This window comes from Amblyomma americanum, chromosome 1, assembly GCF_052857255.1.
Source record: "Amblyomma americanum isolate KBUSLIRL-KWMA chromosome 1, ASM5285725v1, whole genome shotgun sequence".
Classification (NCBI taxonomy): Eukaryota; Metazoa; Arthropoda; class Arachnida; order Ixodida; family Ixodidae; genus Amblyomma; species Amblyomma americanum.
In genome coordinates this window covers 32,934,260-33,078,438 of record NC_135497.1, presented here as the reverse complement: position 1 = coordinate 33,078,438, position 144,179 = coordinate 32,934,260, and the positions used below count along the sequence as shown (strand labels likewise).

The window sequence follows — 144,179 nt, the reverse complement described above, 5'->3', positions numbered from 1 at the left end:
TGTCGTACATAGTGAAAATCTAGATCAACCAGCTAGGAAAATGTCCCCATTCATTGTTTCTAAATCTCTTACCGACGCCCTGGGCCTTGGCTACAAGGTGACGAAGCTAGCCAGTGGCGACCTACTCCTCCAAATCCGAGACAAAGTGCAATTTTCCAAACTCCCATCCATAGTGTCCTTTGGAGACATTCCTGTATTCATTACTGCACATCGATCACTAAACACAGTGAAAGGAGTAATATCGGAACACGATTTCCTGAACCTTTCTGAAGAAGAGATGTTGGAGGGTCTGAAAGACCAGAGCGTCACCGAAGTGCATCGTATTAAAATCCGAAAAGATGACAAGGAAATAGCAACAAAACACATAGTCCTGACCTTTGCCTCCAGCCAACTTTCCGAAACCATAGAAGTAGGATATCTCAAAATAAATGTAAGACCGTACATCCCAAACCCCAGACGCTGCTTCAAATGTCAAAGATTTGGCCATGGCTCACATAGCTGTCGTGGCCGCCAAACATGCGCCAAATGTTCGTCAAAAAATCATGAATCTGTGGACTGCAGTGCTTCACCACTGTGCGCGAACTGCGAAGGGGATCACCCCGCGTACTCGAGGTCATGTCCTACCTGGAAGAGAGAGAAGGAAATAATAACAATAAAGACAAAGGAAAACATAACATACCAAGAAGCTCGGAAAAGACTCCCATCAGCTTTCCAGTTCACGGCAAAAACAAATTTCGCCGATGTGGTGCGCAGGGGCGGCACACCACACCAGGCTTCGGCCACTGCCCAGGAAATGCCTGAGGCAGGGCCACCCCCGCCCCCGGCAGATGCAGCGAAGGCTGCCCTGCCACCTCTGAGCAAGGGCCCGCCGGCCCCTCAGTCGGCCGCCCGTAAGGCTTCCCCCAGTCGGGAGAAGCCCACAAACCGTACACCTGCGGGTTCACCGCGGAAGTCCAGAGCCTCTAATGAGGCGATGGACACAACTCAGAATTCGCCTTTGCTGCAGCAGAGGCACAGCTCCCTGGAGCGAAAAAGAAAAAAGACCCCGGTATTGGCACCCCCAAAACCGGTACCCTAAGTTTTAACTACACTAGTCAAATATGGCGTTCCTTATACAGTGGAACTGCCGAGGACTAATAAATAACTACTCTGACATAAAAGAGCTTTTAAACACAATGTCCCCGGTGGCTTTGTGCTTACAGGAGACCAACTTAGGTCCAAAACAAAAAAATATTTTAAACAAGTACAATATCTTTCGGTGTGACCGAGAGCAAGCAAGCAAACTGTCTGGAGGTGTTGCCATTGTCATCCAGAATGGTGTGGCAACCCGCGAGATCAAACTTAAAACCAAATACGAAGCCGTCGCAGTCACCATGCTTCATTTTAAAACACTCACAATATGCACCATATATCTTGAACCACACCTAACAGTAACACTTCATGATTTAGAATCCCTTTTAGAACAGCTACCGGAGCCATATCTGCTAGTTGGTGATTTTAATGCCCACTCCGGTATTTGGGGCAGTGCACACACTGATGCAAGAGGTCGTATTTTAGAAGATTTTATTCTAAGTAATAATGTTTGCCTTCTTAACACCGGCAAAGATACATACTGCTCTCCGAGCACGGGAAAAATGAGTTGCATAGATTTGTCTTTTACTTCACCTTCTATCTTTTGTGATTTTAAATGGGATGTCATTGATAACCCATACGGCAGCGATCACCTCCCTGTATCAATAAGCCTAACATCCCCACCACTAGTCACCCCAACGAAACCACGACGGTGGAAGTTACAATTAGCCGACTGGGAACTTTTTAGAGAAAGGGCCAGCTTAGATAAAATATTTTCAGATGACCTCAGCATAGACCAACTGAATGAAGCTATCACGAACTGCATTTTAACAGCTGCACGCCTAGCAATTCCTCGGTCATCTGGAGTAGTAAAGCAGAATCACAAAATTTGGTTTACACAGGAATGAAGAGATGCAAAAAAGAAACAAAACAAAGCTTGGGGAATTTTTCGTAGGTACCCAACGCACGAGAACTTAATAAGCTTTAAAAAGGCAAGAGCAAAAGCTCGATATATTCGCCGTAATGCAGAAAAAACTTCATGGCAAGGTTACGTGTCCTCAATAAACAGCTCAAGTACGTGAAAACAAATGTGGGAGGTGGTAAAAAAGATAAATGGCAGCTACTCCCCATTCACAGTTCCGTTTCTATCAACCCCTGGCATACAGACAAATTTAGAAGAACAGGCAGATATTTTGGGTGAATATTTTTCTGCAGTTTCCAGTTCATCTCACTACAGAGAATCATTCCTGAAATACAAAAACGCAGCTGAAAAACAAAGACTGCCGACAAGTGGCAGTTCAAATGAGCCCTATAATAACCTACTTACAATCCAAGAAATTAATAGAGTACTGTCCGCTGGTAAGCAAACTGCACCTGGCCCAGATGAAATACATTATCAAATGCTGGCTCATCTCTCTGAACCGGCTGTGGAGGCGCTTTTAAATTTTTTTAACAAAGTTTGGGTATCGGGGGTGGCAAACGTAAATATACTGTTGCTTGAAAAGTTTAACATGTGGCCAAATTGATGCCTTGATTTAAGATCGCAGTAGCGTCTACGAATCAAAGCGTGCCGTATTGGCTGCTGGTAAAAGATGCTTAGAAGTGCAGCCGCGATTGCCAGACCATGGGATGAGCAGTAACGGTTGTAAAGGCGCAACCTGAAAACACGCCATAAATGGCACTCCTCGCAGCCACAACAGAAATTAAAAGTAATAAATGTGAACGTATGTTAATCAGTCGCATGCAGGAACAAATGGCGACGCACACCATAATTACCGGGCCAATGAAGCCGAAAAAGAGCGGAACTTGAGAATTTTGCGTTAACATTCTAAAAGAGGAGCGCTCGTTCCAAGTACCACTGAGAAGTTTGGTCAAAGGCGGCGCAAATCTTCTGCTGCGCCTGTTCTGCGTTGTATTCCAAATTGTGCTGTCATATACGATTTTTCTCCGTTCGTTTCGTGTAATAGCTTTTATTTTATTAAAAAATCACTTCGTCCAAATTTAGGTCTTTCTTCTTTCTTGTAGTTATTTGTACTCATTTGTGTCCTATTACATCATTGTAGTGTCAGCTGTTGTTGCCAATTTTTGCATACATTCAAAAGTTTGTTGTTTCTGTTTTAACATTCTTTTTTTCATTTTTGGTTTTTGTGAGCGTGTGTGCTGCAGCTCCTGCTTTTGGAGTTGGCAGTGTGAGAAAGTTAGAACCCGCACCTTAAAGAGAGTAGTGTGAAGTCAACGCCCACTGAGACCGTTGGGCCTCGTTCGCGGTGTCGGCTCAGCTCATGCGTCGCGCAATAAGACACTCACCGCAGGAGGTTTCGTCCGAAAAATCCGGGCAGTCGACGACACCGTCGCATATGTGGCTCTCCTTGCCCCTCGCCTTGAGCTCGTTCGCGCAGCCTGCGTTCGGAAGTGTTTTAGGCGTCGTTCCTCCACCATGGCAACTGCTGTTACAATGTGTCTTGCCCCTGCTAACCTTAGCCCAGCCGCTATTTGTGTTGCAGGCGAAATGTGGGGAAAAAAGGCAGCAAATTATGCCAGGTCTTGTGGCAGGAACAGCGCAGCACGAGACAAAGAATGGACAGGCGGGACACGACGCTGACTAACATCCAGATTTTTAATGCACGTTCGTCGAATATATACATCTCGCTCGTGCAAGAAGGAAAGGACAGAAGAGAAAGCCCATAAGATGTACACGTGGTAATATATTAGGACTATACACGCCGATAATCAATTTCGCTGTCACGAAGCGCTATCGAAGGTATACTGACGCATATGTCGCTCTTTTTTCTGATGTTGAAGGCTTCTTCAATCTCCCTGGTCGTTGACATAATAATAATAATAATAATAATAATAATAATAATAATAATAATAATAATAATAATAATAATAATAATAATAATAATAATAATAATAATAATAATAATAATAATAATAATAATAATAATAATAATAATAATAATAATAATAATAATAATAATAATAATAATAATAATATATTATTATTATTATTATTATTATTATTATTATTATTATTTTTATTCAGCACAAGTTTTTACGCATATTTCAACATCGGTTTTCTTGCAAAACTTCCAGCTCTCGTCCCAGACGGAGTAACTCACTGCAGCTTCCTTCTCCTAGCTGCCGTCGCGTGAGTGCAGATATAATTTTCTTGTATAAACTTCTTCATTGTCACATTCTATGCCCTCAGCTCCTAGCGCGTATCCTTTTGCGTGTACCGCGAAAGAGCATAAGGAAATTCAGACCATTCCAAGCTTCTGCGCTCCTGCACTCCCTCTCCCCTCTGGACAGAATGCAAAAGTTGTTTAATTCTCTTTGTCCTCACCTTGATATATTCGAAAATTCTCTCCCTTCCTTTATATTGGATGTTCGTGACGTTCCACTTTGAGCATTCTTTTTCTCTTACATAACTTCCCCTTTCGTGCATTTTGTCTTTACTACACTTGTGCATTTGCACCGGTGTTATGTTGTTGTTTTTTTCTCCTTAATTGTTCATCACGTCTACTTGTTTTCATTAATGTTATTTCTTCAATACTGTGTACTCACGCCTGATTGTCTGTAACGCGTTCACTAATTACATTTCTTATTGTGTATGATTGTATTTCTATCTTGTATTTCAGAGGTTTCTTATGCGTTCATATTAGTATTGGCGTTATTCTTGTTTGTATTTTGCTATATGCTGTACTTGGCTGTTATCAGTCGTTCTTGTGTTCATTGTCTTTGTTTATTGTTTCATTAGTTATTTATATGTCTGTTGCCTGTTCTAGCTGTTTTCATTTACCGCTGCTCTCGCTGTTTTCTTGTTTTCGCTTTGTTGCTTCATGCTTGCTGTCACGCCTAGTTTATGTCTTTTTTTTTCTATCGCCTTGACTGCTGCATTACCTCCCCTGAGTGTCTTCCTTTGTGGTGAAATAAATTTACATTTTGTGCGTGTGAATGGTGTACCAGCACCAAGACGTTTGGGTTCTTCCTGGGCACCGAAAAAATAGATTGATTATTATTATTATTATTATTATTATTATTATTATTATTATTATTATTATTATTATTATTATTATTATTATTATTATTATTATTATTATTATTATTATTATTGGGGAAAGGAAACGGCACAATATTGTGGGTTAGGTGTCTCGTTGGACACCTTAACCGCGCCGTAAGGGAATAGATAAAGGAGGAAGTGAAAGAAGAAAGGAAGAAAGAGGTGCCCTAGTGGAGGGCTCCGGAATAATTTCAACCCCCTGGGGATCTTTAACGTGCACTGACATCGCACAGCACACAGCCACTTCAGCGTTTTGCCTATAAAGCAGGATAAATAGTAAATATTTCTGAAAAAAACTGCTATTGCCGCCCTCAGCCACTTGCAATCCAACGGCCGCGGTACGCCACTAGTGCGGGACATTCTCTCGAGCATAGAGCGCCTCGCACAGACAGGATGCGCCGTGCGTGCACAGTGGGTGCCCAGTCACTGCGGCATCGCCGCCAACGAAGAAGCTGACGACCTCGCCACCACCGCACGTCAACTACCTCCCAGCGATCTGCCCCTTGCGCTGGAGGACGTGCGTGCGGTCATCTACGACCATCTCTGAAAGCAGCACTCCGACCCACGCATCGCAGCAGGTGAGCGCATCGACAGCATCAACAGCTGTCGCACACTTACGCGGTCGCAACTTCCAATGATCCTCCGCGTGCGCATTGGCTGCGTGTGGCCCGGGGAACGACGGGAGCGTCACGGAATCGCGACGATTAATGCGTGTGACGGATGCGGTGCAGTGGAAACACTAGACCACCTGCTCTTTCACTGTGCCGTGTACGCCGATGCTCATCGCGATATGCTAGCGGCCTATAGGGTGCTGGGTACACTACCAGACTCCCTCAAGACGCTATTGTGGCCGCAGGGCAGTGCGCGCACCCGTGAGCGAACCTTGGTGAGTCTTTGTGCGTTCCTCGAACAGACGAGCTTTTCTCCCGTCTGCCCTCCGCCAGGTAGTTACACGCAGTGAACGAACGCTCCGCGAGTTCTACCTTGGACATTAACAACTGGACGCCCCACTCTAGTTGTAGTCAACATATTGATGTGCGCGCGAGTTTTTATTGCTCCATCATGAACTAATCACACGCACAAGCTGGACACATTTCTTATTGTGTAAATAGTTTGTGTATATTACCTCTCCAACTATCCTCTATTCCTCTCAACTCACCTCTTTCATTTATCCATCCTGCCTGCTATCCTTCATTTCCGCTGCCCCAGCTCAAGTGCTTCAGTATCGATGGCAGATGCCGGGCTTAGCAAAAATCTTTTCCTTCCTTTTTATTATTATTTCAATAAAAACCACTTACTACTACTACATCCACTACGGCAGCTCTTTCATCCTTTCTTCTTTCACTCCCTTTTTATGCCTTCCCTTAAGGATCGGTTTAGGTGTCCACCGAGATATGTGAGTCAGTTATTGTGTAATTACCTTCCTCGAAAACAAGTTTTTAGTGCTCGACTACTGATCCGGAGTTCCCGGGTTCGAAAACGACCGTGGCGGCTGCGTTTTTATGGAGGCAAAACGCCAAGGCGCCCGTGTGCTGTGCGATGTCAGTGCACGTTAAAGATCCCCAGGTGGTCGAAATTATTCCGGAGCCCTCCACTACGGACCTATTTGTTCCTCTCTTCTTTCACTCCCTCCTTTATCCCTTCCCTTACGGCGCGGTTCAGGTGTCCAACGATTTATGAGAGAGATACTGCGCCATTTCCTTTCCGCAAAAACCAATTATTATATTATTTCGCCAGCACAGCCTCAGTGTTCGACTTAAGTGCGATAAATGCGGGAGCTTCAATTGTTTACATCGGCGTGCTCAGCAACGTGGCTAAGACCAAATGGAAACATCCGTGGATGTTTGTTATACGAAAACATCCCTTCTAAGTAGGGTGCCTGGTTGCCCGCCCATCGAGGAACTCTACTTGGACGGACGGGCGGACGGACGAACGAACGGACGGATGGATGGATGGATGGATGGATGGATGGATGGATGGATGGATGGATGGATGGACGGACGGACGGACGGACGGACGGACGGACGGACGGACGGACGGACGGACGGACGGACGGATGGATGGATGGATGGATGGATGGATGGGTCAGTGGGTGGGTGGGTGGGTGGTTGGGTGGGAGGGTGGGTTGGTGGATGGATGGATGGATGGATGGATGGATGCAAGGATGGATGGATACCGCTGAGCCCTTTAATTCGGGCGGTGGCTCACGCCCCCTAGCCCTGACCTATGAAATTTTACTCGTCTTGATATTAGCCACTAATCAAACAACCTTTCGCTTAATTACTTCCACCCGCTTAAAATCAAACTTAAATACACCAATGCCTTGGATAAATCAGCCCCGCTGCTTTCCACTGTAGGGTGAAGCCCTTTACAGAGAATTATCAAGTATTCAGCCGTTTCCTCCTCCTCTCCGCACGCAACGCAAAACGTGTCTATCTCGTGGTACCTGACTCTATATGTTTTAGTCAGCAAAACTCATGGCCTGGCCTCAAACAACAAAGAGCTTCCCCTACAATTATCATAGATATTTTCTTTGGCAATCTCCTGCTTAAAAATCCTGTGTTTTCCCAGTGTTGATTTCTTCAGCATCCCTGTTTTCCACAGAGCTCTCTCTGTTTCTTTAACCTTTTTTCTTAAACGATAATTGCTGATTTGCCCCATTAATGCGGTGCAGATATTTGCTTGTAAATTTTCTAGTTCGCTTTCTCTATTTCTTGTCAACATTCCTTATATACAGGTATCTGAAATCTTTCCTAGCCCACTGCTTTAACCCCTTTTTCTCCATCGCTCCTCATATGCTATCTTGCTGCTAGCTTCTCTGCTTTTGAACGACGCCCATCCCATATGACCCCCTGATTTGGTGTATTCCCATTCTAAGTCACAAACAGCGCCATCTACCTCATGGATTTTGCACTCCTCTTGAGACTTACAGCCCCCTTCGCTACATCCGGTATATTTCCTCATTATATCAGCTAATTAATTTCATAAACGTGTGCATCCCAACACGACGAACCGTTTGCCACAATCGTGGACCCCCGCGACGAACAGTTCGGTGGTAACGTCCGTCTGAAGGTCCTCGGAATGCACGGCCTCAATTACCTAACGTAATTTGGGCTCATTGTTCTCATTACTGCAGACAAGCTTCGAGCAAAGTTTTAAGCAGATTCTTTGCAGAGACATCACTAGCAATGCATAGGAAGTACTTTAGACGTCAAACTGTCCCTCTGTGCACATCTACTAGATGTACAGATGTCCTGCCGTGACATCTGTACAACATCCTCTTTTAGAGGTACGGATGCATTTCGGATAATCCACTATATATCCCATCAGTGTTATGTGGATAAATCTGGATATCTACTGGACATACAGAATGTCCAGCAAGTGCCGTATTTGAGATGTCTAAAGGCTGTATGTGGTTATCTGCGTCCATACTGACGGAGGGGAAATGCAAAGCCGCTCGTGAATTGAGATTTGGGGCATGTAGAGAACCCTGTGGGCGGCCGGAATAGATCTGTACCGACGGTTTATCCTATGTGTTGCTTTGGAATGCGAAATTAGCCTATGAATTGCACTCATTCTTTCTTAAACAGCAAATTGCCCCTGTTATCACTTGTGAGTTGTGACCAACGATAACACTGCAACGTCGAAACGTAAGCCATGGTAAATTCTGGCACAGCGTGCAATTTGATCGGCGTAAACTCAAACTTTCAACAGCTTTTGTCGCATCTGTAAAAAAAAAATAAATACAAACATGCGCTAAGAATTCGGACAGAAGGTTTGTCACAAATGCCGCACGTCCTGCCCTGACACATACGCTCTGCCCGTGGCTTGTGCAACGGTCTTGAAATCTATATATTCGACAGGACGAAATGAAGTATTGCTGATGGAGACCGCCAACTTGACTGTTCGCTAGCACAACTCCGCACGCATATTTCTCTGAAAGCATGATACATATAGAAAACGCTGGGCTAACGTGCAGTGAGATGCGAATGAGTCAAGGCTTGCTTTATGTGCTATACATTCGAACCAAAAAAAAGGCACGGTTTCATTGCAGTTAAATATAATAGCACGTGTGAAAGCTTCTGCGTACAAATGGAAGTTGACGGAGACGATTGTTATGAACAGCGCGAGATTAAGTTGCAGTTTAACACCAGGCGTGTTAGGCTGCGGCGATTGTGCAGTGCTATCACGCAGTGGCCAGCGAAGTTGATTTGTTGGCACCGACTTGAGTTCGAATGCCAATAGCGGCAATATTAATTCCATGTCTGCAGGTTGACGAAAATTCTCCTCAAGGTGATGCAAGCCACAAGATTGTTGGTTGGGTTTGACCCTGTTCAGTCGTGCTTTCGCACTGAAACCAAGTAGCGTGTTTAGACCGCACAACTCACCCGTTATTGCATCATAATTCTTTACAAACCTTCATGTGTCGTGTCTGTCACGGACGCTAGTGCGTTGAGGAGAAAATGTCCTGCTACAAAGGCGGCATTCAACATCGGGCACCTTTTTTACACCAGCCACAAAAGAGACAACGCATGCTAAACGCGGTGCTTCTTTAGGAAACTGGATTTCGCAGTTGGAGGTAAATTTTCCCTACTAGGAGCAGTTAATCTGAGCTTGGAAGCTCTGGCATTTTCCTTTAACCTGGAGGCAAACTCGCTGGAAGTATTTTTACCGTAGGAGAGTGTGCCTTATTTCGTGCCCACCACGAGGCTGCCGGAGACGCAGTCAGCCAGAAGCGCTCGTCGAATTGCTGGCTTTAAGGCGCCATAGCTTACAGCCAGGCAATGTAATTTTGGCATGGATATCTATTCCAGAGATTTTCTTGACATCGCGTGACTGCACTTGATCTTGTACCACCCCGAACTACGCATCAACCTTTTAATATCCACCACATAACCATATTAAACCGCCGGTGATATAAGTTGAGCGTTTCACACGTTTGCCACAAAACTGCTTTATCATCGTAGTGCACGTGACATAAATGAGTGTTGATTCGATGCGAACGCGGGACAAGGAGACACTTAAAGAAACTTACTTACTTGAGCGTCAAGAAAATGTGGAGTAGGATACAACGCAAAATAGAAAGGCAGCAGTTGGCAACAGTTCGCGGCGTCTTGTGTTACTCCGCTGACCAATCGCAAAGGTGAACAAAACCACCGTTTTGAGTTTGATCTCAATCAAACAAGCCAGTGGCATTAAAATTCTTGAGCGTATAATTTCGTCTCGTGATTAGCTTCTTGTTTAAGTAACGGCGAAATTGTGTTGGGCGGAGCTTAACTGCAGACTATACAGTGTCGGGAGATGTCTTCGTGTTTCTTTTCTCTCCATCGGCTCTGGAAATGGAGGAAGCGGACGCATTCGTTCCTTTCCACAATCTATTGGGTGCCTGGGTGCCCGCTCGCCTTCGCTCCAGAGGCACCCTTTTCCCCCAGTAGGGGTGTAGGTGAATACCTCATTCCTTTGTTGCCACCATCTTGCCCTCCGTCAGCCGACAGACTAAGCTATGCCTGCCCCCCTCTAGCCACCATAACCGAGCCAGAACAGGTACTTCTGGGAAAGCCCATTGGGCTTCTGGCACCGGGCAAAGCGCCCTGTTCTATGTTGTGTCCTTATCGCATAGCCGCGGGGTCGCCGTAAGAACGGCCGCCTCTGGTGGGCTTTACCGGGAGTTCGGAGTTCGCGGTCTAGGCCTCATAGGAGTTTCAATGGCCTAGTAAGGACCACTACAAAGCATAAGGCATATTTGTGCATTTGTTCGAGTCTGGACTGGCCTGGCTGATGCCGCTCCCTCACCAGCACGCGAGAAACCCACAGACAGGCTCGAATGCTTCTTCGATTGGCCACTTTCCCGCAGTGCTCTGAAGCACCCGCATCTCTGTCGACGCGCTTGGAGCCTCTTCGTATTTTTTCACGCAATTCCCGGCAGTTCGCTTCCGAGATCAGGGGCAGCAAGATTGTGGTTCATTTCAGTGTGCTGCGTTCTGCGCAACGCTTGTAGAGCGGCTCACCAGATAACTCGTATTCTGCATAACTGTGCCGAAGTAAATATTTCTTGTGAGTTTGAGTTTTTGTTCACCTGCGCGGCAGCCAACAGACAGCCTCAACGCCTTCTATGAAAATGCTAATCTCCTTTAAATGAAAAGTGAACTCCCCAAATGCAGAACAAGACGGCAGTCATCGAACTTCCTGTGAGCAAAAAAATTGACCCCTGGCCATCAATAAAATCTGAATGTCCTTTCCTTGAACTTTCTCCCAATATCCTGTGAACTGAAAATTGGTCATTGCCTGTGCGTACAACCTTAGTGTCCCTTCTTTGAACTTCCGGTTCCTTCCCCAAATATCCTCCCAGAAATGTGGGCTAAAAGATTACAAGAAACAAAGCGGTTTAACTATCAGTTAATGAAATAAAATCAAATAAAATAAAAAGTAAACAAAAAGAAGTAACACACTATCTTAAGGATTCGAACTAGTGGAAGCTTTTGACTCCTAGCCCGTCACGTTACCAACTTCGGAGTATATTTTTTCTGTATTCCTAGACTTTCACCTAGCATGACAATATACTAAATGAGGCTTTACATGAAATGAAATTACGGCGATAACATAATTGGCCAGCAAGGCTGGCTTCTGGATATTTAAAATCTCTTTAGCGCCAGAAAAGCTCAACCCTTGATAGCCAGTCAGGAACATGATCAGCTTTTTTTTTTGCCTTAACCACCCCCAACAATGCATGCAAGCAAGCAGTGCATCCGGGCAACACTCTCTAGGCTAGGCAAGGCCTCTCTGCTCCTCCGTGACGTCATCACACTACGACGGGCGCCGGAGTTCGTGCTCTTCATGAAGGGGCGGTGCTGCGCGCTCGTTCGTTCTTGTTTAACTGCAGCGCTACGTAAAATCGTCCTTTGAAGATTTTGGCCCCATGATTTAATGCTGGCATATATGAATGATTTCATTTCCGGTACACAGTCCGCGGTGAATAGGTTTAAGAACTTAAAGTTCGTGATTTCCGGATTATGAATATATGTTGTCTATTCATCATCTTTTACTATCGCCTAAAATGCCTGAAAGTCCGCACATTTTTTTTCTGCGGGCCATTGATATTCCACTGTGCGTTCACATATATATTTATTTTTGTTATGAGCTCGTTGCATGACGCGGACTTGTAAATTATTTTCGGGAGAAAATTGAACTGTGTGGTATATCACCTAGCGTAGACTGTTTGCCAGGAATCTGACTACTGTTTGTAAACTTTTTCTTCCAAAGAAACGCTCACCCTCCCTCCACCAACACACGCAAAAAGAAAAACTTTGCTTTCAGGTATGGCTCTCAGAACAGCTTACAGCTCCATGCAAGGCATCTGAACTGAGAACTGAGCAGATGCCTTTCGATTGGATAAAATTGAATCAAGCTCTGTTACATAAAAATGATATGTTTATCAAGAAGTACTTGCAGCTGGGCTTGTTGGTGCGTATTAGCGAAAAACAATCGCAGTTGACAATGTTTGTCAACTTCGATTAAGAGCATGGATATAGGCAGAGGCTATATAAACGCTCTTCCTTGAATAAATCCTGTTAAAAGTGCAGCGCTCGTCCTGTTCTCTTACTCGTCCGTGTTGCCATTTTGCGCTCTCATGTCTTTCACGGACATGTTTATTACAGAGTACAAGCATTCAGAAAACTTTCAGAGGCGTGCAACACAAGGAGTCAGAACAGTCAAGATTTCAAAGTGTTAAGCTTCCCTTTTTGAGCAAATTTTGCTTGCACCAGACTGTCGTTCCTATTTTTACAATAGTTTTTCAGCAGAATGTTTGTGGCAGCGCTAAGAATGTGATGCATGCCCAAGTGAGGAGTATGACCACTTCACATTCGTCGAAACTGTCCTCGTCTTCTATCAGGTTGGTAGACAGTGTGAAAAGGGCATTCCTTTGGCTCGCTAGAGAATGGAAATGCACTGCATACTTTTCACTTCGCAGCTTGTCCAGGACGATCTCAGCAGTCATTACAGCATGAACAACGGGAAGTTGGGGAACCTGACCCCTTAAGGAGTCATGTTTGCTATAATTTCAGCATTCTCAATTATGATGTCTTCATCCTCTTCATCCTCTGTCTTCAAGCAGTGCATGCAAGCTTTTTAAGTGCTGCATGGGCGCAGTACCCGGCCACGTACGTTATAGCTGGCAGATTTTGGGCCTTCATTACGAAGTCCTTCTCATTTACTTCAATGTTGAACCTCTGTAGAATCGCCTCATCAATGCTGACAGCAGGTGCCCCTGAATCTATGTCTGGAAGCGCCAGGTCTCTTTGTAGGCGAAGCTCGCGTTCGGATTCCAACACTTGTCTGATAGACACATGGTACTGCGACCCGGAAAGCTGCCTATACTTGCCAAATCATTCGTCCAAGCAGTCTGTCTGGAACTTCTTCAGAAGAACGTAGCCAAATCCAAGGTTTTCAAGGCAATAGTTTATTATCTTGAAAAAGGCTTCCCTAGTGAGACGCAAGGCACTGTGGATCTCGCGAGTGGGAATTTCATTGTCAAACTTCAAACTCTTCCAGAGGTCAATGCACTGCATGATGGTTTGAAGGAATTCAGTTTGTGGACACAGCTTTTCTGCACTGGGAGTCTGCAGGTCATCACGAAGCCGGCGTCCTTTGCTGGACGACTTCACATTAACAATCCTCCAGCAGGTTTCGACAACCTTTAAAAATTCCGCTGTTCCAGCTGCATGCTGCAATGCACAGCGTTGACCGCATGTTTCTAGAGCTGCTGTGGTTGATAGGTTGAACACTCTGAGTGCAAGCTTCACATTTTGCCTTTCCGTATTAGATGGAATGAGGGCTTTTACTAACAGTGTTGGAGCAGCCTTGATAATGTGGTCTTCTTCTTTTAGGTAAAGATCACGGAGTTTCTTGAACGAAGCAGTGATAATTTTTGGGTTGGAGTTCAAATTCATAAGTGAAGAAAAAAAACATGCATGTTCCATGGTTCTTTTGGTTGATCCAATTGTTCCGAATACATTTAAACAAGAGAGCAGGGTCAATAACGAAAAAAGAGGACGAGTAGAATCTGAAGGGTGAGGATAGGAGCTGCTGACTTTTGATGACAAACGAAAGAGAGACATTGTTTTGCGATTTATAGAGTTGTTATCTGTGATGACTGCAATGATGCGAATGTGAACCTTTTCAAGCTCATTTATGATGCTGCGGAGCACAATGTTCAGCTGTTGAGCATTGATTTGTTCAACTGGCAAAATGGGAACAACACTTTGTTGTGATGACAGGAGGCTTTTAATCATAAAGACATGAGCTGTCTTTGCCGAATTTGAACTGTTGCTGGCAGTACCGACGATCGTGCAACCCTTATAATCAAAATACGCCTGTAGATGGATCTCATCCATCATGAGAACCAGTGACTTCTCATGATCCTTCATTTCACTCGCGATCTTCGCATAAAGCAGCAAAGAAGCATCCTGCTGCTCAGCTGCTGGATTTATAACATGTACATTGCATACACGTCTGATCGTGGACTCATGCGGCAATGTGAGACCTCCGTAGTTACGCAAGTACCTATAAGCACGAGGAGTGATGGTAAATAGAAGGCTGGAAAATACCAACAGCTCTGAAGAGTAGCGCGGTGACTTGCTTAAAAGGAGAAAGGCTTGTTCCTTTAAAAATGTTAAAGCATATTGCCGATCTTCGTCTTGCATTTTTTGATTTGTCGCGTCTTCAAGAAGAGATAGCACGAGCTTCAATATGCCACCTGTCTTGTCTTAATGTTTGAGGAAGCCAGGAGCCATATCAGAGCTCTCAATGGCATCCAACAGACCTGCCAAGCACCGAATATCATTCGCAGATTTTGGAATGATCTCCATGCCATTAAGTTTGGTGACCTCGACATCATGAAAATACAGCTTTAGAGAGAGGTCCTCGATGACTTTAACTGACTTTTTGATTGCTGGGGCACCATCGACAGTCAGATTGAGGAAGAGTATAAAGTCATGCTGGGAAGCCACCGTCCAGATTCATGGTATGCATTTCAACAGCGCCTGAAAGTTGTCAATTTTGTTTCTGTCCTCTTCCGCCTGATGTGCTGCAATAGGCAAGTTGATGGCATCTTGTAACGCAGCTGCCTCTCGGCGCGTCCTCTTTTCATCTGGAGCCTCTCGAGACGTGCTTGCATGTTGGGTAGAATGATACGCCGGGCAGTCTGGAAGTGTGCTTGGAACAGCATCAGGTCGTAACCGTACGAGTTTCACCGCAACTTCTACTACTTTTCTCGTCTTTGTATCCGTGTAGCTTGTGCTATTTATCATGTCGGACGGTTTAAAGTGGCGCTGGCAGACCTGGGATAAGAAAAAATAAAGACAATAAAAGTTCTAGAACCTGAAGCTTAAAAATCAGACAGGTGCATGACAGTACGAGAGAAATTTCTATAAATCTCGTTTGAACTGATTGCCAGCAATAATATTCCGCTACGACTTTACAGATTTATTCGGTCCAAAAGAGGTAGCACTACGGAATTATCCCGCAACATGCTGCCCGCAGCGTTTTCAATGCAACTGAGGGAGGATTAACAACAGTTAAAGGAATGTTTCCTTACCACCGACCGCTTTCCTGGAGTGAAGTCCGCACGGTGGATAGCTCTAATCCATTGAGCTCTCCTTGCTTGGCCTGAAGGGAAGTTGAAGACCAGCACACGCTCACTACCATCATAGTTCCCGCGGTACCACAGTACGCAGCAATGCCCAGGCATTATCACAGCCTGCACACTGTGCGCATACCTTGTTGTTCTTGTTCCCCTCACAAAATGGCTCATACCCACAAGGGGGATTGGCCATAACCAGGCGGTGACTATTTAAATTGCAGATTGCATATGGCAAGCTTGGGATGACCTAAAAAAAATTGTGTAGCTGTTTCCGTAGCAGAGGAGGTTGCAGGAGGTTAGGGCGACCCAGCAAACTGAAAATTAGGTAAGGGAATCAGTAAAAAAAAAGAGATTGAGAGAGAGAGAGAGAGAGAGAGTTGGAGTTGCAAAAAGTAGTTACCCAAATACGAAAGCTTATGATAGTATGGGCAGAACGAAAGCTTATGATGGCAGACGTTTTGATCCTAGGAGATAATTTTGAACGGCAGAGCAAGCATTTCCATTGGTATGGCCAAGCATACAAGCGCCAAGGGACCGCACAACCGCAGAAGACCGACGCAAATTGAGATTCTGCATTGGGACATCTAATAGTGCACGCAGACAGGGAAGTGCATTAGGATAACGAGTCCGTAACTATTATTACCGCTGATAAAAAGATGGGTACCTTGCGCAGAGCCACAACCACTGATAGAAACTCAGCCAGATAGATAGGTGTAAAATCTTGAAGACGGAGAGAGAAATACCAGTCAAGGGACTGGGAGTAAATGCCTATACCTGCCTCTTCGTCACACACCGAGCCATCAGTTGCAATAACAACATGTGTGCAGAACGTCGGCAAATAATCCTGCAACATACCATTTAACAAAGAGAAAGACAGTATTTTTTTTTACATACACTTCCCGGCACCGACGTACTTACTCGTCGTTACCGACGTCGTTACCGTAATTATGCTAACCCTGAAACGGCGTTGAGTTTCATGACACACGCTGCACGAACAAAAAACAAACGCAGAAATGCGAACACGTGCAACTACATTCGCGAAATGAAGGAACCACTGATGTTTACCGCGGTGCGAACGCATTTTCCAGTCGAGCACTCTGTACTAAAACGAGAAAGTATAACGAAACCACGTACAAAAAACAATACTACCTTCCAAAATAAGCGGTTCAACAAAAAAGTATAAATTTTGACGAAGTAACATTTTTATTTTTGCAGGAAATCAGTAATAAAACGATCAAAATGTTTCCTTAAATTCCATAATTCGGCTGGTACTGCTCCGCGCACGCGTTCTTGCACCAAGATCACGGAGACCGGTTGGAGAAAGTGGGGGCACGACGGGCGCTCCACGAGAGCGCCGAGGGCTGGTCCGTCGTAGTGTGATGACGTAGCCACAAAAGAGAGTATATGGAGAGGCCTTAGCTAGTCTAGAGGGCGTTGATTCGGGTCGCAGCTTGAGCAGCCACTTCATGGCCATGAAAACTACTTCTCGAGTTGTTCGCTGTTGGGCTGTTTTCATGAAGTTCAGGATTTTTAGCTGAAGTCAGGCGTTTGTCGCGAAGCATATATTGTAGCTTCTTTCAGGCTTCCTAGGAATTCCCTCGACGTTCCAAATTTTTAAAAGTAGTGCAATAATAGTAAGGGAAGGGATAAAGGAGGGTGAAAGAAGAAAGGGAGAGGTGCCGCAGTGGAGGGCTCCGGAATAATTTCGACAACCTGGGGACCTTTAACGTGCACTGACATCGCACACCACACGGGCGCCTTAGCGTTTGGCTCTAAAGCAGGAAAATAGTAAATATTTGTAAAAAAAGAAAGTTATGTGCACAAGCTCAGCTAATCCAGGATATACAAAGCGAAAGATGTCGGCGCTCACAGTGTTCATTGCTGTTGGCGTTGACAATGTTCTAGACGGCGATGGATTTGAGCAAAGGAGGGGCGCATAACTAGCTCCCTGGATATGCGGACACCTTATTCGTGCTTTGATACATGTGGCGGTGGTGAGAGAGATGTGGCCTGAATTCATTAGCGCTGACAGCGTTGTGACTGACATGCGGCACTGCAGCTGTAGCTAGGCCGCAGCGTTCATTTAGTGATCAATCTCTTGCGATCAACCGTGAACTGCATGCCACCTCTCAGGCTGGAAGGGAGGGCGCGCTGCCAATCCAGTGTGCGGAACGCAATCAAAGCTGGCTTTTGCATTTGGACACCAACGCCACGTACATGAAAGCGAGATTGAGGTCTCCACTGATCCACGGAGCTGGTTGTGCGCCTTTCCTTTCGTGAAAATAAACGGTCTTTGCAAAGCAGTCAACGCCAATGAACTCTATGAACGCCGTAGGTTCACTTGTTTTGTTTGGTTTTTTAGGAAAGGAAATGGCGCAGTAACCGTCTCACATATCTCGGTGGACACCCGAAACAAGCTGTAAAGGAGGGAATAAAGAAGGGAGGGAAAGAAGAATAAGAAAACTGAAAAATTGAAGTGAAAAAAGAAAGGAAGAAAGAGGTGCCGTAGTGGAGGGCTCCGGAATAATTTCGGCCACCTGGGGATCTTTAACGTGCACTGACATCGCACAACACACGGGCGCATCTTGAAAGGCCACTGACTTCGTACAGAATACGGGCGGTCAGTGCACGTTAAAGATCCCCAGGTGGTCGAAATTATTCTGGAGCCCTCCACTACGGCACCTCTTTCTTTCTTGTTTCACTACCTCCTTTATCCCTTCCCTTACAGCGCGGTTCAAGTGTCCAACGGTATATGAGACAGATACTGCGCCATTTTCTTTTCCCAAAAACCAATTATTATTATTATTATTATTATTATTATTATTATTATTATTATTATTATTATTATTATTATTATTATTATTATTATTATTGAGGAAAGGTGCGGCGCTGCGGCGGAAGACCTGTGGCTCGGTGCTACTAGTGGCGCATGCACAGTAGTGACAAGGGAGCGTGAGAAATATCCGTGGCGAGCGCGCGTTGTAACGTCATGTGCCTCCTCGTAGCATCGCCACGGCGAAATCGCAAGTTCGCGGCCAGTAAAGCTTTCACTTTAAAAACGGTGTGCTGTGCAGCGTCAGTGCACTTGAAAGATGCCTGCTGCGGGTGGCTCAGTAGTTATGGCGCTCGTCTGCTGAGCCGGAGTACCCGGGTTCGAACCCGAAAGCGGCGTCCGCGTTTCGATGGAGGCGGAACGTGTGCTGTGTGATGCCAGCGCTCTTTATAGATCCTTCCTCCCTTCCCTTGTGGTGCGGTTCCAGTGTCCACCGATGTATCAGACAATTACTGCTACACTTCCTTTCCTCAAAAAGCCATTTTTATTTCCATTTCGCGTGGAAGATCCCCAGGTGGTCGAAATTTTGGCCGGAGACCTCCACTACGACCCTTCTTTCTTCCTTTCGTTCACTCCGTCCTTTATGCCTTCCTTTAAAGCGCGGTTTAGGTGCCCACTGATATACGTGGTGTTCGAAATAATTCTGGAGCTCTCCAATACGGCACCGTTATTCTTTCACTCCCACCTTCCTCCCTTCCCTTGCGGCGCGGTTCCTGTGTCCACCGATGTATGAGACAATTACTACTCCGTTTCCTTTCCGGAAAAAGTGATTTTTTTTCATTTCAAGTGAAAGAAATTTTTAGCCGGAAACCTCCACTACGGCAGCTCTTCCTTTCTTCGTTCACTCCCTCCTTTATGCCTTCCCTTAAAACGCGGTTTAGGTGTCCACCGAGACATGTTATGTGGTGGTCGAAATTATTCCTGAGCCCTCCAATACGACACCTTTCTTCTTTCACTCCCACCTTCCTCCCTTCCCTTGCGGCGCGGCTCCCGTGTCCACCGATGCATGAGACCAATACTGCTCCATTCCCTTCCCTCTAAAAGCGGTTTTTATTTTCATTTTATGTGAAAGATGCCTATATGTGGAAGAAATTTCTGCCAAAGACCTCCACTACGGCAGCTTTTTCTTACTTTCTTCTTTCGCTCCCTCCTTTATGCGTTCGTTTAAGGCGAGGTTTAGGTGTCCACCGAGATATGTGGTGGTCGAAATTATTCCAGAGCCCTCCAGTACGGCACCTTTCTTCTTTCACTCCCAGCTTCCCCCTTCCCTTGCGGCGCGGCTTCGGTGTGTACCGATGTATTAGACAATTACTGCGCCATTTCCTTTCCTCAAAAAGCGATTTTTATTTCCATTTCGCGTGAAAGATCCCCAGGTGGTCGAGTGAGTGAGTGAAAACTTTATTGGATCATTCAAGGGTTTCGCTGTTATGAAGTCTCCGTGGTCTTCTCTGGCGCTGGCGACTTGAGGCTTCTCGTCAGCAAGGGTGGGCCCCTATTCCAAGGCTCCGCTGAGTCATGCTGCATCATTCGCGTGCTGCCCTAAGGCCCTTTGGGTCGTGAGCTCGCCACTGGTGAGCCGACTCTCCCATTGCTCCGCACTCGGGTGTTCGTGTTGGTGGAATGCTTTGTTGCGTTCGCACTCCCACATAATGTGTCAAAGTGTAGGTGTGGCATCGCACCAAGGGCAGGTGGCTCTGTATTGTGTCGGGAACATTCTTATTAAGTATGTTTAGGTTAGGAAAGGAGTTGGTCTGTAATCTGCGCCAGCCGGTCGCTTCCTCCTTTGTTAGGGCTTTGTGTGGTGGTGGATATCTAATTCTAGCTCCCCTATTCAAGTTCAAGGTCTCTGCGTATCCCCCCTCGCAAGCCTGTAGGCGGAGCTCCGGAGCATTTGACTGCCCTGCTCGGAATGCGTTACCTCGAGCTAGGCTGTCTGCCCTTTCGTTCCCCACTATGCCCGCGTGGCCCGGGATCCAGATTAGGTTATGCCTGGGTTTCTCCTCGGAGGAGGTTACCCCGCTGAGTATACTAAGGGCTGTTCTGCTGATCCTGCCCCTCGTGTAGTTCCTGCACGTCTCCTTCGAGTCCGTCAGTATGTTGACAGATCGGCCCGTTCTGTAGCCTTCTGCTGCCGCCAGCGCAACGGCAATCTTTTCGGCCTCCGCTGTGCCGGCGACCTTTGCCGTGGCACACGTGATCATGTTTCCTTCCTTTTTTACCACGACCGTCGTGACTACGCGTTCTCTCTCGCGCGGATATACGGCAGCGTCCGTGTATACAGTGTTGTCTAACTGGCCTAGCGTTCTTTCTACGTACTCGGCCCTCGCTTTTCGTCTGTTTTCGTGTAGATTGGTGTCCATGTTTTTCGGCAATGGTCCCACGTTAATGGTTTTCCTAAGGTGGTCCGGCACGTCTGCGTTTCTGTCTACTAGTCCGCTTGTGTCCCGACCCAACCTTCTTAGGAGCGCTCGTCCCGTAGGGGTGCCTCTGAGTCTCGTGGTTTGCGTTCCAAGCAGAGCTTCGGCGACTTCGCTGAAGGTGTTGCTAATGCCTAGCTGGAGCAACTTTTCGTTCGACGTGTTCTTGGGTAGGTGCAGAGCAGTCTTGTACGCCTTCCTGAGAATGGTGTCGGCTTGCTCTCTTTCCGCCTTGGTCGTCGCGTGGTACGGCAGGGAGTACGTGACTCGGCTGACAATTAGGCTGTTGACTAGCTTGAGAGTGTCTTCTTCCTTCATTCCGTATCTCTTTTGGGAGACTCTGTTGATCATACGGCCCACCTGCTCTGCCGCCTTGCTCAGCACGCTGATGGTGTGGCTGCATTTCCGGCTTCCTTGCAACCACATGCCCAGCATCCTTATCATGTTCTTTTCCGGGATGTTCTGTCTCTCGAGAACGACCTCCAGTGTCGCTTGGGTGGGATGCTTGCCGACCCTTAGGAGTTCCGACTTCTCCGTCGAGCATCTTAGGCCCCTCTCTCTGGTGTAATTTTCTACGCAAGTTGCCGCTTCCTGTAGTTTTTCTTGCTTCTCCCCGAGTGATCCTTGGGTGACCCATATCGTGACGTCGTCGGCGTACATCGCGTGTTGGATGCCCTGGATCTCCTTGAGCCGTCTTGCGAGTCCAATCATTGCCACGTTTAAGAGGACGGGCGATATGACGGATCCTTGGGGTGTGCCTTTGCACAGCGTGGGGAAGACGTCGCTTCTCAGCTCGCCCAGCCCCACGGTCGCCGTTCTGTCACTCAGGAAGACTCTGACGTAATCGTGCGTTCTCCTCCCGCAGTTGGTGTTGTTGATGCCTTCCATGATGGCCGCGTGGCTTACGTTGTCAAAAGCCCCCTGACGACGTTTTCGCCATGACGACGTTTTCGCCCGCCTTCGGCATCGTCTCGAGCACTTCCTCCTTGAGTATGAGCAGCACGTCTTGCGTAGAGAGGTTGGCTCTGAACACGTACATGCTGTCCGGGTACCATTGTTCGTTGTCCAGGTGCGACTGGATTCTCTTCGTGATCACTTTCTCGTACAGCTTGTCCAGGCACGACGTTACAGATATCGGCCTGAGGTTCTCGATCTGGAGCTTCTTGCCCGGCTTCGGAGTCATCACGACGACGGCGTGTTTCCACTCCGCCGGCACTCTTCCCTCTTGCCAGAGCTTGTTGAGGTTGGTCGTAAGCTGATCTATCGCCTCGTCACTGAGGTTCCTTATTAGCGAGTTCTGGATATTGTCCGCCCCCGCCGCCGTGTTCTTCGTGGCCGATCTTATCGCCTCGACGACCTCTCTCTCGTGATGGGTCGGTCCGTGGCCGAGTTCGCCTCGCCACGGTATTCTTCTCGGTAGCTGTCGGCCTGATCTTTGCCGTAGCACTTGATCTGGACCTCTTCGAGTAGTTGTTCGTCCGTGCTTTCATTTTGGTGCACCAGCCTGTGTATCGACTTGCTGCCTTCGGATTTGTGTTTGCTCGGGTCCATGAGGGCCTTGAGGATCTGCCACGTTCTGACAGCGTTGAAGGTGCCGTTAAGCGAGTTGCTCAATTCCTGCCACCCCTGCCTGGCCAGCTGCGTCGCGTACTGCTCCGTTTGCTTGGTTATATCGGCAATTTTGTTCTTTAGCTTCCTGTTGAGTGTTTGTCTCTTCCACCACTTGGTGAACCCGGGTCTCGCGTCCCATAGCTTGAGGAGGCGCTTGTCCACCTCCGGCGTTTGTTCCGTTCTATCTACTTCTTTGTTCGAGCGCGCTAACCACTGAGCCACCGCTGCGGAGCTCAGTGGTTAAGGTGCTCGGCTACTGATCCGGATTTCCCGGATTCGAACCCAACCGCGGCGGCTGCGTTTCGATGTAGTAAAAACGCTAAGGCGCCAGTGTGTTATCCGATGTCAGTGCACGCTAAAGATCCCCAGGTGGTCGAAATTATTCCGGAGCCCTCCACTACGACACCTCTTTCTTCTTTCACTCCCTCCTCTATCCCTTCCCTTACGGCGCGGTTCAGGTAGACCCATCATATTTCTTTCCAAGAACGGTCTACTTGATGGGTCACTTTGAGGCAATCTTTTCAGATTCTTTTTTAAAGTATCCGCTTAAACCGATGTGTGACATGCGATAGCGCGGTGACGTAATTGGTGACGCCACAAGCGACACCATAGCAACGATATGATGCAAGCCTCAAAGCTGTGAACTACTTCTTCGGGGGTCGCGAGTGCCAAATTTTAACAAATGGCCTGTTCCAAATTTTGAGGTCGTCATTGTGCCGGGCGCGGTCAATCATGGTTGACCATTGATTTTGGTCCAAATCGGCCAAGGTCATATTTCGTGAGTTGCCCGGGTCAAAGATTGGAAATGACTCGAGCCAAATTTGGAGGTTGTCATCGTGTCGGTCGCGGTCAATTTTGGTTGGACACCGATTTCGCTCCAAATCGGCAGAGGTCATATTTCTGGAGTCGGCCTGTGCCAAATTTTGGAAATGACTTGAGCCATATTTGAAGGTCCCTATTTTGTAAGTTTGCGTGATATTGCATCATTTCAGTGATTACTGTTATTGAGCCCAAATGCTGTATTTGAGCGACCCATCTGATTTTCAATTGGCATGAATAATGTTTTATTATAAGCGACAGCATAAGAGCCTCACTGCAGCGGAAAGCCGGCATTGCACTGGGGGAAGACATTAAAGAAATAAAAAAAACGTCATAGCAGGGGGCGGGATCCGAACCCGCGGCGGCGCAAAAAAAAACAGTTCCGCTGGCCGCAGCTTTATACTACTACGCCATCGCCACAGCATTTTTAATCATCTATTTATTACATTGGAAATATATTCTATTTACATTACCTAAATTATTTACAAATCTTTTAGGAAATGCCACGAAACACATCGCAAAAACACGAATAAGCAGAATAGTAGTATTTTTTCCTCACATATTTCTTTGTACACTTTTTTCCCAGAAGTGGTTGCCCTCATCCTACAAAGTAATGCAGCTAGTGCTGTGCAGAAAAAAAACACTGACATTAGTTTGCTGCCTGATTTTCAAGCTATGCAACAGCTGAAATGCGCTGGAGACTATACCTCAACACCCGCCGCGGTGGCTCAGTGGTTATGGCGCTCGGCTGCTGGCCCGAAAGACGCGGGTTCAATTTCGGCTGTGGAGGCCGAATTTCTAGTGCACAGGATTCATTGTACATTGGATCCCACTGCCTTAGGTACGGTTTCTTTAACGGCAGACTGGGTTACATTTAAATGATTGTTTTCACGAGCATTGCAAAAATGTAAAAGTCAGAGAATGGTGGTTTCCTCAGCTTTCATTGCAGAGTATGCAGATGCCAACACATCTTTGACATATTGTAACGGGAAGAAGCATATCTGATAACCTGAGGAATTGTCTGAACATAAATAATTCATAGTCTGAAAAGAGAAAACTGCACATCTACTCCGGCCGACATTTTACTGCAGAAACCTGCCGTCATGATGATGATTCTTATTCATTCACAGTGACAGCACTCTTTACTGCATAAGTCTGTCCAAGAGTGCGAACAGTAAATGGCAAGCAGCAGCAGCCGTGCATCATCCTTTCCCCTGTACTCATTGTCTGTGTAATTAACCAAAAATAAAAATTACGATTACTGACGCTGCAAGACCAGGCCCCTTCTCATCAAACAAGCCATTTCCTACAATGTACTTAGCACTAAGGCACTGCGAGGTTTCTGTTCGAAACATAAGTTAAGGAGCTACACACCAGAGTTTACACAACTTTCTGCACAGTGCGGATGTCAGACGAGTGATGTATTCCTTCCAGTCCTCATAAATTGGCAGTCAAACCACACCTTCGGTCACATGCAGCGTCACACTGATGTGGATGTTAATTTTCTGTACAGTATGGTACACTGTTAAAGAAAACATGCGGTCGCATGAAGTTGACTTTCCGCGAGGCGCTGCTGAGGAAAGCCGGAAAGAATGCCAAGCTGATTATGGTCCAGAGGTTTTTTCGGCATTCTGTCCCCATGCATAGATCTCATTTTTCACACCCGCAACACATCGATTACCTCTTCTCGCCGCTGAATTGGCTTTTTCCATTCTGTGGTCGCGTTTCGTGCGAAATGAGCAACATTTTCTGCGGACTAGATTATCCGTCTGTGAGTGACTTGGTTCATATGCCACTTAACGCGTACAGTACACGTTTTTAAACAGTAATAAACATGCTCTTCTTATTGACAGATTCATGCACTAACACTGCGCTTTGGTTTAATCGGCACCTACATCGCTGAAACAATAACAAAAAACGCCTTTACGGACAGGCTGACTGCTGGAAACGCTACAAAGGCTTGAAATGCTACAAAGCATGCGATAAGGATTATCAGTTGATGTCTAAAAAATGGTGTCATTGCATGGCATCAATTTTTTGGGAAGGAAGCATTCAGGTATTTTTTATTTATTTACACATACTACTGTCTCTTCTCTTAGAGGTATAACAGGGGTGGGCTACACAGCATTTGTTTACAACAATGTCAAAAACATAGTTAGGCAGTTCTTTTTTAAATTGATTACTTAGCAATGCACGCAGATCACCGTCTATGTTATTCCGTAATTTAACATTCTGTGGACCTTGATATGCCGGCCTGTTGACATTGCAGATCTGCAAGCTTGAGCCATTTTCGCAAGCCACCCAAGACAAACACATTAGGTAAAAAATTGTGAAGCGTAGTAGTGATGTCATTGGTAAAGAGTGCAGGAAGACGGGACACATGAAAGGAAGACAAGCAACACAACCACTGAAGCGAATGGATCATTACCAACTCGCCTAAACAGAAGCTTTAATTTAGTGGTGATATGTTCACTTTTTCAAGAACTGGTGAGCGGTTTCAGCAGCTTTACATCGTACTAGTCTTTTTAGTTTTCATTTACCCACTGCAGTATGTTTTTTCACATTCACACTGCTCTGATATAATAACTACCAGCCCTTCTGACATGTATGATCCTGACCAAACTCAACGAAATTTGGGTGCGCAGGAAAACTCATATACACGCGCCATCACCCATAGCAACATTTCCAAGGCAATCATGAGGGAACATGCACGCTTCATTCACTGGCATAATGCCAGGCAACTGGTACACAAGGCACCACGCACCAATGAAGTTTTTCCTACACAGCCACATTTTGCAAACCTTTCAGACTGACAAAACAGAAGATAGCAGTGCAGCACAAGGTCATGACTGACTCAATATTTCTGGATGATAGGATTTAACAAAAGTGGCCATGGAAAACTCTGTCAAACATGCACATAGCTAACATACAACAGAGGAGAACCGTACATTGGTGAGTTGTTGGTATAGCATGGCAACAGCAGCACCACAAGACAATGGCACTGGATCAGCACAGCCCCCTAGTTCTTCTGTCAATATCTTTTGGTGCTTCTTCTACCACAGATTGAATATTCTATATTCAGTACTTCTCATGATAACTTGGTATCTTGCAAATACTTTTTAAAATCTATATTTAGAATGAACTTAAACACTTGTACCCATTCTTGAAATACTCTTAACATGGTTCAAGATATTTTTTTTCTGGGAATCGGGCGGGGGGGGGGGGGTGAACGAGATGCTGGCAGAAAACTTCAAACATGTTTGCTATGTCCTTTTGCATGCATTCCTCCCAGGTATTTTGGGGGACACTGTGTTATCTGTTCTTATAAGTAAACACAGGTTTTTTTGTAATGCTCCTTTCCTTATTCTCAATTTGCTGTTAACTATTGTTACAACCCTGCTAGGGACACGTTGTTTGACCCCTCGTTGACCTTACGAAAATGTGATGACCCCCATAATGCGCAGGTCCACACGGGACGGAGAGGCAAAGAGACACCGTATGGCTCAGTTTAAACAAACAGGTATATTCAATAATTACACATGGTTAAGGTTATACATCAGAGGCTGGGGCGTCCGAGCTTACGTGCCGACGACTTCATGGGGGCGATGGAGTGGCTCCGGAGTTGGGCTCGAGCGGTTGCTGGCAGAAGCTGCACGCCGTCGGGCTTCGGCGCTGAAGGCCCTCTTCGCTAACGATGTCGTCCTGAGCGTGGATGCAGTAGAATTTCAATAGTCGTCCGTTTCTTCGAGGATGGATCACAAACCCTTCCTCTAGTGTCGTTCGGCTTGGAAGATGAACAGGAGGCGAGCTTGTAGATGATGACAGCAGAGCATAATTTTACAACAGAACAAACTCTGCACTACTTTACTCATCGACCGGGCAGGTTAGTGCCTAAGTAGCATCACATTACATGCTAAGCATGGAGCCCCAGCTCAGACTGGACTGCATCCGTTTACATGTGCTTTTAAGCACTTGATTAACAAAGGACTAAGGGCGGTCATTTCCAGTGGCCCGCCCAAAGCATCAATTCTCCAATCCAAAATAACATGCGAGATGGGGACCACCCCTTTGGGTTGGGCTTAGCCTCGAACCCAGAGTCTGTTAACAATACAAACTAAATAAACAACAAAAACGCCACCACTCTCTCTCAAGTGAGAGTATACACAGGCTCTCTCTTCGGAGCTAATTCACTAGCGCCTGTCTTTCCACATTCTTGGCGAGTACTGCCTGTCCGCCATGACAGGTGTCCGTCGCGGCCCTTCTGGGAAGCTGTGGGTGCCTTCCCGGCGATAGCCCACGACAAAGGGGGGGGGGGGAGGGAAAGAATGTTGTCTTCGCGGAAGCGCATAGCGTCGGCTGTGGTACGGCGCGCTCTGGCCCGCTGACAGCTCCCTTGTCCTGGAATGTGCCCGGAAATTGGGGAGGATAAAGCCTGTTTCCCCGGGGCGGCGGCGGGTCCGGTTTTTCTGGTCGTCACTCAAAGAGCATGGCTGGGGTAATTGATGATGCCGCTGTCACGGGTCTCCGTCTGCGCCGCGCCGTCGAACGTGGATCCTCGTAGCACACACGGAATGTCACACTCGCTCACCCTCCAGAAGAATGTTCTCCGAACATTTGAGTCCACGCAGCTCCCCTTGTCTTTCTGAATCGCCTTGCACAGTGCGTCCGACAAAAACACTTTTCGCTGCACTCAACACCACTGCACAACACCATATGCCTCCGCTGTCATAACTGGCGTCTCCAGGGGCAGCACTGATCTTCTTTTACAGATAAACATGAAACTCAGCACCCAAGCCTCTCTTTTCTAGTCCAAACTGGACGAAATAAATTTACCACAGTTATAAAGGAGCTCCCACTTCTAGCACGATCACGGCACAGACAAAAATATAGATAACGAAAGGAAGTAGGGCAGGTTCTGCATGCGCTCCGCATGCTCTCCTGTGAAGGTGTTACTTAATGACAGAAAGGTTTAACTATTAACTCCGATAACTTAACACATACGCATATAGCAATGTTATGAGCTGCGGCATTACACAATTCTGACCAGTTCACAACTCCGCTCTGTTTACACCATTAGTCCGACTTAGCTTTCCGATTTTGCAGCGGATATCGGCCTTCATGAGTCATACTAAGTAAGTCTGTGACCCTTTGTCTGCTTTTGGGACTCGCGAGGGCTCGTGGCAGGAGCCTCTCCTGGCGTTATCTGCGCGGCAACCTCGCGCGCTTCTTCTTCTAGCAATGCATGAAGTAAATCCGGTGGCATTCCGGCCGTCACCTCGGGCGCCTGCCGAACAAATGCAGGAGAGGGCGTTTCTTGCGAACTATCTGCGCTCTCCGCTTCACTTCTGTCCCCATCAAAATCCGCGCTTTCCCTTTCCTCATTTCGTGAATACTGAACCGGTGCCGACTTGAGGCGATTTGCGTGTATCCTTATCAAACGCCGGTTCACGTCTCGGACTCTGAAGTTTACCGGAGAAAGCTTCTCGACAACCTCGCACGGTCCTCTCCACTTCGTCTGGAACTTACGAGCTAGCCCAATCTGCCTTTGGCAGTTTTCAATGTACACGCTGTCCCCCACATCAAACGGCGCGTCTCTAGCACTGCGATCGTGCACCTCCTTCCTGCGCTTCGCCGCTTTCTTTAAGGACTCCTTTGCGATGTCCCTCGCCACTTGCAAGCGCGATTCTAGTTCAACCTTATAGTCGTCCAGTGAAGCGTATGGGACACGACGGGGGCCCTCTGGCACTTCACTAGGCTGGTCCGGGTCTCGGCCGTAGAGAAGAAAGAATGGCGATTCGCCCGTGCTCTCGTGTGCTGCGGAATTGTAGGCAAACATTGCATACTGGAGCCACAAGTCCCAGTCCCGCTGGTCGCGCGAAACAAAATGCGACAGGAACCCGGCCACGGTTTGGTTCAGTCGCTCCACCGCGCCGTTGCAAGCCGGATGGTACGGTGTTGTCTGCTTCTTAGCGATCTTAAGCAGCTCGCAAACTCTCCTCATTAGCTGCGACACGAAGTTCGTTCCCCGATCTGTCAAGAGTTGCCTCGGGGGTCCATGTCGGAGCACGATCTGTTCGACAAATGCTCTTGCAACCGTGTCTGCCTTCTGATCTGGGAGTGCTACCGCTTCCGCGTATTTTGAAAGGTGATCGACAAATACTAAAATGTACTTGTTTCCGGAAGTGGTCGTGGGCAATGGGCCCATTATGTCCATACCTGTCCGCTCGAAGGGAGCCGAAACCTCAGGGAACGGCTGAATTGGAGCTGGTCTTCGTCCCTTGGGTGTTTTTCTTTCGAGACAGGAATGACACTTCGCACAGTAGTCTCTAACATCCTGTCGCATGCCACTCCAAAAGTACAAACGCTCCACACGCCTGCGTGTCTTCGCTACGCCAAAATGACCGGCGCATGGCGCATCGTGAAACTCGCGAAGAACCCTTTCTGTCCACGACCGAGGTATGACGACTCTCTCCCAAGCGGTTTTCTCTGGTCTCCCTTTCCTGGTTGGCCTCGTGCGCCGACACAGGGTGCCGTCTTTGCCAATGAAATAACCTAGCTGTTCGGGGTGAGACGGTGCGTCCTCTAAGCTTTCGATTATTCGCTTCAGGTCCGGATCTTTGCACTGCTCTGTGCGTAATTCGGCGGGGTCGACTACGGGGACAAACTCATCTATAGCTGCCACGGCAGCTGTGCGGCTGAGTGCATCAGCATTCAGATGTGTCTTTCCTGACTTGTGCTCAACTTCAAAGCAGTATTCCTGCAGGTGTAGATTCCATCTAGCGAGTCGCGAGCTAGGGTCCCTGACACTCATCACCCATTTCAGAGGATGGCAGTCTGTGACTAGCTTGAATTTGCGGCCGTAAAGGTAGCATCTGAAGTGCTTTACTGCCCAGACAACGGCGAGGCACTCCCTTTCCGTAGCTCCGTACTTTTGCTCTGTGGGGCTCAGCTGTCGGCTAGCAAAAGCAACGGGATGTTCTTTGCCCTCGATAACCTGAGATAGCACGGCACCAACTGCGAACTTCGACGCATCTGTGGCCATAACGAAGGGCAAATTAAAATCCGGGTGGCACAACAGCGGTGCACTCATTAGCTTCCTTTTCAGGGCCCCAAAAGCATCCTCCGCGTTTTCGTCCCAGCGAAAGGCGACATTTTTGGCTGTTAAGGCGGTGAGCGGCTTAGCGAGCTTGGCGAACTCCTCTATGTGCCTTCGGTAGTAACCGATCAGGCCGAGAAACTGCCGGACCTGGCGGACGCTAGTCGGGGATGGAAAATCCGAGACACACCTTAGTTTCTCAGGGTCCGGTCGCACGCCGTCAGCTGAAACAACATGCCCGAGGTATTTCACCTCGTTTTTGAAGAATTGGCACTTAGAGGGCTTCAGCTTGAGACCCGCTGCTCTTAGTCGCACCAAAACCTGCTCAATATCGCGCAAATGGTTATCAAAACTGTCACTGTATATGATAATGTCATCCATATACACGAAGCACAGCCTTCCCAGAAGACCTGCCAGGATAACATCAGCGGTTCTCTGCCAGACAGCAGGGCTGTTGGCCAGACCCATCGGCATTCTTTTCCATTCATAGTGCCCTGAGGGCGTGTTGAATGCCGTTTTCTCGGCATCTGCCGGATCCATTGCTATCTGCCAGAATCCCGCCGCCATGTCCACTACCGTGAAGTACCTGGCAGAGCCCAGCTGAGAAAGCGTCTCCTGTATATTGGGGATGGGGTATGGATCGATGCGAGTTACAGCATTTAGTTTGCGGTAGTCCACTACCAATCGATACGAGCCATCTGGCTTTTCCACCAATAGTGCTGGTGCTCCCCAGGGTGACTTTGAGTGTTCGACAATGCCGCGATCAATCAGGTCCTGCACCTGCCGCTCCATCTCCTCACGTTGGGAGTAAGGAATCCTGTACGCACGCTGGTAAACGGGCGATGAAGTGCCGGTTTCTATCCTGTGCTTTATAACGCCACAGCAGCCCAAATCCAGGTTGGACGCGGCGAATACCTCCGAGTAGTCGTTCAGCAAACCAGCCAGAGCCTCCCTCTCCCTGGATTTTACGTGAGAAAGATCGAACGACACCTTTGGAGCAGCCGAAGGACTAGCATGCTCTACAGTTGCGAGTACCGTATCGGTGGGCTCACGTTGCTCTATCGCAGAGGTGAAGAAAGCCAATGTTTTGTTCTTGGGAAGGCTCAGTGGCTGCTGGCTACAGTTAACCACCCGTAGGGGCACTCTGTGGGCGTCATTAACTGTCACGAGGCACGCGGCTGCCTTCAGGCCATTGCTGAGAGAGTCGACCGGCTCAAGCACTCCCACGGCGCCGCTCTCTACATCTGAAGGCACAAACGCGTACAAAATGTGCTCCGACCAAGGAAGGACGACCGCCTCCTCGACCAGCCGGACGGCAACCCGCGAATATACCTTCTCCAATGATCCCACTGTTTGACGCGTGTCAATATCGGTAATGCGAATCTCAGCCCCTCTCCTGTTCAAAAACGGAACTTTTGAGCCGCCCGCATTAACCTCTTCCTCCGAGAATGAGACTACTACCTTCCCTTTTCTCAAAAAATCCTGCCCTAATATACCTGACACTCCGTTTGGCAGAGACACCGTGTCCGGGCATACGTAGCAGGGGTGCTCCAATGCAATTCCGCCGAGAGAGAAGTGTAACCGGTAGAGTCCACTTATGCCAAGAGGATCCCCCGTTATGCCTACAAATTTGGTTGCCATACCACCAGACGCTTCCAACACCTCGCGGTCCCCCTTCCTTCGAAGCGTGTTAAAACTGCTCTCCTTAAGCAATGTCACCTTTGACCCCGTATCTATCAACAATTCCATACAACAACCATTTAACTTGCAACGCACAACAGGGCATGCCTCGTCGGCCACACAAACTACCACCACCTCATCATCTACTGCTCCCTCCCCACGCTCCTCAGGCTGGGGAGGACTAACTAGTTTTTTGACTCGGTATCTGGAGCCCCGCTGTAGGCTTGCTTAGGGCGTGTCTCGCCTGCTTCTCTTTGTGGCTCCCCACGGCGCACGTTTTGGCAGAACCTGGCGATGTGTCCGCGACCCTGGCAAGCGAAGCATACGATTTCTTCAAAATCTCGCATACCGCGCCTGTAGCTTTGTGGCGCTCTCCGGTTTCCAGCGAATGGGCGCTGTTGAGCGCGCGCTTCAACCTGGCATTCTACCTGCTGAGATAGCAGCTGTTCTAAGCGATCTAACCGCTCTGTCAAGAGAGCAACCTCAGGGTTGAGCACCGCTCTCTCTATGACGCGTACTCCCGCTGCGGCTGTCGTTAACGCCTCATTTTGTTCCTCATCCAATGCGGTCTCCACGGCTTGGTCGAAATTGCTCGGCTTGCGCGAGAGCACGAACCGGCGCACGGGGTCTTGCAGACCAGCCACGAACAAAGCGGTCATTTCCTCTTTAAGTATATCCTCCGCGTATTTCCTCTTAAGCTGGTCTCCTTCCTCCTCCCTGCTTAACGTATCGCGCGCTAAGCGCTGAAGCCGCGACGCAAACGTTCGCACGTCCTCCCCTACCATCTGTCCGGCGTCACGGAACCTCTGTACTCGCACGTGACGTGGTTCAGTGTCAAAATGCTCTAATGCGAGCTTCTTAAATTCCACAAATGATTTTGTGGATTTTACTTTTTCGTCTCGCCATGCAAAATCATGAGCAGCTCCTGCCATCTTACACCTCGCCATTCCCAGCATTTGAGCATCGGACCATCCCCCCATTTTCCCAATCTCTTCTAGCATGGAAAAGAAATCGCAGATTGGAACCCCTGTCTTATCTCCCGTAAACGTCGGAATGACGCTTCCTAATGCCAGCATGCTTGCTCCGAGCGACGGCTGTGGAGTGGGAGCTCCCTCAGATACAGTCATTTTTTTTTTCAAGCCCTCCAGTGCCTCAAGCCTCTCAAATGGGGGTAAAAGTCCCACAATCAGTCCCGTGATTCCCTTTTGATTACAATTTTGAAGTCATGAATGTCCCAGCATTCAGAGGACATTTGCTTTTGAGACCCCACTTCTGACACCAGTGTGATGACCCCCATAATGCGCAGGTCCACACGGGACGGAGAGGCAAAGAGACACCGTATGGCTCAGTTTAAACAAACAGGTATATTCAATAATTACACATGGTTAAGGTTATACATCAGAGGCTGGGGCGTCCGAGCTTACGTGCCGACGACTTCATGGGGGCGATGGAGTGGCTCCGGAGTTGGGCTCGAGCGGTTGCTGGCAGAAGCTGCACGCCGTCGGGCTTCGGCGCTGAAGGCCCTCTTCGCTAACGATGTCGTCCTGAGCGTGGATGCAGTAGAATTTCAATAGTCGTCCGTTTCTTCGAGGATGGATCACAAACCCTTCCTCTAGTGTCGTTCGGCTTGGAAGATGAACAGGAGGCGAGCTTGTAGATGATGACAGCAGAGCATAATTTTACAACAGAACAAACTCTGCACTACTTTACTCATCGACCGGGCAGGTTAGTGCCTAAGTAGCATCAGATTACATGCTAAGCATGGAGCCCCAGCTCAGACTGGACTGTATCCGTTTACATGTGCTTTTAAGCACTTGATTAACAAAGGACTAAGGGCGGTCATTTCCAGTGGCCCGCCCAAAGCATCAATTCTCCAATCCAAAATAACATGCGAGATGGGGACCACCCCTTTGGGTTGGGCTTAGCCTCGAACCCAGAGTCTGTTAACAATACAAACTAAATAAACAACAAAAACGCCACCACTCTCTCTCAAGTGAGAGTATACACAGGCTCTCTCTTCGGAGCTAATTCACTAGCGCCTGTCTTTCCACATTCTTGGCGAGTACTGCCTGTCCGCCATGACAGGTGTCCGTCGCGGCCCTTCTGGGAAGCTGTGGGTGCCTTCCCGGCGATAGCCCACGACAAAGGGGGGGGAGGGAAAGAATGTTGTCTTCGCGGAAGCGCATAGCGTCGGCTGTGGTACGGCGCGCTCTGGCCCGCTGACAGCTCCCTTGTCCTGGAATGTGCCCGGAAATTGGGGAGGATAAAGCCTGTTTCCCCGGGGCGGCGGCGGGTCCGGTTTTTCTGGTCGTCACTCAAAGAGCATGGCTGGGGTAATTGATGATGCCGCTGTCACGGGTCTCCGTCTGCGCCGCGCCGTCGAACGTGGATCCTCGTAGCACACACGGAATGTCACAAAAAAGAAAAAAAGATGTCTCGGGGGAACTACCCGTGGAATCTCCCACGCACGCTCCCCTTGTGTCGTACCGTGAGACGCGACCGACGATGGGCAAGATGACGAAAGGAAGCGGGCAGAAGCGCATTCCCGAGGACGAAGTAGCAGCGGACCTCCGTATCCTCCTCGCCCATTTCCCACAGGGCTCAACGTGCCATGTGCGGCTACTCTTCCGATCTGTGAATCGTGTGGTGAAAGCGGCGGAGCCTCAGTGTATTTAACGAGTGTCCTGAGTACGAACGATCGCTCTGGGCCCTGACGACAAGGCTCATCCAGTTGCTCGACGCTATGAACTTTTAATTCTTGACTGTTTGCTCTTTCTGTTTCCTTTTAAATTATGTAATCAAGTTTCATGAAAAGTGCCAGTAAACCCGTTTGTTTTTCGTTTTCCCAAGCTTGAAGTTTCATATTTCTTCAACCCGAAGTCTCGGACACGTTACCCAACGGAGCCCGGGTTCGAGGGAACCCCTGCGCCACAACACTATGAATTATTTACTTTTCACTCTTTAGACATTTTTTACCGTTGAACATAGTCTCAGCAGATACTCTCTTGTTACACAGTACTCAGTACCACAAGTATCTGTTTTCCTGAAAAGTATTTTCAACAAATCTGTTTTGCGCTCATGTGCCCAAACTTGGACCTACAGCAGACAGATCTGAGAAAAACTCAAGAAGACTTAACAGCCACTCAATGTTATTTCACAATATCAGCATACGGTGATGCCAAGTTCAGCAGTACATAGTACCACAACTTGTTTGGCAGACTTCGCTACAAATGTATTAGGCTGTTTTGCCATGCTGTTGCCAAATACAAGAAATGTTAACCAGTTGTAGCATTTGTCATTATGAGCAGGCAGTGGTGGTGAAAAACACTTGCAGTAAAAAAAGAGAGAGAAGAGGCTATCAAATGCAGATGCTTTGCTGAAGCATGTTGATGACCTCTGTTAACACTTGTTATGTCAAACTGAACTGGTAGCCGCGTTCACACTCATTTGAGGTGCTGAATCGAGCTGGACTGGTCAGAAACGTGCTTATGGAGTGTCTTTATACGCTTATGAAGGCATCAACTGTACAGCAATTTAAAACGTTGTCACTGTCATTTTGGCTCAGGAGGGCTAATATTTTAGTGTGAAAGTACTACTTCACAATCTCTAACTGGCTCACAGAGTTGGTGTGAAGCTTGACCTTGAGGATGACTTTGGCAAACATAATAAAATAAATATTGCCGCAACTGGGATTCGAACCCGCGGCGGCGCGAGTAGATCAATTTCGCTGGCCTGTGCACGAGAGCACTATGCTGCTGCCGCAGACGACCCTGACTCGCGTTAAATTGCAACACACGCTCGCGCTGTGCATTGCATGTCGTCGTCTTCCATCAACTAAAACTACTCTATAACTAATCACGTCGCCAGATGTGCCGACGACCTAGCAAAGCAAAACCATGAGACAACCAGGCTAAACACGTGCTTTCACACATAAACACGGTTTAACTACGTTAAAACCCTACCATTTCCCCCCCCTCCCCCCCCTTGTGCGGTACCCGTTTACTATACAGGGTCACAGTGGCTGAGCTCGCGCACTGCGCTCAGTATTTCTAGGAAAATTAACTGTGTGAACTCGCTTAATTGATCAGGTCAGGCCTGAAGTGATCAATTTTGAATCGCGTCACTCGGAGGTACTATCGGCAGGCAAAATTTAAGAGGGAGTGTACGGGGAAGAAGATGAAGATTGGTTTTGGGGGAAAAGAAATGGCGCAGTATCTGTCTCGCATCTTGGCAGACAACTGAACCGTACCGTAAGGGAAGGGGTAAAGCAGGGACTGAGAGAAGAAAGATGTGCCGTAGTGTATGGCTCCGGAATAATTTCGACCACCTAGGGATGTTTGACGTACACTCACATCGCACAGCACACGGGCGCCTTTGCGTTTGGCCTCCATCGATAACGCTGCCGCCGCAGTCTTGTTCTAACCCGGGAAATCCGGCACAGTAGCCAATCGCCACGTAAGTCAATCGCTCGAAGTGTCTGAACGAGGGGACTTGCATTCGCCACACGCTGGTAGCATTTTTAAAGCACTAGGTCACGAGGAAGCCCCACAATAACTTTTCTTCCCCGAGAACACGCACCCCAATAACTTTTGCTGCTGGCGGTACATACATTTACGCAGTATGAACTCGACTCTGTCCGATAGGATTACGCAGCAGTAAAAGCCTCCGAAGAGAAAAGTGACCATAAGGTACAACTGCTCTTTTCCCAAAAATTGAGTACAGTACTAACGAAGGCCGTGTAGGTAGCCGCGCAGCACGGAAAGCTCACCTGAACTGGCTCCAACGTGTCATACTTGAACACTGCAGCATAACTTTTTTACTTGCGCTTAAAGATGCACTCAGTGTTACAACAAACGCAAGAATAGCACCAATCCAGCCACAGATACAAACGACCCGCGGCACGCAGGACGATGCTGATGTCGATGGGCAGGTCGTCCCAGGCAGATGGCGCTACAACGCTACCAACGAAATGAACTTTTTCTGCAACTGATACGAAATGCGCTGGAAACATGGCTCACAATTATTAGGAAATGACACCACAATAGCACCATAAAAACAATGAAAGCTGACAGCAAAAATAACGAAAGTACAGATTGTAGACAAAACTGCCAACCATAAAATAAAAACCGAAACTGCAATGAATGCATTCGGAAGGCAACTTCACCATTTTTTTTTGTCATCGAAGCGCTTTGACCTACAGCTGCACCAACTTGAGTCTCAATTTTGAAGCGTGAAAATGTTGTTTCTAAAACCGGCGCCATTTTTTTCCTGTCAGAGTCGCGACAGCGCCTGCGTCACGGCAGCGGCAGATCTGACAGGCATGAGAAGTATTTCAAGCAGAAATTTACAAGCTACATATGTACACCGTAGGTCTAGATACTCTTTCTCGAATCAAATGCTCTTTCGTAATCGAAACAAGATTGGTTTCGGTTCCATAGCGTGCACTGCCATCAGACAGTACACGGGCCTCTAGCATTAATGCCCTCCATCGATATGCGACAGTCGCCGCGGGATCGAACCCGCGTCTTTCGGGTCAGGAGCCGAGCACAGTAACCACAGCAGCGCCTGAACGGAGGTACTGGCATTCATGGAGGTACATGGAAGATATGGCGAAGCTAATATAATTATGCAGTCTCAACCCCTTTTCTCGAGGCGTCATATCTCGTTTCGCAATTGGACGGGTAAAGATTGCAGGCTGAGATAAGCCGCGTTTACAAGAATACAGCAGTGCCGCACCGCATATTTCGCGGACGCGAGACGCCACTATTCACATATGTACTATCGGGCACAAAAGTTTGCGGGACGAGAGTTCTTGGAAAAACGTTTATTGCAGCTCCACCTCGCTATTAAATCGCCAGATAATGTATGAAGTATACTAAAGAGTGCTTAGCTAAGGTGGCCTAGCTTGGCCATTGTCTGGGCCCTTGGCAAGTTTTGACTATCATAATGGCCGTCCTTTTGACGTGGTCACCAACCACCATGCCCTATGCTGGCTTTCTTCGCTAAAAGATCCCTCCGGTCGCCGGCCATGGCTCGATGGACTCTCCATCTACAATAATATAGCATACGTGTCGTATATCGGTCGGGCCGCGAGCACCATGATGCTAATGCCTTGTCCCGCTCCCCGCTACTGGCCGAGCTTGCCAGCCTCTCTGCCCTCGAATCCGCTGCGCCTTTGCTCAACACCTGCGACATGACTTCTGAGCAGCGTAAAGATCGCTGGATTGCCTCTCTTCTTGACTTTCTCTCTGCCCCATCTACGGCACCAGCGTACCGCACGTGGAAAATTTGTGAATTGTAGGGTTTAACATCCAAAAACAACCCGGCGGCTACAAGGGTCGCCTTAGTGGAGGGCTCCGGATTAATTTCAAGCACGTAGAGAAGACTGAAGAGACATACACTTAATGTGACCATGCTGCCTCGAGAACTTTTGCACAGGCTGTCAGAAGCAAAAGGCCAAGGGCTATCCCGAACTATTTCCTGCGTAGTGTCTCATGGTGTCAGAAGCTTCAAACCATTTAGGTAAAGAGAGCTAATTGATCAACAGCTCAGAACGAGACTAACACCGTTCTTGCTTCAGGTTGTTGATCAATTTGACCTCACCATGACATCTGCTAGGCATCCTGGTTAGCTTAAATGTAGAGTGACTGCCCAGGCAAGCAGTGGTCCCTGGTTTTATCCCCAGACTAAGACGAATTTTTCTTCAGCTGCAAAGCATCTGAGGAAGCTGTCTAGCTTTGCTCTGCAACCGTATAACTGCGATCAAGTAGAAACTCATTAGTAATTACAGCCTAATTGAAATGCACTTCACATGTAGTGTTTCCTTAAACACTTTGGACTACATTCTGAATGTGCATTCCAAGAGCATCTTCCATTCCCCAACATTATCCTTGCCCTAAAACAGTTAGCAATCTGAAACTCAAAACAAAACAAGAGGCTCCATGCTGACACTGTCAACAGGAATTTTCTATTCAGTATTTAAGAATAAATGCATCCTATTGTAGCGATATTTTTGATACAGCATTGTGTACACAGACTTACGACACATGTCAATTGCACTCACTTTACAGTTCCATTCAGTGCCTCTCATGATGAACCTCCATGTCTACTCTTTGGTTATAAGAAGGTTTTTGCTGCAGTGCTGCCTCCATTACCTACCCCTTTCCAATTTCTTATTCTTCTTTTGCCAAGACTGTGGAGTCTGATTGCACCAGTTCAGTTAATAGGTATATTTAGCAGGCTAGTAGCTGCAGTCCACAGAGTGTTTGAAGTTACTTTCCTTGCAATGAAATAAAATGTAGCAGGAAGCTTTTAGACAACTGGATTCTTATGCTGCAAACCTGTTGGACCTAACATGTGCTTTCTGGCAGTTTCTCAGGGTCATCTTTCTGCATTTTTGGAGTACACTGAAACTTAAAATTAGAGACAATGTTAGGTAATGCTTTGTGCAACATGCATGGAAGCAACTTCACATTTTTTTTTGCCGTGGCTGCAATCGTAGCAGGATGACCTAGAGCATGAACTAACACATGCTGACGTTTCAGTTTAGGTTCCCTGTTGGGCTTTCTAGAAACTATATGCTTGCTTCATGAAGTCGAGGGTTGGACGGAAACCTGTCTGGTCGGGGCTGTACGTGGAGAATGCAGAACACCGAGCAAAATAAAATGAACTCCTAAATGACGTTTCAGCTCCCACACGGGAGCCTTGTTCACAAACAGGTGCAGACGTGTAAGGCTGGCTATTTAAGCTTGAAAATGTGCCCTAGGCAGCGGGCGTATGCACTAGGAAGTGCCCCGTCAGTGCGATTAGGAGTGTGTTTGGTTGGCTGGATTATTAAGGATTCTAGATATAGACAGCTCTGGAGATTCTTTTCTGTTTTCAAAATGCACGCGTTGCTTAATCTATATGATGCTGCTTGCTTTCAGAATTTTCGAAGAGTTCATTTGACGAAGCTTTCTTGTTTGCAACATCATACTGGTGTTGTTTCAACCTTTCAACGAAGTTTCCACTTTCACCCAAATGCACATGGTTTTACAATCTCTGCACGGTATACTGTACACTACGCCCGGAAATTTTTTTTTTGGTGCGGACAACAGCTCTATACCTGGCTTGAAAAGCGATGATATTCTAGAGTTTCGTTTTTATTCATTATTCTCAGCAATCACTGTCTGCAACTCTCTACTAACAATCATCACATCATCTAGTACAGAAGCATCATTAAATAAAAGGTTGAAAAAGTCTGTACTTTTTAATTACCTTCATTTGCCATGCCAATGAACCCTGTATTTATTGTGTATGGTTTTATTGCTTGAGTGCTTTTGTATAGTATTGTGTTCTCTTTTCGCCATGTTCCTTAATGAGTTTGTAAAATTGAGCATGCTTAATCTAATTTTTTGTTGTGATTATTAATTCCTGCTGTACCTGTTTTCCGATATGTAGTTGCTATCTCCCATATGTTTAATATGTTTCATATATACAATTAATAACAGGAGGTCCCCCTGACAGTTTCTACTCGGGGCCTCCTCCTCTACTAATTTATTTACCTCATGCCTGCAGTAGTTTTTGAATAAACAATAATGTATGTCAAACAAAACTTTGCAGTGGTTATTCATCATCTGCATGCAGCCTTGCTCACAATTTGTTAGATTCACACCGCCTGCTAAGCTAGACAAGCATGCTGAAGGTCAGATTTTGAGTTAAAGGGATTGGTATATTATTCCAAGATGTTAAATAGGCCAAGGTATTTGGTCCTGATGATATTCCTCCAGTGTAATTCACAAATTGTGTATGATTCACCTGCTTTGCTAAAAGCTTTGCAAACTGTTCACATCACCTTTACAAGAAAGTGTTGCAATCACTTCGATACGTACAGTTAATCATATTACTTTAAGAACAAGCAAGAAATTTATGTTTAGGAATGCTTTTTATCTCAGGCCTTGGATTAAGCATGTGAATTACATTTGGAACGAGGCAGCCATCAGCTCCTGGTTTATTACAGTAGAGATTCGGTCATTTGCTAAGTAATTTCAGAATACAGCTGATTGTCAAGTCTGACCTATACTTGAGTATGGATGTGTTTGTTGGGGCTTGCACACATGGCCACTTATAAGTAAATTGAAAAAATTCACAACAGTGCTGTGTAATTTCCACCGGGAAATTAAAGACAGCAACTCAGAATGACAGAGCAAATGCAAACTGAAATAGAAACAGCAGCAGAACGACCACGGGAAAAATCTTTGATTAAAACCTTTCTACAATATTTACTAGCTAAAACTGCTGTAAACTGTGAGAAATATACTCAACCAACAACTTAATTACATAATCAAGCATTTCAAGGTAAAAGCTTTCCTTAAAGGGTGATGTTTTCCATTCTTCTGTTTTTTACCTATCCTAGAGTAGAACAGCTTAGTGTCAAGTACTGTCCATATATTATCCAATGGTACTTTCTTCCATGATTTCAATGAGTAGACTTTTCTTTTTCAATATTTTTAACTCCTTGGATGCTATGGGGTGGTGCAAGTAACTGTTAAAAAATATATTGATGTTAAGAGAAGTAGCCACCTTTTTTTCTTATTCTGAGGACACTAGATAAGCTCCAAGCCATCAAAGGGGGCTCACTACACAACATCAAAAGAGTCATTATGCATTGGATAAAAGGAGCAAGCACATAAACCGCGCATGGAAAGCAGGTCTCTAAGTGAGAGAAGCTTGCACTTTCAGAAGCAATATCACTTATGTTTAGGACCTACCAGATCACAGATTGCAGAAGATATGTGGATGCCACATCGAGCTCAGATTAGACACAGAGCAGTGGATGCAATATTAATAATGACTACTGTTTGTACAGTTTATTTAGGGGAGGTTGTGCTTAGTGGGATTTTTTCCTTCCTGTGCCCAATGTTAAGATAAGACAACAAGTATATGCCATCATGAAACTGTTTGCAATAGTGTCTAAATTAAGGAAATGATCTTACAGCCCAATACACTGTTCTAGGTTACCTGACACAATTGACACAAGTTCCTTTATTTCAGTTTCGCCTAACCAATCATGCGACAACGTCACCCGTAACCGCGCGCAGCTTTCATGACAGGTGTGAGATAGATATGAACGTTTGACGATTCAGCAATTTGAAAAACAAGTGCCACAACCCAAGACGAAGAATGGGCAAAATGAGTATGAACTGTCGTGACAATTTTTGCACTAAACCACGAAAATATACGCTGAAAACCTACATCATACAAAAACCACTCCGGCAGGGACATTATAGCAGCCCCGCTAAGAGAAAAGACTCAACATAGCGACGGTTACGCAGAAAAATCACCGACAATGAAACAAAAGTGCCAGAAGGAATGTTGGCTTTCTTATTTTGAAAGGCCAGGAATTTTACACACTGCCTGTGACACTCACCTATTCGCACAAATGCAGGCCAGGCTAGCGTTACTACAATACAACTTGGGCCTGGCAGACGCTTGCATTTGTCGGGAAAGGACGTGGGCAACACTGCACTTGGCTGCAGCGTCTGTTTTGGCAACATTGCACTTGTCGGGAACGGGCGTGGGCAACACTGAACTTGGCTGCAGCGTCTGTTTTGGCAACATTGCACTTGTCGGGAACGGGCATGGGCAACATTGGGCTTGTCTCAACGGCTTGCAAAAGGAAATACGCAACCTGGCTCTATGAACTGAGATGCGACTCCTGTCCAATTTTTGTTGCGTGTAACCTGTAACCTTCGCAGTGTCCACTATCGCCACCGCCAACCTTAGCGGCGAATGTGGAATGTCCTGTCATACCGCAAGTGCTATCTGGAAAATGATCGAGCGCTGAGGGCACCAGCTGTGCGAGAACCCTCTTGTGCTACCCACGGCATCAAGTCTGCAAGAACCGAGGCTCTCGTTAAGCTATTTAGCAAAAGAAGGAAGAGAAATCAAGGGCTCGTTAGGACATGCATATGAAGGAAGCCATCAGTCAGTGAAACCGTGGAACGCATAAGGTAATGATTATTAGTAGTGTAATAATTTTGTACCTCAAAGACAGTTGATTAAAAAGGGTCGCCGCGGTGTCAGTGATTATGTCCCTCGGCTGCTGACCCGAAAGACGCGGGTTCGATCCAGGCCGTGCCAGTCGAATTTCGATGGAGGTGAAATTCTAGAGGCCCGTCTACTTTGCGATGTCGGTGCACGTTAAAGACCTCCAGGTGGTCGAAATTTCCGGAGCCCTCCACTACGGCGTCCCTCACAGCCTGAGTCGCTTTGAGACGTTAAACCCCCATAAACCATAAACCAGTTCATTAGAAACTAGACGAAAAACAATCGCTTGTCACCGGTGGGATCCGAACCTACGTAATCTGGATTTCGCGTACGGTGCTGCACCAACTGAGCTACTGCGGCGGTTGTCCTAGTATTCTACCTTCAAGTCGTTTATTCCCATCATAGGTGTGCGTTATAGTCCAGGGAAAGAGTGCCTAGTATTCTACCTTCAAGTCGTTTATTCCCATCATAGGTGTGCGTTATAGTCCAGGGAAAGAGTGCCTAGTATTCTACCTTCAAGTCGTTTATTCCCATCATAAGTGTGCGTTATAGTCCAGGGAAAGAGTGCCTAGTATTCTACCTTCAAGTCGTTTATTCCCATCATAGGTGTGCGTTATAGTCCAGGTAAAGAGTGATCTCAGATCACATGACGCACCCCGAGCCTGCCATTTCAAAGGCGTACAGAAGAAATAAATGTATACAGTACAGTGGTTCTATCGCAGATATTAAAAGGTTACACCATTCCTTGTATAGCACTTTTAAAACACATACCGGGTGATTCACCTGTAGGGCATTACACAATTTTTAAAAACAGGCTTTGTGAGTTAGAATAGCGCTTTTTTCAGCATAGCACTGTCAGTGGTGTAGTGCATTATGATACAGCGAAGGCGGGCTAATTAGCAGGCAGGTTAACTAATATTCAATGGTTAACTTTTTAACTACTAACTGTTAGGCTCCTTGATTATTGAGAGGCCTGTATCCCGCCGTAAGTAATATCCATATCAGTTTTTAGAGTTTTGAAAATGCGGTTACTCTCGCCGCTGTAACCCAACAAATTTTGGCCGCATCGCGCCAAAATGCATGCGCTTTCGAGAAGGTTGCAGGCAAAGCAACCTCTCCAGTGCACGCAACTCGCCGAAATAGTCAAAATTTGTTGGGCCACAGCGACGAGGGTAACCGCATTTTGAAATTTCTAAACACTGATCAACATGTTACTTAAGGTGTACTGCACGCCTCTAAATAATTAAGGATCACAAAGTGATCAAGAAAGGGAAAACCTCAGGGTGTTTGCCGACGTTTCGACAAGTGAACTTGTCTTCGTCTGGGCAAGTCCACTTGTCCGCAAGTCCTCTTGTCGAAACGTTGGCAAGCACCCTGAGGTTTTCCTTCTCTTGTTCACTTTGTGATTATCAAGAACCATTTGACCAACTCTCTCAACCATTAACAATTAAGGTGCCTAACAGGACTAGTTAAAAAGTTAACTATTCATAGTTGGTGAACCTACCTGCCAATTAGCACGTCTTAGCTCTATTCTAATGTACTGCACTGCTGACTACGTTATGCTGAAAAAAGCGCTTTTGTAACTCAAAAAGCCTCTTTTTTTAAAATTGTGTAAAGTATTAGGTGAAACGCTCCATATAGCATATACATACAGAACTGTTGTATATGGACAGAAAATACATTTAAACAATAATACACCGATGTTTCCTCTCTCGTCAAGGCTGCCCGAATTTCTCGCAAACTGTTCTTTCCAATACCTATATTTGAAGATAGCAGGTAGTTTAGCACATGTGGCATTCTAAACCGTAGCATCCGATTTCCGTAGTTGGTGCGGCAAAAAGGGAAAAAGAATTGGCTGTATTTGTGTTCGGTATAGCTTAACCTTCAAGTACTCACCAGCACCACCCCGAACCAAAGCAGCGGAGGCGGAACGTGGACATTGAATGTAATACCGCAAGTAGGCCTAGCACCGCAATGATCGTCGGATAGTCAGACTGAATATACGCCCACCTACTTCTTGCCAGTTGTGCACGTTGCAGATTTGCCAGCAGTCGTAGAGCACCACCACTTTAACAGATAACAGCAATTTTCTTTACAGATGCCACATACCACAGTCTTGCCGCCTCTCGCCTCACTGCCATCGCGCTGATAAAATAAAACCACCAGTTATTGGTAATAAAAGAATTATCACCTAACCACTGCATCTAGCAAAATAAAGCCGATTATCGGTAAATTGAACTCGAAGTGGATCGAAAATAAACCCGAATTATGTGGAGGTGAACTGTAGTGGTGAAGATTGTGCCAAAGCATCAGTACGAATAAACCGTAAGTTCGATTTAAGCGACTTCAAATTAGCGAACTTTCGCAGTGCCTAGTGTTGGTGCGTGTTTTATTCCTGCGGGTAAAATGGGTGTGGCTGCCATTCACCACATTGATTTGTGAGCCTCTGTACGGGGCGGCGGAAGCTTCCTTGGCGCGATGTCAAGCCCTTGAGAGATCTCGCCTTCCATCCGGGCCTTGGGCCGCAGGTGTATTCCGACTGTAGCTGCATCGCCACCGTGCGCGAGAAGGACGTCCTGTCGGTGCAGGCCGAGCTGACGCGCTGCCAGACGACGTGCAAGGCGCTCGCACCCTTCTCGATGGGCCTCTTCTTAGCGCTCTTCGAGACCTTCCTCAACAGTGCCCCTGGCATGAGCGCCACCATCCGGTGCGTACGCCCCTTTGCGCCCCCGCGCGCACCAACCGTCGCGTGTCGCGCAGGACCGTCGGGGAGCCGACCAAGCCGGTGGCGTCTGGCCCGCAGTGGGTCTCAGTGCGGCTCTTCGGTAAGTCTTGCCATTGGTCCTTTGCGGAGACTGCAGAGTGGCGAGCGGCACGCAGGCGCCATCTTGGCGCCCATCTTGTTCGGCTCCATCATCCACCGCAGCTGCCTTACGTGGCACGGCCTGTGCGGCGGCCAGCGTGGCACGTGCATCATATACAAGAACAGCACCATGAGCTACAACCTCTTCGGTTTCCTCATTTTTCTCAAGACGCTGTCGGTGGTCTTCTTCTTCGCCGTCTGGGTCACCATCCGCCACTGAGCGCTGCGCATTATTGTACGCCGGAAAAAAAAATACGCAAACTTGTACGCTGAGCGCGCCCGTCCATGCCAGTCTGTAAACAAAACCAGATGCGGGGGCGCTTCGATCCAAGCTGAAGGGGCGACCTCGTTCCCTCTGAGCCCGGTCGTTCACGTTCACGTGCACCCGTGGTCCATCTCGTGCCGGTGTTTAAAAAAGGCCAAAAGTGGAGAACACGCATGCATTACTGCGATAATTAACACCATTTGCATGTTCCTGCTAATGAGGAACGATCACAATACCTTGCATCTGTCATCTGCGCATATTGGCGTGATCCATTCCTTTTGGTGCGAGCGTGACGTTCGAGTTTTTTTGCGCGCAGATGGTCATGCATTGACGGGTGAGGTGATTTTCAAATACCGATCGGTCTTTGCGATCGTCTCTGGAGAAAACGTTGCCAAAGCGGCGTCAGTTCTAATCGGCTTCTGCGAAGGCACGGTTTTCATTCAGAGTCGCTGCGTGGCTTAAATCTGTCGGGCGTCGGCTAGCAGTATAGCCGATGCCAGCTAGACCAGAGCTACTTTTTAAAAACCGAATCGAATGCGAACAGTTGCGCTTTGCCACCGAATGGAATAGGAGTCCCGTATTTTTGCAAATAGGCGCTTAGGTGTTGAATATGCGTACAACGAATAGCCGTGCTAAAGAGTGAGGCGGTAGCGGCGGCCCTCTCGTACCGTGCTGTGATTAATGCTGCTATGCTGTAGCAGTAAGAAAACGCCATCTACAAAACTTCCAAGAGAAAACTCAGGATATGAAAGGAGCGAGAGCGGCATCAAGGCTGCACCCACTTTTGGAGGCAATGTGTGAACGGCCCCACGTTAAATACGCACCAGGTTGCGGAGTCGGAGTGAACACTTTTTTTTGTCAAATTCTCTTCATTGCCCATTATTTTGAAACTCGAGATTCGATTCCTCTCGCATAATTGTCAACGTGCACTGTTTGATTCGTTGGGCGAAAAGTATGGGTGGATATTCGATTCGCTGCTCGAAATTTTTCGAATATTATCACGAACCTAGTGAATGCACTCGCATGCGTCACGAAAGTGCCCTTTTTGATGAAATACGGTCCACGTTTCTGTAGCCACATGACCAGAAACGAAACAGGTTCATAAAATTACGCAGGGCACTTTTCTTCCCTTTCTGATGGCCCATCTACTCATTAGCATACAATTGTAAGGCAAAGCATACACTAGGTTCACCTTTCTTAACCGAAAAACAACGCGGTTTTGTGGGCTATTGTCCGCTGGAGCACGTTCCAAAAGAGGAGCGCATCATAACAATCAACAAAGACGTGTTTTATTGAGTCTGATTTGTGACACAACAAGCAGTCAGCACCCCATGTTAAAAACAATCTTTCTCCTCTATCCATGTTTTAGCAGGAAACGTACCAGTGTGCAACTTGAAGAAAGTGTCTTCTCACCCGCTGGCACCACCATTTTCCTTACACTTTTTAAAACGTTTCCTCCTTGGCCTCCACTATACAGAGTTCGATATATTGGCTCTGGGAAGACACAGTCAAGCAAATCTTGTATCAATTTTTTTATGCATGACATTGGAAAGGTATTCCAAACTAAGGCGAGCATTCAGAAACCGGAGAGCAAAGATGAGCTGTTTCGAAAATAGACTTCCACTTTAACGCATCCCGTCGACACTGGAAATAACAAAGTTTTGCAAAGACGAAAAAAGCCTCACTTGAATAAAAGCCCACAGGAAAGCTTCGCGTTGATCCCGAAGAAACATAAATCTTGACACCACCTGCCTCAGGTACAAGTGTGGCAAGGAGAAAGACCACCTTTTCTCAAAACCAGAAATAGATTATCACGTTTAGTCCGCTGCCATGAGGACCGCCAAACAAAAACCGCGAAGAGACGATAAAGAAAGACTTACCATTGCCGCCGTATGGGATACGATTCCTGGGAGTTGAGACGATCTTTATAAATACGATGTACTCTTCTTTCTTGGCCTGCACAGTATTTGCGGAAGCAGGATGGCTGTACGACACTGCGATGAAGATGCGCGGTCTGTCCGATATTACTTCAAAGAAAACATATTTAAACTGCTTGAAGTGTACAAGGAGCTATGTTTTGGAGATGAAGTTATGAGTTTGATGGGACAGCTGTGTTCCTTGAAACAGTTCAGATTTTTCATGTGAGTGAAACGCATGTCCGCTCCTAATATTTGAAAGTGCAGTGCAGAACATATGTTGTTTGTGACCTATTGTAAACTTGCGAAACCGGGAAAAAAAGAAAGGCGGTTTTGTGGGCTATTGGTAGCGTGCTCGCCCCCCTTTTTTTTGCTCGCCTTTTGCGTGCTTGCCAAGTTTTTTTTCTCTTTGCTGAATACGCCATTTGGGGTTTTATGGACCACTTTTCCAGGATGCCGACGCGGCTGGTTTTCGTTGCTAATGGGCAATATAACGCTTTCGCAATAATAAAAAAAAGTCCTGGCCCCGTCGCATAGCAAAGAGGAGAGACAAGGACATTTTCGCCATAAGGCTTTCTCACCTAGATGATTTCTGAAATGTGGTTTGCTTAAACGAGCACGAAAAACATTTCACACATCGTCTCTCTCAGGGGTCTCAAACATGCGGCCTGCAGAGCATTGTTGTGAGTACCCGCTGGCACTGGAGACTTGATCCTTATTGCTCCGTAAAACCTTCACCCTGTGATGATCTGTAGCCAAAAATAGCTACTCGCTTACGTTGGGTCATACCTGCGTACCTCGGTAAGCTTTCCGTGAGGCAGGGGTACAATCAATAAACGCAACAGCGAAGAAAAACTGAAAAAGCAAAATTTAGCCCACTGGTGGCCATCTTCTGACTTATTTCCCCTGGAGACCTCCGTCTTCCTCCTCCCTCTATTCTGCTCGTGGGAGACAAAACACAGCGAGGTAAATTTGAGACCCCGGCCCACAGAGAGTGGAGTTCGGAGTCTATTGACTGCATTTCAGGAGCCAGTTTTTTCCCCTCGAAAAACGCGCCTCGAAGGGCGCCACACTTGTATTTCCCACGATCTCGACTCCATTATGGCGTCCCCGATGACGTTGCAGCAGGAACTCTGATAGGCATGTTCTGGGGTTATTTAGTGTAATAATGGTCACTTTCATTCGATTCACCTGGGCGTGAAGGTGATCACAAAAATTTTCTCTACTCCTTGGTTTTAAAAAACAAATGAGGCGCCTGGAATACGGCTGGATGCTCTACTAGTGTCTTATGCAGGGTGTTTCACGTAACTTGAATCTAGGATTAAAGTGGCTCGCCGGAGCTGTTTGCAAGCAACGACATATTGTTTCACGCCGTGTGGCGCTCCTCAGAGTATGAGAGCAAAAGCTCTACTACGCCAGTCCGAACCGAAGTTTCGCTGCGTGCTGCCGGTGATTGCATCGGCGCCCCTATAGCAACCGGATCTACGTCTATACTTGTAAACAGGTAGTCGCTTTGCCGCGGCGCAGCTCCGCTCGATCGCTAGACTTAGATAGTATATAGGCGTGTACTAGTTAGTGTGGTTAAACAGGATGACGTCATAGTATAGTAATGAGCATAATTATTAGTAAGCGTACTGTCCACATGTAGTATATAATTGGAAAGAGGAAGCTTAGCCCATACTAGCAATTTTTTTTCCTAATGTAGCGCCAAAAAAGAAAACGAGGGCACAGAAGAAGGCATCGACACGAAACGAGCGCTGTGCCTCCTCATGTGTCCTACTTTTTTCGCGCTACGTTTAGAAAAATGCAAATGCTCCAACTCACCCAGCTTAGCATACTTGTCTATAACATTAACACGTGACGTGACCTTCAGCTTAACCTTTAAAAAAAGCTTTTCGAAATGTAACAAGGACGACGGTTGAACGGATGACGTCATATACGGTATAACGCAATGAAAGTCGCTTGACTTTGCATGACGTCAATCGCCGCGTTGAAAAGGCGCGTACCGAGGACCGAAATAAGGACGCAGTCGCTTCGCCGAGCTCCGGTGTTGGTGGTTGTCCGAAGCGCACTCAACACTGCAGACGCCAAGTCGCGTCTAGTTGCCTGATACACCAGAGCTTACGTTCTCTAACAGGTTCAACAGTAGTTAAGCCACAGCTAATTTTTTTAATTCCGCTTATTTATTCAATTAGCTAAAATTGTGCAAATCTTTTATTATTCACTTTAGGGTGACGTGCGTTCCTTTAAGCTGTAGAAGGGGATCACTAAGAATAATAATAATAATTGGTTTTGAGGGGAAAGGAAATAGCGCAGTATCTGTCTCATATATCGTTGGACACCTGAACCGCGCCGTAAGGGAAAGGTAAAGGAGGGAGTGAAAGACGAAAGGAAGAAGAGGTGCCGTAGTGGAGGGCTCCGGAATAATTTCGACCACCTGGGGATCTTTAACGTGCACTGACATCGCACAGCACACGGGCGCCTTAGCGTTTTTCCTCCATAAAAACGCAGCCGCCGCGGTCGGGTTCGAACCCGGGAACTCCGGATCAGTAGTCGAGCGCCCTAACCACTGAGCCACCGCGGCGGGGCAGGTTCACTAAGAGGCGATCCAGTTTTTTTTTTTTTGTAGCAACGTGCCTCCTACGCGGTACTTTTCGCCGGCAATTAAAGAAATCTCGCAAAATATGAGGAAAAAAAGCCACGTGACTGCTCTCGTGCGCTACCGTGTTCCGGTGCTCCCAACAGTGTTCTGGAAAAAGGAAATGGCCGTGCCCAAGTGAGCGGCCGTTGCATGATTGGACGGACTGGAAAACGAAAATAATAAAAACAACAGAGTCTACCTTGAAATACGCGGCTTCACTCATTTCCCTTCCTTTTTTTCCGTCTCTGCGATGTCTGTCGATGGCCTGCTTATCACTTCTCGCAGATCACGGCGCGCGCTTTCGACATTCGGGGAGTGTGATAATAATAATAATTGGTTTTTGGGGAAAGGAAATGGCGCAGTATCTGTCTCATATATCTTTGGACACCTGAACCGCGCCGTAAGGGAAGGAATAAAGGAGGGAGTGAACGAAGAAAGGAAGAATAGGTGCCGTAGTGGAGGGCTCCGGAATAATTTCGACCACCTGGGGATCTTTAACGTGCACTGACATCGCACAGCACCGGGCGCCTTAGCGTTTTTCCTCCGTAAAAACGCAGCCGCCGCGGTCGGGTTCGAACCCGGGAACTCCGGATCAGTAGTCGAACGCTCTAACCACTGAGCCACCGCGGCGGGGCGGGGAGAATGGGTGGATGCACTTTCAAGACAACGCCGAGAGCGGCCACCCACTTCGAGATGGTGAGCGCGCGATCCTCGTTTACTCAGTACGCTCTCGGCATTATTACAATACGGTGGCGCAAATGCGCGATCACATTTATTTTTTTCTTTTCATATTTCCTGGGCTTTCTCTAAATGCTAGAAATAACGAACACGTAACTAAAATACTGGTTTGGTTTTTGGTTTATGGGGGTTTAACGTCCCAAAGCGACCCAGGCTATGTGAGACGCAGTAGTGAAGGGCTCCGGAAATTTCGACCACCTGGGGTTCTTTAACGTGCACTGACATCGCACAGTACACGGACCTCTAGATTTTCACCTTCATTGAAATTGGACCGCCGCGGCCGGGATCGAACCCGCGTCTTTCGGGCCAGCAGCCGAGTGCCATAACCACTCAGCGACCGCGGCGGCGGTAAAATACTGGATCGCGTCTTTCGTAACCCCCTCAACGACTTAACGAAACACGTGTGGCCATAAAATAAATATTACAAATTTTAAATCATTGATTTTACATAATTAGCTAATTACACAATTACTCAGAATTTAAAAAAATATTCTGAGGAGCACCACACGACGCGAAACAATGTCGTTGGTTTAACCCAGCTCCCGTGCGCCAGCTTTTGTAAATCCATGGTGCAAGTTACGTGAAACACCCTGTATACTTTATTCACTCTGCTGTCATAATCGAATTTCATTTCAGTGTCCCTGTAAAGGTCGTTTCTTCTTCCGCCACACTCTGCCACGAGCGCTGATGGCGAGCCAAGCTTCTTTTGATGACGGCCAACATGTGGCGCATTTTTCGTCGGGAGCAAAGGTGCTTCGGTGAGACTCCATTGCCGCGCCACTTTCTGCTGTCCATTCTTTAGTCACGAAAGATGTCAGCTCATTCGCTTGGCGAAAAGGCGTCTAAAGAACTGAGCCGCGTGGTATGCACCGCTTCTGCCCCCGGAAGCCCAACAGTAGTGTATGGTGCACAGTGCAGCTTTCGGTGGAGCACAGCTGACGAAGTGGGATGCCAGCGAGCTAAGATAACGAGAGCGCTAATTCGCCGCTTCAGGCTGCGGGACATAGCTTAGCAGAGCAGCAACCTTTTCTGCTGACATCGCATACGCTTCCCGGAGTTGCTGCTGTCAGGGAGCCGTATGGGTTACTCCGCCAGTGCGCGTGGAAGCTGCCTCGACTGCAGCGCCGTGCCGTAATCCGTGCAGTTTTTATGAAGTTTCTTCCACATGCGTAGTGATGAAATGACACGTGGTGGCTGATGTCCCGGGTGGCTTTGTTCAAATGCATGCCGCTCCATGTTCACTCCTGCACGGCACCACCACGCCGAAGCACAGCCTGAGTCGAAGCAGCGCACAGCAGTGTCGCAGTCGGCCGCTAGGAGAGCGCCGCCTCTGCCCACGCCAGGTGCGGCCCAAGCCCATGGAAGCGCTGCGCACCTCCGCTGCAAGGCTCGGCAGCCACGCCCGCCAGCTGCCAGCGGTCTCCGTGCCAGCACATGAGTTGGCGGCCTGCCAGGGCTTCGTGCTGCGAAGTTTACAAAGACCTCTTGCAATGAATTTCTGCCGTTTTCCGCTGCGTCCCAGCATCGAACTATATGAGGGGCCAGATGAGAAAACTTTATTTTTTTGCACACAACAAATGTTTTTACTATATATAAATAACGGCGAGGGCGGAAACTGTGCGAGAACCCTCTTATGCTACCTATGGCATCAAGACTGCCAGAACGACGACCCTATATGTATATATAGGGTCTCGGTTCTGGCAGTCTTGATGCCATAGGTAGCATAAGATATATATATATATATATATATATATATATATATATATATATATATATATATATATTGTGAGACTGTGGACCAAGCGAGCTCTTTATTCCCGCTGGCAAATATGGCGGCCACTCCTCAAAAGGCGAAGATGCGAGATGATGATGGATATTCACAGATGAAGACGAGGGTCACGCACTGTGCTCACACTTTCTCCCCCTATGGGCGAAAGCGACCGTCCCGGGCGCACGTTAGAGGGAAGTAGGGCGACGGGTGAAGGGCTTTAAACGCGACACATGAACAACGCGATAGTTCACGGGGGACGTTTGTTCGAGTACAGTTTACGGACCAATAAAGCGGCTGAGAAATTTTTCGCACAATCCGGGGGTACGCACAGGAGTCCACAGCAACACTTCATCACAAGGGAGAAACGCACTCCACGGTGTTTGAAGTCATAGGTTGTTTTCCGGGAGGCTTGGCAGGCGTCAGTGTTCAGGCGGGCAATGGTGCGACAGTAGGCAAGACGGGAAATACGTCATTGGAAAGGCCGGAAGAGGTTGTGGGGGCAGAGAAGAAAGATGCTTCGAGAGTGAAGGTAGAGGGGCGACCGAACACAAGGAAAAACGGGGGGAAACTGGTTGTTCGTTGCACGGCAGTATTGTAGGCAAAGGTTACAAAGGGGAGCATGGCGTCCCAGTTGGTGTGGGCGGGGTGAATGTACATAGACAGCATATCTGACAGGGTGCGGTGAAACCGTTCGGTGAGCCCATTGGTCTGGGGGTGATAGGCTGAAGTTGTTTTATGGGCGGTCCGGGAAGCATGAAGAACTTCGGCAAGGATGCTGGAGAGGAATGACTTGCCGCGGTCACTGATAAGGACACGTGGGGCTCCATGGCGCAGAAGAATGGCGTTGAGGAAGAAATGGGCATTTTTGGAGGCAGAGCCAGACGGAACGGGGCCTGTTTCAGCGTACCGTGTTAAGTGGTCGACGGCTGTGACGATCCAGCGGTTGCCCGATGAGGTTAGTGGCAAGGGACCGTACAGGTCAATACCAACGACTTCGAAGGGTGAGAAAGGGCAGGGAAGAGGTTGTATAAGGCCAGCAGGAGACGTGGAGCTTTTGCGGCGTTGGCAAGGGATGCAAGATGCAATATATTTGGCTACAGAGGTGGAGAGACCAGGCCAAAAGAAACGGCGCTTTATGCGGTCATATGTTTTCTGGAATCCTAAGTGGCCGGCCACGGGGTCGTCATGAAGTGCTTGCAAAACCTCACGGCGAAGAGAATGGGGAATGACAGGCACCCAGGCGTGACCCAGGGCGCTATGATTGTGCCAAAGAAGGGTGCCGTCAACCAGCTTGAAACAGTTGAGTTGGCGTCGGAGGCTGGCATTTGGAGGCCGCATAGCACCACTCAGGCGTTCAATGAGAGTCCGGCAGTGAGGATCGGCCCGCTGTGCTGAAGCGAGATCGCCGAGAGCGGGAGCGGGCACCAGATCAATGGCTGCGGCCGTCGAGGCGTGGGTAGCGATGGAATTAGTAGTTGGGAGCGATGAAGCAACAGGAGCAGAGCACAGAGGTTCTGCGGAGGCGAGGGGGCAACGAGAGAGTGCATCGGTGTCTGTGTTTTTTTCCCGATTTGTAGGTGACTGTGAAATCATACTCCTGGAGGCGGAGAATCCAGCGGCCGAGGCGCCCAGAGAAGTTCTTCTTTGACGACAACCAGCACAGCGCATGATGGTCAGTTACAATGGTGAACTGGCGACCGTACAAATAGGGGCGAAATTTCTGAACGGCCCAGACAACTGCAAGACACTCTTGTTCAGTGATCGTGTAGTTCTGCTCCGCTGCAGTCAGGGTACGACTTGCGTAAGCAATCACGCTCTCAGTCGAAGATTGCTGGCGCTGCAGAAGAACGGCACCAATGCCGTGTCCACTAGCGTCAGTCTGCAAAATAGTTGTAGCGCTGTCATCAAAATGAGCCAGTATCGGATCAGATGTGAGAGCCTGCTTTAGAAAAGTAAAGGCGGCCTCGCAGGCCTCAGACCAAACGAAGGGCGTGCTGACTCCAAGAAGCTGATGCAAAGGTGCGGCGATGGATGCGAAACCTCGGATGAAACGACGAAAGTATGAGGCGAGTCCTAGAAAACTGCGCAGGTCTTTAATCCGTGTGGGGCGGGGAAAATCCAGTACTGCAGCAACTTTGTCAGGATCTGGTTTTATGCCTCTGCAACTAACGACGTGTCCGAGAACTTTGATAGAAGTGGAAGCAAAGCAACACTTCTTTGTGTTTAACTGAAGTCCGGCCGCGGAAAGAGCACTTAGAACTTCATCGAGGAGGGCGAGGTGCTCAAAAAAAGTCGAGGAGAAAATTACGATGTCGTCCAGGTAGCAGAGGCAAGTTTTCCATTTCAGCCCGCGGAGTACGGTGTCAATCATGCGTTCGAACGTGGCCGGAGCATTGCACAAGCCGAACGGCATAACGTTAAATTCATATAAGCCATCTGGCGTGGCGAAAGCTGTCTTCTCTTTGTCCTCTTCATGCATGGGGATTTGCCAGTAGCCGGATCGGAGGTCAAGACTAGAGAAATATTAGCACCTTGGAGACAGTCGAGGGCGTCGTCAATCCGAGGAAGTGGATAAACATCCTTTCGAGTGATCTTATTGAGGGCGCGATAGTCGACGCAAAAGCGTAGGGAACCATCCTTCTTTTGTACCAGCACGACTGGTGAGGACCAAGAACTTGAAGAAGGTCGTATGATGCGGCGCTTGAGCATGTCGGTGACATTACCTTGAATAATTGTTCGTTCACTAGAAGACACACGATACGGGCGGCGGCGAATGATGCGCGAACCGTCAGTGTGGATGCGATGCGTAGCCGCCGATATTTAGCACAAAATTTTCGACTGGGTATCGAAAGAAGCGGCATGTTTGTTCAAGGGGGCAAGCAATTCTCCTTTTTGAGCATTCATGAGATCGTCGCTGATAGTAGCGGAAATAGCTGCCGGAGAAGAAGGATGGGACGAAATGGCGAAGCTGGATGGTGGCGAGGAAAAAACGGTGACAGGTTGAATGGTAGACACAGAAGCCACTTTAGTACCAGCGCGCAGAAGAATGGGCTCCGACGTAGTATTGAGCGCAGTCAGAAGGGCAGTCCCATTGACGAAGCGAAGAAGGGATGCGACGAGGAGAATGCCCCTGGAGAGAAGACGTGGCACGGCTGTGGCGAAAACGTCCCCAGCATGTACGTAAGCAGAAGCAACTGAGATGACATCTTCAGAGCCGGGATAAAGCACATGGTCCGCGGTGTTGATCAAGTGATGAGATGGAATTGCAGGAGCGTCAGAAGGGTCGGAGTCAGCAACTTCCAGAGTAGGAGGGCAACATGTAATGACAGCTTGCGCGGAGTGGAGGAAATCCCAGCCAAGGATGAGAGGGTGAGCACAGGATGGAAGTACAGCGAACTCGATGTGGTGCAGGATGCCGTTGATAAGGACGCGTGCTGTACACAGATCGGAAGGATGCATGGATTCTTCATTAGCAGCACGGAGAGAAGGACCGCAGTAAGGAGTGCGCACTTTACGAAGATGGGAACACAAAGCAGAACTGCTGACGGAAACAGCGGCGCCGGTGTCAATCAATGCGTCTACAATACTGCCTTCAACATTAACAGCTAACAAGTTCGACGGCAGCGTAAGAGGAATTGAAGGGTGGGCGAGTGGTGCAGCTTTAGCTCCGGAAACTGCACAATATAGGTTTCCGTATTGCGACCAGGTGCCTGAGAGGCTGGAAGTAGAGGCGATGAAAAGCGCCGGAACGGTGACGGGGAGCGGCGGCGCGACAAGCGGACAATCGGCGAGCGGTCGGTGGAGAGAAGCGGGGAGGATTGTTGGGGCGAAACGTTGGCCGGTAAGGAAACGATGAGTATGTGTCGTCGTGATGAGGAGTATTGGAGGCAAAAGTAGGGCGGTAACCACGCGATGAGTAGGTTTCGTCGTTGCGAACGGTACCCAAACTGGTTACGCTCGTCGCGCTGACGCCGACGACAAACGCGGGCATCATGTCCACGAATTCCGCAGTAGTAGCAGATAGAGCGAGGCGAAGGCGGCCGCCAAACCGCTGGGTACATTGCGGGCCGCTGGGATAAGGAGGCGACAGTCGGCTGTACGGGCGGCGAATGTGAGGCATAGACGGGAGGAGCAGGATACGCTGCGACCTGGGCATACGTAGGCGCACAAGTAGACACAGATGGTTCGGACGCCGCGGGACGAGTGACGGAAGTGAGCTCGTCCTTGATTAGATCACGCAATGACGAGGTCGGAGGCCGGTGCTGATGGGAATCCAGCGGCGGTAAGGTGGAGCCGTGCAGCTCCTCGCGGATGATGGAGCGGATGAGAGAGCGCAAGTCCACATCAGTTGAAAGGCGGGGTTCCCAGGCGTCTTGCAAGCGGAGGGATTGGAGGTCTTCAAGACGGTGACATGTGGTGCGGATATCGTTGACTGTGGTAGGGTTTTGGCCAGCCAGCGTGGTAAAAGCAAAGGAGCCGATGCCTTTAAGAATGTGACGGACCCGATCGTACTCGGACATGGCACTGTTGACACGTCGACACAGGCTCAAGACATCTTCAATGTAAGACGTGTAAGATTCGCCGGGCAGAGGGGCACGCGCATCTAACTTTTGTTTGTAGGTGACAGGGCTGGCACCAAGAGTGCCAAAAATTTGCCGAAGCTGCGATGTAAAGTGGGTCCAGTCCGGGATGGTATCTTTATGGTTGACGAACCAAGTCTTAGCCACGGCGGTTAAATAGAATGGCACGTGGAGAAGCTTCATGGCAGAGTCCCAGCGATTGTAGGCACTGACCTGATTGTACTGATCGAGCCAGTCCTCGACGTAATCACCACGGAGACCCGCAAATGTAGGAGGCTCGCGCTGAAGGGTCGTGACGATCCATGTAGGGTGTCCAGGTGACATAGGAGCAGCGGGGGCGTTGAAGTCAGGGTTGCAGGCGGAGGGATCAGCAGGTAGGGGTAGCACACCTGCTGGAGCACCGGCAAGGCCTGCGGAAGCGTCACGGCGTTGTTGATCGACGGTTTCCATCTTCGGAGATGGTCCGGCCAGGTGACGACCGGAACGGAGCTGCAGTGTGGTGACGGAGAGGACGCGGGATCTAGAGCGGCCTCCACCACTTGTGAGACTGTGGACCAAGCGAGCTCTTTATTCCCGTTGGCAAATATGGCGGCCACTCCTCAAAAGACGAAGATGCGAGATGATGATGAATATTCACAGATGAAGACGAGGGTTACGCACTGTGCTCACTATATATATATATATATATATATATATATATATATATATATATATATATATATATATATATATATATATATATATATATAGGGTCTTGATTCTGGCATTCTTGATGCATAGGTAGCACAACAGGGTTCTCGCACAGTTTCCGCCCTCGCCGTTAGATGACGTTCGACGTCACACTCGCGGTATTACAGGACGTGCTACGTCCGCTGCTATGGACGAGGGTGGCGCTGGTGAACACTCTCAAGGTTCGCTTACACTCAATAAAAATAAATACCCACGAAACCAGGAGATTGAACACCCGTCGCCGTAGCACAGTTAGAAGAGCACCGAACGTGATATTCGGAGGTCGTGGGTTCGGATCCCACCGGTGGCATGGTTGTTTTTCTTATGCTTGATAAGTAACTTTCTTTTAGCTACAGATTAAGGGAAGTATTATTCTCCCATTGATTGGCACTACCAATTAAAAAAATCAAAATAAACATGCACCTTGGTTTCGGTGATTGTTGTCTTCCTTCATATATATATATATATATATATATATATATATATATATATATATATATATATATATATATATATATATATATACTACTGCACTGCACTCCACGTGCTACACTGTTTTGGGTTTTAGTTTCGCGCATCCTAATAAACGTTGCACGCAGTGCTTGCCCTGTCAGAACATTTGCTACGCGAGTATCGTGCACATCCGTTTCTTTGGCACGTTATAAAAAAAGTCTAACCCTGAAGAACACTTATGTGGGTCTCGTTTTTAAGCATGACAGTTGAGCGCCTCTTCTACGGCAAATTCATGTGCCGCAGGACTCCATTTCGCGGAGGCGGCCATGATCCACGGTGGACTCACCACACAGGAAGCTTGCCGACCACACAAGACAGCCGGACCGCACTCGGACGCTTCCAGGTTCACTTGCTCCGACTGGTCTCCTGCGCAAAGGCACATCCATCATAACGCGAGAGATTTCTCCACTTGGCTGCTTATAGCTTGACACAAAGACCGCACTTAGTGACCTCCATTCTTGTTCACCAGTAAGGAATTTTTAGTGCCGCGGCATTGAAGAGCTGCAAAGTCACGAAATTTTGTGTTCTTCACCTATCGCCCACGTGCCTCGCAAAACGCACTACGGAGCAGCGACTTCCTCGCATCAACAACCGCCGCATCACATCAGCTCACTCACCCTTGACACCGTAGGCGAGCGTGGCGCAGCGGCCCGCTTGTGGGGGCGGCGTCCGGGGGAGGCAGGCCGGCCGCACGGCACGGCTCTGGGGCACGGCCGCGTCGAGCCGCAGTAGCGCCAGGACACCGTCGGCCGAGCGCAGCACCGCCGCGATGGCCGCCCTGACGTCGAAGGGCGACGCGGACTCTTTGCGCACGGAGCCCAGTCGGGCCTGCCACTCGCCGCTGGGGTCACGCCTGCGAGCTATGTCCCGTATCTGTTGAGCCAAATAAAACGAGCCTTCTCGAGCATGGAGCAGAGACTGTGGATAACCAGCGCCACGTCCACGTGACAAAGAGGATGAGGGAAGGCGCCCCCGCTAGGCGCGGGTTCACTGATTACAAAATGGCCGCGTGCAGTTTTCTTGACCTCCAGTCTTTTCTGACTGAGAAAGACATAACTGGACCAACCACTTGAGTCTGTTTCCTTTTTTAATGTAGAATGCGCTTTAAGGGCTGCTGCACCAGGTTTCCTGACGGCAGATTTTGAGCGGAAATCTGAAAAATCCAAGAAAGGGTCCGTATTTTTGACCGTCACAATAAATGGAAGCAATGCACCTTGGTGGTAACCGGTAACTATTTTCTAAGATGTTATCGCCATCTTAAGGTGTAATTCGTAAGGTTCTAATTAGTCAGCCTATCTAAGATGGGCTGGCAATAGGAAAAACGCGCACCTTCAGCCGATTTAGACCACCTATTCATCGTCACAAACCCTTGCATCTGGCCATGAACACTGCCATAACGCTGCTTTTCTAAGGACGTCTTGCGAACCACAAGGACTGCATCCTCCTCTCCATATCTCATCGCTTGGCGAAGCGATTGCTTAAGTCGAGCTTCAGGTATGCACCTTGCAAAGGGTACATTATCTATGAGTTTGCCTATAATTCTGCCCGAACCAAAACGCATTCTGCAGCACATTCAAGGAGAACGAATTGGAGCGCCGTTCCTAGCGAAGACGAGCTTTCAAGCAGGCGCACCCCTGCGGCAGGCAGGCTCCGGCGGTGAGCACCCATCGGTCGGCGACCAGCGTGCCGTCGCAGACGTGCCTGCCGGCTTGCAGGAGCATCACATGCCAGGGCCAGTCTCCGTGGCGCACCTCCTGGGTCGTTGGCAGCGCTGAGGACTGGCCGCACTCTGCGCGAGACGGCAGACATCATGCGCCTCCTCGAGGCATCTTACGCGGCTGTGTACCGCGCGCGCCCCAGAGCTGCTGCTCTGCTAGCTAGCGCCGTAAGTCTTGTCTTAGACCAACACGGGTGACGCCACGCCCACAGGCACGCCTCCAGCAGGAAGGAGGCCGACCACACAGAGGCCAGAAGCGGACCAATGGCGCGCTTCTGAACGAGGAAGATGGCGGGATACACTCCCGCCATCTGGCAGTCCATTGCTTAATGTGTTCCACGCGTTCCTGCAAGACTGTCGAATGCACTGTTGGTGCGAATAATGTGCATAGAATCATTTGTGAAATCACAGAAGGTACCCACATTTTCAGACTACGAAAAGACTGTCAGCACTTCCTTGATAGCTCTAACAAAACATGCAATAGAATACAAGGTCAATTTACATAGGTCGCGTAGGCGCAGCTCGAATGCGGTCTTGAACGAAACGCTAGCGACATTAGTGAGGCTGCGGACTGTAGCGCCAAAATGAAGTGTGAGGACAAACGCAAATAAGAGAATAATAATGGGTTACATATTTCTGGTTTATAAACGTTTAAAACAATGTTGATTTTTGGTTTTAGAATGCTTCGTGTGCATTTGTCTGGAAAGAAAACACTTTTATTAAGAAAAATATTTACGTTCGCGCTCTCTCTGAGCAGCGCGTAGAGGCTCTTATCTCTCTCATCAGCTCGTCATCTCGTGACATCGTTGGATGCGGCTGCTTGCCTTTTAACAGCGTTCATTTCAAGCGCTTGGTTACTTTTTGTCCTCGTGCTATATTTTTGTTGGCTACGTGTACGCGCTTGTTTTCTGCCATACCAGCGACAATTCCAGTCGTACTGCTCTGCATTGCCACTGAGAAATGTGGTACTGAGCAAGGCGCAAAACGAGCTCGGCGTGATGTCGTCCTTACGTAGGCAAGCCGATCGAAACTGCACAGGCCGACCTTGCTGAAATATTCTGAGCCGAGATTGGGGATTGGCATTGGCCTTCCAGAGGTCGACTTCGTCGGCCCGACGCGTTTCGTCGACATCCCGACGCAGGGCCGAGCAGGAGCCTATGCACAACCGAGACCGAATTCTATAATTGGCTGGTAAGTGGCCCGAGAATATGTGCCAATGTCAGCCCAAGTAAGAACCGATCCCTTTGAGATCTCTGTCCAACCACTCCCCGTCACCGCCCTGATAACCGATAGCCAGCAATGTTGATGCAGTTTTGTATTGGGTCCTCCTCGTCTCTTACTTTTGTATACTAAAGAGCTTCGCGGGGAATATTAAGCTCTTGCTGCACACCCGCCTCCAATGACCTGCAGCGGGCTCATGTCTTGCTTGGTATCGATTGAATGAATGAAGGCCTTTAATCATCCTCCAGAAGTTACCAAACACGAACGCAATGACTTTATTCATACATTCAACATTCGAGCAAGCCATGAGCCAGGTGCAGGCTTCAGGACGCGGGTGTGTAGCAACAGCTTAATAATCCCCGTAATGCTATGCCAATTGCGTCAGTGCACAAGAGATGCAAGAAAAACGAAAATAACCACGCAGGGCCAACATCTACACAACCAAAAAATGTTTTATTGCATGAAGAATACATCACTGTTGTGCACTGCATTTATTTATGCAGGCAATAAACTCATAATGGTAATATTCTTCCACTTCATTACTTCGTTCACTCTGCATACGTTGCAAGTGTGATTTTTCGCACCGCACGATAACAATTCGACCTTCTTTGCACGCGAGCATCTAAAGCCAGTCAGAACAAGGTGAATGAGCAAGCACACACGCGAACGCGCCAACCAATTGTATATCTCGTCTGCAGCAGAATAATTGGCGCAGTTATGTTACATACATAGAGAAACCCAGCAAAATCACCAAAATGGCGCTGCAGAGTTACTTTACCCATTGCACGCTGTTGCGGCCCAAGGTGAGAATAGTCTTCAATCAATCGAAAAACAGCGGAAAGCTGACACAGGAGTGCCAGCATTTTTAATCACTAACGCTTGTGAAAGTTTCCGTGTCACTTGTGCAGCAGCTTTGTGGATTTTCCGAGTGGAGGCCAGAGGTGACAGTTCTCTTTTTTTTGCAACACTGCTTTTTAATCTACAATTTTAATGCCTGCCCTTTGCGCAACACCTGCCAGGCCACAGGATAACTAAACAGCCGAGACCTCATTATATTTTAAAAACCAGTAAAGGTGCTGCTCGTCAGACAGATTGCTTGATAGTAACCGTCACTGGCCTACACGTTCTTGGCAAGCCCTTGTGGAATGTAAAATGGTGATTCAACTATGGAGCATTAGCCCCTTTTCTTTTCCAAGTACAGTGAGGTGGCATCAACGTACGGAATTACTCCCTTGTTTCCTTCATGTGTTTGTTTCTGAAAACTCGTCTTTTTGGTTCACTGAGATCCGTGAGCACTTGTTCTGCTGCAAAAAAAAAAAGCAAAAGCACGGATATACCCGGTCTCTGGATAGATCTGGTTATCTTAGTCGCCTTCTGTGAGTCAAAGATGAAAAGTAAGAAGCTGCATGGGGGCTGTGCGTCCTGGTGCAGCGGAGGACTTCGGATTAGTTTGTGCAAACTGTCATTATGCATGTATGCTGTGTGCGACGCCAAAGGGGAGGGCTCCAGATCAGTTTGGGTCACCTGTGGTTGTTTAAAGTACTCTATGACTTGCACAGTAAACGAGCGTTTTTGTGTTTTACCGCCATCAAAATGGGGCTGCACCAGCCAGGATTTGATCTCTTGACCTTGGGTTCAGTGGCCAAAGGCACTTAGCTGCTTCAGCAAGTAACGTGCCATTTTCTTCCCCGAAACGTTTGGTGGTTTGGTTTATAGGGGTTTAACGTCCCAAAGCAACTCAGGCTATGAGAGACGCCGTAGTGAAGGGCTCCGGAAATTTCGACCACCTGGGGTTCTTTAACGTGCACTGACATCGCACAGTACACGGGCCTCTAGAATTTCGCCTCCATCGAAATTCGACCGCCGCGACCGGGATCGAACCCGCATCTTTCGGGCCGGCAGCCGAGCGCCATAAGCACTCAGCCACCGCGGCGGCAATCTTCCCCGAAACGGCTTGCTAGAGTATGCAGGCTAGTGAATGCTAAATACCAAGATATTTCTGGTAAGCAACAGCACTGTTGATTTGTTAGATGTCCAGAAAGGGCTCTCGTGCAGTTCATTTATCTGTGGCGTGGCGAATTCGGGCAAATTAACAGGCAAACTAAAAAGAGCACTTGTGCCACATCCCTCACGTACATGCCTTTATTTCAAGAACTGCGGTTGTAACAACGCTTTGAAAAAAAATTTGCTCATTGGTGGGCAACAAACTTTCGAAATTTGTGAGGAATTAGAGAAAAAATGAGGTTACACGTGTTCGAGAAATTCCTTCAGTCCTTTGTTGACAAATGAAGTGTCCTACTTATGCGAAATAATTTGATTTGTGTCAACGTACAAGATAATTTCGCATTTCATGATATCATTGGTCTTCTTTCTGGAGACTTCGCTGCTAATCGCATATTTCTCACAGAAAAGAGATCAACATTGCATTAACAATGGGCCAAAGTGTCTATCTGCTCCTTCACTTTTTTTGAGATAGAATTTTTGCACTAGTGGCGGATGTGTCAAAATATCAAACACCCTAATAAAACACTGAAATCGACTAAAATATGAACAGCCATTTCACTCTGAAAATACTCGAGACGCTTGTCACAGTGAAATCTAAAAGGGACAGCGCGAAGAAGGCAACAGCTTTCATCTTCTAAAGCAATTCTGAAACCCTACAAGCTGAACACAGCTTATTCCCAAGAAATCATCCTTTGTCGACTTTTAGAAACAGAAGAAATTTATTGTCACACATTGCTAACTCTGCCTTGACATAACTCGGCACCCTCCAAAACTGTTCTGAATACCAAAGTAGACAACAGAAATTATTTATTAGACATCAATTAAATGAATAGCTTTAAAAAATATATTAGGGCGACTTAAGATTCTATAAACAGCCCTGCTGGTAACACGCTCATTAAATATTTATTAATTCGAAAGCATTTCTTGCCTCATGAGTGGGGGGACAGGATGTGTCACCGCGGGCTGCGCACAGAGCGTGTCCTCATGAACTGCCAATCATCCTTAAGAGTGTAATTATCACTTGTAATGATTAATAATGATTGGATGGAAAGTTTAAACGACCGAATTACTAAACAAAATAAACATCATAATTAAAAAGAAAAAGGCATAAAATAATGTAAGATAAAATAGAATAACGAAATAAGATAACAGAAAATAAAGAAATAAAATTAAGGAATAGAATAAAAAGTAAATGATTAATTACATTACTCAGTAAAATAGGAGGCCAGTCACCAATGTTGTCGGGTAATGGGTTGTATTCAGAAACCGTGCACGGGAAAAAAGAGTTCTCGAATGCTTTGGTCCTGCACGAAAAATATTTAACCTTTTTGGTGTGATACGAGCGTGTGCAGTGCTGGTTAGCCGATAGAATGCACAATATTCTGTCTATTCCTAATTGGTTGTTATACAATTAATAGAAAACTTCAGCTTGTCCTTGTAATGCGTTGATGGGAGGTTTATTTTAGAGTTCTGCAGGCCCTAGAAAAGATGACGGGGATGTGCACAAGCTGCGCAAGTTAGAAATGAACCTGGCTGATGCATTCATGAAGAAAATAAGCACAAAAATGATAGCTACAGAACAAGCCCTTTTGGTAAGAAATATCACAGAGAGGATACTTCCCACAACATAGAAAATTTTTGTCCAAATCAAAAGATCACAACTAAAGCAATCCAAAATGTAAAATAATGTTACTGTTTTCTATGAATCAGCCTAATAAGCAATTTAGCTGATTAGATTAACTGAGGGAAATTGATTATATATGTATAACATAAAATTACCAAAAACTGAAAAACATAACAGGTTTAAATTCACGACGTTTCGGCTCGAGGACCAGCCTCGACCAGCCAGAGGGCACTCGAAAAAGGCTGGTCCTCCAGCCGAAACGGCGTGAATTAAATCCTGCTACGTTTTTCAATTTTTGGTGAATTTATATTATATTGATCAATCAGCTGCAAAGAAATCACTTCCGGTGTGTATATATATATATATATATATATATATATATATATATATATATATATATATATATATATATATATATATATAGAGAGAGAGAGAGAGAGAGAGAGAGAGAGAGACAAGCTAAAGTAAATGAGAGGCCCGTTTGACAAACTTATGAAGGGAGCCAACAGTCACCGAAACCAAGGTGCATAGGGGAATGTTTGTAATTTTTTTTAATTTGTAGTGCCAATCAATTGGTTTAAAGAAAATTACTTATAAAGCAGCAGAAAAGAGAACCATGCCGCCGGTTGGATCCGAACCCACGACCTGCGAATATCGCGTGTTGGCTTCCTTAATATATTTGTCAAATGAGCCCCTCATTTCATTTGCCTTGTCTGCCAATAGCTTAACGGGGGTCTCGGTTCCGGCAGTGTTGATGCCATAGGTAGCATGAGGGCTCTCGCACAGTTTCCGCCCTCGCCGTTAGATGACGTGCCACGTCACACTCGCGGTATTACAGGACGTGTTACGTCCACCGCTATGGACGAGGGCGGCGCTGGTGAACACTCTCAAGGTTCGCTTACACGCAAAACATATATACCCACGAAAGCAGCAGACTGGACTGCCGTCGCCGTAGCTCAGTTGGTCGAGCACCAGACGGAATATTCGGAGGTCGTGGGTTCGGATCCCACCGGCGGCATGGTTGTTTTTTCTGCTTCTTTATAAGTAATTTTCTTTTAGCGACAGATTAATCGAAGTAGTGTTCTTCAATTGACTGGCACTGCACATAAAAAGAACAAAAAAACGTTCCTCTGTGCACCTTGGTTTCGGTGACTGTTGGCTTGTGTGTGTGCGTGCGCATGCGTGCGTGCGTGCGTGTGTGTGTGTGTACACACACACCCAGGTGCGGCTGCGATGTCCAGCTGCGGCGGCTATACCACTAAGTGGCGCAGTATTGCCGGAGAAGAAAATACTGCTTGATGGCTGTTTGGCTCCTTCCTCCGTGGTTGGTCTTTTGCCCCCTGACCTTCCGGCCAGGATAAGCGACAACACCACGCATCCTTCCAGGAGGGTGGCCGTGCGTCCACGCGCACTGTCGTCCGCCTCAGCCCAGTTCGGCACACCTGTCAACAGGCAACCACGCAACAGTTAACAAAACAGGGGTCGCATCTGGGCATTGTACTGCCCTACTACCTACATACTCCACGCACTCTCTCTCTCCCTTTCTTTATTCCCTTCTCCCCCAGACCCATCTCGTACAGCTCCAGCTGCCGTTTCCTGCTTTTTATATTTTTTACTTCCTCGGTATTGTCTTTTCTCCCCCCTGCTCTAGGTCTAACCCCTATAAATAAATGGCAGACACCAATGAAGCAAATCACCCATGAAAAAGATTGGTCCTCCGATCAACACGTCGAGGAAAATGAAAACGTTTCCTTAAACGATGCGTGTACTTCGCTCTCTTTTATATATATATATATATATATATATATATATATATATATATATATATATATATATATATATATATATATATATATATATATATATATATATATATATATATATATATATATATATATATATATATATATATATATATATATATATATATATATATAAGGAAGCCAACAGTCATCGGAACCAAGGAGCATAGGGGATTTTTTTTCGGTTAAATATAATTGACTAATAAAGCAGAAGAAAAAACAACCATATGCCACCGGTGGGAACCGAACCGGAGGTCGTGGGGTTGGTTCTCAGGTGCAGGGTGCGCAACCTTTTGGACTGTAAGAATGTTGAGTTGAGTATCCAGATTTTCTTGGTGTAGCATGACGCCTGAAGAAGGTCACTGCGAAAGGTTGTATAAAGCCGTCTTACTGCCAGGGTCAAAGAGAAATAACTGATATATGTAAGTGAAGCAGCAGCACATAAAAGAAGTCGCAAAACTAGACCCCTATCAAATTTATTCACCTGAGTGACAGCAATACGTACAATCCGCATCTCCCTTGACTACAACGATCAAGCACTTGGCCCTGCAAGCAAAGGGACACCTTACTGCAGCTGTTGGATTGCAGAGGGCGCGGAAGTAAAGTGGCCTAGACCAACCAAGCAAGTTGTAATGATCACCTAACTAGAAAACCATCCGATGCTGTGTAATTTCAGTTTTTAGTAATTAGTGCACACTGCTACAAAATGGGTACCACAGACTGTAAAGCGCGTTGGGGAGGAAGCTTAACATACTTGAAGGAACTTTCTTATATGCATTCTTGGAGAGATGAAAGGCCATGATAAAAATTTCTTTTCTATGATCTTCCTGACAAAATTATTAATGACGCCCTTTTAGTACACGCTGACACAGTTAACTTAAAGCTGAATGACACAGCTAACCGCGGTTATGCTTGTGTGTTTTCTGCTTTGAAATGATGCGTTAGACATTAGTATGCTGGGAGCACTCCCTGGTATTCCTGTGCGACCGCTAAATTGTTTATAATTGAAGTTTTTCTCGATGCTGTTTTGTTTCCAACAACCGAACAATACCTGTGCCGTGAAAGATGGGTTTAGGCCACCTGAAACGAATAAAAAACTGCAATCGATTCAATACAATACCAAACGATCACTGCAATAAAATCCTGAGGCAGGAATTGGCCTCCTAATGTGGTCTCCCTTTCCCTACTCTTTCTCTCCCATGAATTGGCATTTGTGCAAGCTCCTTTTAATAAAGATTACTCAACACTAATTGGTATAGATTTAATTCACTACAACGCTGAAACCAGCCCGCTTCAAGAGCCAGAATAGTAACAAAGGAACCAGCGATTATATTGCATATTGCAGTTTTTTTCGTGCCTCATATGACAAGAGGTCACCTTTGCCCTAACAGCTATTGTTCGGTTAATGAAACCGAAACAGTACGAGAGAAGAATTTTAATTATCAATTATTTAGCGGCCGTAGGCAAAATAAAATAACTTTGGTGATATTACAAAGAAGGAAACATGTAACTAAAACTAGATGTCTATACTCATTTAAATTCAATTATTGTGTAATAGTGCATTTAGATGCCTGAAAAGAAATATGAGCTAATAGATATCCGGCCATGAAGAAAATGGTAAGGTTCTGGTAATTTCTGAATCCTGAGGCACGAAGCAGGCCGCACGGCGAAGCCTCTTATTCACCTAGATAGGCAACGTGCAATGAGTACTTTTGTTGCGGCCAGTCGACCGCCTTGGTCATGGAAAAGATGACCACACTACTAAAAATAAAACTCCAGGTTTTAGTGGCAGCTGGGACCACACTGCAGCGCTAAAAGAACATGGCTTTCGGATTAGGCTAACAAAACCATCAAAAGAAACTATTTTAAGGTGAGAAAAATTCCAACTCTTCGGTTCAGAATTTGAAGCCCATGCACTTCACTTTCATATTGCATGAGCCTTGTATAGACTGCTCAACTTCTTGACGGGTTAAACCAGATTTTTTGCCTGAGAGTACGAGGGAACCAACACTTTGTTGCGGCCACTGATGCTCATGAAAGTAATAAAAAAATACTTGTGCGAGACAGCATAATGTTGCTGCTTACGCATGACAGTGTACCAGCACTCGAGGTCACATTAACACTGGTCGCATTCCAAGAATAAGGGGTAGTAAGCTCACTTCTCTTGGAGATTACCATTAGACCAGGCTTCCTATGGGTGGATAATTCATAAACGACTTAAGCTGCAAGTGCAGGGTGAACGAATAGGCCCTGTAAGCTTGAATAGAAGCTTGCTCTCGATTTGTTTTTATTTTGCTCACAAGTCGCAGCTATACCGTGGCATGACAAAAGATGACTACGCTGTTCCAACCTGATCTTAGAAAGCGACACAGACTGCTGTTGAGAAGCGTCGAATGATGCTGGTAGGTGCTCTTTTTGCACTGTAGAATAACACTTCAATGCTGAATACGTTATCAGTGCATGTCATACTCTAGACACTGCCCTAAGTTAAATGCAGTGGCAATAAAGAATCAGCAGTTCTTAGTTTGCAATACCAAAACGTCCCGTAAAATAAATTATATCCTTTTTACGAGCCCTCCATTTATATAACCATATGGACATGGCTTTGTATGCAGCACTGGCTTAGGTGTCAGATTTTATTTAATACATCTGTTGAGCTCATTCAAGAACTAGAATTGCACTGCTTTCCCCCACACGTTTTTAGCAGATCATATTGCGAACAATATTGCGAACCAACACTTCGACAGTCCCGTTTGTGACGAATGATGCCAATAAACTGCTTTCATGACAAATTTGCATAGTTGCCTACGTAAGGACACAATGGCTGTAAATTCAAGTGGTCTAGACATACTTAGCGGAGCTGCATAAGCGCATGTTTGAAGCATAAATTAGAATTTTTCCTTCTAAGCCCATGCAACGTGGTGGGAACTAAAAACGGTAGCAGCTAAGTACTCAAATGTGAAACAATGCTTAGAGTAGTAACGAGTACTACATTAGCCGGTGACTTTGAGCTGGCAGCCAACACCATGACAGCAAAGGCTCAAGCCAGACGGAAATAGTTTCCATGTGCTAATGGCCTGTTGTATATAGTCAGCAACTAACTCAGGCCGGTTTACACTTCCATAAGACTGCACGGTTTCCGTGAAACGCACGAAAGCGTAATCAAAGCAGCTTTTTATGACCCTAGCAAGCGCAAATTTCTCTAAGCATTTTGCCTCCGTACAGAATACCATAGCTCAATGCAGTGCCTTCAGTCAGGTAGATTTGCCACTCCGCGAGCACATCAGGTTGAACGGCACATATACAGCGACAGCAATCTGTATGCCTCAACCAGTTCTGGGCGATCGCCTCGAGGAAACGTTGTCTAACTTTAATACTCGCTAATTAATAAAGTGCTGAAGTGTCACCCACGTTTTAAATCACGGCGCAGTGCAAGTTACGCACAAAGGGCTATTCACTCAGACGTGGTGAGTCCAAAGTTAGCGGAATTGGATCCCGGCAGAGGCGGAAGCGTCGGAAAAATGCTCGTGTGTCGTGCAATGCCACTGCACGGCACACAAAGCCCCAAATCTTTGTGTATACACACTGCCCCGCAACTGTAGAACGATAGTCGAAAGTGGCCAACGGCACAGTCATAAAAAGTAATGTACTCTGCGCCCACACCGTACTGGCGCGGCTGCTAAATCTGAGTACACAGCCGCCTTAATGCGGCGACGTGTAACATGTCACCGCTGCTCCCGTCCGAAAAGATATCTGGTAGCGCGCCTTAATAAAGCAAGAGGCACTCAGGTGCCCACGGGCGATCGTCCGCTGTTGCATCATACCAGAGCGCGGGGCTGAAACTGCTGAGAACAGTATAAGCATCCATAATATATTTCGCAAGCTAAATTACCGCTCAGGCACCCGTAATGCAATTGATTTTCACGTACAGACTCACCTTGCAGCACGGTCGCGCTGAATTCTCAACAGAAAGCTGCACACGGGATGGAGAACGCGCGAAAGCAGCACATGTCGCTGAAGCGTGCGCATGCGCTCTTCGCCGCCGGTAGGGCGCATGATTGACTCCGTGCTTCCGAACTTGCGCCGTAAAAAGCAGAACTCTGCCGTCGTTGTTTCGAGGAAAAAATCTTGATAATAACGCTGATAAAAAGACTTGTTTTTTTTTGTGTCAGATACTAAACCATTAAAAGAGCTTCAAGTATCACCGGCCGTCACGAATTAAACCAAAGCAGGGTCCGTGGTAAATGTAGCCCGGGGTTGCATGTAGGCCCCACATCGGGCCATCTGCATATGCCAAGCTTTTTGAGGGACGGCTGGCTTTACTTCAGGGCTGTAGCCTGGCCCTACCTTTGAGTCCAGGCTTGAGCTGAGCAGCCTGGCATAAGCTCACCGCCCGATCAGTTGCCGATCTATCGGCTACCGACCAGAAGCCACTAAATGGCCGATGGTCAACAGTCGGCCTGTGTCGCTCGGGATGCCAGCCAAAATGGTGTCATAACACGTCGGAGGTTTCAGATGTGACTTTCCGATGATAGCTTGGTAGTTTGTATGAAAGCGTATGTTCCATAGTGAATTCTGTTAATTCCTGGCACCTGCTGTAACAATGAATGGTTGTGCTTTGTGTTGACTGTACTGCGTGAAATACTGCATGAAAATTATTTGCGTTCGTGGTGAATCAACGCTATGACCAGAGTGCACACTCCAGTGATTTAAACTATGCACATGCTTAATATTGCTGTAAACTTTGGGCGCTGCTTTCATAATGGAGAAATCTGTAGCTCGAGATCTTGCAAATAGGAAGTAAATGCTGCCTGGAACGCTTACGCTATTTACATGTTACTGAGTACTAAAAAACTGCGACTGAAAAGGGTTTTGTGCGCACTGAGTTTTGTAGATGTGATGGTGACGCGATACTGCCCTCTTATTATCATAGATGCCATGGAGAAGAGACTGCTGTATGTCATATGCGATGGTCTTTCCAAAGTGCCCTATCGCATGCCCAGATGCTATTTTGACTTGTGTGTTAGGCACATAGCTCTCTAAAATGAGGTCCGTTGTTTTACTGAAATCTTGGGTAATCTCCTGAAAGAAGTGTTTGCTTGAAAGTTTCCTGTTACTGCAAGATCACGGTTCGTATTTGTTAATTATCCCGTGCCTTTTTCGTTTTGTGCGCGCTTGATTTTGTTTCATTTGGTCTGCGTAGCCTTTCATTGTATTGCCGAATATGTGTGTCTGTATGTGTTCTAAAAAGCAGCGCTAATTGCACCGGGAAATCACAGCGCAATTTACAGCAATTTTGAGCCATTTATGCACAGCAGGCAACTAGCTCCTTCTGAAAGTTTAAACTTGTCTCATGGGTTAGTTCAACAACCTATTGTATCACTATTCCGAGTCGCGTGTGTTGTGGTTTTAAAGTAATAAGTTATGACTTCGGTTAAAAGTTTGCACTGTTGTCTCTTTTCACGTGAGCTAAACTCAATCGGCACAATTCTGTCACGACCAATTGCTCGCAAACTCGGATGATCAAGAAAGGCTGTCAAATAGGTCGCTGTACCTATAGTGGTACCTCTTGGGCATAAGGACAAATAGTTGGGCCTGTTATTGGTTCGTTAACGCTTCGATCTTCGGCGCGGCACACGAGGCATAGACGAAGGAAGAAGACACAACGAGCGCTAAAGATAGCGTCGGTAGTCTGCGCTCCTCGTGTCATCTTTCTTCGCCTTTGTCTCGTGGGTCGCGCTGAACCTGGAGGCGTTCGAGGATTTATTTCTCTCTCCAAAAATCGTGTGATATGACTTCACTTTCTGGTTTTTTAATTATGACGTTATTATTTAGTTGTCCGCACACTTCGAAGAGGGCGCTGGCTCCCCACCATAAGCCGCCATGTTTTTACCGTATGGACTTCTATTCTAGCTACGTTATCACTACATCTACCTTGTAAATTATCTGAGCCACACGTCATTTGAGTATTTTGGTCATGCCATCTCCTTTGAGTTTACCCTTCTGTCTATATATACGCTATTCCTTCCCGAAATAAGCAACCAGTTCAAGTTAGCGCAGTGGTGGTGTCCGCCTTCTCTTTGTCCGTGCCAAAAAGTTACGCTATGTTGTGTTGCCACAAATAGAACACCTGGAAGTGTATTCAGTCGTTCCACGGCTGCAGCAGGCCATGTACGACGGGCATAGCATTGCACTCTAGACAGAAGCGTAACAACTTCTAGAACAGGAAATTCAAAGTAATGCCACTCACTGTATATCCTATTATTTACTATTTTCAAGTGGCACTGCTACACCCACACCTGCTGGCCTAAAGCACACGGCACAGGTGCGCTTTATGTGAGCCAAGCAGAGGTGCGCTTCCCCAGCCAGTGGCTCGCCACGCACCTGGGGGACTGCACAGCAGGTACACCACCAGGTCACTTCGGCACGCTCCCGGAGAGGAGAACCTGCGCCGTCGTTCACATTCTTGAAAGCACGGAGTGTCACGCGCCAAGAAACCTCTCGCAGAACATGATGGCATTCACATGCCGCCAAGCGTTGGAGTGAGCAATCAGCATCCCGACGCTAGAGTCGCTCGTTACCTGTTATGCGCGCTTAAAAGAACCCACCTGAGGCCCGGCGGATCCAGCAGCTGCAGATACGAATCGCTGCTGTTGCCATCGTGGTGCAGCTCCACCCGGGAGGGCGGCCTACCAGAGGGGGCTGAGGTCAGCATCTGCCGCACGAGCGCGCTTGGCGACCGACTCACCCAAGGTTGAGCGCTGCGCACGCGGTGTCGGCCAGCTGCTTGAGCAGGGAGTCCCGCCGGCGTCCCTCGGGTAACCCGTCCACGCATACCTTTCGGAAGTGGCCGCGCTGGTAGGCGCGCAAGTAGCCGCCCAGCTCGGGCAGGCTCACTGCGCGCCCGGCAACCGTGTTGGTCCCCTCGCCGCCCACAGCCCACCGCGAAAGACTACTCACAGCAGTTCTGCTCGTCAGCGCAGTTGTCACAGTCCAGCCGTGCATCGCACCTCTGCGCGATGTCGACGCACTGGCGGTCGCCGCAGTGGAGAAGTCCCGGACCGCAGTTGTCTGCATAAGTGATCCTTTGTTTTAGTCGTATTCCCGAATCGACACGTGTGTTGCGCATTAGTTTACACCGTCTGGGGATGACGTGGCACAGTGCGTATTTGCATTTTGCCTGCATCAATATGTGGCCGCTGCGGCTGGGGTTCAATCCCACGACCTTGGGATCAGCAGCCGCTGAACGCCAAAGCCACTGCGGCGGCTGATACATTGGCTTGGTTCACGTTTAAAGGGAGCACGGCCCAACAGGGGACGAAGACACACAGAGGCGGAAAAATGCACGAGACAGGCGCCAACTTAAAACAGACTTGTGAGCTCTCTGTGCAGTTTTTCTTGATATGCACGAAAGCTGCCGGTTACATATCGATTAAGCCGTTGAAAATGAGCCTCTTCGAACGAGATGAAGCTTAAGATTCAAATCCTTCAGAAGAAATGGATTACCAGTGGTTGCAACCAAGTCATATATATGCAGCTCTAGCCATCCGAACTCTCCTGAACTCCAACTTCCAGTTTTGTTTAACCTCTAGCATCCATGGGATTGCAGTATCTTGCTAGATATTTTTTATGGTAGTAGCCGGGATGGCAAATGTAAATATACGCTTGAAAAGATTAACATGTGGCCAAATTGATGCCTTGCTTTAAGATCGCAGTAGCGTCTACGAATCAAAGCGTGCCGTATTGGCTGCTGGTAAAAAGATGCTTAGAAGTACAGCCGCCATTGCCAGACCATGGGATCCGCAGTAACGGTTGTAAAGGCGCAACATGAAAACACGCCATAAATGGCGCTCCTCGCAGCCACAACAGAAATTAAAAGTAATAAATGTGAACGTATGTTAATCAGTCGCATGCAGGAACAAATGGCGACGCATACTATAATTACCGGGCCAATGAAGCCGAAAAAGAGCGGAACTTGAGAATTTTGCGTTAGCATTCTAAAAGAAGAGCGCTCGGTCCAAGTAGCGCTGAGAAGTTTGGTCAAAGGCGGCGCGAATCTTCTGCTAAGCCTGTTCTGCGTTGTATTCCACATTGTGCTGTCATATACGTTTTTTCTCCGTTCGTTTTGTGTAATAGCTTTTCTTTTATTAAAAAATCACTTGGTCCAAATTTAGTTCTTTCTTCTTTCTTGTAGTTATTTGTACTCATTTGTGTCCTATTACATGATTGTAGTGTCAGCTGTTGTTGCCAATTTTTGCATACATTCAAAAGTTTGTTGTTTCTGTTTTCACATTCTTTTTTTATTTTTGGTTTTTGTGAGCGTGTGTGCTGCAGCTCCTGGTTTTAGAGTTGGCAATGTGAGAAAGTGAGAATCCTCACCTTACAGCCAGTAGTGCGATGTCAACGCACACTGAGACCGTTGGGCCTCGTTCGCGGTGTCGGCTCAGCTCATGCGTCGCGCAATAAGACACTCACCGCAGGAGGTTTCGTCCGAAAAATCCGGGCAGTCGACGACACCGTCGCATATGTGGCTCTACTTGCTCCTCGCCTTGAGCTCGTTCGCGCAGCCTGCGTTCGGAAGTGTTTTAGACGTCGTTACACGAACTGCTGTTACAATGTGTCCTGCCTCTGCTAATCTTAGCCCAGCCGCTATTTGTGTTGCAGGCGAAATGTGGGGAAAAAAGGCAGCAAATTATGCCAGATCTTGTGGCAGGAACAGCGCAGCACGAGACAATGAAGGGACAGGCGGGACACGACGCTGACTAACATCCAGATTTTTAATGCACGTTCGTCGAATATATACATCTCGCTCGTGCAAGAAGCAAAGGACCGAATAAAAAACCCATAAGAAGTGCACGTGGTAATAGATTAGGACTATGCACGCCGTTAATCAATTTCACTGTCACGAAGCGCTATCGAAGGTATGCTGACGCATACGTCACTCTTATTTCTGATGTTGAAGTCTTCTTCAATCTCCCTGGTCGTTGACATCAGAAAAAAGAGCGACGTATGCGTCAGCATACCTTCGATAGCGCTTCGTGACAGCGAAATTGATTATCTGCGTGCATAGTCCTAATCTATTACCACGTGCACATCTTATGGGTTTTTATTCTGTCCTTTCTTTCTTGCACGAGTGAGACGTATTAAAAATCTGGTTGTTAGCCAGCGTCGTGTCCAGCCTGTCCCTTCTTTGTCTCGTGCTGCGCTGTTCCTGCCAGAAGATTATGCACCAACCAGCCCAACTTTCCACCTTGCTAAATTATGCCAGTCCTGCCTTTTTTATTCCCTTTTTCTGTCTCTCCAAAGAATTCGTGCCATATTATCTGTTGCTTGCCCAGCAGCTAGCCTTGTTATTCTGTCAGAGAGATTGTTCGTAACCGTGGCGCAATTTTCCAAGAAGTTTCTTTTGAAAATAAGGGTGTACGTAATTCTACTTGGTGACGTAGTGGATTTATTTGGTGCTTGAACTTTCTATCGAATGTGCTTTGCTACAGCAATTTGACTAACGATTCACCTTCATGAGGCACACGTGCCATTCATACCTTTGCCATACCGGATTGCCTAATTTAAACAGTTGGCACCAACACTTTTTCCTTGTCCTCACCGCGCACTCCATACCGGATCCTAAGGGAAGGATTTGACTTAATTCATCTCAGAGTGGTTCATGACCGTTCTTTTTAGTTTTAGGTGCAAGGAAAGGTTCTAATTTCTCCGTGATTCTAGGGTAGGAGTTATGCAACAAAGAGCTTTGCAAACTAAAAAAACACAGCCGTCAGCATGGACTTGGCACTAGGGCTAAAAAAAATATTGTAGCACGTTCAATGGTTTGCTGTAAAAAACTCGCAATGTCAGCACAATTGAACTAGTTCGGTAGCTACAAGGATAGTCCAGATGAAGATAGCAGCTTCTAGAACACTTTCATGAAAACGCAACATTCCTCTAAAATGTAAGGGCTATTTCGCAAGTTTGCTGAGTCGTTTCCGGACCTCACTGACGGGCTTCTGAAACGGGCGCCGCTGAAGTCTCAAAGCAGGGCCCGGTTACAGTTGGGTTCTATCGAATATCTATAAAAAAGGCTGCACCTCTGTCTAGTGCCAGCATTGACAAAACCCACGAGTGTGACGGCGCCATGCGATTCCGCACATCCAGCACAATAAACTCTTTCAGCGACCAGTTTTATGAAGCACACAACATAAGCCACCTGCCGTCGCTATTTACTAAGGGTATGTTAATATTTGAATGACGAATAGAATACACTCCCTTTTCAAACCAATGAAATATTACATATTCATAATTATTCGAAATGAATCGAATTGGTACTCAAGTTTTAGAATAATTGGCACGCCATAGTTTTCTTGGGCCACTCTAAAATGAAATTAAAGAATGATTCGCGAATGCGAAGTCAAATGAAGAGCGTTAGCTTAGTTGTTTTTGCCGATGCTTTCGACTATGCCTTATATTATTACTAACGATGATTATTAACGAGCACCTTCGTTATATATGAGTCTCAAATTCGTTATATCCGAATTCCACTCCCACGTCTAAAATTCGGCCACCAACGTGTACATCACGAATGGACGACTTTATTTTTGGTACCATCGGCACCTCTTTGCGACCACCGGTTAGCCCGCCACGCCCCTCCGAAGGTCCCCCTCATTACGGTTTTGAGGACCAAATGTCGTCGGTACGAATCCCTCACACAAGCCAGGGTTGAACCCGACTAACAACTTTGTGCACCGAAGTGCGTCAGTTTGCTTGACATCCCTCCAAACCCTCTGCACCAAATGGATGGCCTACAATATTGTCACCAATGGAGACCCCAAGTGGCACCAGTCTCAGCACCCGATCAGACGTAACATATACAACGGAGAAAGACGGGCTAGCCTGTGACTAGTGTTAGAATGCATCTAGAAATCGCGCAAAATTGTGCTGTCTTGTGTTGGTCTCTTCCTTGCCCCTGTCTTTTTGAGCGGTTTGAAGATGCATTCCGTTACATATATAGCGGAGCGCCAGCACAGGGGCTAAACCAGCCGCCGTCCCCGACGACTGCGCGCGCGCGGTCACGTGATGAGGGGTCACATTTTGCACAACGCTGCAGCAATGTGATCACATGACCGGCCGCCATCTTGAAATCTGGGAAGGATATTAAACGCTTGAGTTCGAATAGTAAGAGCGAACGCTCTTAAATCACGGTCCAATCCAACGCTGCACAGCATGATGGCACCGTGATCTGCCTTCGGGGGACGGAGGATTCAGCATCGCGATGTGGCCCATTCATGCGGGAGCGTTCGTTAGAGGCCTTCAAAACTGGGTGACGCGGCAGGCCTTTGGATGGCTTAAGAAACCTTGCCTTCATGACCTGTCTTGGACAACAACAACAATAATAATAATAATAATAATAATAATAAAATATAATTATTATTATTTTTATTATTATTATTAATATTATTATTCACGTGTACTTGTTTTCATTAATATTATTTCTTTAATACTGTGTACTCACGCCTGATTGTCTGTAACGCGTTCACTAATTACATTTCTTATTGTGTATGATTGTATTTCTAGCTTGTATTTCAGAGATCTCTTATTCGTTCACATTAGTATTAGCTTTATTCTTGTTTGTATTTTGATATATGCTGTACTTGGCTGTTATCGGTCGTTCTTGTGTTCATTCTCTTTGTTTATTGTTTTATTAGTTATTTATATGTCTGTTGCCTGTTCTAGCTGTTTTCATTTACCGCTGTTCTCGCTGTTTCCTTGTTCTCGCTTTTTTGTTTCATGCTTGCTGTCGCGCCTAGTTTGTGTCTTTTTTTTCTATCGCCTTGACTGCTGCATTACCTCCCCTGAGTGTCTTCCTTTGTAGTGAAATAAATGTACATTTTGTGCGTGTGAATGGTGTACCAGCACCAAGACCTTTGGGTTGTTCCTGGGCACCGAAAAAATAAAGATTGATTGATTGATTGATTGATTGATTATTATTATGCTTTAGTAACCACCGGCTGCCCTCTGAATTGCAACGTAGGAATGGGATGTTGTAATCTCTCCTTGCAATGTTGGCTCTTTTCCGATAAAAGTCAATTATATGCAAATATTAATTTGAAGATAAAAGAAGCATGTGAGATAAAGATATATTTCTCGCAACTTACACTCAAGCGTTCACGAAGTAGAGCAAAAAGTGTTCCGTTTGTTCCGAATATTCGTGTACTGGGTGTTTGCTTCAGCGGGCACGCCGTGACGTTGTATTTCACTAGTTTCTTTCCAGGCCGCAAGGCGCCGCTAGCAGAATAGTGGCGCCGCGGTCTTGTGACCTTTTCTGGTAGCCGCAGACGGGGGAGTTGCCACTCCTATATAGTCTTCCTCCGTGCTCTTTGCTTGCTATTATAGGTATGGTGCGCTGTGTGGCGAGTTGTGCCGGCCACTGGTAGCCGGATATTTCACGTCCCATGCGCATGGTTCATGGATGTGCGGAAAATGTTCAACATCAGTGCACGTGCGACGTACTATGGTTTGTACTTATCTAGTACGTCGCAGCAGGGACTGAACTCGTGCTTAGCAGCCGAATGCCATATCCACTGACTCATCGCGGCAGGTAAAAATGAAATAAAAAAGAGCGGGGACGAAACGCATGGAAGAACATAAAGGACTGGAAAGGTCAACGCAAAAAGAGATCAGTAGAAGTATAATTCCTTCAGCGCCAGAGTGCACTTGACGCTTGTGAAGCCACTGCTGGCAAGTGACCCGCGTTTTGAGCCATTGCCATTACCGTATATGTCGAAAGCAGGTTTCAGTGCCAGTCACTCTAGGTCTATGTCCCCACAAAAGCTCTGGGTGGCAGAGGAAGGCATAACTGGCGTCACGCAGCTAACGTCCGCACGCGCGCACCACACGCATGCACGGACAAAGGAGCTGATGCCTGAATCGCTGTCATAACGAAACGTGTCGATGGTGCGTTCCTCGTTGCTGCTAGGGTACGGATGAAATAACGGTGGGCCTTCAGTTGTTTGCTACGAGGTTTGTTCCTTCTACTAACCACTCGTGTTGTCACTTCGGCATCATCCTGTCCAGACCTTTTCTGGGTGTTCCTCTGTGTTTTTCGCTTGTTCCCTTTCGGTCGTGCATCAATTCTGCTGCGCCTGTTCGCAGAGCGTGTCTACCGGGGCGCCTTCACGGTGCTGGAGGGAGACAAGTTCAGCGAGAGCCTGTCCAAAAGCTTGGCCGACGACTTCGTGAGAAAGGCGGACGCGTACCGCGCAAAGGTGAGACGCGCTGTTGCGACCGCAACCGCGCTCTCTGCTCATCGTCTCCGTTGCCGCAGCTGGACAGGCTGTTCAACAGCAGCGCCGCCTTCCGCGGGACGGAGGTGATCGCCTTCCAGAGGTGTGTATCGGCCGGCCACTCCACGGCTCGGCGGCATTCTCCACGTTTCGCAGATGACACGAAGCTCCCTTCAAGTGCGGCCATAGGGCAACAAAGGAAAGCTACACAGCTTTCATAGAAACTGCGTAGCTGACGAAAAATTCGTCCTGGGCGGGGGTTCGCACCGGGACCACCACCAGTTCGGTGCAGTTGTTCTACCAAATATACGGCTAGCAGAGAGTAGCGCTATACAAATAACCAACAACTTCAAATGGGAACATTGCAATTAATTCGCAATTGCAAATCTTCTACCAAAACAGTTCCCACGTCGAGTTGCTGATCAGTTCACTCTCGTCTTACCAAATGCTAGCCGTCCAGATCAGTTCAGTTGATAGAGCGACCGTCGCGGACAGGCGGTAATCCCGGTGCCAACTACGAAGTTTCTGTGAAATCTCCTTCACTTGGCTCCGCTTGAGTGGATGCTCTTGAGTAATTACTCCCCACTTGCAAATCTGGCAATACCTTTCCCGAGTCGAGTTGTGGATCAGTTACCACTCGCATCTCCATATACTGGCCGTCCTGGTTAGCTCAATTGGTAGAGCGACTGTCCCGGACAGGCGGTGGCCCCGGTGCCAACTACCACGTTTCTGTGAGTTTTCCTTCGCTGCTGCATGACTCCGCTTGAGTGGATGCTGTTGAGTAACTACTCCCTTATTTCAAATCTTGTACCAAAACCGTTCCCGCCTCGAGTTGTTGATCAGTTTGGCGCACCATATCAAATATAGTGTGGCGCTCGCTGCCGTGTATCGGTCAGGGCATGAAACAACGGCGCAGGCGAGAAGACCGAGAGCTGACGGTGCATTTCAACGTGCACTTCTCGCCATACGGGCCGGTGGACGCTGGAGAGCTGTACCTGGCCATGGCCGACGAGCTGCTACGAGGACGGCTGGGTGTATTCCAAGGCCTCAAGGTGGACCCCGAGTCTCTCAGCCTGCAAGGTACGGACAAGTGAGCCTTTTGCATGCAGACTACCCGATGCTGTAAAAGGTTGTGGAAAGGTTGGTTTCTGCCTGCGTACCAGATAGTGCGTGCCGCATCGAATCAATCGATTCAATGGCGGTGGACTGCCATAAACACACCCCAGCGAACTGAAGAGAGGGACAGCAGTGTCTTGCGTCAGATGCCACTTGCAGGCTATGCAGCCACCAAAGGAAGTCAGTGAAAGGATCACGACCTTTGCAGTGCGACGGACCCTATAGGCGCCAGTGGTGAGCCTGAGGTAATTCATAAATAATTGGAATTGCAACTCTCGAAGTGCGCAACTTCGAACGCATCAGTAGTGAAACGCAGCAACTTGAACGCCCTGCCTCTTTGAGTGTCATTGCCTTCACGCTCACTAGTTGTTTTGAACCCTTGTATGCGCCGGAGTGGCGAGGGACTAATATGCAAATCGGAGCGCTTGGTGATGACGTGGAGCGTATTAGAAACTAGCTTCTGTCAGCGAACATTGGCTCATCTACCAGAAACACCTCGTTGAACCAGACTACCCCAGCAAGAGCTAATCAGCACATGCATGCAGTGTTGACCATATTCGACAACTGTTGTAACGCACAGCCTTGTAAACGATGGAGTCGGTTCGCAAGCAGCTTCAGGCGAACAGCACTACTCTGTTCTTCGATACACATTTCGGCAGACCATGGGATTTCAGACATGCCCGATGTAAAGTGGGCAGATTCATGAGTTCATGCTTGTGGGCTAAGTCAGTGCATTCACACATTATGGCTCCGTTACTTTTGTTCAACATTTTACGACCTGAATAGTGTGTCGGGCGAGGAGCGAGTTTCTTTGTTTCCAAAGAACGGTTTTCACTGAGTGTCCCTCAAGCACATTTCCTCACTTCCTTGAGAGAACACAGTATACCTGCCAACGACGCTTTCTTAGGACCGCTGATCGAGCGGGTGTCATTGAACAATACCCGCTTCGAATTAACAGTCGCAGTCCACGCAGTTGAGCTCGTACGCGCTGTTGCGAAGGGGCACTCGAACCTGTCGACAGAAAGGCACATCCCCAAGGATTGCAAATTGGGTTTTGCGTCTTGTGGGCTACAGGCGGACAGTCGTTTGTTGAAATTATAAATGTCCGCACAAATCTCACCGAAGTATCATCGAGAATTTTTAGACGCTGCCCTGCATGCGTCTAAACACAAATCCCTCACACAAGCCAGGGTTGAACCCGACTAACAACTTTGTGCACCGAAGTGCGTCAGTTTGCTTGACATCCCTCCAAACCCTCTGCACCAAATGGATGGCCTACAATATTGTCACCAATGGAGACCCCAAGTGGCACCAGTCTCAGCACCCGATCAGACGTAACATATACAACGGAGAAAGACGGGCTAGCCTGTGACTAGTGTTAGAATGCATCTAGAAATCGCGCAAAATTGTGCTGTCTTGTGTTGGTCTCTTCCTTGCCCCTGTCTTTTTGAGCGGTTTGAAGATGCATTCCGTTACATATATAGCGGAGCGCCAGCACAGGGGCTAAACCAGCCGCCGTCCCCGACGACTGCGCGCGCGCGGTCACGTGATGAGGGGTCACATTTTGCACAACGCTGCAGCAATGTGATCACATGACCGGCCGCCATCTTGAAATCTGGGAAGGATATTAAACGCTTGAGTTCGAATAGTAAGAGCGAACGCTCTTAAATCACGGTCCAATCCAACGCTGCACAGCATGATGGCACCGTGATCTGCCTTCGGGGGACGGAGGATTCAGCATCGCGATGTGGCCCATTCATGCGGGAGCGTTCGTTAGAGGCCTTCAAAACTGGGTGACGCGGCAGGCCTTTGGATGGCTTAAGAAACCTTGCCTTCATGACCTGTCTTGGACAACAACAACAATAATAATAATAATAATAATAATAATAAAATATAATTATTATTATTTTTATTATTATTATTAATATTATTATTCACGTGTACTTGTTTTCATTAATATTATTTCTTTAATACTGTGTACTCACGCCTGATTGTCTGTAACGCGTTCACTAATTACATTTCTTATTGTGTATGATTGTATTTCTAGCTTGTATTTCAGAGATCTCTTATTCGTTCACATTAGTATTAGCTTTATTCTTGTTTGTATTTTGATATATGCTGTACTTGGCTGTTATCGGTCGTTCTTGTGTTCATTCTCTTTGTTTATTGTTTTATTAGTTATTTATATGTCTGTTGCCTGTTCTAGCTGTTTTCATTTACCGCTGTTCTCGCTGTTTCCTTGTTCTCGCTTTTTTGTTTCATGCTTGCTGTCGCGCCTAGTTTGTGTCTTTTTTTTCTATCGCCTTGACTGCTGCATTACCTCCCCTGAGTGTCTTCCTTTGTAGTGAAATAAATGTACATTTTGTGCGTGTGAATGGTGTACCAGCACCAAGACCTTTGGGTTGTTCCTGGGCACCGAAAAAATAAAGATTGATTGATTGATTGATTGATTATTATTATGCTTTAGTAACCACCGGCTGCCCTCTGAATTGCAACGTAGGAATGGGATGTTGTAATCTCTCCTTGCAATGTTGGCTCTTTTCCGATAAAAGTCAATTATATGCAAATATTAATTTGAAGATAAAAGAAGCATGTGAGATAAAGATATATTTCTCGCAACTTACACTCAAGCGTTCACGAAGTAGAGCAAAAAGTGTTCCGTTTGTTCCGAATATTGGTGTACTGGGTGTTTGCTTCAGCGGGCACGCCGTGACGTTGTATTTCACTAGTTTCTTTCCAGGCCGCAAGGCGCCGCTAGCAGAATAGTGGCGCCGCGGTCTTGTGACCTTTTCTGGTAGCCGCAGACGGGGGAGTTGCCACTCCTATATAGTCTTCCTCCGTGCTCTTTGCTTGCTATTATAGGTATGGTGCGCTGTGTGGCGAGTTGTGCCGGCCACTGGTAGCCGGATATTTCACGTCCCATGCGCATGGTTCATGGATGTGCGGAAAATGTTCAACATCAGTGCACGTGCGACGTACTATGGTTTGTACTTATCTAGTACGTCGCAGCAGGGACTGAACTCGTGCTTAGCAGCCGAATGCCATATCCACTGACTCATCGCGGCAGGTAAAAATGAAATAAAAAAGAGCGGGGACGAAACGCATGGAAGAACATAAAGGACTGGAAAGGTCAACGCAAAAAGAGATCAGTAGAAGTATAATTCCTTCAGCGCCAGAGTGCACTTGACGCTTGTGAAGCCACTGCTGGCAAGTGACCCGCGTTTTGAGCCATTGCCATTACCGTATATGTCGAAAGCAGGTTTCAGTGCCAGTCACTCTAGGTCTATGTCCCCACAAAAGCTCTGGGTGGCAGAGGAAGGCATAACTGGCGTCACGCAGCTAACGTCCGCACGCGCGCACCACACGCATGCACGGACAAAGGAGCTGATGCCTGAATCGCTGTCATAACGAAACGTGTCGATGGTGCGTTCCTCGTTGCTGCTAGGGTACGGATGAAATAACGGTGGGCCTTGCGTTGTTTGCTACGAGGTTTGTTCCTTCTACTAACCACTCGTGTTGTCACTTCGGCATCATCCTGTCCAGACCTTTTCTGGGTGTTCCTCTGTGTTTTTCGCTTGTTCCCTTTCGGTCGTGCATCACCTCTGCTGCGCCTGTTCGCAGAGCGTGTCTACCGGGGCGCCTTCACGGTGCTGGAGGGAGACAAGTTCAGCGAGAGCCTGTCCAAAAGCTTGGCCGACGACTTCGTGAGAAAGGCGGACGCGTACCGCGCAAAGGTGAGACGCGCTGTTGCGACCGCAACCGCGCTCTCTGCTCATCGTCTCCGTTGCCGCAGCTGGACAGGCTGTTCAACAGCAGCGCCGCCTTCCGCGGGACGGAGGTGATCGCCTTCCAGAGGTGTGTATCGGCCGGCCACTCCACGGCTCGGCGGCATTCTCCACGTTTCGCAGATGACACGAAGCTCCCTTCAAGTGCGGCCATAGGGCAACAAAGGAAAGCTACACAGCTTTCATAGAAACTGCGTAGCTGACGAAAAATTCGTCCTGGGCGGGGGTTCGCACCGGGACCACCACCAGTTCGGTGCAGTTGTTCTACCAAATATACGGCTAGCAGAGAGTAGCGCTATACAAATAACCAACAACTTCAAATGGGAACATTGCAATTAATTCGCAATTGCAAATCTTCTACCAAAACAGTTCCCACGTCGAGTTGCTGATCAGTTCACTCTCGTCTTACCAAATGCTAGCCGTCCAGATCAGTTCAGTTGATAGAGCGACCGTCGCGGACAGGCGGTAATCCCGGTGCCAACTACGAAGTTTCTGTGAAATCTCCTTCACTTGGCTCCGCTTGAGTGGATGCTCTTGAGTAATTACTCCCCACTTGCAAATCTGGCAATACCTTTCCCGAGTCGAGTTGTGGATCAGTTACCACTCGCATCTCCATATACTGGCCGTCCTGGTTAGCTCAATTGGTAGAGCGACTGTCCCGGACAGGCGGTGGCCCCGGTGCCAACTACCACGTTTCTGTGAGTTTTCCTTCGCTGCTGCATGACTCCGCTTGAGTGGATGCTGTTGAGTAACTACTCCCTTATTTCAAATCTTGTACCAAAACCGTTCCCGCCTCGAGTTGTTGATCAGTTTGGCGCACCATATCAAATATAGTGTGGCGCTCGCTGCCGTGTATCGGTCAGGGCATGAAACAACGGCGCAGGCGAGAAGACCGAGAGCTGACGGTGCATTTCAACGTGCACTTCTCGCCATACGGGCCGGTGGACGCTGGAGAGCTGTACCTGGCCATGGCCGACGAGCTGCTACGAGGACGGCTGGGTGTATTCCAAGGCCTCAAGGTGGACCCCGAGTCTCTCAGCCTGCAAGGTACGGACAAGTGAGCCTTTTGCATGCAGACTACCCGATGCTGTAAAAGGTTGTGGAAAGGTTGGTTTCTGCCTGCGTACCAGATAGTGCGTGCCGCATCGAATCAATCGAATCAATGGCGGTGGACTGCCATAAACACACCCCTGCGAACTGAAGAGAGGGACAGCAGTGTCTTGCGTCAGATGCCACTTGCAGGCTATGCAGCCACCAAAGGAAGTCAGTGAAAGGATCACGACCTTTGCAGTGCGACGGACCCTATAGGCGCCAGTGGTGAGCCTGAGGTAATTCATAAATAATTGGAATTGCAACTCTCGAAGTGCGCAACTTCGAACGCATCAGTAGTGAAACGCAGCAACTTGAACGCCCTGCCTCTTTGAGTGTCATTGCCTTCACGCTCACTAGTTGTTTTGAACCCTTGTATGCGCCGGAGTGGCGAGGGACTAATATGCAAATCGGAGCGCTTGGTGATGACGTGGAGCGTATTAGAAACTAGCTTCTGTCAGCGAACATTGGCTCATCTACCAGAAACACCTCGTTGAACCAGACTACCCCAGCAAGAGCTAATCAGCACATGCATGCAGTGTTGACCATATTCGACAACTGTTGTAACGCACAGCCTTGTAAACGATGGAGTCGGTTCGCAAGCAGCTTCAGGCGAACAGCACTACTCTGTTCTTCGATACACATTTCGGCAGACCATGGGATTTCAGACATGCCCGATGTAAAGTGGGCAGATTCATGAGTTCATGCTTGTGGGCTAAGTCAGTGCATTCACACATTATGGCTCCGTTACTTTTGTTCAACATTTTACGACCTGAATAGTGTGTCGGGCGAGGAGCGAGTTTCTTTGTTTCCAAAGAACGGTTTTCACTGAGTGTCCCTCAAGCACATTTCCTCACTTCCTTGAGAGAACACAGTATACCAGCCAACGACGCTTTCTTAGGACCGCTGATCGAGCGGGTGTCATTGAACAATACCCGCTTCGAATTAACAGTCGCAGTCCACGCAGTTGAGCTCGTACGCGCTGTTGCGAAGGGGCACTCGAACCTGTCGACAGAAAGGCACATCCCCAAGGATTGCAAATTGGGTTTTGCGTCTTGTGGGCTACAGGCGGACAGTCGTTTGTTGAAATTATAAATGTCCGCACAAATCTCACCGAAGTATCATCGAGAATTTTTAGACGCTGCCCTGCATGCGTCTAAACAACAACAACAACAACAACAACAACAACAACAACAACAACAACAACAACAACAACAACAACAACAACAACAACAACAACAACAACAACAACAACAACAACAACAACAACAACAACAACAACAACAACAACAACAACAACAACAACAACAACAACAACAACAACAACAACAACAACAACAACAACAACAACAACAACAACAACAACAACAACAACAACAACAACAACAACAACAACAACAACAACAACAACAACAACAACAACAACAACAACAACAACAACAACAACAACAACAACAACAACAACAACAACAACAACAACAACAACAACAACAACAACAACAACAACAACAACAACAACAACAACAACAACAACAACAACAACAACAACAACAACAACAACAACAACAACAACAACAACAACAACAACAACAACAACAACAACAACAACAACAACAACAACAACAACAACAACAACAACAACAACAACAACAACAACAACAACAACAACAACAACAACAACAACAACAACAACAACAACAACAACAACAACAACAACAACAACAACAACAACAACAACAACAACAACAACAACAACAACAACAACAACAACAACAACAACAACAACAACAACAACAACAACAACAACAACAACAACAACAACAACAACAACAACAACAACAACAACAACAACAACAACAACAACAACAACAACAACAACAACAACAACAACAACAACAACAACAACAACAACAACAACAACAACAACAACAACAACAACAACAACAACAACAACAACAACAACAACAACAACAACAACAACAACAACAACAACAACAACAACAACAACAACAACAACAACAACAACAACAACAACAACAACAACAACAACAACAACAACAACAACAACAACAACAACAACAACAACAACAACAACAACAACAACAACAACAACAACAACAACAACAACAACAACAACAACAACAACAACAACAACAACAACAACAACAACAACAACAACAACAACAACAACAACAACAACAACAACAACAACAACAACAACAACAACAACAACAACAACAACAACAACAACAACAACAACAACAACAACAACAACAACAACAACAACAACAACAACAACAACAACAACAACAACAACAACAACAACAACAACAACAACAACAACAACAACAACAACAACAACAACAACAACAACAACAACAACAACAACAACAACAACAACAACAACAACAACAACAACAACAACAACAACGTTCGTTAGAGGCCTTCAAAACTGGGTGACGCGGCAGGCCTTTGGATGGCTTAAGAAACCTTGCCTTCATGACCTGTCTTGGACAACAACAACAACAATAATAATAATAATAATAATAATAAAATATAATTATTATATTTTTATTATTATTATTATTATTTTTATTCACGTGTACTTGTTTTCATTAATATTATTTCTTTAATACTGTGTACTCACGCCTGATTGTCTGTAACGCGTTCACTAATTACATTTCTTATTGTGTATGATTGTATTTCTAGCTTGTATTTCAGAGATCTCTTATTCGTTCACATTAGTATTAGCTTTATTCTTGTTTGTATTTTGATATATGCTGTACTTGGCTGTTATCGGTCGTTCTTGTGTTCATTCTCTTTGTTTATTGTTTTATTAGTTATTTATATGTCTGTTGCCTGTTCTAGCTGTTTTCATTTACCGCTGTTCTCGCTGTTTCCTTGTTCTCGCTTTTTTGTTTCATGCTTGCTGTCGCGCCTAGTTTGTGTCTTTTTTTTCTATCGCCTTGACTGCTGCATTACCTCCCCTGAGTGTCTTCCTTTGTAGTGAAATAAATGTACATTTTGTGCGTGTGAATGGTGTACCAGCACCAAGACCTTTGGGTTGTTCCTGGGCACCGAAAAAATAAAGATTGATTGATTGATTGATTGATTGATTATTATTATGCTTTAGTAACCACCGGCTGCCCTCTGAATTGCAACGTAGGAATGGGATGTTGTAATCTCTCCTTGCAATGTTGGCTCTTTTCCGATAAAAGTCAATTATATGCAAATATTAATTTGAAGATAAAAGAAGCATGTGAGATAAAGATATATTTCTCGCAACTTACACTCAAGCGTTCACGAAGTAGAGCAAAAAGTGTTCCGTTTGTTTCGAATATTGGTGTACTGGGTGTTTGCTTCAGCGGGCACGCCGTGACGTTGTATTTCACTAGTTTCTTTCCAGGCCGCAAGGCGCCGCTAGCAGAATAGTGGCGCCGCGGTCTTGTGACCTTTTCTGGTAGCCGCAGACGGGGGAGTTGCCACTCCTATATAGTCTTCCTCCGTGCTCTTTGCTTGCTATTATAGGTATGGTGCGCTGTGTGGCGAGTTGTGCCGGCCACTGGTAGCCGGATATTTCACGTCCCATGCGCATGGTTCATGGATGTGCGGAAAATGGTGGTGGTGGTGGTGGTTTTTGGTGGAAGGAAATGGCGCAATATTGTTGGTATGGTGTCTCGTTGGACACCTTAACCACGCCGTAAGGGAAGAGATAAAGGAGGAAGTGAAAGAAGAAAGGAAGAGAGAGGTGCCTTAGGGGAGGTCTCCGGAATAATTTCAACCCCCTGGGGATCTTTAACGTGCACTGACATCGCACAGCACACAGCCACCTCAGCGTTTTGCCTATAAAGCAGGATAAATAGTAAATATTTCTGAAAAAACTTCTATTGCCGCCCTCAGTCGCCTGCAATCCAACGGCCGCGGTACCCACTAGTGCGGGACTTTCGCTCGCGCATCGAGCGTCTCGCGCAGAGAGGATGCGCCGTGCGTGCACAGTGGGTGCCCGGTCACTGCGGCATCGCCGGCAACGAAGAAGCTGACGACCACGTGACCGCCGCACGTCAACTATTTGCGAGCGATCTGCCCCTTGCGCTGGCGGACGTGCGTACGGTCATCCACGACCACCTCCGAAAGCAGCACCCCGACCCACGCATCGCAGGAGGTGGACACAGCCTCAGTGTTCGACTTAAGTGCGTTAAATGCGGCAGCTTCAATTGTTTACATCGGCGTGCTCAGCAACGGGGAGAAGACAAAATGGAAACATCCGTGGATGTTTGTTATCCGGAAACATCCCTTCTAAGTAGCGTGCCCGGGTGCCCGCCCATCGAGGCACCCTACTTCGACGGAAGGACGGACGGACGGACGGACGGACGGACGGACGAACGGACGGACGGACGGACGGACGGACGGATGGATGGATGGATGGATGGATGGATGGATGGATGGATGGATGGATGGATGGATGGATGGATGGATGGATGGATGGATGGATGGATACGGCTGGACCTTTAATTCGGGCTGTGGCTCGAGCCCCCTAGCCCTGACTTGTGAAATTTTACTCTTGTCTTGATATTAGCCACCAATCAAATAACCTTCGCTTAATTACTTCTACCCGCTTAAAATCAAAACTTAAAAACACCAATGCCTTGGATAAATCAGCCCCGCTGCTTTCCACTGTAGGGTGAAACCCTTTACAGAGAAGTATCAAGTGCTAAGCCGTTTCCTCCTCCTCTCCGCACGCAACGCACAACGCGTCTATCTCGTGGTACCTGACTCTATATGTCTTAGTACGCAAAACTCCCGTCCTGGCCTCAAACAACAAAGAGCTTCCCCTACAATTATCATAGATATTTTCTTTGGCAATCTCCTGCTAAAAATCCTGTATTTTCCCAGTGCTGATTTCTTCAGCATCTCTGTTTTCTACAGAGTTCTCTCTGTTTCTTTAACCTTTTTCTTAAACGATAATTGCTGATTTGCCCCCTTACTGCTGTCCAGATGTTTGCTTGTCTATTTTCTAGTTCGGTTTCTCCATTTCATGTCAACATTCCTTTTATACAGGTATCCGAAAACTTTACTAGCCCACTGCTTTAACCCCTTTTTCTCCATCGCTCCTCATATGCTATCTTGCTGCTAGCTTCTCTGCTTTTGAACGACGCCCATCCCATATGACCCCCTGATTTGGTGTATTCCCATTCTAAGTCACAAACAGCGCCATCTACCTCATGGATTTTGCACTCCTCTTGAGACTTACAGCCCCCTTCGCTACATCCGGTATATTTCCTCATTATATCAGCTAATTAATTTCATAAACGTGTGCATCACAACACGACGAACCGTTTGCCACAATCGTGGACCCCCGCGACGAACAGTTCGGTGGTAACGTCCGTCTGAAGGTCCTCGGAATGCACGGCCTCAATTACCTAACGTAATTTGGGCTCATTGCTCTCATTATTGCAGAGAAGCTTCGAGCAAAGTTTTAAGCAGGTTCTTTGCAGATACATCGATAGCAACGCATAGGAAGTACTTTAGACATCAAACTGTCCCTCTGGGTCCATCTACTAGGTGTACAAATGTCCTGCCGTGACATCTGTACAACATCCTTCTTTAGAGGTATGGGTGCTGTTCTGATAATCCACTATATAACCCCTCAGTGTTATGTGGATAAATCTGGATATCTACTGGACATACAGAATGTCCAGCAAGTGCCGTATTTGAGATGTCTAAAGGCTGTATGTGGTTATCTGCGTCCATACTCACGGAGGTGAAATGCAAAGCCGCTCGTGTATTGAGATTTGGGGCATGTAAAGAAACTTGTGGGCGGCCGGAATTGATCTGTACCGACGGTTTATCCTATGCGTTGCTTTGGAATGCGAAATTAGCCTATGAATTGCACTCATTCTTTCTTAAACAGCAAATGGCCCCTATTGTCACTTGTGAGTAGGGAGCAACGATAACACTGCAACGTCGAAACGTAAGCCATGGTAAATTCTGCTACGGCGTGGTTTTTGATCGGCGTAAACTCAACCTTTCAACAGCATTTCTCGCATCTGTAAAAAAAAATACAAACATGCGCTAAGAATTCGGAAAGAAGGTTTGTCACAACTGCCGCACGTCCTGCCCTGCGACATACGCTCTGCCCGTGGCTAATGCAACGGTCTTGAAATCGACATATTCGACAGGACGAAATGAAGTATTGCAGATGCAGCCCGCCAACTTAACTGTCTGCTTGCACAACTCCGCACGCATATTTCTCTGAAAGCATGATACATATAGAAAACGCCGGGCTAACGTGCAGTGGGATGCGAATGAGTCAAGGCTTGCTTGACGTGCTATACATTCGAATAAAAAAAGGCAAGGTTTCATTGCAGTTAAATATAATAGCACGTGTGAAAGCTTCTGCGTACAAATGGAAGTTGACGAAGACGACGTGTTATGGACAGCGCGAGATTGAGTTGCAGTTTAACACGAGATGTGATCGGCTGCGGCAATAGTGCAGTGCTATCACGCACTGGCCAGCGAAGCTGATTTTTTCGCACCGTCTTGGGTTCGAATGCCAGTGGCGGCAATATTAATTCCATGTCTGCAGGTTGACCAAGATTGTCCTCAGGGTGATGCAAGCCACAAGATTGTTGGTTGGGTTTCACCGTGTTCGACCGTGCTTTTGCACTGAAAACGAGTAGCGTGTTTAGACCACACAATTGCCCGTTATTGCATCATAATTCTTTACAGACCTCCATGTGTCGTGCCTGTCCCGGACGCTAGTGCGTTGAGGAGAAAATGTCCTGCTAGGGGGGTGGCATTTAACGTCGGGCACCTTTTTTTCACTAGCCACAAAAGAGACAACGCATGTTAACGGCGGTGCTTCTTTTGGAAACTTTATTTCGCAGTTGGAGTTAAATTTTCCCTATTAGGAGCAGTGAATCTGAGCTTGGAAGCTATAACACTTATCTTTTTCCTGGAAGCAAACTCGCTGGAAGTATTTTTGCCGCAGGATAGTGCGCCTTATTTCGTTCCCGCCACGAGCCTGCCGGACTGATACGCAGTCTGCCAGAAGCGCTAGTCGAATTGATGGCTTTAAGGCGTCATAGCTTTCAGCCAGGCAATGTAATTTTGGCGTGGATATCTATTCCAGAGATTTTCTTGAAATCGCGTGACTGCACTTGATCTTGTACCACCCCGAACTACGCATCAACCTTTTAATATCCACCACGTAACCATATTAAACCGCCGGTGATATAAGTTGAGCGTTTCACACGTTTTCCACAAAACTGCTTTATCATCGTAGTGCACGTGACATAAATGAGTGTTGATTCGATGCGAACGCGGGACAAGGAGACACTTATAGAAAGCTACTGACTTGAGCGTCAAGAAAATGTGGAGTAGGATAACGCAAAATAGAAAGGCAGCAGTTGGCAACAGTTCGCGGCGTGTTGTGTTACTCCGCTGACCAACTGCAAAGGTGAACAAAACCAGCGTTTTGAGTTTACTCAATCAAACAAGCCAGTGGCATCAAAATTCTTGAGCGTATAATTTCGTCTCGTGATTAGCTTCTTGTTTTAATAACGGCGAAATTATGTTGGGCGAACTTAACTGCAGACTATATAGTGTCGGGGGAAGTCTGCATGTTTCTTTTCTCTCCATCGGCTCTGGAAATGAAGGAAGCGGACGCTTTCGTCCCTTTACACAATCTATTGGGTGCCTGGGTTCCAGCTCGCCTTCTCTCCAGAGGCCCCTTTTCTCTAAAAATGGGTGTAGGTGAACACATCATTCCTTTGTTTTCATCATCCTGCCCTCTGTCAGCCGACAGACTAAGCTCTGCCTGCCCCCCTCAAGCCACCATAACCGAGCCAAAACAGGTACTTTTGGGAAAGCCCAATGGGCTTCTGGCACCGGGCAAAGCGCCCTGTTCCATGTTGTGTCCTTATCGCATAGCCGCAGTGTCCCCGTCAGAACGGCCGCCCCTGGTGGGCTTTACCGGGAGCTCGGAGTTCGCGGTCTAGGCTTCTTAGGAGTTTCAATGGCCTAGTAAGAACCACCACAAAGCATAAGGCATATTTGTGCATTTGTTTGAGTCTGGACTGACCTGGCTGACGCCGCTCCCTCACCAGCACGCGAGAAACCCACAGTCAGGCTCCAATGCTTCTTCGATTGGCCACCTTCCCGCAGTGCTGTGAAGCACCCGCATCTCTGTCGAAGCGCTTGGAGCCTCTTCGCATTTTTCACGCAATTCCCGGCAGTTCGCTTGCGAGATCAGGGGACGCAAGATTACGGTTCATTTTAGTGTGCTGCGTTCTGCGCAACGCTTGCAGAGCAGCTCACTAGATAACTCGTATTCTGCATAACTGTGCCGAAGGAAATATTTCTTGTGAGTTTCAGTTTTTGTTCACCTGCGCGGCAGCCAACAGACAGCCTCAACGCCTTTTATGAAAATGCTAATCTCCTTTAAATTAAAAATGAACTCCCTAGAGGCAGAACAAGACAGCAGACTTCGAACTTCCTGTGAGCAAAAAATTGACCCCTGGTCATCAATAAAATCTGAATGTCCTTTCCTTGAACTTTCTCCTAGTGTCCTGTGAACAGAAAATTGGCCACTGCCTGTGCATTCAATCTTAGTGTCCTTTCTTTGAAATACCGGTTCCTTCTCCAAACATCCTCCCAGAAATGTGGGCTAAAAATTACAAGAAACAAAGCGGCATAACTATCAGTTTATGAAATAAACTAAAAAATAATAAAAAGTAAACAAAAAGAAGCAACACACTATCTTAAGGATTCGAACTAGTGGAAGCTTTTGACTCCTAGCCTGTCACGTTACCAACTTCGGAGTCTATTTTTTCTGTATTGCTAGACTTTCACCTAGCATGACAAAATAGTAAAAGAGGCTTTACATGAAAAGAACTTACGGCGATAACATAACTGGCCAGCAAGAGTGGCTTCTGGATATTTAAAATCCCTTTAGCGCCAGAAAAGCTCAACCCTTGAGAGCCAGTTAGTAACATGATCAGCTTCTTTTTTGCCTTAACAACCCCCAACAATGCATGCAAGCAAGCAGCGCATCCGGGCAATGCCCTCTAGACTTGGAAAGGGCTATCTGCTCCTCCGTGAAACTATCACACTACGACGGGCGCTGGAGTTCGTGTTCTTCATGAAGGCACGGTGCTGCGCGCTCGCTCGTTCTTGTGTAACTGCAGCGCTACGTGAAATCGTCATTTGAAGATTTTGGCCCCATAGTTTAATGCTGGCATATATGTTTGATGTCATTTCCGGTACACAGCCCGCGGTGAATAGGTTTAAGCACTTAAAGTTAGTTGTTTCCGGATTATGAATATATAGTGGCTAATCAGTATGTTTTGCTATCGCCTAATATTGCCTGAAAGTCCGCACATTTTTTTCTTCGGGGCATTGATATTCCGCTGTGCGGTCACATATATCTTTATTTTTGTTAACAGCTCGTTGCGTGACGCGGACTTGGAAATTATTTTCGGGCAAAAATTGAACCGTATATCACCTCACGCCGACTGTTTTCCAGGAATCTGACTACTATTTGTAAACTTTTTCTTCCAAAGAAACGCTTACCCTCCCTCCACAAACACACCCAAAAAAAACCTTGCCATAAGGTATGGCTCTCAGAACAGCTTACAGCTCCATGCAAGGCATCTGAACTGAGGGACTGAGCAAATGCCTTTCGATTTGATAAAAATTGAATCAAGCTCTGTTACATAAAAATGATTTGTTTATCAAGAAGTACTTGCAGCTGGGCTTGTTGGTGCGTATTCGTGAAAGACAATCGCAGTTTACAATGTTTGTTAACTGCGATTAAGAGCATGGATATGGGCAGAGGCTATATAAACGCTCTTCCTTGAATAAATCCTGTTAAAAGTGCAGCGCTCGTCCTGTTCTCTTACTCGTCCGTGTTGCCACTTTGCGCTCTCATGTCTTTCACGGATATGTTTATTACAGAGTACAAGCATTCAGAAAACGTTCAGAGGCGTGCAACTCAAGGAGTCAGAACAGTCAAGATTTCAAAGTGTTAAGCTTCCGTTTTTGAGCAAATTTTGCTTGCACCAGACTGTCGTTCCTATTTTTACAATAGTTTTTCAGCAGAATGTTTGTTGCAGCGCTAAGAATGTGATGCATGCCCAAGTGAGGAATATGACCGCTTTCACATTCGTCGAAACTGTCCCCGTCTTCTATCAAGTTGGTAGACAGTGTGAAAAGGGCATTCCTTTGGTTCGCTAGAGAATGGAAATGCACTGCATACTTTTCACTTCGCAGCTTGTCCAGGACGATCTCAGCAGTCATTACAGCATGAACAACGGGAAGTTGGGGAACCTGAGCCCTTAAGGATTCATGTTTGCTATAATTTCAGCATTCTTAATTATGATGTCTTAATCCTCTACCACATTTGATCGGCAAGCAGTGCATGCAAGCTTTTTAAGTGCTGCATGGGCGCAGTATCCGGCCACGTACGTTATAGCTGGCAGATTTTGTGCCTTCATTTCGAAGTCCTTGTCATTTACTTCAATGTTGAACCTCTGTAGAATCGCCTCATCAATGCTGACAGCAGGTGCCCCTGAATCTATGTCTGGAAGCGCCAGGGCTCTTTGTAGGCGAATCTCGCGTTCGGATTCGAACACTTGTCTGATGGACACATGGTACTGCGACCCGGAAAGCTGCCTATACTTGCCAAATCATTCGTCCAAGCAGTCTGTCTGGAACTTCCTCAGAAGAACGTAGTCAAATCCAAGGTCTTCAAGGAAATAGCTTATAATCTTGAAAAAGGCTTCCGTAGTGAGACGCAAGGCACTGTGGGTCTCCCGAGTGGGAATTTCATTATCAAACTTCAAACTCTTCCAGAGATCAAGGCGCTGCATGATGGTTTGAAGGAATTCAGCTTGTGGACACAGCTTTTCTGCAATGGCAGTTTACAGGTCATCACGAAGCCGGCTTCCTTTGCTGGACGACTTCACATTAACAATCCTCCACCAGGTTTCGGCAACCTTTAAAAATTCCGCTGTTCCAGCTGAATGCTGCAGTGCATAGCGTCGACCGCATGTTTCTAGAGCAGCTATGGTTGATAGGTTGAACATTCTCATTGCAAGCTTCACATTTTGCCTTTCCTATTAGATGGGATGAGGGGTTTTACTGACAGTGTTGGAGCAGCCTTAATAAGGTGGTCTTCTTCTTTTAAGTGAAGATCACGGAGTGTCTTGAACGAAGCAATGATAAATTTTGGATAGGAGTTCAAATTCATAAGTGAAGGAAAAACATGCATGTTCCGTGGTTCTTTTGGTTGATCCAATTGTTCCGAGTACATTTCAACAAGAGAGCAGGGTCAATAACGAAAAAAGAGGAGGAGTAGAATCTGATGGGTGAGGGTAGGAGCTGCTGACTTTTGATGACAAACCAAAGAGAGACATTGTTTTGCGATTTATAGAGTTGTTATCTGTGATGACTGCAATGATGCGAAGCTCAACCTTTTCAAGCTCATTTATGATGCTGCGGAACTCAGTGTTCAGCTGTTGGGGATTGATTTGTTCAACTGCCAAATGTGAACAACACTTTTTTGTGATGACAGGGGGCTTTGAATCATAAAGACATGAGCTGTCTTTGCCGAATTTGAACTGTTGCTGGCAGTACCGACAATCGTGCAACCCTTATAATCAAAATACGCCTGTAGATGGATCTCATCGATCATGAGAACCAGTGACTTCTCATGATCCTTCATTGCACTCGCGATCTTCTTCGCATAAAGCAGCAAAGAAGTATCCTGCTGCTCAGCTGCTGGATTTATAACATATACATTGCATACACGTCTGATCGTGGACTCATGTGGCAATTTGAGATCTCCGTAGTTACGCAAGTGTAAGAAAGGGCCATTTATTATACACATGTTTCTTCTTTCCGCAAGTGTCGTTCTGTGCAGCGAGCGTGCTTTTGTGCCCACACGTGTGCTTTCTGCACGGGGAGCGTCCTTGGCGCCGCCCACCGTTCTGCGAACGGACCGATGGTCGCCCGCTTCGTTACCAATTGGTGTGGTCGTTAGGGTCGCGGGCAATGCCCCCGCCACCCGAAGTACGAACTGGAGAGCCGCGCGGCGTCTGCTTTCAAGTGGGCCCGTGCACATGTGCGCGTGAGTGTGTGCGTGTGTGTGCGCTTCCGGTGCATTGTAAGTGCGCGGTAGCCTGCGGCGCTGGGAGGAGACACAGCGAAGAGACGGACGACAAGGAACGAGTGTCTCAGAGAGTGTGTGTGTGTGCGATGCTCGACGGTGCGGGTGCGCGAGCGGGTGCGAATTCGGGAGTAACTATTTTAGCATGTAAATAAGTTTTTGTAAATATATCCTTTTGCATTTCCTTCACATGAGTGCTTAATCGTCTCATTTCTTCAGCGCGTATTTGCTAACAATAATTTAATCTTAAGGGTCATCTCTAACATTAATCAGAAGTGGGATTGTAACTGCGCGAACCGGACTGGAGACTGCGAATTCCATAGAGCGAACTGTAGTTAATCACGACCATGAGCGAGACACGTTCAGGAGCGACAGCGGGCACCACTGACGGTCAAGATGGAGGAAAAGTGAGCGACAGCATTTCAGTGAGCGACTTCTTGAGCGCGATGCGGGAAAAAGACCGTCTGTTGGCCAGTCTGCTGGAGATGCTCGCTCTACCAGCGTCATCAGGAGCGCCAGGCGTGGCAGCAGCAACAACAACCTATCAGGTGATGCCTGACCTCAGCAAGAACATTTCTGACTTCGATGGCAGCGGCGATGCGGCGTCGGCGAAAGAGTGGCTGGGAAACCTGCAGACCACCGCTACACTGCACCGATGGCCTGAACCATTCAAGTTGGAGACTGCTAAGTGCCACCTTGTGGGACCTGCCAAGGACTGGCTGCGTTCTCGCAAAGAAGTGAGTACGTCGTGGGAAAATTTTGACTACCACTTCCGCCGCACCTTCTGCGGCCAGACACGAGCGGCAGAACGATGGAGGAAGATGCAAGGGCGAGTACAGCAGCGCAACGAAAGCACAACAACCTACTTCCATTCAAAGGTGCGTCTTTGTCGAGAGGCCAACCTCGATTTTTGTGACACCCGGGAGCAGGTGCTGACCGGTCTCCGCTCAAGGCAGCTCTGTACTATGCTACTTGGACGCACCCACGACGACGACGACGATCTTCTCCACGATATTATGGAATTTGAGCGTATCGACCGAGAGCGGGAGCAAAGGTTTGGCGGCACGCGTGAGAAGAGGCATTTCCCGGCGGCCACCGAAAGGGTTGCAGAAAGACCACCTGCGCGGAAGTCTACATACGATCGATTTGGCAAGGACAGGAGACCACCCCTGACCAACGAAAGAGGCCAGTTCAAATGCTACAACAGTGGGCGATTCGGACACATCTCCCGCGATTGTCCAGAAGAAAGGCATGAGATGAAATGCTTACGGTGTGGGAAGAGCGGCCACACGCAGCGTCATTGTTCGATGAGCCAAAGCAACGAGACCAACACAGTGACCGACACCGAACAGAAAATCGCCGCTGGAGCGCTACTGAAGCAGCCCATGCTGAACGGGACGACGACCCTCGTCGGCATGATCGACAAGGGCAGCTCTGGATGCCTCCTGCGTGCCTCTGCGGCTGCACGTTGCGGTGCGAGGCTGACGAAGGATGCCACGGCCCTCTACGGTTTCGGCAGCCAAGGTACTCCTTCGGCCAGGGCGATCGGCAAGTGCTACACAGACCTCGAGATCGACGGTGTCAAAGGCGAGAACGTTCCTTTTCTTGCAGTGCCAGACGATACTTTGACAGTTGACTTGCTTGTCGGGAGAACGTACACAGAACTACCTTACGTGGCCTACGCCAGGCCGGGTGGTTGTTTGCGCTTCTGGCACAAAAGTGTATGTCCGTTCTCTCACCTGTAGCCGTTGAATGAGCCCAGACTGCGTGTGAAAGCGACTAGAGAGACCGTCATTCACTCTAACTCCATTAATTGGATAACCTTATCATCAGATTCCGATTTGTCAGGCCCTGTTTTGTTCAGTACACTTGGAAGCGAAATTCTTGTCGACATGAGAGAAGGGGAGATTAGTGTGCCGATTTTCACGAGCGGAGACAAAGACTTGCTTGTGAAAAGGGGACGGCGACTCGGGCGCGTCATGAAGGTTGACGTTGTGGAGATACCTGACAGCCAAAACCAACCTGCCCGCGTGAGCGAGAGCGATGCAACTGAGCCCAAGGTTTTCTGCGTTGCGACAGAGCGCAGACCAATCGAGGATCAGCAGCTTGAAGTAGGGCCCTCAGTAACGAAGCAGCAAAAGGCTGAACTTCTTGGCCTTCTAAATGAATATCGCGACTGCTTCGCCAGCAACATTAGCGAGCTGGGATGCACTCCTGTGCTTAAGATGGACATCACGCAGACACCTGGAAGTTCGCCTGTTGCGGTTAGGCCGTACCGAACAAATGCCGCGGAGAGAGAGACAATTCGTGAGATTGTTGGAGAGTGGAAAAGAGAGGGTATCGTAAGCGAGACCTCGTCGCCTTACTCGAGCCCAGTGATCCTAGTGCAAAAAAAGAACGGCGAGAAGCGTTTAGTCGTCGATTACCGCCGCCTGAACGCGCAGACATTGAAGGAAAAGTACCCGCTCCCTAGCATGGACGAACAGCTTGAGAAACTGTCTGGGGCGAAGCTGTACACTGTGCTGGACCTTGCTCACGGCTATCTGCAGGTGCCACTCAGTGACGAAGCAAAGAGCGAAACAGCTTTCATAACACCAGATGAGACAGGGCAGTTCGAAAGGATGACGTTTGGGCTCACAAACGCTCCATCGGTGTTCCAGCGCCTGATGAATCGAGTCTTCGGGCCTTTGAGGGGCACGATTGCAATGTGCTATTTGGATGACGTGCTCATTCCGGCACGGAACTGGAACGAGTTACTCGTGCGGCTGCGCCAGGTTCTCGAAGCTTTAAAAAGGGCGAATCTAACCCTGAGACTTAGCAAGTGCGCCTTCGCTAAGGACAGCGTTGAATTTGTGGGTTTTCGCCTCAAGGAGGGAACGGTGCAGCCCGGAGAAGCTAAGGTGCAGGCAATAGAGCTTTTCCCTGTACCGAAAAACGCTCATGACGTCAGGCGGTTCTTGAGGCTGACGAGCTTCTTTCGGCGTTTCATCGCGAAATATGCTGTGATTGCCGAACCTCTCACCAGGCTCACCAAGAAAGAAGAAAATTTTGTATGGGGCTCTGAACAAGAGGAAAGTTTCCAGGAGCTCAAATCAAGGCTCATGTGTGAACCTGTACTCCAGCTGTATGACCCGAAAGCGGAGACTGAGTTACATACCGATGCATGTGCGAAAGGACTAGCAGCAATGCTGCTCCAAAAGTAGGGCGACAAATGGCATCTCGTCTATTGTGCTAGTAAAAAGACGACGGACGCGGAAAAGAATTACCACTCGTCTAAGCTCGAGTTAATGGCAATTGTTTGGGCAGTGGATCGCCACAGACCGCTGCTGCTGGGAATACACTTTACAATTGTTACCGACTGCCAGGCTTTGGTTTACCTCAACGCGCAGCGAACCCAAAAGCCGCAAATCGCAAGGTGGTATGATTTGATCCAGGAGTTCGAGTTCACAATCAAGCACCGCCCGGGAACGCGAATGCTCCACGTCGACTCTCTCAGCCGTGGTCCCGTGGAAGCTCCTCAAGACACGATGAACTCCCTGCTAGAAGAAAGGTTCGAGGTGTGCGTGGCGTGTGACCTTGCCGAACAAGTAATGGTTCTTCAGAGAGGCGATGAAGAGCTGTGAGTGCTTCTAACCATTCTAGAGAAACCGGAGAGCGATCGTACGAAGGAAGAGAAGGCAAGAGCGAGGGGTTACAACGTGAGGGAAGGAAGACTCGTGAGAGAGATAGAAGAGGTCGGAAACCTGAAGTTCAAATTCGTACTGCCAAAATGCATGCGAAAGGCGGTTGTGGTGCAATCGCATGATTTGATGGGACACTTCGCACTGGAAAAGACAGTTTCCAAAATCCAAGAGAGCTTTTGGTTCCCACGAATGAGGAACTACGTCCGGAAGCACATTTTGCAGTGTTTCGAAAGCATTTACAACAAAGTACCTGCTGGCAGACGAGAAGGTCTTTTACACCCAATTCCGCCGGGCAAACGACCGTTCGAGGTGATACATATGGACCACATGGGGCCATTCGTCCCAAGCAAGAAGCGCAACCAGTACCTTCTTGTCTTCATTGACAACCTCACCAGATTTGTGAGACTGATCGCTACACGCGACACATCAACCAAGCATGTGCTCTGTGCGCTAGAGGAGTTCGTTCTCGAAAGAGGTCTGCCAAGGACAGTTATTAGCGATAGAGGCAGTTGCTTCACGTCGCGCGCCTTTGCGGAATTCTGCACTGCACGATGCATACGTCATGTGCTTAACTCGACGCGCCACCCGCAAGCAAACGGCCTTATGGAGAGAGTAAACCGGACAGTTCTTCCCGTCATCGCAACTTCAATGAGCGACCCAAAGCAGCGCGATTGGGACGAAAACCTTTCAAAGGCAGAACGTGACATCAACAATGCCGTAAACAAGACATCAGGCAAGACACCCTTCGAAATGCTGTACGGGTACCAGCCGGAGTTCCACAGCACCGCCTTGAGAAGAATTGTCGGCAGCGACGAAGCCCTATGGGAAAACCCCGAGGAATTGCGAACACGAGTTCGACAGCGCATCATCGCCGAGCAAGAGAAAAGCAAGGCAGCGTATGATCGAAGACACTTCCCGGCACGTCTCTACGATGTCGGCGACATCGTGTTCATGACTAAGGCTCCTGAGCAGACCGGTAAACCGACGAAGGCCCAGCGTAAGTACAGAGGACCGTTGGTTGTAACCCAGGCTCTACCCTCTTATACATATCGAGTGACAGAGCTCGATCAGTGCAAGAATACTCGTTTTGCGACTACAGCTCACGTGTCACAGCTTAAGGGGTGGACGTCAACGCACCCGCAAGACCGCTTAGAAGACGACGAGTCATCCACCGAAGAGGAAGACACTGCGAGAGAAGTGGAGAGTGTCCCGCGGCCACTCAGGCGTTCGGAACGCAAACGCGCAGTGCCGAGCTGAACTATTTTTCAGGCCACATCCAAGGATGCGTGCTACTAATTTTACCCACTTGTCTACTGCCTGCATCCGTTCTATTCTAGTTGTATTCACACGTCTGTATATGTTTCCTAACTGTTTGCGAAGTGTTTGTGTGTTGTACAGTTTTGTTCACTTCTATTAACGAGGCCGTTAAGTTTTGTCAGAATGCCCGAGTGTAAGAAAGGGCCACTTATTATACACATGTTTCTTATTTCCGCAAGTGTCGTTCTGTGCAGCGAGCGTGCTTTTGTGCCCGCACGTGTGCTTTCTGTACGGGGAGCGTCCTTGGCGCCGCCCACCGTTCTGCGAACGGACCGATGGTCGCCCGCTTCGTTACCAATTGGTGTGGTCGTTAGGGTCGCGGGCAATGCCCCCGCCACCCGAAGTACGAACTGGAAAGCCGCGCGGCGTCTGCTTTCAAGTGGGCCCGTGCACATGTGCGCGTGAGTGTGTGCGTGTGTGTGCGCTTCCGGTGCATTGTAAGTGCGCGGTAGCCTGCGGCGCTGGGAGGAGACACAGCGAAGAGACGGACGACAAGGAACGAGTGTGTCTCAGAGAGTGTGTGTGTGTGCGATGCTCGACGGTGCGGGTGCGCGAGCGGGTGCGAATTCGCGAGTAACTATTTTAGCATGTAAATAAGTTATTGTAAATATATCCTTTTGCATTTCCTTCACATGAGTGCTTAATCGTCTCATATCTTCAGCGCGTATTTGCTAACATTAATTTAATCTTAAGGGTCATCTCTAACACAAGTACCTATAAGCATTAGGAGAGATGGTAAATAGAAGGCTGGAAAATAACAACAGCTCTGAAAAGTAGCGGGGTGACTCGCTTAAACGGAGAAAGACTTGTTCCTTTAAAAATGTTCAAGCATCTTGCCGATCTTCGTCTTGCATTCCTTGATTTGTCGCGTTTTCAAGAAGAGATAGCACGAGATTCAATATGCCACCTGTCTTGTCTTAATGTTTGGGGAAGGCAGGGGCCTTATCAGAGCTCTCAATGGCATCCAACAGACCTGCCAAGCACCGAATATCATTCACAGATTTTGGAATGATCTCCACGCCATCAAGTTTGGTGACCTCGACATCATGAAAATACAGCTTTAGAGAGAGGTCCTCGGTGACTTTAGCCGACTTTTTGATTGCTGGGGCACCATCGACAGTCAGATTGAGGAAGAGTATAAAGTCATGCTGGGAAACCACCGTCCAGATTCATGGTATGCATTTCAACAGCGCCAGAAAGTTGTCAATTTTGTTTCTGTCCTCTTCCGCCTGATGTGCTTCAATAGACAAGTTGACGTGCATCTTGAAACGCAGCAGCCTCTCGGCGCGTCCTCTTTTCATCTGGGCCCCTCGAGACGTGCTTGCATTTGGGGCAGAAAGATATGCCGGGCAGTCTGGAAGCATGCTTGGAACAGCAGCAGGTCGTAACCGTACGAGCTTCACCGCAACATCTACTACTTTTCTGGTCTTTGTATCCGTGTAGCTTGTGCTATTTATCATGTCGGGCGGTTTAAAGTGGTGCTCGCAGACCTGGGATAAGAAAAAAACAAAGACAATAACAGCTGTAGAACCTGAAGCTTAAAAATCAGACAGGTCCATGACAGTACGAGAAAAATTTCTATAAATGTCGTGTGAACTGAATGCCAGCAATAATATTCCGCTACGGCTTTACAGATTTATCCGGTCCAAAAGAGGCAGCACTACGGAATTATCTCGCAACATGTTGCCCGCAGCGTTTTCAATGCAACTGAGGGAGGAGTAACAACGGCAGTTAAAGGAATGTTTCCTTGCCACCGACCGCTTTCCTGGAGTGAAGTGCGCACGGTGGATAGCTCTAATCCATTGAGCTCTCCTTGCTTGATTCGAAGGGAAGGTGAGGACTCGCACACGCTCACCACCATCGTAGTTCCCGCAGCAGCGTGGCACGCAGCAATGCTCAGGCATTATCACAGCCTGCACACTGGACGCACACCTCCTGGCACCGAAGTACTTCCTCGTCGTTACCGACATCGTTACCGTAACGGTGCTAACCCTGAAACAGCGTTGAGTTTCGTGACACGCTGCACGAACAAAAAAGAAACGCAGAAATGCGAACACGTGCAACTACGTTCATAAAATAAAGGAAGTGTTGTTTACAGCTGTGCAAACGCATTTTCCAGTCGAGCACTCTGTACGAAAATGAAAAAGTATAAGAAAACCACGTTCAAAAAACAAAATTTCCTTCCAAAATAAGCTGTTCAACAGAAAGTATAAATTTTTACGAAATAACATTTTTATTTTTGCAGGAAATCAGTAATAAAACGATCAAAATGTTTTCTTAAATTCCATACTTCGGCTGGTACTGCTCCGCGCACGCCTTGTTGCACCAAGATCACGGAGACCGGTTCGAGAAACTGGGGGCACGACGGGCGCTCCTCGAGAGCGCCGAGAGCTGGTCCGTCGTAGTGTGATGACGTATCCACAAAAGAGAGGAGGATATGGAGAGGCTTTAATAGTCTAGAGGGTGTTGATCTGTGTCGCAGCTTGAGCAGCCACTTCATGGGCATGAAAACTACTTCGCGAGTTGTTCGCTGTTGGGCTGTTTTCATGAAGTTCAGGATTTCTACCTGAAGTTAGGCATTTGTCGCGAAGCATATATTGTAGCTTCTTTCAGCCTTCCTAGAAATTCTCTCGACATTCCAAATTTTTAAAGGTAGTGCAACAACCGCCCCCTCTTCAGTTATGACTTCTACGGCGCCAGCTGGCGGGCCTGCTATCCCAACGCTCGCAGGGCTTGCTACGCACTAAGTACCACCGCCAAAATTTCTTGCATAACACTACGAGTAGCTTCAGGATCAGCAAACAGATTCTTAATTCAATACCTCACGCAGTCAACTCCTTACCGGACACTTTAAAAATGTATAACACTTAGCACGATCGACGCCTATAGGCTGGTGGTACGGGACACAAGAAAAAAGTAAAGGAACACGGAAGTGTGTGTGGGCGCGGCGCTGCTCGATAATGAGCATTTGACTCAAGGCCCACCCCCTACGGCTCCTGCGCGCTTTCGCCTGCTGCCTCGGAGGTACAGCGAGAGATCATCGGCATGTCGGGAAAGCGGTGCACACCCGTCTGCGCTTTGCAGCAGCTGGCCAGAGCCGTCATACACGAGGATCTCCAGGACCATCTCCTCGTGCAAACCGACGGCTCAGTGGCCCGCGAACGCCGCTCCCTTGCAGCGGCGGCTACCATCCCCGCCCTGCGACTGCACAGCCAGCAACACGCAACCTTCCTGGGCTCCTCCACCACGGCGGAGTTGATGGGGATCCGGCTCGGGCTGGACCTGCTGCTGACCCTCTGGCCTCCGCAGCCAGGTGTGCTTTGCAGTGCGAGTCCAGCGCTGCCATCTGCCGCCTGCAATCCAACGGCCGCGGTACCCCACTAGTGTGGGACATTCGCTCGCGCATCGAGCGTCTTGCTCAGAGAGAATGCGCCGAGCGTGCACAGTGGGTGCCCGGTCACTGCGGCATCGCCGGCAACGACGAAGCTGACGACCTCGCGACCGCCGCACATCTACTACCTCCCAGTGATCTGCCCCTCGCGCTGGATGACGTGCGTGCGGTCATCCACGACCATCTCAGAAAGCAGCACCCCGACCCACGCATCGCAGGAGGTGAGCGCATCGACAGTATTACCGTCTGTCGCGCACTTACAAGGTCGCAACGTGCAATGATCCTACGCGCGCACATTGTCTGCGTGTCGCCCGGGGAACGACGGGAGCGTCACGGAATCGCGCCACATTCTCACAGCCGGAGCCGACCGCGGCGGCTGCGTTTTTATGGAGGCAAAACGCTAAGGTGCCCGTGTGCTGTGCGATGCCAGTGTACGTTAAAGATCCCCAGGTAGTAGAAATTATTCCGGAGCCCTCCACTACGGCACCTCTTTCTTCATTTCTTTTTTCACTTCCTCCTTTCTCCCTTCCCTAACGCGCGGTACAGGTGTCCAACGATATATGAGACAGATACTGCGCAATTTCCGTTCCCCAAAAAACAATTTATTATTATTATTATTATTAATATTATTATTATTATTATTATTATTATTATTATTATTATTTTTATTATTATTATTATTATTATTATTATTATTATTATTATTATTATTATTACTATTATTATTATTATTATTATTATTATTATTATTATTATTACCCCTGTATGGCGCGGCGGCGATGGGGCCGAAAACCGCCGCAGCAACCGCTGGCGCGGTGTTCTAATCGAAAGAGGCGCCGGACTCCGCCAAACCATTTGTGGCGGGCGCTCGCTTCTCACAAGTGACTCTGCGCCAGTGCCTTTTTTTCTGCCGCGTGGAGAAAAAAACAGCAGCGGCGGCGGCGGGGTCCGAAGGACATGCCAAAGGTGCGGTGAAAGTCGTCTGTCGTCGACTGGCGCTACTTTGCCTGACTATTATTGCAGAAAAATCAATGCGATCTCTCAAGCGGTGAAAAAAGTTTGAAGTTAGATGAATAACTTTGCGGAACTCCACAGTTTTTACAGCGAAACACCACCCGTACAGCACCAAAAGATGTTTATACGGATATAGCAAGCTACTATTAAAGCGCTGCGCACTGCGGTCACATTATTCTGGCCAATATGAACGAAATCGACATATGGAGGGGGTAATCAACTCTGTTATCAATTTAGGAATAGTTTTCCGGGGCTTGCAAGATTGGTGTTTCTACCAACGTTCAAAAATTAGGCTATCAAATCAGTTTGGAAAACATTTTACCAGTATCGGCTAATACACATGCAAATTTTCAGATTTTTCTCGATAGCAGAACTCGATGAGTGTCTGAAAGAGATAAATCCGTCATGCTAGTAACATTCCATACCATATCGTTTTGCTGACATTCCTGTCTGTTTGAATGCATTCTAATCTGATATGCTTCTTTGTGCACAACAGTGTCTATTGCAAATGCTTGTATTTTACAGTTCTGTATTTACTGTATGTGCTGAAACTTAGCCAATGTTTGGTTGAGTAAAGGATTGAATTTTTGCCCAAAGTTTCTCTCTCTATTTCCATGTAAATAGAACAGGTGTCTAGCTAAATGTAACGACGTTTTTAGCAATTGAAGGAGTGTCCTAGGCGCGTAAAATGTGTTCAGTACTGCTGAGCGTCGTGCGGCCTGCTCTGCAGTATCTATTCAAAGCAAAACTTGAGTTTCAGTCCGGTGTGCGTATATGACATTGAAGTGACCTTCGCACTTGGCGATCTCATAGCAACAGACTGAAGAAGTTGGCGCGGGAAAAACGAGGACAAGCGAGACAAACAAACACGAGCGCTTGTCTCGCTTCTCCTTGTTTTTCCGCGCCCACTACTTCAGTATCAACATCAACCAACTAGCCGAACTTTCAGCTCTCATAGCAACACCTTTAGGTCAGATGACAAGCATATTTTGACTATGGCCAGTGGGATGGTGTCTCCAAATTAGACCCGGGTCGTTTCCGAAATGTTGCCCATCCCACTCTTCAAATTTGTCCTTCATTGATTTGTACCAAAATCTATTTTCAGGCTAATTTCAATGTGCTCGATACGATGGCAGTCTCTTATTGTGACCCGGGCAGGCCCCGAAATTTGGCCTCGGCTAATTTGGACCAACCATAACTGAGCGTCCAACCTTAGTGAGCTTGCAACCAGAAGTGAGCGTGACCGACACGATAACGACCTCCAAATCTGGTCCGGGCCATTGCCAGGATGCTTTCGCTCGACCTTTAGTATAACCACGATTAAACCCTGCCTAAATTTCTTTTTCGCACTGCGCACTCGATTAATTCGTTTATGATGACCAGCTAGCTCTTTAAATATTAACTTCTTGTTCGCAGCAAGGTACCGTCCGAGTAATTTTTTTCTTCAAGCTCTAAAAGATAGCGCGAGAAATCTAAATACACAACAGTGGTGCCACTTGAGCGCAACAGATGCATATTCATTTATCGTATATCCCGCGCCCAGTGCAAACACAAAACTCATCGGAGACTCGTTTACCTGGAACGCAACGTGTATTGCCAAATAAAATAAAACGCCATCCGCTCTCTGTTCCTTGGCAGCGGCCGCTTTTCGGGGCGCACGACGCGTGCATCTCCCGACGGAGAAAAGAAAAAAATGGGGGGGGGGGGGTCCTTTTTTTGTTCCCGCGCACCCACGCACCGGCGCATCTCCGCCGCCGAAGCCCCGATATGGAAGCTGCGACGCTCGCCAGCGCCATCTGTCCCTCGGTACAAGCAAACCGGGGGTCACGTGAGTCTGGCTCAAAACAGGTTGAGCAGTAGTTAAACCGCAGAATATTTTTCTGCAGCCTCGCCACCAATGTTTCTATTCAAAATAGGCGCACGTGCGTTTCTATACACTTTTTAAGAGAATTATTTTTCTGAAATATCTACAGTGTAAGGACTCTTTACACAAGTGGTCTGGTTTTCAAGGACATCGCAATAAGTCATCATTTTACAGGTATCACATATATGCAAATGACATTTCATTGCACAATTCATGGTTTCTACACGAGCTGGCTTAAAGCAGCTTCATTGTGAATTTAAGTGGAATACAAGGAAGGAAAAGATGAGCAACACTCGCCAAACTTCCTTATACGGAAGCATGGGCGTGGACACACCTCTGTCGCTAACAACAATGAACCTTGTTGACCAGCGGAGGAGGAAGGCCTCCTTACCCAACACGACGAGCTCTTGATTCAAGTGTTACAGCATCAAAGTTCTAAGGCGGTACAGTAAAGGAAACATTGCTTTCTACGGGTGTACCCGCAAGACAGCAAGTCCCCTGTTTTCCAGAGTACATAAGCGCCCGCACACAATATTAATTCAACAAAGAAATTGCGATTGCGACTCTGCCACTGCATGCGCTCCTGGAACATTCGCGTTGCAAAGCGCCAGAAAGTGCGCACGACTGGGCATTCAAAAACGGCATGGTTCAGAGTTTCAGTTCTACCACATTGCGGACATGAGGCAGAGGGCGCCCCGCCCCACGCCGCAAGGCGGTCAGCTGTGGGTGACGCTTCCCATTCGCGAAGCCAAGTAAAATTTGATACATCAGTGGGGAGAGAGGCAAAAATTCTTTGCTTCTGCCTTTTGCACAATTTCCTGCGCTGGTCTACATTCAGGGTGCGAAACGCAACATATTCGCAAGTTTTACTCGCGGACAATTCTTTCAAATCACAATCAGGAAGTGCACCTTCAAGAAATTTTAAGGATCTCACGACATATGCATAGAAAGCTGGCGACTTTTCTGCCGCAGGGCCTTTCCAATTTGATAACTCAGTGGGCTTGGCAGCATCACTCGGAGCACGATGCTAAGCTTCGTGCTTTGCTTCGTACAGGTTTTGCTGGAACTGCTCGGAAACACCGGCGGCAATCCTTCACCCATCGACGGTTATGCCTGCAGGGTGACATCAGCAATACCGCTGCAGCACCTGCCTGACTGCTCGACAGACGCGCTGCATCTGACAAGACTACCGCACGTGGAGAACTGCGCTGTGACGTGCACATTGGAGCGTCCGTTTGACACTACAGTGACCCCAGTGACATCATCTGAGCCCTATAAAATCCCGGTCCTTCCCTCGGCGCCTTTCAGTGGGTTTGGCAGCATAGCCCGGAGCACGATGCTAAACTTCGTGCTTTGCTTCGTACAGGTTGGTGAAAAACGACCTTCTCATGATTCTCTCAGAAGCAATTGTGTTTTTCTGGTGGTGCTGCCGAGCCCTGGCCTTGCTTGTCAATGCGTGACAGAATCGTTGTGCGTTATTTGTTTGCTGTTAAAGCTCAGCGGCGACGTTGAGGAAAACCCTGGTCCAAATGCCGATAAAATAGAACAAATTCTTCTTACTGTCACATCCATAAAGGCTTCCCAGAATCTCTTAGAAACAGGTCTGCAAAGTGTGCAAAGCCAGCTTTCCGAAATAGAAACTAGTCTTGCCTCCCTTCAGCTGTACAATGAAAAGGTACAAAAATGCGAGGAAGCCTTGAGTGCAATGGGCAAACAGTTAGAACAAATGAGCAGCAAACTTGATGATTTTGAAAACAGAAGTCGCAGGAACAATATAATCATTTTTGGCATAGAAGAACACGAAGGCGAGAATACTGAGGAACTTGGAAAACGGGTCAAGAATGACATATTCAAAGGCACTCTAGGCATTGATGTTAGATCTATCGAGCGTATCCACCGGCTAGGAAAAAGTAACGCAGATCGGTCACGGCCTGTCATACTCAGATTATACGACTTCTCCGAAAAACTAAAAATCCATCAAAGCTGCTTCAAACTGAAAGGTAGAGACTGGTCAATCACCGAGGACTATTCCGTACCGGTTCGTGAAGTACGCAAGAGCCTATGGCACTCACCCAAGATAAATCGAGACAACGGTGATAAGGTGGCTCTGATATTTAATAAACTAAACATAAACGACAACCTGGACATGTGGGACAAAAGCGAAAACAAGCGAGTGCTGCTAAAGCATGCCGAGCGTGCACCAGCCAAAAGTGCCGCAGGTAGCAGCGACTGACCACAGGCTTCGGCACCATATACACTACTATGTTTCAATGCCAGAAGTAGCGTTTAAAAACCGATAAATATGAAGAACTGTTGTTGCTGTACTCGCCGGATGTAGTTGTAATAACAGAACCTGGCTACATTCCAATATACACGACTCAGAAATAGTTCACAGCTCCTACGCCTTGATCCGCTCAGACCGCGATGGGCGAGGAGGCGGCGTAGCCATTGCAATAAAAGAGAACCTCGTTTTCCAGTAAGAATGTGGCATACCAAACCATGAAAGTGTCTGGTGCACTGTCAACATTAAGGGCAACTTGGTACTAGTGGTCGGTATATACAGACGACCGAATGCACCAATTGATTACCTTCTTCAAATGCACGACTTCCTTAATAGCAAATTCAACGCTCGCGCAAAATTCATCGTCACAGGCGATTTCAATTTGCCAGATATCGACTGGACGAACTTAGTAATTGGAAAAAAACGAAATAAATAACTGCGAAAACCTTTTGGATATAATGTTTAGTTTTTCGCCATCTCATGTGGTAAATGAGCCAACGCGTTTCCAAGGAACCGCAATTTCCGTACTAGATCTAGCATTTGTGTCTATTTTTCTCTGTTCTGAAATTAGTTTGGAAAACGGGATTTCGGACCATAAATTGCTCTTTCTCACTTTTCCTCACCTGCGCCACCACGCTGATCGTAATCACAGTAACCCTTTCGTCACTATTAATGACTACAGCAGGACAGATGATGTAGGCATTATAGATCATCTGGAATCAATCCTCGACAGTTTTTCTTGTGCAGATTCCCGCTGTTTAAATAGCCTATGGCTACAAGTAAAAGCAGCGATAACACAGTGTGAGGCAAAATTTGTACCTACAAGGATAAAACGAACAAAAAGGAAAACCCCGTGGATTACACGTAACATCATTCATCTGAAACGAAGACTACAGCGTATGCGCAGAAGAAAAGGAAATAGTTTTCAGATAAGTGAACTTGCGAGCAAACTAAAACTGGAAATTAAGAACGCGCGGGAAATGTTCTTCACAACAACTTTATCTAATTTTATAACTCGAGATCCAGGAAAGTTCTGGCGGTATTTATCGAGCCCTGAGCCCCGTGTATCACAAATGGAAATAGACGGTAGAGTGGTTACAGGCCCCCATATTATCGCAACTTCTTTTAATCAACATTTCCAGTCTGTATTTACTCGTGAGTTTGCTACAAGCGCTAACATAAGTGAGCCACAATCACTGATGCCGGATATCGTGATTACCGAGACATGTATAGTGAACTTGCTTTTGCAGATTGATGTCAAAAAGTGTCCTGGTCCAGACAACATATTAAATACATTTCTGAAGCGATACGCGGAACAACTGGCCCCGTTTTTGCACAAAATTTTCACACTTTCCCTAGAAACGGGCGCCCTTCCGTCCGACTGGCTATGGGCAAAGGTTATTGCAATTCACAAAAGCGGCAGCAGCCTATCTCTAGACATGTATAGACCAATTTCATTAACTGGCTGCAGCTGCAAGCTATTAGAGCATATAATCAACAAATCCATAACAACGTTTTTGGAAGAAAATAACTTAATTTACAGCATACAACACGGCTTCAGAAAAGGACTGTCAACAATCACTCAGCTATTAAATATAACAAATGATTTTGCACAAGTGATCGATTCCCAGCTTCAAGCAGATGCCATTCTGATCGACTTTAGGAAGGCATTTGATCGTGTTCTACATTCTAAATTAATCTACAAGCTCTGTACTATTGGCATTAATTCAAAAGTAATAACCTGGACAAAAATCTTAACCACAGGTCGCACGCAATATGTTGAAATGAATAATGCACAATCCGAACGACTGAACGTTTTCTCCGGGGTCCCACAAGGATCCGTCTTGGGACCGATCCTTTTCCTAATATATATCAACGATATCCATGCCTGCGCTGAACCTGGAATAACAATAAGGCTTTTCGCTGACGACTGCGTTCTGTACACTACGGTACGTAGACCGGACGACCAGTTAAAATTAAATTCTTCTGTAAATAACATTGCAAGGTGGTGCGAAACATGGGGAATGGAAATTAATATCAACAAAACGTCTTGCATCTGATTTACCCGTAAATAAGTGCCTCTTGTATATTCTTACAATTTATCAGGATCTAACATAATGAGGGTGGATACGGTGAAATATTTAGGCGTTACATTTACCCATAGGCTAAGCTGGAACACGCATATATCCAACACGTGTGCAAAAGCATTCAAACAGCTCGGGTTCCTCCGTATAAAACTGTCAGCAGCTCCTCCTCATGTAAAATTAACAGCCTATAATACCCTCATAAGGCCCATCCTTGAATACGGCACCATCATTTGGAGCCCCCATCAGTCTTACCTCAGCGAACAACTCGAAAAAATTCAAAATAAGGCCCTCGGGTTTATTTATTCCTCACGTCATGACAGCGTATCTTCCCTGCGAGCTAAAGCGCGTATCCCTACCCTTGCTTGTCGGCGACGCGTTGTTTCGATGGAGTTTCTTTTTATTCTTTACAATGATCGCATAAGACTTGATAAAAATCAGTACATCAAGGCACCTTATCATCGTTCGAAGGGATTAAACCATGAGAAGTGCATCAGACCCATCCGAACGCGATGTAACACATATAAATTCTCATTTTTTTCCGTTAGCCATTGAAGAATGGAATAATCTGCCTCACGAATTCATGGACGATGTCTCTCTTGATATCGTTTTGAAAAACGTAGAGTCGGTTCTTGAAAAACAAAATTTACAATAAAAAGAGCAAAAGGAGGAAAAAGAAAGAAACCTCCTACGATATCTTGCGGTATTCACCGCGAGTGTTCCGTTTTATATATTCTTTTCTTTCTCTTAGTTGTGCCTTTTTGGCTATAGTGTTGACCTGTTTGTATCGATTCGTGGTTTCGTCGTTCTCCTTTCCAGTGTTTTAAATGCATCGAAATGAACGTGTATAGCAATGCGCATGTCCTTTGACCGTTGATGGTCTCAGCCTACTTGCTATGGTCTTTTCTACTGCAGGCGCATGTTTTGTATCTCGCGTATGTTATACTGGATATGCTATTGTTTAGTATAATTGTCCCATTATTTTGCCCACTCCTGTAAGAGCCTAACTAGGCTTACAGTATCCTTAAATAAAAAATAAATAAATAAAAAGCGACGCGATGTTCCCATCAAATATGCTGTTCGTGCTCTTCCTCGGTGCGCTGTGTCTGAGATAAGGTCCCACATGGCCGTTAAGGCGAATACGCGACACTTAACTTCAAGATCCGGGATGCTGAAGCCACCCATATCGGTGGGCAGGCGGATAAAAACTCTTGCAACGCTCTCTGGGTGTCCACCCCAGAATAAACATCCACACGCTGTGGCCAGCCTCTGGAGGACGCGGCGAGGAGCGCGCGCTATTTTTGCGACGTAGAATAAGGAAGCAATTATGCTTGTTCTGATAAGGTAATCTCGTTCGGAGAAAGGTAGGTCGAAAGATTTTGCGACTTCGATGCGCTGATCCGCTTTGCGAGGAACGTGACGCCACGGACTTTTACGCCACCTACCCATTGGACACCATCAGGAAATTGATCATTAAAAGATCCAAAGTGTAATGCCTGGCTTTTAGCTGGATTGAAACGTGCACCTGACAGGCAGCTGTAAATGTGAAAGAGCCTCAGAAATGCTCTATAGCTGTCAATGTTTCTAATAAACAGAGAAATATCATCGGCATAAGCTGGTACTTTAACCTCGCCCAAGCCTGGGAGAGAAAAGTCCCGTATCGACTTCCAACTTTGAATTTGTTGCAATAGCGGTTCTATGAAAAAGGACGAAAAGAATTGCTGACAGTGGGCAGCCCTGGCGTATTCAGCAGCTCAATGGAATGGGGTCGGTTATCTGATCGTTCACTGCGAGGCTTGCTGCTAAGTCTTATACAACAATCTCAAGACGTCTATCAGACGCCCCGGGAAGCCAAAACAGTCTAGAACCGTGAAAAGGTAGTCACGCTCAACGCGGTCAAAGGCTTTTTCTTGATCTAGGGAATCAAAAGCTCCCGCAATCTGCGTGCACGTAGCAAAAGTGAACAAATCGCGGGTTAAAGCTAGTGGCGAAAAAATTGTGCGTCCGGGCACAGAACATGTCTGAGCGTTGCTTATTATGTCAAGAAGAGCTGACGTTATGCGGTGTGCTAATATTGCAGCTAGTATTTTATAATCGCAGTTCAGGAGGGAGATAGGCCTCTATGCTTTTGGGTCGGACGGCACACCACCACTCTTTAGAAGGACCATTATACGACTCGCGAAAAGATTCCGGCCGAAACCCGTCGACAAGAAGACCATCGGGCATGGACAAAAGATGCACATGTATCTCCTTGAAGAAAGTTTTGTAAAAAACATTTGGCAGCCCGTCTGGTCCGGCTGCAGCGAAGGCGTTCATTCCATGGAAAACCAGGCGAAGCTCTTCGATCGTGACTGGATTACATAGGCTGTCGCGGCGCTCTCCACGTATGCAGGCTATCCCTGAGCAAAATTCACGATCAGCTGCTTTTAGATCGCTTATGCCTGTGCTCTCACTTGTAAAGAGGCGAGTAAAATGTTCACTAAAGACAGCCTTGATGTCCTCAGCGCTATCTGACTGTTCAACATGCGGAAGTTCGACAAACGGGATGGTTGCTCGACCCTCTACGGAACCGTAGCGAACGCTGCGGAGTACAGCGGGGTCCGCGACTGGTCTACCTCTAATATAAGTTTGTGCTGCACTTCGGGAGCTGAGGCGGAGCAGAAGTTCATAGCGCTCTTGTATCTGACTGAGGTAATCCAGCATTGTAAAAGTGAGGGGCGCACCACGCTGCACAATGCGTGCCCTTCGATCGAAGTTTATCGTTAATTTCTGCCGTTAAACGTAACTTTCTATCTCTGAAAGCTTTGGTCAGCTTGTCACGCCAACTAGCTTTTAAATTGTCCCAGCTGCGTGGTTGTCCGGGATGACTGCACGTTTCTGCGAGAGCTTCGCGTAGGATGGCCACACTTTCGGGGTCACGCACTAGTGCCATGTTCATTTTCCAAAAATTCTTGGATGGGGCGGGCTGACGAAAGTGCAGCCTCACAGATACCGGGAAATGGTCCGTTATGCGCGGAACATCTGGCGGAAAAGCCAGAACTTCGCAACTAGTGACATGGGTAGCGGGAATTGGCGGAAAGTAGAAACGATCGAGCCTGTTCATGTTCGAGCCGCGTTGCCATGTGGCAGCAAACTCGTTACCATGTAGTTAAACCCATAGGTCTATAAGGTTAAAAGGCATATAAGGTATACGGCCGGCCTTGTCTGCGACCGCTTACATCCCTGTAGGAACCCTCGACGCAGTTAAAAATCCCCTAATATAAAAGTTGGATAACTAGTTAGCATGAAAGAATCGAGAGAATCAAGCTACTCAGATGTAAAAGAACGTTGGGCTGGAGCGTACACTACAAGCGCTCTCACTCGCCTTCAATGAAGGTTAAAATCCACGGCTAGGGTGCGACCATCAAAGCCGTACGTGCAGTAAGCACTCCGTTTCTATACACCTGCGCCCAAAATCTACACCGCCCAATGGAGCCAAGCAATCCTACCGACTATGCGGTTCTCTTTACTACACAGAACGCTCATAAGTGCAGTAATATTCTAAAGAAATGCAGCACTTTTTGCTCGTTGTGGTGAATGCTTGAGCGTAAGCTGCGAGAATTGTCTCGGTATCTCACATGCTTCTTTTATCTTCAAATTAATATTTGCATATATAATTGACCTTCATCGGAAAAGAGCCAACATTGCAAGGAGAGCCTACAGCATCCCATTCCTACGTTCTCATTGAGAGAGCAGCCGCGGATTACTAAAGCATAATAATAATAATACTTGGTTTTTGGGGAAAGGAAATGGCGCAGTATCTGTCTCGTTGGGCACCTGAACCGTGCCGTAAGGAAAAGGATAAAGGAGGGAGTGAAAGAAGAAAGGAAGAGAGAGGTGCCGCAGTTGAGGGCTCCGGAATAATTTCGACCACCTGGGGATCTTTAACGTGCACTGACATCGCACAGCACACGGGCTCCTTGGCGTTTTGCCTGTAAAGCAGGAAAATAGTAAATATTTGTGAAAAAAAAAAGAAAGTTATGTAGATAAGCTCAGCTAATCCAGGATATACAAAGCGAAAGATATCGGCGGTCACTGTGTTCATTGGCGCTGGGGTTGACGATGTTCTAGACGGCGATGGATTTGAGCAAAGGAAGGGCGCATAACTGGCTCCCTGGATATGCGGACACCTTATTCGTGCTTTGGTACATGCTCGGTGGTGAGAAAGATGTGGCCTGAATTCATTAGCGCTGACAGCGTTGTGTCTGACATGCGGCACTGCAGCTGCAGCTAGGCCGCAGCGTTCATTTAGTGATCAATCTCTTGCGATCAACAGTTAACTGCTTGCCCCCTTCCAGACTGGAAAGGAGGGCGCGCTGCCTATCCAGTGTGCGGAACGCAATCAAAGCTGGCTTTTGCAGTTGGTCACCAACGCCACGAACAGGAAAGCGAGATTGAGGTCTCCACTCACCCACGGAGCTTGTTGTGCGCCTTTCCTTTCGTTAAAATAAACGGTCTTTGCAAAGCAGTCAACGCCAATGAACTGTATGAACGCCATCGGTTCCCTTGTTTTGTTTGTTTTTTTTAGGAAAGGAAATTGCGCAGTAACCGTCTCACATATCTCGGTGGACACCTGAACCGCGCTATAAAGGAAAGAATAAAGAAGGGAGGAAAAGAGGAATTAGAAAACTGAAAAATTGAAGTGAAAGAAGAAAGGAAGAAAGAGGTGCCGTAGTGGTGGGCTCCGGAATAATTACGACCACCTGGGGATCTTTAACGTGCACTGACATCGCACAGCACACGGGCGCATCTAGAAAGTGCTCTGATTTCGCACATCATACGGGCGGTCAGTGCACGTTAAATATGCCCAGGTGGTCGAAATTATTCTGGAGCCCTCCACTACGGCAAGCGTATAAATACAAACAGTGAACTACTTATCAATCAACAAATGTTCTATGGAAGGCACGTGGGAGGTCAGATAGCTCAATTCCCTCTCGGATAACGTTATGCAAGGGCTGCTGATACATTTTCCGCCGTTGTGGTAAATATAGAAGGTTTCCATTACCTCGCGTGTTAATTTATTGTTATGTCTGAACAGGATGCGCGTGTTCTTGTAATCGGGAACACATTGGCACTTTTTGCACTGGAAAGACGCCTGGGCAAGGGGGTCCCCTTTAGCTCACCTTTCTGCATGATCCTTTTCATGCCTGCATTGGCATTGCCTGCTGTGGTTGGTTGGTTGGTTTTTTGGGGGAAAAGAAATGGCGCAGTATCTGTCTCATATATCGTTGGACACCTGAACCGCGCCGTAAGGGAAGGGATAAAGGAGGGAGTGAAAGAAGAAAGGAAGAAGAGGTGTCGTAGTGGAGGGCTCCAAAATAATTTCGACCACCTGGGGATCTTTAACGTGCACTGACATAGCGCAGCACACGGGCGCCTTAGCGTTTTTCCTCCATAAAAACGCAGCCGCTGCGTTTAGGTTAAAAACTGCTGTGGGAGCCTGTGTGAGACAGGGGGTCATTTTTCCTGGTGTTTTCATGCTCCATCAAGCGTTTGTTAACGCACCTGCCAGTCTGGTCAATGTACATGGCACCGCAAGAGAAGGGTACCTGGTATACCACCCCTACCTCGCAAGGTATAGATGGCGACACATGACGCACCTGACAAGCATCCCTCTTGCTCTTGCCGTAGTGCCTCTGATTGACCTGTTTGCACATTGCGCTAAGTTTTCTAGGTGCAGAAAAGACGACATGAACGTCGTATCTGCCCCCAACTTTTTTCAGCCCATGTGACAAGCAGTGTGCATATGTGCCCACAGCCGGCTTTTCCTTCTTTTTGGCTACTTTCGGCTGAGCCCCATTCTTGAGCTGCCTAAGAAGTTTCTCCGCTGCCCTGGAAATGAGTTGATCTGGGTACCCGTTCACACGTAACCTGCCTGTTTGCGCCAAAATGCTCTCTCGAGTCCTTTCATGGCAAGATTTCCTGAGAGCTGATTGCAGGCAGGATGCGAATAAAAAACCAGTTGATAGTCAGCGCGTGTTTGTGCTAGTCCTTCGTCTTGTGTCCCGCTCGTGTTGCGCTGAGAGCGAAAATGAACACTTACCAACTCGCCCAAATTTCCGCCTTGCTCCACTACGGCACCTCTTTCTTTCCTGTTTCAATCCCTCCTTTATCCCTTCCCTTCAAGCGCGGTTCAAGTGTCCAACGATATATGAGACAGTTACTGCGCCATTTCCTTTTCCCAAAAACCAATTAATATTATTATTATTATTGTTATTATTATTATTATTATTATTATTATTATTATTATTATTATTATTATTATTATTATTATTATTATTATTATTATTATTATTATTATTATTATTATTATTGTTGAGGAAAGGCGCGGCGGTGTGCAGCAGCGGAACACCTGTGGCTCGGTGCTACTATTGGCGCATGCACAGTAGTGACAAGGAAGCGTGTGAGAGAAATATCCATGTCGAGGCGCGCGTTGTAACGTCATGTGCCTCGTCGGAGCACCGCCACGGCGAAATCGCAAGTTCGCGGCCAGTAAAGCTTTCGCTTTAAAAATAGTGTGCTGTGCAGCGTCAGTGGACTTCAAAGATACCTGCTGCGGGCGGCTCAGTAGTTGAGGCGCTCGTCTGCTGAGCCGGAGTACCCGGGTTCGAACCAGAAAGCGGCGTCCCGTTTCGAAGGAGGCGGAACGTGTGCTGTGTGATGTCAGTGCACGTTATATATCCTTCCTCCCTTCCCTTGTGGCGCGGTTCCAGTGTCCACCGATGTATCAGACAATTACTGCTACACTTTCTTTCCTCAAAAAGCAATTTTTATTTCGATTTCGCGTGAAAGAACCCCAGGTGTTCGAAATTTTTGCCGGAGACCTCCACTACGGCACTTCTTTCTTCCTTTCGTTCAGTCCCTCCTTTGTGCCTTCCCTTAAGGCGCGGTTTAGGTGTCCACTGAGATATGTGGTGTTCGAAATAATTCTGGAGCCCTCCAATACGGCACCGTTATTCTTTCAATCCCACCTTCCTCCCTTCCCTTGCGGCGCGGTTTCTGTGTCCACCGATGTATGAGACAATTACTACTTCGTTTCCTTTCCGGAAAAAGGGATTTTTTTTTTCATTTCACGTCATAGAAATTTTTCTTGGAAACCTCCACTACGGCAGCTCTTTCTTCCATTCTTCGTTCACTCCCTCCTTTATGCCTTCCCTTAAAACACGGTATTGGTGTCCACCGAGATATGTTATGCGGTGGTCGAAATTATTCCTGAGCCCTCCAATAAGGCACCTTTCTACTTACACTCCCACCTTCCTCCCTTCCCTTGCGGCGTGGCTCCCGTGTGAACCGATGTATGAGGCAATTACTGCTCCATTCCCTGCTCTCTAAAAGCGGTTTTTAATATCACGTGAAAGATGCCTATATGTGAAAGAAATTTTTGTCAGAGACCTCCACAACGACAGCTTTTTCTTCCTTTCTTCTTTCGCTCCCTCCTTTATGCGTTCGTTTAAGGCGAGGTTTAGGTGTCCACCGAGATATGTGGGGGTCGAAATTATTCCAGAGCCTTCCAATACGGCACCTTTCTTCTTTCACTCCCAACTTCCTCCCTTCCCTTGCGGCGCGGCTTCGGTGTGTACCGATGTATGAGACAATGACTGCGTCATTTCCTTTCCTCAAAAAGCGATTTTTATTTCCATTTCCCGTGAAAAATCCCCAGGTGGTCGAAATTTTTTCCAGAGACATCAGACTGACAGAGCCGCCGTCTGGGCTGTCTACAACCGCTTGGACGCGGCAGCGCGCCGCCACATCAACAAGCTATACCGCCGGCAGTGGGCCTCACTATGCCAACGGATCGAGGAAGAAGTCAGGTCGCGGAGGCTTTTTGATACCCTGCGGCGCATCACCGAACCATAGGCAAACCGTCAACCGCTGGCCGCTCTCGCAATCTCCCAGGGATCAGCATTGAAGAGCTGGCAGAGCGGTTTCCCGACGGGTCCGCGCCGCCGAGCCCCACGAACAGAGCTAACATAGCTGCCCCTGAGAGCCCCAGAAATGACGCCAGTCATTCTTCTGTCGCCTCGGAAGTCATTCTTCTGTCGCCTGTCGCCGTTCACCGCGGCGGAACTGAACAATGCGCAGCGGCGCTGCCGCCGCTCGGCGCGCGAACCGGACGAGGTGACATACCAGATGCTTCGAAACCTGGATGCGGAGCAACAACAATCTTTCTGCAGTAGATAAACCTGGTGTGGGAGCGCGGGGAGCTACCGGATGATTGGCGACCCTCAGACGTTTGCTCCATACGAAAGGCAGGCCGCCCACCTGCGGAGCTGAGCGGATACCGGCCAGTGGCGTCGGCGGCAGGTAAGCTCATGGAGCATACGGAGTTGCAGCGTCTGAACGAGCGGGCTGCGGAGGCTGATTTGTTTGACGAGCGGCAGACGTGTTTGCGTGGGATGCGGTGCACGGCTGATTCTATATCGGACGTTGTTACAGCGCTGGAGCGCGCCAGGGCGGCAGGCCAGGTTGCGCTGCTGCTGCTACTGGACGTCTCGGGCGCTGTTGACAACGGTCACCGCGCACCAATTCTCGCGGTGCTTGAGGGAGCCGGTGTGAGCGGGCGCCTTTTGCAATGTGTTCACGGCTTCCTGAGCGGACGCACCATGCGCGTACGAGTAGGGGGTAAGTTCTCCGAGCCTCGTCCGGTGGAGTTTGGCGTGCCGCAGGGCTCTGTATTATCACCATTTCTGTTTAATGTGGCCATGTCGGTGGTGCCGGACTCCCTCCGCACGAGCGGCCGACACCATCCCAGAAAACAACGTACCTCCCCAGGTGCGCCCAGAAAGGATGGAATGTCCCAGTCCCAGTAAAACATTTATCGAATATTTCCAGGACGTAGACACAGGACACAGAAACACAAGCAAAAGGGAAATACGCCCACTAATGTCCTTGAAACGTTTTTTCGAGGGTGTTAAGCAGAAACAAAAACAAATCATAGCATTTTGGTCCGAGAAAGGTAACTGGGAGCACGTTTTTGGGACCAATTCTTTTCAACAAAAAATACAAATTAACTCCTCGCTCCCTTTTCCCTCTCCCTCAAGCCAAAAGCTACGGGTAGAGAATGTTTTGCTCTTGCACTCGCCGTTTTGAGAGATCAAACAGATTTATTCGAACAGCCGAAGGAAGCGCAGTTCACCCCGCATCTCTCTCGTGGGCCGTCGGCTCCATGCTGCAGGCAGGCAGGCGACGGCGGTCTGCCTTTTCATCGCACCGCCTGGAGCGGCGGTCACCAACGTGCCAGTCTTCCATAGTGTTTCCAACTTCAGCACGGTGCGGAGGTCTCTGCAGGCATCTCGAACTACCAGCAGTCCTCGTTGCGCCGCTGTCTAGCAGAGGCGCAGTAATTGCCTCCCGTCGCTCGCCCCGCTTCCTCGCTGGACGGAAGCCATCTTGCGCACACGTATTCGCGCAGCCCCTAGCCGCTCGCGCCCAAGCCCCAGCGCGCTGCAGCTCTTGCTCTCATCACTGGGCTGTCGTGAACTTCGTAGCTGCGGATTCATAGCAGCTTTACCGCGCACCTCGGCGTGCCCACATAATTCCTTTTGGAACTGATGCAGCGGCGCGCGGCGCATCGCAAGTCTTTAGCGCAGCTTCACTGCCCTACACCATAATGGCGCTCCTACAGGCGTCGTTTGCGGCAGCGGATTTCTAGACAAAGGGCGGCTCCTAGAGCGCACTCTGCATCCCTCAGCGCCTCACACGACTGTGGCGTGTTGATGGCAGCGTGGCCGTCCACTGCGGTCATAGGCGTGGGAGACCTTCGGAAGTCCACCAGACTCTTGCTGCGAGTGCCCATGGATTAACCTGCTCTACCTACATTGCCGTCCTGTCGCAGCGGTATAGTTTGTGTTGTGTTAGCGTCGCTGACTTTCAACCCACCCCCACCGGATTGCTTGTGCCTTGATCAACTTGATCTCGCCTCCCACGCCGTATTGTGCCGCACGCGCGGTCTGCTATACCATGGGTGCGGCGCGCCAGGGCTCCTACCTCAAGTCGTCTTCTCTTTCCATCCAGCTCCAAGCAGTCTTATCTCCACACTTAGTCACAAGAAAATAAAACAGTGGTGTAACGAGGATGTAAGGCGTACGTTTGAGCGTTCGCTGTGCCATGAGAAGGCGCCGAACAGAAGGCTGCGTGGAATTCATATATATATATATATATATATATATATATATATATATATATATATATAGTTGCAGCATTTTTGTTCATCCCCGGGTTTCCGTTGGCAACGTCGTCAAGGCATGTTGGTTTATGCTCGTTTTTTTTATTATTTTCGCCTCATAGAATTAATTTTTTTTTCCTGTTTTGATAACACGCTCAAGTTTACTCCGAGGCTTGTGCGAGAGGCAAATGCCAGAGGGAGGTTTCACCCTGCAGAATATCCATGACCTGAAACCGCGTATCTGTATCGTACGCCCATATCGTCTTTTCTTTTGGCACCAAGGCTGCTCTTTACATGCGTTTGCTTTTGCGTGTGGATATATGCTTTTGTACCTTTTAGAATGCTTGCTTGAGGTGCATCAACTTTCAGCCTGTATTAGGTTTTTATTGCTTTATTTTTCAGATTGCTCAGAGCTAGAGAAAAATTTGACCATTATTATATGCTGGTCCCGTAGTGCTCCGTACATCGTGTGTTAAATGGTGCATACATATGCGTCTCCTCTTTGTATTCATTTAAATGCAAAGAGCACATCTAATAAACTGAATTTACATCTGTTTTGTGCTGTTATTTCCTGTTATATGGGCGGGATCGGGCGACTTTTTGAATTTATATTTCCTGTGTGTGTAAAATTTTGGCACATTTCATGTTCTTGTGGCGGGAGCAGCGCAGCACAAAACAAAGATTAGAGAGGCGGGAATCAACGCTGACTAACAACCAGATTTTTAATCCACGTTCGATCGAATATATACATCTTGCTCGTGCAATAAGGAAAGAACCGAAGCATGACAAACGCATAAGATGTACACGTGGTAAATGATTAGGACAACGCACGCAGAAAAATCATTTTCGCTGTCACGAAACGCTATCGAAAGTACGCTGACGCATATACGTCGCTCTTTTGTCGATTGTTGAAGGCTTCTTCAATCTCCCTGGTCAGTTGATCAAAATATGACGTGATGGCCATTGTGTTGCTAAGCTGCAGGTCACATTCATGCTCTCTGCAATGTTTTGCTACTTCACTGCTGATGGCGCCCTTTAGGGATCTTTTGTGCTCTCGAAGCCGTTCATTCAAACAGCGCCGTGTTTGACTAATGTAGGTACGTCCGCATGACAGAGGTATTTTACAAACCCTCTTTTCCCACATTTCACATGTTTTTTTTCGGTGCTTTTTCTTTCATTGATTTTTCTTTGCTAGCTGTTGACTTAGGCGCACATGCCTTCTTAATTGGTTGGGTGCTGACATAAGCACTTTTACACCAGCTCTTCCGCCTACCTTTTTGAGACTGAGGGAAATGTCATTAATGTTAGGAATGACCGCGTACGTCTACCTTCTTCTGATGTGGTTGTGACATATTTTCTGCCTCTAAGTGTTTGCAGAATCTCTTCTGCGACACTGGATAGCAGTCTCTTCAGGTAACCTGCTGCTTTCAGCCGACTGTTCTGGGCGTCAAAACTGCCTTGGACTACATGATGAGAAGATCTCGTCATTGCGGCTCTCATTGCTATTTTTGCTAATGACTAGATGAACTAGGACTAAAAATAACAAGTGAACGCCCAGAAAACAACGTCATGCGATTTCTTGACTTGACGCTAGCCTTTCCAGGCGCTCACATATGCTGGCGGTACGGACCACGAAGCTAGAAGGGAGTGCTCCCCTACACATCTTCGCACTCCAAGATCATCAAGCGGGGGTAGAAAAAACAGCAATGAGAGCCGCATTGAAGAGATCCTGTCATCATGAAGTTCAAGGCAGTTTTGGCACCCTGAACCGTCGTCTGAATGCAGCAGGTTGCCCGACGAGACTGCTAATCGATGTTGCAGAAGGGATTCTGCAAGCACTTAGAGGCAGGAAATATGTCACAACCACATCAGAATAAAGGAAGCCATACGCGGTCATTGCTTGCATTAGTAGCATTTCCCACGGGCTCAAAAGGGTAGGAGCAGGAGCTGGTGAAAAGTGCTTATGTCAGCACCCAACAAGTTAAGAAGCCTGTGCGCCAAAGTCAACAGCGAGCAAAGGAAAAAATCAATGCAAGAAAAAACACCGGAAAATACATGTGAAATGTGTGGAAAGCGGGGTTTATGGAATACCTCTCTCGTGCGGACGCATCTACATTGGTCAAACAGGGCGCTGTTTGAATAAACGGCTTCGAGAGCACAAAAGATCCCTAAAGGGCGCCATCAGCAGTGAATTAGCAAAACATTGCAGAGAGCATGAATGCGCTCCGCAGCTTATCAACACAATGGTCATCCCGTAATATTTTCATCAACGAATCGGGGAGATTGAAGAAGCCTTCAACATACGATCAAAGAGCGACGTTTGTGTCTGCATACCTTCAATTGCGCTTCGTGACAGAGAAATTGATTATCTGCGTGCGATGTCTTAATATTTCACCACGTGTACATCTTGTGCGTTTTTCATGCTTTTTTTCTTTTCCTTCTTATACGAGCGAGATGTATATATTCCACGAACGTGCATTAAAAATATGGATGTTATTCAGCGTTGTGTCCCGCCTCTCTCTTTTTTGTTTCGTGCTGTGCTGCTCCCGTCACAAGATCATGCACCAACCAGCCCATATTTTCACCTTGTTAAAGTACATTTCATGTAAACAGGTGAGTCTGAATGGCCTAGCCAGCAAGCATTCACGCTAGTGTACAGATGTATTACACCACCTATAACGTAAGCATGTCTTGAAATTTGCCACATATGTGCGCTTCGATGCCTGAAGTCCGCATGAAAAAGAAGAAATAATTTTATTGAGCCAGAGCCGAGAAATCTAGCATTAACCTTTTGGGGTCGTCCCTGGAACGCAAACTTTTTGGACACGGCTAGTTGTGGGGACGTTTTTTTTTTGGATGTCTTCGGGAAAAATGAGGACCTATTAGTGACATTCCAAATGTCCTGATGGGATGTTTCTGGGAGATTTTGAGAAGGTTTTGTGTTTGTTGGGATGTGTACATGTCCATATATGCAGACGACATAGCTCTGTGGTGCCGGGGACCACCAGGCGAGGCGCTCGGCGTGCAGGGTGCCTTCAGGGAGCAATGACCGCAATCGACGCTAGCTTGCGCAGCCTTGGTCTGTCGCTGAGCGCGGACAAATCGGTGGCCATGGCCTGCGTTTCGCGCTCGCGCGCGCACCTTGCGCCGCGGTCACTGGACGGGACTCCGATTCCTTGGCGTAAATCGGTGCGGTACCTTGGCCTGGACATCGACAGGCGCCTTTCCTTCCGCCCCACGGCGACCAAGGCCTGTCTGCAGATGGAGAGGACCACCGCTGCCGTGCTCAAGCTCACCGCTCGAGGCCAGGGAATCTTCCAACAAGCTGCGCTGCGACTATACAATGCCGCAGCTTTGGGGGCGGTGCTCTATGCGTTGCCGCTCGTCACGGTGCGTCATGGTGTAAGCCGTGCTGAAATAAGCTCGAGCTCCAGCACCGCAAGTCCCTGCGCGTGTGCCTAGGCCTGCCCAAAAATTCGCAGTGCGCCGCAACATTGGCAGCGGCAGGAACGTGGCCACTTGAGCTCCAAGCAGCGCGCAGGGCACTGAATCACATCGACCGGCTCCACCGCGCACCGGACGGCGGCTAGCTGCTGCAGCGTATGCGCTCGCACCCGCGCTCACGAATGGGGCGGCGCTGCTCGAGTATGAGAAATTGACTCAAGGCCCACCCCCCTATACGGTTCCTGCGCGCCCTCGCCTGCGGCCTCGGACGTACAACGAGAGATCGTCGGCATCTCGGGAAACGAATCACACCCCTCTGTGCTGTGCAGCACCTGGCCACAGCCGTCATACACGAGAAGCTCCAGGACCACCTTCTCATGTACACCGACGGCTCAGTGGCCCGGGCGCGACAGCTGCTCCCTGGCAGCGGCGGCTACCATCCCTGCCCTGCGACTGCACAGCCGGCAACACGCAACCTTCCTGGGCTCCTCCACCACGGCGGAGTTGATGGGGATCCGGCTCGGGCTGAACCTGCAGCTGACCCTCTGCCCTCCGCCGCCCAGGAGTGCTCTGCTGTGCGACTCCCGCGCCGCCCTCAGCCGCCTGCAATCCAACGGCCGCGGTACCAAACTAGTGCGGGACATTCGCTCGAGCACAGAGCGCCTCGCGCAGAGAGGATGCGCCGTGCGTGCACAGTGGGTGCCCGGTCACTGCGGCATCGCTGGCAACGAAGAAGCTGACGACCTCGCGACCGCCGCACATCAACTACCTCCCACTGATCTGTCCCTCGCGCTGGAGGACGTGCGTGCGGTCATCCACGACCATCTCCGAAAGCAGCACCCCGACCCACACATCGCAGGAGGTGAGCGCATCGACAGCATCAACGGCTGTCGCGCACTTACGCGGTCGCAACGTGCAATGATCCTCCGCGCGCGCATTGGCTGCGTGTGGGCCGGGGAATCGAGCCACATTCTCACAGCCGGGCTCTACTGCGCGGCGGCGACGGGGCCGAAAACCGCGGCAGCAACGGATCGCCGCGGTGTTCTAATCGAAAGAGGCGCCGCCAGTGTTGTAGGCGTTACCGAAAAAAAGTAACGAAATACGTTACTCGTTACGCTAAGAAAAAAGGAACGCGTTACCGCCCTACGTTACCTACAAAAATAGTAACGCGTTACCGTTACCGAAAAAAAGTACCGCACGTTACTTTGTCGTTACTTCATGACCATCAGTTATAATTAGTGCGTCTTCGCGTTAAGAACTCACGATAACAATTTCATAAAGCTTATATTTCACATAAAACTCCTAGCCCAAACAACGATTTTACGCGAAATCCTGATTTAACGGGAATACTTTGCACAAATGCGCAGGAGCTTGGCAATGTTATAGTGGCCTAAAGTAGCCTGTAGAGTTACATGTGATGGATTCTAATTGTGGCACGTAGTGAAGCCATTTTCTGAATGTGACATTAAACACAAAATGACACTTCATCACCAATTGTAACTTCACAAAGAAAACATCGCTGAACTTTTAAAAATTTACAATAATTCTGCAAAATGTGATGTTCAAAAATGCTCGGCATTCTTCCGCGGTTGTGGTGTGAGCGGTTCGGGAAGGGGAGGTAGGTGAAAGCAAGACGTGTCTGAATGCGCGTTCGTGCACGTGTTTCGTGCGCATTACGGCTGTTCTGTCCTTTTTTTTTTATTTGGCTGTGTCGTCAAGAGCAGGCGTTTTCTGGCATGCATGTGAGCCGCAAGAGAGGTCGTCTAGAGCGCCTGTTTGTTTATTTGCAACATCAATTTAGGTGCTCTGCGCTTTTTTTTCTAAAAAAAGCAGTGGAGTGGGGGACAACTGAAACAAAAATTAACTACAGTAAAGTGTCACCTCACGTTACCGAAAAATGTTAACATAAGTACGTTGCCCGTTACAGTTTCCGAAGGGTAACAAGTACGTTACTAAGTTACCGAAAAAAGGAACGCGTTACCGGTAAAGCCGTTAATTGTAACGCGTTACCGCCAACACGGGGCGCCGGACACCGCCAAATCAGTTGTGGCGGACGCTCGCTTCTCACAAGTGACTCTGCGCCAGTGCCTTTTTTTCTGCCGCGTGGAAAAAAACAGCGGCGGCGGGGTCCGAAGGAGATGCCGAAGGTGCGGTGAAAGTCGTCTGTCGTCTGCTTGCGCTGCTTTGCCTGACTATTATCGCAGAAAAAACAATGCGATCTCTCACGCTGCGAAAAAGGTTTGAAGTTAGTTGAACAACTTTGAGCAACTCCACAGTTTTTACAGCGAAACCCCACCCGTACAGCAGCAATACAGCTTTATACGAATATAGCAAGCTACTATTAAAGCGCTGCGCGCACTGCGGTCACATTATTCTGGCCAGTATGAATGAAATCGAACATATGTAGAGGCTAATTAACTCTGTTATCAATACAGGAATGGTTTTCCGGGGCTTGCAAGATTGATCTTTATACCAACGTTCCAGAATTAGGCTAGCAAAACAGTTTGGAGAATATTTTACCAGTATCGGCTAATACACATGCACATTTTCAGATATTTCTCGATAGCAGAACTCGATGAGTGTCTGAAAGAGATAAATCCGTCATGCTAGTAACATTCCATACCGGATCGTTTTGCTAACATTCCTGTCGGTTTTAATGCATTTTATTCTGATATGCTTCTTTGTGTACAACCATGTATATCGCGAATGCTTCTAATTTACAGTTGTGTATTTACCCTATGTGCTCAACTTAGCCAATGTTTGGTTGAGTAAAGGATTGAATTTTTGCCCAACGTTTCTCTCTCTATTTCCATGTAAATAGAACAGGTGTCTAGCTAAATGTAACGACGTTTTTAACAATTGAAGGAGTGTCCTAGGCGCGTAAAATGTGTTCAGTACTGCTAAGCGTCGTGTGGCCTGCTCTGCAGTATCTATTCAAAGCAAAACTTGAGTTTCTGTCCGGTGTGCGTATACGACATTGAAGTGCCCTTCGCACTTAGCGATTTCATAGCAACACACTGAAGAAGTTGGCGCGGGAGAAACGAGGACAAGCGAGACAATGACGAGCGCTTGTCTCGCTTGTCCTTGTTTTTCCGCGCCCACTTCTTCAGTATCAACATCAAGCAACTAGCCCAACTTTCTGCTCTAATAGCAACAGCTTTGAGTCAGATGACAAGCATATTTTGACTATGGCCAATGGGATGGTGTCTCCAAATTAGACCCGGGTCGTTTCCGAAATGTTGCCCATTCCACTCCCGAAATTTGACCTTCATTGATTTGTACCAAAATCTATTTTCAGGCTAATTTCAATGTGCTCTATACGATGGCAGTCTCTAAATGTTACCCGGGCCAGCCCCGAAATCTGACTTCGGACGAGTTGGACCAAACATAGCTGAACGTCCAACCTTAGTGAGCGTGCAACCATAAGTTAGCGTGCCCGACACGATGACGACCTCCAAATCTGGTCGGGGCCATTGCCAGAATGCTTTCGCTCGACCTTTGGTATAACCATGATTAAACCATGCCCAAATTTCTTTTTCGGACTGTGCAGTCGATTATTTCGTTTATGATGACTAGCTAGCTGTTTAAATATTAGCTTCTTGTTCGCAGCATGGTGCACTCCGAGTAATTTTTTTCTTCAAGCTCTAAAAGAGAGCGCGAGAAATCCAAATGCACAACAGTGGTGCTACTTGAGCGCAACAGATGCATATTCACTTATCGTATATCCCGCGCCCAGTGCAAACACAAAACTCATCGGAGACTCGTTTACCTGGAACGCCACGTGTATTGCCAAATAAAAAAAATGCCATCCGCTCTGTTCCTTGGCAGCGGGCGCTTTTCAGGGCGCAAGACGCGTGCGTCTCCCGACTGAGAAAAAAAAAATGTGTGTTGAGGGGGGGGGGGGTTACTTTTTTTGCGCCCCCGCACCCACTCACTGGCGCATCGCCGCCGCCGAAGCCGCGATATGGAAGCTGTGACGCTCGCCGAGGCCATCTCTCGCTCGGCACAAGCAAACCGGGGGTCACGTGAGACGAGCTCGAACCAGGTTGAGCAGTAGTTAAACCGCAGAATATTATTCTGCACCCTCGCCACCAATGTTTCTATACAAAATAGGCACACGTGCGTTTCTACACACTTTTTAAGAGAATTATTTTTCCGAAAATATCTACAGTGTAAGGACTCTTTACACAAGTGGTCTGGTTTTCAAGAACATCGCAATGGTCACAATGTACAGGTATCACATATATGCAAATGACATTTCAGTGGACAATTCGTGGTTTCTACACGAGCTGGCTTAAAGCAGCTTCATTGAGAATTTAAGTGGAATACAAGGAAGGACAAGATGAGCAAAACTCGCCAAACTTCCTAATACGGAAGCATGGGCGTTGACACACCTCTATCGCTAACAACAATGAACCTTGTTGACCAGAGGAGGAGGAAGGCCTCCTTACCCAACACGACGAGTTCTTCATTCAAGTGTTTCAGCATCAAAGTTCTAAGGCGGTACAGTAAAGGAAACATTGCTTTCTCCGGTGTCCCCGCAAGGCAACAAGTCCCCTCCTTTTCCAGAGTACATAAGCACCCATACACATTATTAATTCAACAAAGAAATTCCGATTGCGACTCTGCCACCGCATGCGCACCTGAAACATGCGCGCTGCCAAGCGCCAGAAAGTGCGCGCGACTGGGCATTCAAAAACGGCATGGTTCAGAGTTTCAGTTCGACCGCATTGCGGACATGAGGCAGAGGGCGCCACGCCCCACGCCGCAAGGCGGTCAGCTGTGGGTGACGCTTCCCATTCGCGAAGCCAGGTAAAATTTGATACATCAGCAGGGAGAGAGGCAAATATTCTTTGCTTCCGCCTTTTGTGCAATTTCCTGCGCTGGTCTACATTCAGGGTGCGAAACGCAACATATTCGCAAGTTTCACTCGCGGACAATTCTTTCAAATCACAATCAGGAAGTGTACCTTCAAAGAAATTGTAAGGATCTCACGACATATGCATAGAAAGCTGGCGACTTCTCAGCCGCAGGGCCTTTCCAATTTGATAACTCAAAGAAACGACGCGATGTTCCCATCAAATATGCGGTGAGTGCTCTTCCTCGGTACGCTGTGTCTGAGATAATGTCCCACATGGCCCTTAAGGCCAATACGCGACACATAACTTCAAGATTCGGGATGCTGAAGCCACCCATGTCGGTGGGCAGGCGGACAAAAACTCTTGCAACGCTCTCTGCGTGTCCACCCCAGAAGACAGATCCACACGCTGTGGCCAGCCTCTGGAGGACGCGGCAAGGAGGGCGCGCTATTTTTGCGACGTAGATTAAGGAAGCTGTTATGCTTGTTCTGATAAGGTAAGCTCGTTCGGAAAAAGGTAGGTCGAAGGATTTTGCGACTTCGATGCGCTAATCAGCTTTGCGTTTTATTTCATTCCAGGTGGTTCGGGCTACGTCACCGAAGGCGAGGAACGTGACACCAAGGACTTTTACGCCAACTACCCATTGGGCACCATCGGGAATTTGATCATTAAAAGATCCAAAGCGTAGCGCCTGGCTTTTAGCTCGGTTGAGACGTGCACCTGACAGGCAGCTGTAAGTGTGAAAGAGCCTCAGAAATGCTCTATAGCTGTCGGTGTTTCTAATAAACAGAGAAATATCATCGGCATAAGCTTGTACTTTAACCTAGCCCAAGCCTCGTAGAGGAAAGTCCCGTATCGACTTGCAACTAGGAATTTGTTGCAATAGCGGTTCTACGCAAAGGACGAAAAGAATTGCTGACAGTGGGCAGCCCTGGCGTATTCAGCGGCTCAATGGAATGGGGTCTGTTATCTGATCGTTCACTGCGAGGCTTGCTGCTAAGTCTGTGTGCAACAATCTCAAGACGTCTATCAGACGCCCTGGGAAGCCAAGGCAGTCTTGAACCGTGAAAAGGTAGTCACGCATAACGCGGTCAAATGCTTTTTCTTGATCTAGGGAAACAAAAGCTCCCGAAATCTGCGTGCGCGTAGCAACAGTGAACAAATCGCGGGTTAAAGCTAGTGACGGAAAAATTGTGCGTCCGGGTACACAACATGTCTGAGCGTTGCTTATTATGTCAAGAAGAGCTGACGTTATGCGGTGTGCTAATATTGCAACTAGTATCTTATAATCGGAGTTCAGGAGGGAGATAAGCCGCCATGCTTTTGGGTCGGACAGCACACCACCACTCTTTAGAAGGACCACTATACGATCCTCGCGAAAAGATTCCGCCCGAAACCCGTCGACAAGTAGACCATTGGGCATGAACAAAAGATGCACATGTATCTCCTTGAAGAAAGGTTTGTCAAAATACATGTGGCAGCCCGTCTGGTCCGGCTGCAGCGAAGGCGTTCATTCCATGGAAAACCAGACGAAGCTTCTCCAACGTGACTGGATACATAGGCTGTCGCGGCGCTCTTCAGGTATGCAGGCTATCCTTGAGCAAAATTCACGAACAGCTGCTTTTAGATCGCTTATGCCTGTGCTCTCACTTGTAAAGAGGCGAGTAAAATGTTCACTAAAGACAGCCTTGATGTTCTAAGCGCTATCTGACTCTTCATCATGCAGAAGTTCGACAAACGGGATGGTTGCTCGACCCTCTACGGAACCGTAGCGAACGCTGCGGAGTACAGCGGGGTCCGCGACTGGTCTACCTCTAATATAAGTTTGTGCTGCACTTCGGGAGCTGAGGCGGAGCAGAAGTTCATAGCGCTCTTGTATCTGACTGAGGTAATCCTGCATTGTAAAAGTGAGGGGCGCACCACGCTGCACAATGCGTGCCCTTCGATCGAAGTTTATCGTTAATTTCTGCAGTTAAACGTAACTTTCTATCTCTGAAAGCTTTGGTCAGCTTGTCACGCCAACTAGCTTTTAAATTGTCCCAGCTGCGTGGTTGTCCGGGATGACTGCACGTTTCTGCGAGAGCTTCGCGTAGGATGGCCACACTTTCGGGGTCGTGCACTAGTGCCATGTCCATTTTCCAAAAATTCTTGTTTGGGCGGGCTGACGAAAGTGCAGCCTCACAGAAACCGGAAAATGGTCCGTTATGCGCGGAACATCTAGCCGAAAAGCCAGGACTTCGCAACTAGTGACATGAATAGCGGGAATTGGCGGAAAGTAGAAACAATCGAGCCTGTTCATGTTCGAGCCGCTTTCCCATGTAGCAGCAAACTCGTTACCATGTAGTTCAACCCATGGATTAAACGGCCTATAAGGTATACGGCCGGCCTTGTCTGCGACCGCTTACATCCCTGTAAGAACCCTCGACGCAGTTAAAATCCCCTAATATAAAAGTTGGATAACTATCTAGCATGAAAGAATCGAGAGAATCAAGCTACTCAGATGTAAAAGAACGTTGGGCTGGAGCGTACACTACAAGCGCTCTCACTCGCCTTCAATGAAGGTTAAAATCCACGGCTAGGGTGCGACCATCAAAGCCGTACGTGCAGTAAGCACCCCATTTCTATACACCTGCGCTCAAAATCTCGACCGCCCAATGAAGCCAAACAATCCTACCGAATATGCGGTTCTCTTTACTACACAGAACGCTCATAAGTGCACTAATATTCCTAAGAAATGCCGCACTTTTTGCTCTTTGTCGTGAACGCTTGAGCGTAAGCTGCAAGAAATGTCTCTGTATCTCACATACTGCTTTAATCTTCAAATTAATATTTGCATATATAATTGACCTTTATCGGAAAAGAGCCAACATTGCAAGGAGAGCTTACAGCATCCCATTCCTACCTCGTAATTGAGAGACCAGCCGCGGATTACTAAAGCATAATAATAATAATGATAATAACAATACTACTACTACTAATAATAATAATAATATAAATTGGTTTTGGGGGAAAGTAAGTGGCGCAGTATCTGTCTCCTTGGACACGTGAACCGCGCCGTATGGGAAGGGATAAAGGAGGGAGTGAAAGAAGAAAGCAAGAGCGAAGTTCCGTAATTGGAGGGCTCCGGAATAATTTCGACAACCTGGGGATCTTTAACGTGCACTGACATCGCACAGCACAAGGGCGCCTTAGCGTCTTGCCTTTAAAGCAGGAAAATAGTAAATATTTGTGAAAAAAAGTTATGTGCTCAGCTAATCCAGGATATACAAAGCGAAAGACGTCGGCGTTCACTGTGTTCATTGGCGTTGGCGTTGACAATTTTCTAGATGGCGATGGATTTGAGCAAAGGAAGGCCGCATAACTGGCTCCCTGTATATGCGGACGCCTGATTCGTGCTTCGATACATGTGGCGGTGATGAGAGAGATGTCGCCTGAATTCATTAGCGCTGACAGCGTTGTGGCTGGCATGCTGCACTGCAGCTATAGCTATGCCGCAGTGTTCATTTGATGATCAGTCACTCGCGATCAACCATTAACTGCCTGCCACCTCCCAGGACGGCAGGGAGGGCGCGCTGCTTATAGAATGTGCGGAGCGCAACCAAGGCAGGCTTTTGCAGTTGGACACGAACGCCACGTACACGTGAACACGAGATTGAGGTCTCCACTTACCCGCGGAGCCGATTGTGCGCCTTTCCTTTCATAGAAATGAACGGCGTTTGCAAAGTTGTCAACGCCAATGAACTCTATGAACGCCGTCGGCTCACTTGTTTGGTTTTTGAGGAAAGGAAAATGCGCAGTAACCGCCTCACATATCTCGCTGGACGCCCGCACTGCGTCGTAAGGGAAGGGATAAAGGAGGGAGGGAAAGAAGAAAGAGAAAACTGATAATTGAAAGTAGGATTTTGAGGAAAGCTGCGGCGCTGCTCAGCAGCGGAGCACCTGTGGCTCGGTGCTACTAGTGGCGCATGCGCAGTAGTAACTAAGGAGCGAGAGAGAGAGAAACGCGGCAACGGCGGAAGGTCAGCCGACGGAGTCGGCGGCCGCCACCTGCGCTGTGCGTGACGTCACTCGTGCTCTGACATACGCCGGCTCGCGCGATGCGTGGTGTTGACTAGCGTAGTGAAGCTTTTCGCTTCAAAACTGCTATTGCCGTCCTCAGCCGGCTGCAATCCACCGGCCGCGGTACCCCACTAGTGCGGGATATTCGCTCGCGCGTCGAGCGTCTTGCGCAGAGAGGATGCGCCGTGCGTGCACAGTGGGTGCCCGGTCACTGCGCCATCGCCGGCAACGAAGAAGCTGACGTCCTGGCGACCGCCGCACATCAACTACCTCCCAATGATCTGCCCCTCGCGCTGGAGGACGTGCGTGCGGTCGTCGAAAGCACCACCCCGACTCATGCATCGCAGGAGGTGAGCGCATTGACAGCATCAACAGCTGTCGCGCACTTACGCGGTCGAAACGTGCAATGATCCTCCGCGTGCGCATTGGCTGCTTGTGGCCCGGGGAACGACGGTAGCGTCACGGCATCGCCACAATTAATGCGTGTGACGGGTGCGGTCCTGTGGAAACACTAGACCACCTGCTCCTTCACTGTGCCGCGTACGCCAATGCTCGTCGCGATATGCTTATAGGGTGCTGGGCATGCTACCAAACTTCCTCAAGACGCTATTGTGGCCGCAGGGCAACGCGCGCACCCGTGAGCTAGCCTTGGTGAGTCTCTGTGCGTTCCTCGAACAGACGGGCTTTAGATGCCGTCTGTTCACCGCCAGGTAGTTACACACAGTGAACGAACGCTCCGCAAGTTCTACCTTGGGCGATTAACAACTGGACGCCCCATTACAGTTGTAGTCAACATATTGCTGTGCGCGTGTGTTTTTATTGCTCCATCATGAACTAATTACGCGCACAACCTGGACACCTTTCTTATTGTGTAAATAGTTTGTGTATATTACCTCTCCCTCTATCCTCTCATCCTGTCCTCTCACCTCTATCATTTCTCCATTCTGCCTGCTATCCTTTATATCCTCTGCCCCAGCATTTTTGTTGTTATTTTAATAAAAACCACTTACTACTACTATATCCACAACGGCAGCTCTTTCTTCCTTTCTTCTTTCACTCCCTCCTTTATGCCTTCCCTTAAGGCTCGGTTTAGGTGTCCACCGAGATATGTGAGTCAGTTACTGTGTGAATACGTTCCTCGAAAACAAATTTTTCATTTCGCCAACACAGCCTCAGTGTTCGACTTGAGTTCGTTAAATACGGGAGCTTCAATTGTTTACAGCGGCGTGCTCAGCAAACGTGGAGAACAAATGGAATCATCCGTGGATGTTTGTTTTCAGGAAACATCCCTTCTAAGTAGGATGCCTGGATGCCCGCCCATCGAAGCACCCTACATTGGATGGATGGATGGACGGACAGACGGACGGACGGACGGACGGATGGATGGATGGATGGATGGATGGATGGATGGATGGATGGATGGATGGATGGATGGATGGATGGATGGATGGATGGATAGATGGATGGATGGATGGATGGGCGGATGGACGGACGGACGGACGGACGGACGGATGGATGGATGGGTAGATGGGAGGGTGGGTGGGTGGATGGATGGATGTATGGATGGATGGATGGATACGGCTGAACCCTTTAAATCTGGCGGTGGCTCCAGCCACCTAGCAATGACTTACGAAATTTTACTCTTGTCTTGATTTTAGCCATCCATCCAATACCATTCGCTTGGTTACTTCTACCCGCTTAATATCTTCAACTTAAAACCACAATGCCTTGAATAAACAACCCCGCTGCTTTCCCCTGTAGGGTGAAGCCCTTTGCAGAGAAGTATCAAGTGTTCAGCCGTTTCCTCCTCCTCTCCGCACGCAACGCACAACGTGTCTATCTGGTGGTACATGACTCTATATGTCTTAGTGCGCAAAACTCCCGTTCTGGCCTCAAACAACAAAGAGATTCCTCTACAATTATCATAGATATTTTCTTTGGCTGCGAGGCGTTTCCACTTCACCCACTGGAAGTTACGTTAGACAGAAAAAGGATGTGTATTGGCGGCAAGAGCCGTAAAATCGGCGGCACATACGCGAGAATCCATTTGATGATGGACTTTAGACAAAAATCCGGTGGATTTTGTATCTACAAAACGTTCCCACTCCAGAATTTTTGGAGTACCCGTCGCGCTAGTATAGGTGGTTTTCCCTGAGGCTTATGTCACTTGGGCACGCTGGGGGGCGGGGGGTCTAGTTACTGCAGGGTTTCGTAAAACGACGAAGCGCATGGAGTCCCCTCTTCCTTGTGTGCTGTCTGTTTTGGGTTTCATCTTTTTACGAGAAGCCAGTTGGGCATTCCTCCTACGCAGGGCATTTCTGCGGGCCCCCTTAGAGCCGCCGCATGCGCCCTCGGCCTTACCGCGAACTGTAGAGATCGGAAGCTGCGCTGTATCGGCTGCTACTAACAATCACCTTTCCCTTGCCCCAAAACCAATATGCCAGTAAGTTCCTCATGCAATTTTAGGGCATACGTCGGCACACCCACTCATGAGTGCACTCATATCGCCTCACTTACACTCACGTCTTTGAGCGTGGGTGAGTGGTTGTGAATGTGAGTGTGAGTGGACGTTAGTGTGAGGGCGAGTTAATGTCTGTGAGTGTGGGTGGTCATGAGTTTGAGTACGAGTGAGTGGATGTGAGTGTGAGTGGATGTGAGTGAAATGAGCATCAAGGAGCGGATGTGAGCGTGAATAGAGACGAGTCGTGAGCGGACGTGAGTGATAAGTCGAGGAGAGTGGTTGTGAGCGGACGTGAGCGGACGTGAGTGGACGTGAGTTGTGCGTAGACGAAGTTTGTCGCGTCTGCTTAGCTATTTTCATGTTGCTGACAGTTGAGGGTAGCAAATATTCACTGCCGAGGGCGCTCGAAGCAGCATAAAACATCATGCCGGTGTTTTTTTTTTGCAACCTTTGGGGACCTGCCCTGCAGCCCCTGTGTTTGCTTTCCCGCGAGGCACCGTGCAGCAGCAGTCTCACCCCGGGGATGAACGCATTTCCTTGTCAGTTACATTAACTGGCAAGAGAGGGCGCCAGCGTCGCTGCGCGGGAGACTGCTGAAGTCCGCGTGCGGGAGATGGAGTTCTTCGGCTCGGATCGCCGGTGTGAGCGGACGTGTTGATCGCGGCTCCGCTCCTAGCCGGCGGGGCGAGAAATCAACGGGGAGACCCGCTCCCGTATGTCGTCCCGTCCGGCCTTCAGAGTATATATCCCTTGCCCTAGCGCGGGCGAACATTCGCTCGGAACCTTGCTGGTGAGTCGGACGACCTCGATTCATTAGTGTACCTTGTTGCTAGCTGCCATTATTGTTGCCGTAGCAATAAATGCCTGTTTGTGTCAGCCAGTGTGTCGTTCCTTTGTTCCCTGAGAGCAAGGCCCGCCGTGGTTGGCGTGCGCTCGGTAGTGCACGCGATCACGGGGTGGGGTCCGGGCGGCTTTGAACCGTGTCAGCCGCGATTGAGTGGAGAGAACGTACTTATCTCCCCACATCAAACCCCACATGTGGCAGCCAAACGTGGGGCCTGCTCTTGGAACATTGGACGACTGTTGGTTCGGTTCGAGGAACGCTCTTTGACCGGACTTGACAAGTGCTAGGCCTAGAGTGAATTTTGATCGCTAGGACCTGCGGCATGCTTTCTTGAGTGCGAGGTGTATTGCGCTGCAGCATGTTTGAACTTTTCGACATGCTCAGCACATTTTTAATTAAGATTTCTCTGGAGTTTCTTCATGAGAATCACTTGGTCCGCATCGAGGGAGCGCGAGGCCTAGCACCCACGGAGTTGCCGAGACCGAAGCGAGTGAGTACGGAAGCCGCGTGGGTGGTCCGAGTTTCTGTATATATTTTCCCTACTGTCTCTTTTTCGACTCTGGGAGTCGGGGCTCCGGGAGCCGGGTGGTCTGGGGCCAAGGGTTGCGCTACGAGCACGCTGGTATTGCAGCTCGGCTCCGGGCGCTCCGACACCGTACGGTACGGTGGGCGCCGACCGCTCAGAAGCTGCTTTGTGCAGTGAGCGGGGTAGGGCCACCCCACAAAGCTGACGTCTCCTCGCGGCTGCGCGCACATAACCCGTTTCGGGTCTTTGTTGTGGTCACGGTCGTTGTCGGAGTGGCAGTTAGGCCTGAGGCTTTTCGGAGCTGCCTGAACCACGTTAGAAGAGACATGACCACCGGTCCGTGTCGTTGAGAGGGGGCGCATTTTGCTGCCCGCCCGTTTTTTTCTTGTAACCTCGCACGAACTGAGCAGTCTCGTTCAACTCAAGAAAGGGCTTTGTTCACACGAACTTTGCGTTTGCACGCCCACGGGACACGTTTTGCTAGCGAGGTAGGCTTTGTGCCACGAGGCCCTTGCGGATGCCGTTTCCCCTCCCATGACCTACGTTAAAGGCACGCCGAGAGCGTTTCGGAGATTTTGCAGATCCGTTGGAGCCACCCAGGCTTGCTGTCCGGTGCACATCGTCTCGCTGCCACCTGCTGCGACGGAGCGGCCTGTATCCTGTTCGCCACATCCATCCGGGGCAGCTTTGGCGAGACCAGTCAGCAGTCACCTCCGGCTGCTGCTGCCCTGGCGACTACTGCAGAATCCTGGCCTGCAGTTTTCCCACCGGCCTTCTATTCGCGGGCCATCCGAGTCGTCCCAGCGGAGACCTTCATGCCGCCTTCGGAACACCGCGGAAAACTGCGTGGACGCTGTCGGCGTGACCTCCGCTGCCAGACATGCCTCAAGGACATGAAGACCAGGAGACTCCTCCATTGCAGGTACTCTCAGGCGCGTGGGTCTATTCAAGGTTGGGGGGATTTGGGGACCTGCCCTGCAGCCCCCTGTGTTTGCTTTCCCGCGAGGCACCGTGCAGCAGCTGTCTCATCCCGGGGATGAACGCATTCCTTTGTCAGTTACATTAACTGGCAAGAGAGGGCGCCAGCGTCGCTGCGCGGGAGACTGCTGAAGCCCGCGCGCGGGAGATGAGGTTCTTCGGCTGGGATCGCCGGCGCGAGCGGACGTGTTGCTCGCGGCTCCGCTCCTAGCCGGCGGGGCGAGGAATCAACGGGGAGACCCGCTCCCGTATATCGTCCCGTCCGGCCTTCAGAGTATACATCCCTTGCCCTAGCGCGAGCGAACATTCGCTCGGAACCTTGCTGGTGAGTCGGACGGCCTCGATTCATTAGTGTATCTTGTTGCTAGCTGGCGTTATTGTTGCCGTAGCAATAAATGCCTGTTTGTGTCAACCAGTGTGTCGTTCCTTTGTTCCCTCAGAGCAAGGTCCGTCGTGCTTGGCGTGCGCTCGGTAGCGTACGCGATCACGGGGTGGGGTCCGGGCGGCTTTGAACCGTGTCAGCCGCGATTGAATGGAGAGAACATACTTATCTCCCCAAGTCAACCCCAAAAAACGAAGCAGAGGATTACGCTGGCGCGGGAACGGCAATCCTTCATTGCTGCTCTCCTTACTAGTTCCCCGTTGGCGTGGGCGCAGGCCCTTCGCTACGAGTTCGCTACGAGTTGTATCAGACGCTTCGATCGAATTTCGCATTGCCACTGCCAGAAAGTTAGGTGTCTCTTGTCGCCATTCCTATACGGTTCGAGCTCATAGGTATACGCAGCGTTCCAATGCTCGCTGCAGAAACAACGAATGTCCGCTTCTCGGCAAGCGTAAAGTGGGATCTCGAATACTGCAGTGGACGCTTAGGTTTTTCCTCTGCCATGGTGTGTCCATTGTAGAGTTCTGCTCTGACCGTATTTTTTTTATTGTTTTATTGGGTTGGACCCATGCACGCAAAGAACCTGGGCCCGTATTACGGAACCCGCTCTAAAGTTATAGAGCGTGACGTCATAATCACGATGTCATGGCCAGACGTCAACGCGTGACGAAACGCCTAATGAAACAATGACTAGCAAGGTGCCACCCCGGAAGCATTTATTTGCACGTCAAGCAACTTATTTACACGTCGATGGGCCGTATGTTAACTTTTCATGAAAACACGCAGTCAATAAAATTTAAAATTCTTTATTTCTGAAGAAACTGTATTTCACTTTCAGCAGCATGAAGCAAAACAAGAAGTCCTCAAAGCTTTGCAATTGAATTCTTTCATGAGTAACTTTTGCCGTCATGAGGGCGCGCTGGCAGAGGTAAACAGTGAACATGGCGGCTTTCGGTAAAACAGCTGATCCCGCGGCTAGTTTCTGCTTTTTTACTCGTCGTCTAAAACCAAGGTACTGTGTGCTTCTACCAAGTGCACGGGACAATTTGATCGAAGCCAGTGAAGGCCACAGATCTCCAGAAAGAAACTTGCAAAGAATGCCCGGCCTGAAAATCGACGAAGTCATCTTGCCGAGGTAAGTCTGTGTTATCGATCGGCACTTGACAAAAGTGGTTTAAAGGTGACAAATGCCGTGTATGTGATTGGGGTACTGTTCCTTTTGTTTCAGGAATTGCAAGACGACCACGATACACTGTTGTTCAGATTTAACTTTGTTTGGCCGCAAAAACGTCTGGCACGCAAATGATTCAGTTGGGCACGAGCAACAAACAAGCAAAGCGGTTGGGCGCCCACTAACAACCTTGCTAGTTTTCGTTCGTTCTTAATTTGTGTTCCTTCAACGCAGCGCACGCATATGTCCCTGTAAACCTACCAGCCCCAACCCAAGATGCAGGCAATGATTCTTCCTTGCTATTCGGTGTTTTCGAAAAACGAAGCAGAAACTTTTGCCTGCTTTACACGCTGTTCGCTGTGGCGAGTCTCCGCGCGGGAATCCTAGTCTCGAAATACCGCTTTAAAGAAGTTCGAGCGAGCAACAGCTCATGCTTATAGAGTTTATGGAGAGCCATCCGCTCTTGGCTTGAAGTTCAGCCGACGTAACACATACACAGCAGTTGAAAAGCGCAAGCTTCAGGGCGAGCTCGCCTCAATGCTG

At 47.8% G+C, this 144,179-nt stretch overlaps 2 protein-coding genes and 2 pseudogenes across 2 annotated transcripts; 1 reads left to right on the top strand and 3 right to left on the bottom strand.

The window, feature by feature from the left end:
• Positions 1 to 14,898: 14,898 nt before the first annotated feature.
• On the bottom strand, positions 14,899 to 15,881 carry LOC144125992 (uncharacterized; annotated as a pseudogene).
• Positions 15,882 to 52,993: 37,112 nt separating this feature from the next.
• On the bottom strand, positions 52,994 to 77,192 carry LOC144125918 (transmembrane protease serine 2-like). Its single transcript, XM_077659771.1, has 10 exons — positions 77,184 to 77,192; positions 76,117 to 76,174; positions 74,602 to 74,712; positions 74,390 to 74,537; positions 74,250 to 74,330; positions 74,026 to 74,087; positions 60,906 to 61,062; positions 59,891 to 60,126; positions 59,560 to 59,639; positions 52,994 to 53,143 (listed from the first exon to the last, which is right to left on the bottom strand). Exons 1-10 carry the CDS (start codon positions 77,190 to 77,192, stop codon positions 52,994 to 52,996), a joined length of 1,092 nt encoding a protein of 363 aa, XP_077515897.1.
• Positions 77,193 to 96,859: 19,667 nt separating this feature from the next.
• LOC144125858 (uncharacterized) lies at positions 96,860 to 98,177 on the bottom strand (annotated as a pseudogene).
• Positions 98,178 to 99,421: 1,244 nt separating this feature from the next.
• LOC144125790 (uncharacterized) lies at positions 99,422 to 100,819 on the top strand. Its single transcript, XM_077659531.1, has one exon. It carries the CDS (start codon positions 99,422 to 99,424, stop codon positions 100,817 to 100,819), a length of 1,398 nt encoding a protein of 465 aa, XP_077515657.1.
• The last annotated feature ends 43,360 nt before the right edge of the window (positions 100,820 to 144,179 follow it).

What these genes read in the sequence shown, in the direction of transcription:
- LOC144125918 (XM_077659771.1), bottom strand. An exon ending in CGCTGACGAGCAGAACTGCT is followed by an intron (nt 74,538 to 74,601) that starts GTGAGTAGTCTT and finishes CCGGGCGCGCAG; the next exon opens with TGAGCCTGCCCGAGCTGGGC. An exon ending in TGCGCAGCGCTCAACCTTGG is followed by an intron (nt 74,331 to 74,389) that starts GTGAGTCGGTCG and finishes CCCCTCTGGTAG; the next exon opens with GCCGCCCTCCCGGGTGGAGC.
- LOC144125790 (XM_077659531.1), top strand. Translation starts at nt 99,422, where the DNA reads ATGAGCGAGACACGTTCAGGAGCGACAGCGGGCACCACTGACGGTCAA.